Raw genomic sequence first — 131,092 nt, 5'->3', positions numbered from 1 at the left:
TTTCATTTCTGTATTGATTCCTGGATTGACAACATAGCTGGCAACGATCCATAACCTCCTCCTGCTGCAAGTAGGAGCAGGTGCACTTAATGAGGCAGGAGTCTGAGTGCCTGCTAAGGCAACCACCTTGAGGGAATGCAAAACAAGCTGTCGAAGTCACACAGAGGGGTAAACAGCATGGTAAGCAGTTACCTAGGAATAAACGTGAGTAGAATAAGAGTGCATATTTAAACGGTTAAGGCACAACGATTTAAGAGAACTAAACTACAGAAGGCATGTGCCACATTAAACACACACACACAAACACACACACACACGCACGCACACACACACACACAACTATCAGGACAGATGTAAAAGTGAGATTCACACTGGATTTCTAATACAGTAATCTGCTCTCGGTTTTGCTTTTTAGTAATTAGTGGCTTGGCAGAGTGGAGTTTTTGCAGAATCAACACATATGCACCGGCGTCATTCACATGAACATCAAGGCGCTGTGCTGCTGGCACCCCGTGGTGTGATGAGTCAGGTCAGTGTACAATACCGCTGGCCTGTATTTTTAATGGTTTGTACACATGATGCATATGGATCACTGCCACACTCAGATTATTGTGTGGAATCCACAGGAATACAGAACACAGCTTGATAATGGTAGCACAGGTCAGCACTACTGTTGTTGAAGAGGAAAAGAAAATAAGGTAGTCAAGTGTTGAAAAACTGTGCCGACGTACCTGTCAGTGTTATAAAATACATTAGGGAAATGGATTACATTTTTTTTAATCTTCACTGTCTGCAGACTAATATTGAGACTTCATGACTGAAGAATAGAGGCAGGCAGTTTTCACCTAGAGTCCTTAAATAACATTTAGCATTGAACATATTTTGGGCTAGATATAACACTTTTATTTTAATGTCTTTGCACTGCAGCAAATTCAACTAAACCAAACTGTGACTTACCAAGAACAGGTGTGAACAGTAAGGTTTGCAGTTCTGCTAGTTTTTAAGCAGACTTGAGGGAAAAAGCTGGAAATGTTTTAAGGGTTTTTGAAGTACATGTTATAATATAGACAGAACAAATGTTTTAATAGTTGTTAAAATCCAACTTGGTCGAAGTAATTCATGATTTTTCATTTGTGTGTTTTAAGCAGAACAGCTTGAACATCTTGTCAGAAGAGCATGGTTCCATGTGGAATTCAGGCACAATTGCCTAATGGAGTGGCAAAGCATGGCATCCCCTATTACTGTAGATTTAATTTTATAAGAGAATCGAATAAATCATTAAATCAAATATTTTTTTAGAAAACTGCTCTAGTTTGTTACAATATATCTGATTAGTTCACACGACTATTTTATCAGCAATCAATATTGTAGCACTGTAGTTGAGGTGGAACTTAAACTTATGATCACAGTGACTCGGGAATCAGATGATTTCTAATAATCACATTGAACCAAGAGCTCCTGTGGCTCAAAGCATCATTATTCATCAGCTATGACTGAAATGCAAATGAAAGCAGTGCCTGTAAAACTCTGTTCATGCTTCATCACACATTTCCCCACTGAGTCTAATTATCACAGTTTTGTGCAAAGCTTTGTACTGCGTAGACTAAAGGTCTACCAGCTACTGTATGGTTTCTCTTCCATATCTTAATTAGGAAAGCAGCTGAAGTAAAATAATCAACCGTATTCCAGCCTGTAGTATTTACAAGACTGTGATGCAACTTAAATAAACTTTGTATCATCTAATATTTCATTTCTTACATGTGTTCTGTATCGTTCTCTGTTATTTTTTCTGTGCATGCATCATTATTTACCATGCTTACTTACTATTCTAGCAAAAAAAAATATTTTGAAAAGATTCTGGTAGTGAGGTGGGGAAGCATATTAGTGTTGCACTGGGCACTAAAGCCCTCATGTGAAGCATTGTGCACTACATTTATGCTTCCAAACCCTGGGGAGTCTTTTCAGAAGCAATATTTGCTGGAATAGTTTAGTAAGTGTGGTATATAATGATAAAAGTAAAAACAACAGAGAACACACAAAATAGGATATTAAAAAAATATAAAACGTTAAATAGCGGTATAGTAGTAATATAAATGTTATGTTGTATAATGCTATATACATATTACACTACACTTTCTCGCACCAAGGATAAATAAATGGGACCTGAAACAGAGTACTTTCCTCGCTGAATAACTTCATCTACACAGTGATTGGGGGAGGGGTTAAAATTATACTAAGAAATGGAAGTTTGACCCCTTTATTGGAGACACAGCAAGGTTACATTGTACTGTACTGTACATCTGACTATGCCACCAGCCAGGCCTGATTTTGAGACGGACGAGCTTGACAGTTACTGCTTGTTCAAAGCAAGATCACAGAAAGCACTTTCGATTGTGTTGCTCTGTACATTCACCTGTCGCTTGTCTAGCATAGCGCATTGATCGATGATGCTTCTCCCATCATTTCCTCTCAAGGTCATTCCACTGTGGTGATGGAGTTGCCACACAGTCCACTGCTCACTTACATACGTGCTCAAATTTGTTGGTACCCCTCCACAAAAAACGAAGAATGCACAATTTTCTCTGAAATAACTTGAAACTGACAAAAGTAATTGGCATCCACCATTGTTTATTCCATATTTAATAGAAATCAGACTTTGCTTTTGATTTTTTATTCAACATAATATTGTAAATAATAAAACAAATAAAAATGGCATGGACAAAAATGATGGGACCGCTAACCTAATATTTTGTTGCACAACCTTTAGAGGCAATCACTGCAATCAAACGTTTTCTGTAGCTCTCAATGAGACTTCTGCACCTGTTAACAGGTAGTTTGGCCCACTCTTCCTGAGCAAACTGCTCCAGCTGTCTCAGGTTTGATGGGTGCCTTCTCCAGACTGCAAGTTTCAGCTCTTTCCATAGATGTTCGATAGGATTCAGATCAGGACTCATAGAAGGCCACTTCAGAATAGTCCAATGTTTTGTTCTTATCCATTCTTGGGTGCTTTTAGCTGTGTGTTTTGGGTCATTATCCTGTTGGAGGACCCATGACCTGCGACTGAAATAGAGCTTTCTGACACTGGGCAGTACGTTTCGCTCCAGAATGCCTTGATAGTCTTGAGATTTCATTGTGCCCTGCACAATTTCAAGGCACCCTGTGCCAGGCGCAGCAAAGCAGCCCCAAAACATAACCAAGCCTCCTCCATGTTTCATTGTCGGTATGGTGTTCTTTTCTTTGAAAGCTTCATTTTTTCATCTGTGAACATAGAGCTGATGTGACTTGCCAAAAAGCTCCAGTTTTGACTCATCTGTCCAAAGGACATTCTCCCAGAAGGATTGTGGCTTGTCAATATGCATTTTAGCAAATTCCAGTCTGGCTTTTTTATGTTTTTCTTCCAAAAGTGGAGTCCTCCTGGGTCTTCTTCCATGGACCCCACTTTCGCTCAAAAAGCGACGGATGGTGCGATCAGAAACTGACGTACCTTCACCTTGGAGTTCAGCTTGTATCTCTTTGGCAGTTATCCTTGGTTCTTTTTCTACCATTCGCACTATCCTTCTGTTCAATCTGGGGTCGTTTTTTCTCTTGCGTCCGCGCCCAGGGAGGTTGGCTACAGTTCCATGGACCTTAAACTTCTTAATAATATTTGCAACTGTTGTCACAGGAACATCAAGCTGCTTGGAGATGGTCTTGTAGCCTTTACCTTTACCATGCTTGTCTATTATTTTCTTTCTGATCTCCTCAGACAACTCTCTCCTTTGCTTTCTCTGGTCCATGTTCAGTGTGGTGCACACAATGATACCAAACAGCACAGTGACTACTTTTCTCCATTTAAATAGACTGAATGACTGATTACAAGATTGGAGACATGTGTGATACTAATTAAAGAAACTAATTAGTTTGAAATATCACTATAATCCAATTATTTATTATCTTTTCTAAGGGGTATCAACAAATGTGTCCAGCCCATTTTAGAATATCTTTGTAGAATAAGCAATAATTCATCTCTTTTCACAGCTTCTTTGCTTTATTCTGTGACATACCAAAGGCATGCAAGTATACATGATAACATAGCTTTTAATTTCATCACTTTTCAGGAGGAATGAAGCATTATTTCAATGAGCTGTAAGGGTACCAACAAATTTGAGCACGTCTGTATGACAGGAGTCACTGTTAAACACACTCCCTTCGTTAAAAGATATTTCACAGGATGATCCTTCTCTTGAACATTACAGACATATATATTGAGCATGCAGACAGATAATGGAACAAAATTGATTGTGATTTAGTAAGACTATTAATAAGGAACTTTTGAATTCTGCTTGTATTTTGTTACTTTTTAATAATCCATAAATGCAACAAATGTGTATTATTAGTTAGCTGTAGTACATGTTTTCTCCATGTGATGGCAGGGGTTGTAGCTGCATACATTTCTCCTAAATAGAAATATGAGACTCATAAAAGCTTAATTTCTGAAGTAAGGTTCTAGAAAAGACTACTGTAACAACTATAGTTTGTGCCCCCTTTGCAAGTGTTGCAACCTTTGAGTTAGTACATGGACAACAATTACACAAAGTCACATTTACAGAGGGGGTGGACAGTACAGCTGCATTCCCCTAGTGGTCATTTTTTAAACCACCACACTTCAGAAACTCAGCTTTTAGGAGTCTTTTCAGTAGCTGGAATAGTGTAGGAAGCCTGGTAGAACAGAAACCACAATAGTAAATGACAGAGAACACACAATAGGGCATTAAACAAGTACACATTTAAATATTATGCAAATGGAATTCTGATGCCAAATATCCTTTTAACATAATGCTGTACACATCTTTCCAAAAACCTGTTTCCATACCTCAGGGGAGAGGCTTCCTTTGTCAACAGCCAGATAAGAGACCTTTAGGAGAGAACAGATTAACTGTCCCCAGAATATATATGGACTCCTGCCACTGAGAAACAGTTTTATTTTCTGTGCAGAGCTGAGACCGGTGTTTGCTCTAAGCCTGTAACATGATTACGGCCTCAGGCACATAAAGACCTTTTCAAACTTCTACTTCACACAGTGTTATGGATGTTTTTATTTCTAACAGTCTTAATGCCTTTGTTTGGGAGTCATACTAAAACAGAAAGCACTAGAAAGTCCACTCGTTTTAAAAGCTGCAACACAATGCAACTTTTTAAATTGAAATGTTCATATTGAGCAACTCAAGGTAATGTACTGTAGGACAGTCTGCAACCCCCCCCCCCCCCAAAAAAAAAAAACATGGGTTTAAATATTTCAAACTAGGTTAAGCAGTTTGAATTTAAGTTAGTGTCAAAATTCTTAATAGTACATATAAAATGTATCTACTGTAAAATGTGCCAGGCAGAATCCCCATGGGCTTGAGCGGATGCCTGCAGCTCTGTCCTCCATCCTCCAGGGGGCTCTTGTGTAATGAGATGGTTGGCTTGCCGGTTGTACAATTAAACAATTATTCAAAGTGGGGGAGTTCCTGGAGCATTAGCAGTGGACGAATCAAACCTATACACTTTTATTTTTCCTGAAGTATGAACAGTTTCTCCTGAACTAATAAATTATGTTTTTAATTTTTTTTCTGCTTTGATAGATTCAATAAATAAACTATTCTAGTCGTGTTGATTTATTTAACAACGGCCCAGAAATGTAATACATACAGAACTTTATTAATTCTTTCAAAACAGAAAAATAAATGATGTGATAAAACTTTATGAATAGGCCCAAACTTTGTATCAGTGTTCTTCAATGTCAAGTAGTAGGAATGAAGTTCAAGATGCCCTCTGTGTGTCCCAGTTTTACTGGATTGTCCTCGATTGTGGAAGTTTGGCACTCCTGGGTCTGCTGGAAGGATGTTTGAACCCCTATTAATAGATTTAAACTACCTTGTACCACTTTGCTTTAATGTAAAAACTTGTTTGTCTTTTTTGCTGGGCGACTGTTACTGCATTTAGAATCAGACTGCATCCAAATGCCTTTGTCAGTAATGCTGTTGATTCACTTCTTGTCATTTTGATCACATCTGTTGACATTTACGACGATATGCAAACTGGAGGAGTTTTTTTTTTTTTTTCCAACGCAATAAAAATATGAGCAAAATGTCATGTGTCTGAGGGTCATTAAATATTTGCACATATGGTTCACCTTTTAGCCAATATGCAATTAACTTATAATTCTTGGTACTGAACCAACAGTAAAATGTCATCTACTGCACCAGGTTTTGTAAAGTGCAATGATGCCATGCTTTGGTTGTTGTGGTTCTAAAAGAGACCTGTATACAGGGATGGAAATAAAACTCCCATTGCATAGCAGTTTGATCTGTTCCTGGTTTTACTATGAGTTTAATAAGACACACTTGAGCTTGTTACTTATACACTGTGACTAATCAATCTCATAGTAAAACCTGGAATGGGTGACACTGCTATGCAATAGGAGTCTTATTGCTATCTCTGTGTATAGAGGTAGGGAATGATTGCAGTGGTAATATACTGTGTGTCAGTCTCATTTACTGAACTGTCCTTCAACTCAAGTGTAAATTGCTTATGCATTTAATAAAACATTGATCAAATGTGTGTGCAAAGTTTACACCACTTGTTTCAAAGCAAGGTGCAAACAGCTCATTTAAACTGAGAATTAAACATGCCTTCCTCTCACGGTAATGGTTTTGTAATCATTTTTTAACTGTAACAATTAGATTTTAAAGTGGGGAAAAAAACTTTGCACTGGAGCAAATCCTTAATAAACGAATCCCTGTTTTGAAGAAAATATATAAGCAATGTGGCTAGTTACAAACTGCTGAAACACTGTGAGCTGATACAGGGTGAAGGGAGTTTCAGTTTTAATGAGATGTGTGCAAGCACTCAGGCTTCAGCTCTCTAATATATGTGTCTGAGGAATGTAAATAACAGAAACATGTTGCCTTTATGCCTGTTCAATATTTATAGCTTCCATAATTAAACAAGGGAATCGTGGCTGTGTTTTGCAATCTCTGAGCATGCTGGGAGGAGGTTTACCTGCTGAATCCGAAAGCTGAATTTGATTTATAAAGCAGATGTATAAATAATACATATAGCTTCATCGATCGTGTCAGGTACAGTCAGATTCACAGTTAAGTTGCTTGTCAATGGATTCTTCCGTCATTTTTGTCTGTCCACAACGATATGCTGCGGACACCAAAAAACCGGAGCTGTGTTATCCAAGTTAAAAGCTATTCTGTTGAAAGTTGGCCTATACGCTTTTCAGACGGTATAGGACCCTTTCTCGGGTATCGGTGGATTTGAGAAGAAATTGTGTAGATGATTACATTTTAAAAAGCTATTTGTTCTTTTGGGCTGTCCATTAAATGCTGCATCATCTAAATCTCAGTTTGTGTATTATCCCTATTTAGAACGTATGTACCAGGCCTACATTGTTATTCTGATTATATATATATATATATATGAAATTATGCCTAATGAATTACAATGCATTCTCTAATTACATTTCACAGAAGGATACAATCCTTCTGTGAAATTCACCAATGTTCTCACATACCCACCTACGTAAAACCATCATCATTAAAAAAAAAAAACAGGACGCCTTTAATGTCAGAGTATTGTATGTCTCAACTGAATACATTCGAAAGGAGCCCCATTAAAATGGTCTCAGTTCGTTTCATGTTTATCAAGTCAGATCTGCTTTGGGAGCCTTAGGTAATTATTGGCAATGATCTGTGACGTGTTCCATGTAAAAAAAGTTTATTTATTTACTCTATCGGCCTCATTATGAAAGGGCACTAAATGTAGCTGTAATGTGCACATTAAGTAGTGAGCCTAGCATGTACCGTAAATCTAAATTCACTGTCCAATTTACTAACAGAGAACGCATTCATTTACGTGACAACAGAAGCAGCCCTCCGCAGGGGCCAGGCAATGCAAACTGAAAGAGCTCCCAGAGGTGTTAGGACTTATAGTGGAGGAGGTTGTTTTAAATTATAATACCTTGTTTGTACCAATGTAATTAACTATAAAATAAAATCTGTTATGTTTAGTGCCCTTTTGTAAATGAGACCCTATGTCTCCTGAATGCACTTCTAAGAGAAGAAATGCATTGGAAGCCATGGCTAGGCAATGGGGTGAAAAGTTGTAGTTATTTATTTCAGCAGGAGTGGATCTCTGACATGGTCCTGGTGAAATGATTGATCCCCTGAAGCCAGTGCAAAATAGGGCTGTAAATAAGGTATTATTGACAAAATAGGATTTCCACAGGCTGGGTCTCAGCGAGACATTGCATCGCCGCATGGGGAAAGCAGAGTGGAAGGGTCGTGAAACTGTGTCAGCTGTGCTTTGTCACCTGTGGCCATGTTGAAAAATGGAGCATATCTTCACAAGATGCTCACAGGCAAGTAAACTGACTCATGCAAAAGCATTGGAAGTTTAGTATGTCATGAATGTAATGTGCAGTTTGGCTATGAATTTTTCTCTGCTTCTTCACTTTGATGGTAAACAGTTGTTGTAGGTGTAGGTGAGCCAGAATCTCACTGAACTCATAGTCAAGATCCAGCCTGAACATCTGAGGGTTACTCGGTTGACATCTTTAGTTGGTGGAACAAGCACTATGATCATCAACAGTTAATTCATTGCCAACAAAATCATGTAAAGATATACTGAACAAATAGAGCTTTTTGAGGCCTATTCTCAAAGCTGTTTCCTACAATCTGTAATGTAGTCCCCTCTGTGTTTTGTCCTCTAATGCTTTATGGATTCAAATTATTTTTAAAAAGCCTGTGTCTGCAGAGACCATGATAAAGCTGGCTAATATCCATCCTGACTTGTGTGTTGGGGAGGGCTGATGGTACTGGATGCTGTTTTAGGTTTGTTTCTTTAGCTGCTCCTCACTATTCAAGCTGCACATCAGAGGTTATTAGTCCAGATCAGTGCTTGGACAACTGGCTAGGTTAGAATCCTGGATCCTGCCTAATTGTTTCTTCAGTTGGTAACTGCAGCAGATGCTGGTGGACATATGGCCCTATTTTAAGCAGTTTAAAGACCAATTCAATTGACGGGTCTATCCTAATATGCAGACGTTTGATCATCAGAAAGTCTTGGACTTGTTAGTAGTATGATATTGATTACTATTGTTATGTATTTTCACGGAATGGTCCATAATCAAAATGCATTTTGTCATCCCTGTTTCTGAGCATTAAGGCAAATTGGCAGGAACTCAGCTTTTAGCATATTTCTATTTCTGAATTTTTTTTTTTGCACATTGAGGAAATGTGTTATCAAACATTAAATATAGGAAGGGGGCATAGCTAACTTCGCAGTTTTATCCTGTTGGTACATCACAAGTAGAATATGTAATTCTGTATACAGAATTACACCTGTGACATTGCCATTCTGGAGCCAATCTGAAATATGACATTCTCTTCAAGTAGACAGATGTTTCTGCCAGTGCCTTCATAGGGCGAGTTCACCCGGGTTTCAAGAAAACAGGTGGCATCTAGTGAGATACTGTATATAAACAGGGTACATCACATGGTCCTGTTACACAATGGGTATTACTGAAACTGAAGATAGTTGTGTTTTCTTCCTGCAGTGCATCTTCAGTCTTTAGTTGAAAAAGAAAAGGCATCCCTGGAGGTGCGCTCCACACCAGCAGATAATTACTCCAGCCACTGATTTAGTGCTGCCTATTACAGGCACAGATGAATAAGGCTGTTGCTTAAAAGTCCCTGGTTAATAACCAGAGGTCTGTGAAAGCACAACACTTGTGTGGAAACAATGGTCTGTCTCGGATCGCTTGTTAGTCACTTTGTCAGTGACCTTTGCTTTCCAGGATGTCATTTATAGAAGTGACTCCTGCTTGACTGTGCTTCAGGTTCAGGGAAACTATAGAGACTTTATTAATACAGTCTTATCCAGCTCAGCGTTTGCTGGCAGAGTGAAAAATGAATACAATCTTGCAAATAACTGGAGGGGAATGTGCAGTTGTGAGAGGTATAAGGGGTTGGATTAGAAACAGTAAAATGACTGTTTGGAAAAGATTATTTACAAGTATGCTATAAATTACACTTTGCCTAATGTAGTATAAGATTTTGCAAACTGCTAACAGTAAACGGTGACATCGCTGGCAGGTTCAGCTTTTAGGTATACAGTGTAGTTCCAAATAATATACCAGAAAATAAACACATTCAACCTTAATTATGTGTGTGAGTGGTTGTTAGACAAACATCCTTCTATTTCCAGCTTTAAAATCAACTCTTTGGTGCCTTAATGCTGGGGAAGTCTCAACCCCAGCATTGATGCTGCAGTATGATGCTTTTTAAAATGATTTCTGTAAGTATTTTAGGACAGTCCATGTCCTTTTTTTTTTCTCGAGACCCATTAAGGTAAAATATTTATAAAACTAAAACAAGATGATCCCAGGGGACAGCTGGAGTTTGTAGCAGATTGTTTACACTGCCTACCCAAGTCCTCCAATCCACCCGACCTGTCAAATGCTATTATTAGGTTTGGACTGCTGGTCCCATTGAGGTCCTGTCTTATCGTATTAGCACAGCTTTGAAAGCCAGACATAAACTCCCTGTTCACTTCTGCTGGCTTCTACACTATTTGTAAAACACAGCTGGGCATGTGACAGCAAGACTCCTACTTTGTAATCTTTACAAACATTGTTCTCACAATGGGAGTATTTTTTGGTATATTGTATAAAATATATTGTATAAAGTACTGTATATTGGGTAAGTTAATTAGCCATGCACTGTATGGAATTCAAGTCAATAGAAATATGTCCATTGTTATGAATAGTGGCATAAATAAATAAAAACTCTCTAAGTATAGATGTATAATAGAGGTTACTTTTTATACAGGCCTCCTTTCTGAAAAGGTAAACACTGACCATCTCCCTGATTTTCACATACACTTAAATAAATGGAAATATTAACTTTGAATTTTCTTTTTTTTTAAAGGCAATTTATCACTTAAACTTTATTTTTTTTTTTTTTTTTTGAAGTCACTTCATTTTCAGATTGCTTCGCAACACTGTACTGTATGCCAGCATATTAGTTGTTAATCATTGGAGGGAATCTTTTCCACTGCACTTATTCCTGTGCTATGGAGGAAGCTGTGTGGTCCAGTGGTTAAAGAAAAGGGCTTGTAACTAGGAGGTCCCCGGTTCAAATCCTGGCTCACTCCCTGACTCACTGTGTGAGCTTGAGCAAGTCACTTCACCTTCTTGTGCTCTGTCTTTCGGGTGAGACGTAGTTGTAAGTGACTCTGCAGCTGATGCATAGTTCACACACCCTAGTCTCTGTAAGTTGCCTTGGATAAAGGTGTCTGCTAAATAAACAAATAACAACAGTTATTCCTTTAGAAGGTTGAACTTCGGAGGATTAGCATTCTCTTTCGAAAGCCATTCCAAATGGTACCAGAATGGGTATGAAAGGCACACATTTTGACTTTGCACTCAGTTCACAGGTTTAATTCCCATCAAAGTTTTATAGTGCCCTACAGTACAAAACACCTCCACTGTTCTGAGACTCTTCCCATTCTACATGACTGCAGATTGAACATGATCCTCAGCCTGCTATATATGTGCCATGTGTGTTTATATTTATTTTCTATTTTGAACAAAACAGTAAAATAATTTCCAGTTTTGGACATATTCTTTACCGGTTGTAAAGGGGGAAAAAAAAAAGTTTCCTGAGCTTCAGTGCCAGGTTGATGGAAGGATCAGCCTCCTAATGTGGGACATGTGGAATTAGTTATGGAATGTGGAATGACTCCCCCGGAACATGTGTCATGGTAGCTGGAGAAATACATTTGTTTTGATGGACTGTTTTTAGTCTTCATTGTTGAAATACCTAAGTGTTCCTATACAGAAATAAACCATTTGCCCACCCACTTCAGAAAGCCGCTGCACTGTATATGGAAGTGTTATGGCTTCTCCTAGTTTGACCTGGTAAGTAATAAAATTGATGAGTTTTTATTGGTGTAACGCTCCAGGGACAGCTCGGGAGGGGCAGCTGTGTTTTCACTCTGAGAAACAGGCCCAGCTTTCCCATGCTCAATTGTTTATCCCTTTGCAATGTTTAGGGACCAAGGCCCCTCGAGAAAACATTGCAGACCTTTGTAATGCCAGGCTTGTTTGAAAAAGTTCATTTCCCACAATCTGCCTCTAAACCCATGAAATCGCTATACGACTCACAGGCAGCTATATAAAGCACTGGGTTACAGGCCTTCCATACAAGGAACCGTTAAGGAAGAATACAAATGAGGAATGCCTCATACGTAACATACTGTATACAATGTACTAAAACAGGAACGTGCATCTGACTGTTAAGCTTTCAAAAATGTCCCTGAAGCTTTTAATCCCTTCTTCTAAAGTAGAGCCACCCTTTCCTGAACACAGACCATAAATCCTGTTCAACAAAACGTGGGCAAAATAAGAACGACAAGAAGGTTCATTAGGGACAGACTAAAATGCTGTTAGTTACCACTTCTGAATTTTGAAAATACACACAGTCATTTAGTAATCCGCTTCTGTATTTAGCAACCTATGTTTTTAATTGTTTTTTGCTGTTTTTGAAAACTGTGCTGCAGGCCACTTTACCTGTTATAGTACTGTGATATCTAGTAACAGAGGCTTTATTTTGGGTTATTGAAATTACCAATGCGATCATATGGGCATGTCAAGACCCTAGGGGAGCAAATAGTAGTGCATTGTAGATTTAGTGTGTCTCAGGTTATATTTTCACAGAGCAGCCACAGGCACTTGAGACAAAAACAACAGACTTATAGCACCCTTTATACTGTAGTTGGAGTCAACTGTATATGGATACGAAAAAATGATACAACATCAACCTATTACTCGGCAGTGAACGGTCATTGTATAAAGCTATACCCCTTGGTTTCCTCCCTTGAGACCAGTTCTCCTCAGGCCCAGGGCAGAAATACCCCTGACAGCTCCCAGTGGTTTGTTTAGGCAGCTGAGATGTCAGATCGTTGAAAGAAACTAGGCAAGAACAGAGCTGAGTAAAACATCCTCTAATCTTGCATTCACATTAATGCAACAGTTTATTTATTTATTTTTTATCTAAAAGCCCAAATGCATTTTACAGTCCCTAACCCCTTCACATGCTGCTTCCCTGCAAAAAAAAAATACATAAATAAATACTGCCATTTTTTAATAATCAAATCCTGCATTATATCACTAGTGACCTAAACCTGATATCTTGAAACATCTCACTGTTTTGAATGCATCCTATGTTTTATGACAAGCACCTTTTATAGGAAAGGTGCCTCAGTTCCATAACAATCAGTCGCTCATTTAATGATATTGTGTCTAGTATACAAAACACTGTCACTGTTTAAATTTAACAAGCAACCATTGGAATTGTTATAGGACTACCCCCGCAAACAAAATCCTAGTTGTAATTTCCTATTCCGTTGACTGCTGTAAAATGTTGAACTCTCCACAATCCACTTATCAAAGTCTCATTACTTAATTACTGTGTGCAGATATTATTGTAGCTGCTAATCTAAGTGGTAGAGAACCAGTTTTGGTAAGCTGCAGTGATGTTCTTTTTTGTTAGCTGTTGGACCATGATTAAACCTTTTTCAATACCCCACAGGGGGCCAATTCAATTGACTTTTTAGCTGAGGAAAATATAATTCCATGCAATGTGGAAATATGAAGCAATTTGACATTGGTGGATGTATATAGTCTGTGTAACGATGTATTTAAAAAATAAATACTGACATAGCAAATTAATAAGTACAGCGCTGAGCTAAATTGTCCAATCCAGAAGCTTTGAGGCTTGTCATCACATCACGCTACTATCCCATCCATCTTAAGGACAGACAATCACCATCTCTCTGTCTCAGCCTGCCTGCCAGCCACTAGCTGGGACAGCAGTATAATGCCACCGCGCTGAGCAGTCAGGCAGGCTTCCATTATCTGCCAGTTTCCAAAGGACACCTTAAACATGGATTTAGTAACAGGGTCCAGGAAGAAGGTGCATCTAATTTAACAGGGATTAGGAAGCTCCCTGCTTCCCAGCGAGTCAGGATTACACAGTGGTATAAGGTGCTGTGAGAGGCATGGATTTGATACTCAATTCTGAAAAGCATTGCCTAGTTTTATTCTCTCATGCTTATTAAGATTTCAATTTTTATGGTTCTGTTCATGTCTATGGAGTTCTCTTAACTAGTGTGTTGGTCTGAATCGAAATTAAAAGTGCAAAATTTGGAGGGCAGATAACATTTAACATGGCTTTTGCATTAGACGCTAATTCATTTGTATATAATGATTAGGCTGTTGGTATTATCAAGCTAAATTTAAGTTGTCTTAAAGTCTAACAAGGCCAATTAAAATATATATTTTTTATTATTAATAATAAATGTGGTACAATACCCATTTAGCATGAATATGATCATCTAAAGTAAATGATCAGCTGTTTGCTATTCATGCACTGTCTTTCTCAAACAACATCTTACCCCCCGGGTGGCTCAACACTTCTTTATTAAAGCTTAACAATCCTGGTTGTAGTAGAGGCAGCTGTAACTATTCAAATTCATGATGATAAATGGTAATTACATAATAGTGAAATCTTATCACGGTGATAGATTATACTTGTATAAACTGTATTGGAAAATTAACTAGTCCCATGATATAAATCAATCGTCCTATACTTTTCCATGATGATATGAGATGCAGAAGTCCAATAGTTATCAAATTAAAAGTGAAAAAAAAGTCAAATTACATAAAAAGATGACGCAAAATAGTCACTGAAAAGTCGCTCAGTTACATTCTAAAGTGAAATGATATTGCATCTGCGTGTTTCCAAACACAACATACTAGAATAGTGCTCACGTGGACTTGAGATTTATAAAGTGTTTGGTATTTTTGAAGAGAAAGTTGTTAGATTCCTTATGAGTTATTAAGGGTTAAGTTTCTTGCCACCAGACTGGTACCGGTAGTCAGTCCTGGCTGTGTGATCGTGCTGGGCAATACCTTGCATGCTGTTCTGAAGATAAGCCATAATCAGTTTTAATTACAGCTGAACAGGTGATACAAGCACATTTAAGTCCAAGAATGTTCAACGGTGTTCCGAATTTCTGAACAGTCTGAGCATATGGGCCCATATAATTATTATTTTAATAAGGGACAGATACAGGGTGGTTGTGACAGCATTATATCTTCACACCTCTACAGAATGGGGTGGAGACTTGAGCACTAATATTAAACTGGATGGCACTCATAGGATGCATGATGATACATGCCAAAAAGCCATTTCTCTTTCATGCTCATGAGATTTAAACATAGTTATTTAATGTCCAGTAGTTTTGATTATACCGCAGTTGTGGTTTTAGAAGTCCATTAGCTTTTGCCTCCTCACGGACATACTGAATAGATGTACACGCAAGGCCTGCAAAATGTAAATCTGCCAACCTTGTGTAAAGCCAAAATGCGATCTTTCTGTGATCAGCTTTATGAAATGATTTTGATATGATAAATACAGTGTAAATCACCCAGCAGACCTACTGTACAGCATTCTTTCCTTAAAAGGACATAACCGCAGAATGAATCATGTACTACTGCTTTGGCAAGCTACAGTGTAGGGAGTTAATAATTCATAGAATTATGCACACTAGGAGGACACTATGATGGATTTGTGTCTGTGTTTGGAAAGAAGATGTAACTTGTACAGACATTTCTTTAATTATGATAGAAGCATTGTGGTATCTCTACACTGTAAAGCAAGAAAGACATTTGTTGGGTAGAATCTGGTTAACAGCAAGAAACCAAAATTCAGTACAGAAACAGGCAAGCATTTAAAAGATAAATGACAGAAATTGTTCCACCGTTATACTGTATTAATTGTGTGACTATAGAAATATTTTTTTGCTAGTTTATTAGGACCACACTTCACTTAGGACAATTCTTCAATCATTACAATAGTATTAATTTTAATGTAAAATACAATTTAGTAATATTCTTTTTTCTTTTGTTTTTCTTTCACTTCCTGGCCATCTACTTATTACAACTGGTATCTGTAATTATTGCAGACAGTTTACCTGGCTATTATAACACGATTCTTTTTTTTAAAAAGTCTAAATAACTATTATTATTATTGCACTGGCTACAACTCATTGGTGGGTTGGTTCTCATTGGATTTAATTTAAATTACAAAGCAAAACAAATAAAAAAATATATAAGTAAGCCTCGGTAGGTGGTCTAAGCAAGCCAAAGACAAACAAACTGTTGCCAAATTAAAAATACATTCACTAGAGCACAATAAAACATGGACCAACTTGGATTTCAAATTGATGTGTGCAAAAACATTACAGTTCTATATAAAAATATGTGCATATGAAGACAGTTATTTTCTTCACCAATACATTATTTTTTTTTCTCTATTTACACAGCAAGATATATATAGAAAATGTACAGTTTTCTTTTTTGTTGCACTTTTTCATACTGTGCATCTGCACAATATAGTGTCAGTAAGTAAGGACGCATTTAAAATAAAACAACAAACCAAAAAAACAAAAAACAGAACCCAAATCAATGTGATTCAGCTGTGGGAAGCTAACACCAGTTCCATTCTGAAAACAAAAATTGCATATCCCATTTGTGTGCTCCCTTTGTGGTAACTTACTTTAAAACAAATACTGGTAAAGGGGTTGGAGGAGAACAGCAGGGTCCAGTACAAACACCTTATTTGCTCACATACAGGTCTTTGCCTCAAACCTTCTGACGGCTATACGACTGAGTCGTCTGTGTCTTCATCTCTTGTGCTGACCATGCGGACGAGCCCGCGCTTTCTCAAAGGGCTTCTTGTTACATTGAGCAATCCTTTACTGCTCGTTTCAGGGTTGTCAGTGTGCTGAACTTTAAGGTGGTCAGGTTTCTTCAGATCTGAGGCCGCCCCCGTTTCGTTTTTGGAGTCAGAGGAAATGGAGGAAGAAGGGGTGGATTGGTCACTATCAGACAGGATGTCCGAAAGGCTGCTCATAGAGCCAACGTCTGATTGGTCGAAGGAGAATTGGGGGATGGAAAGGTGATCGTTCCGGCAGGAGATCGAGATCCGCTTTTCGGATTTTGAAGGTTGGTCCACCGTGGGCTGAGCGTCTAAAAGGTCCAGGGAGTCCCTGTAAACAGCGGACTCAGACGATGGTGTTCTCCTGCGCAACAACATGCTGTTTTCAGATACTTTGGTTAGAGATGCAGCAGGGGCAGAGTTCTCATTCTCTAAAGGAGGATCTATAGAGATACAGGGCGGGCTCATCTTTTTCTTCCTCCGCGTGCCCGGTGTGTATGGAGACTCTGATTGGCCGTGCAGAGAAGAACGTCTCCTATCGTCCGAGGACTGGTCAAAGACACAGTCTCCATCATCGATGGAGGGGCAGATCTCAATGGAGTGCCTGCGTGGGTCATCGGTCCATGATGGTTTAGCCAAGAACCCCTCGGTGTCAACACTGTAGAACTTCTTCAGGTCCTTGTCCTTCATGTTGGTTCCTGCCAGGCTGGTGGCACTGCTGCAGCTCTTCAGGGGGACTGGCAACTGGGCCGAGGAGATGAACGGGGACAGGGAGCTGCTCCTAGCATCTGACTGCCTGCTCCAATCTTTGGCCAAGCTGTTGATGTGTTGCACCTCCTCGTCCGTTGGATCCACCGAATCGAACATGGAGTTGCCTGGGCTGGCGCTGTTGCTGCTGGTCTGGCTGGAGGGCCGACTGGGAATACTGTGCTGACTGTACACCAGCCTGTGGGTGTGCACACTGGAAGTGCGGCTGCGGGGGGGCAGGATGGGAGATGGCTGAGGGGTGCTGTGGGCAGAGACTGCCATGGGCCGCAGTAATGGCAGAGCCAGGCTGTTCTGGACTGGAACTTTGAACTGCAGACTGTCGCTGGATTGACCCTGAAGGTTGTCCCTCGAATTGTCGTTGTGTGTGTCAAAGGAGTCATGTTTTATTGCCTCCTGTAAACAAAACAAATAGTTATTTCCTGGAATCTGAAACTTTTTACAATTTATAACTAAAATATAGTTGGACTAACAATATACAGTACAGGTCCCTGTTGCAAATACCTGTCTTTGCAGCAGCCGGTTGATGCTGGGAGACCGGGAAGCAATCTGTGGGGGTGGGATCTTGGGCATGCTACTTTTCTCATGGAGAGGAGATGAGTGTGAGTGAATAGTCGTCACTGGGATCCGGAGCAAAGAATCCACTTCAGCTGCTTGAGACTGCACTGATATCACAGACCCTAAAAAAGGAGAAGTTTAGAACACTGAAATATGGAATGCGTTTAGTTTACTTTCTGCTGGTATTATCAAGGGGGAAAAGAGTTTTAAAAGCATCTTTATGATAGACACCTAATGGGTGAATAACAAAAGTGGATTCCTTTCACCCCAGTACGTGACTACAGACTGAGCACAGAGATAGGGTTAGGTTTAGAGTTGGAGTTAGGGGACTTTGCACATTAGGATTAGGGTTAGGGTTATGATTGTCTCTAGTACCTGACTGCAGTTCTCCATCAAAAGACTCAACTTCTGTCAGGGGGTAAGGGGCGTTCGCTGGCTTCACCGGCCGGAACATGTAGCTATCGTTGGGCAGAGAGTGCATTCTGGACACTGAAACTTTCCTCACAGATAGAAGATTCTCCTGCCCATCATCTTTCCCTTGTCTGTCGCTCCTAGCTTCATCCTGCAAATAAAGAAAGAAAATGTAATGTTTATTCTCCATTGTTAATACGTTTTATGCATGAACACCCTCACTCCAAAATAAAGTACTCTGCTCAGAGGGTTTAAAAGAACTGTAAACATTTGCATAATTTAAGATTTCCAGAGCTAACAAAGAATTCATGGCTTGGATCCCAGTAGTACATGCCACATGCAAAAGGAATGCCCAATGATTATGGAAAAGGGTTTGCAAGTCATGGGAGAGTGGAATGTGGATGGTTGTTATTATTTTTTTTCATGCCTTTTAGGACAGGTGTTTAATCCCTTAAATCTAGCACCAAGTTATTTTTCATATGCATTGCTGTACTTCAACTTTACAACACAGCCTGCCAGTAATCCTAGTCTCTTTGTGTGTCTCATATTGTGCAGGTCTGCATGAACCACCCAGAGAGTGATTGAAAACCCTTCTGGTTAATAGGATCTGTGTTTTCTGTGGGTTTTTTTCGCAATCTTTAGCTTCTAGTTTCAGTGACTCAGCCTTGACACAGGTATTCGGTGGCATAGGAATGTTTACATTCTTCATGCGAAATGACTGTATTTGTAGAATTAGAAATACACTGATAAACCCTCCACTGGTACTAAAATAGAAAACCACCTGCTACTACTTATTCTTGATTGTATTAATCTTTTGTTGACTGTCAACAACCTTGCTCCTAAATAAACTAATGCAGGCTAACAATAACCTGTTTAATTCCTAAGGAACAGAACCAGAGGCTTAAAAGAGCCCTAGAGCTGTATTCATAAAAGTGTATTTCTTTTAAGCAATTCACCTTGTTTCTATTATTATAATCTATAAGACACACAAAATGACGTTCTTTTAGTAAGTAAAGAAAATACCAAGCCGCAAAAATCTCTGTGCCAGTCATTTCTGAAACACACGCTAACTTTTATAAATGTTTCCTTACTTATTTCAATGTTTTGTTTCGGGACTGGAGCCCAGCATGTAAATATGTGACACTGCAGAACCCTGCTGGTAAATATGTATTATGATTTGAAAGGAATTGTTTATTGTTGTATGTTATGGTTTGAATGTACTGTTTGGGGTTATTTAAGAACAAGAGATGTTTGTTATTGCTTGGCAGCATGGATGGAGTCAAAGCCCCGCCCCTCTAAACGCGTGCAGAACGTGGCCATCTCCAAATTGACTAAGTGATTACTAATTGGGAGATGGCCACATATAAAAAAGTACAGCAGTCCTCTCAAAGCGGGGTGGGTTAGAAGAGAGAGTAAGAGAAAAATAAACAAATTCTACTCGTGCTGGCTTCAGGGTTTTGTATCTATTTGTTTTGGTCATCATGCCTTTCTGTTTTGAAAACGTTTTTTTTTTTTGTGTGTATGCTTATTGCATTTATTTTTGTTTAATGTATATGGGTCCAGCGCTTTAACCAGCAGTACTGAGTCTGTCAACTTCCTGGTCTGTGACATCACCCACTCAGCTATCCTGTCACAAGCGCATATTTCAGACATCTGTTTATTTTAGAAAAATCTCAATTTCTGTAATAAATTAACACCAATCAGCTGTAGCTTCATAAAGCTTATTTAAGCAGATAAAGCACCATTCTCTTTCCACCTGAGTCCCAACACGAAGCTTAATGGTGCTCTCTCTCTCTGCAGCAGGTCCAATGAGGCTGCTAAACAATCAACTGCAAAGTGGCTCTGTCAGCAAACTTTTCAGAGGCAGCCAATTATATTACAAATTTCCCACTGGGCCATTGCTACTTGGAATCCAACGCCTCAAATCCATCTGAAAACTTGAACGGGCAATCCCCACATTAAATGTGTGTTTTTTTCCATCAGCCTCCTGGAATGCTCACAGGAGAAAGGTACAAACTTCAAATTATCACAGTTGAGTGTGTGCTTCGCAGGTGCTTTAAATAATTGCTGATAGTACGTTATCAGAAAAATCACTGTGAAAGTTCACAGAAAACATTGCCCAGATTTAAAAAAAAAAAAAAAAAAATCTTCAACCAACGCGGTGAGGGTGGGATAGAACCACTGAACTGTAGCAAGCACAATAAACAGTGTAGTTAATCATCTAGCAGTTTGGCTTTCATTTTTATCTCTTGATATTCCTTTTTGAAATGAAAAGTCTGAACTACAGCAGCATTATGAATGCACATGCACTAAAGATACCACTTTCATAATTCACATTAGCACAAACCAATGCAGGCACTTGGAAACACAAATTGTTCCTCATTCAGCAAATCACTGTAATGTGGTTTCCAGTTTACCACAATGACATTGTGCCCTAAATCTGTAATTCTGAACACTGGGGTGTGAATTATCAGTTCCTGTATTGACCTAAAGTCTTCATACTGGTTGTTTGTATTGCACTCAGAATAAAGGTCTTGAAAAAATTGCTGTTTTACCATGATGCTTATTTGATTGACTGGCCTCTGGCTGCTCAATAAGCAATTATCACCCTACCTTCTTTACACACCGCAGTGTATCACTAGCTTCTCTAAATTTTATCTTGGATGTCATTGACATGGAAATTTCATTAGCTTTCCAGGCTAATTCACCCTGTGCTGAGAGCAGCGGATGATCCAGAGATCAGAAGGGTTTTAGCAGGCGAAGGCAAAGGGTTTGTCAATCACTCCCGCAGTGGCACTGATTTGATCTGTCAAGGATTTCAATCTCTGAAGATCAACTATTTTCAAATGCATCAGAAACATGTGACACTGCACATGGCCCTTTGCAAGCCACCATTACTAAAAAACTAGTCTCAGTGTTAACATTTGATTGGGTTTCAAGTTCAGCAATTAGCTTGTAGTGAGGAATCTAGTTTTATATTTAAAAAGGACAATGTTAATGCATGATAAATGGTTAGCTGTGGTGTTCCCAGTGTCTTGCTTTACCTGTCCTGGGGAGTCTGGCCTTGGCCCCACGTAGCTGGCCCTACTATCAGGCCCCAGCGGCCTCCCCCCTGTTGAGGCGCTGAGCCGTCCTGAAATCTCCATCTCGATCTCAGCGTCCATCTCTGCGTCCTCCTTGGCCTCCTTATTGCTCTCCTCCAGGTGCTTCATGAGCACAGCCACCACCACGTTGACCAGCACAAACTGTGCAATCAGCACGAAGGTCACGAAGTACACTGGTGAGAACAGAGGCAGGTAGCTCAGGCAGTGCTTGTCCTCACTGCTGCACTCACGCAGGGTGTCCTGGGACCAGAGGAAAGAGAGCAGAGGTTCTGTACCATACTAACACCACTGCATTCATTGTGTAAGAGGTGGGGGCAGGATTCTACTCCGGCAAGATCTCTGGGCACCAGTCACGCTCACTCAAGGAAGTTTTGAGTGTGTGTTAAATTCAAATTATCTGCAGGCACTGAATTGTATTGCATTGTATGTTTCATTGCTTTCTTTAAAAAATATAGATCATTTTATATAAAGAGGATCAAACGGTGACTCACTGTGTTTATTTTTCTTAAAAGCTAGCCGGTAAACAAAACACCAGCCTCCCTGAGTTATAAAAATGAAAAGACCAGAAGAATACAACAGACCAAGTGGTTCACAGCAGGCACTCGCCACTTCTTCTTTAACAATAGCAAATGCAAATTAAAAAAAAAAAAAGTGCATTTGAAGTTTTTAGTTAGTCAGTACTGCAATGGCACATTTTTAATTTCATTTTAAACAGGCACTCGCGTTTTGTCAATCCAAGTGAGATCTTGCAGGAGAGACTGATAAGCCGACACACACACCCCTCAATTTTTTTTAAATGACACAAGCAAATTTTTTAACGGTGATGCAAAAATAATCTTTCTATCTATGCAAATAATGGAAAATGCTTACAAGGTAAATTGGAGAAACAACAACAAACTAAAAAATAACCCACAATAATATTATGATTCAATATTGAAATGGGACCCATTGCTGGAAAAAACACCACATTTCCTGTTTATTGGTAATGTTTTTTCAAGCGATCACCCATTTTTCCATTCCGATTAGAGCTTCTTAAAGTAAATAGTTTGCTCAGGAAGTCTGTGCAGGAGAAGTACCTGACATGCTTTAATTGTGCATATGAAGTGACAACACAAGGGACAATGCAAACAATACCAAGTCAACAAAAAAAAAGAATTGAAGATTTCAATTCTTACCTTCATTATGCCATTCCAGTTATCACCAGTGGACACCCGGAACAGTGTAAGAAATGCCATTCCAAAGTTCTCAAACGTAGCGTGTCTGCTTAAACCTTCACAAGGGTTTTCATCATTACAAACTGAAAGAAAAGAAAGAGTAATGTGTTTTTTTTTTTACACCCTAACACAATTCGTCTGAGCAGTGGAAATGACCCTACATACCGTAGTACACTGGTTTAACCTTTGGTTCCTTGTTCGATTAGGCAGTTTCAGCAGAGTTCCTAAAATGTCTGCGAGCTCTGACAAAGACTTGAGTTTTACATTAAAATATAAATTATAAAGGTCAAGAGAGTTCTGGCATGTTTCCATTTTTAGAATTAGAGCACTATTGAGGTTTGCTTGCTTTTACTGCACCCGTTGAGTGCCCCAATAATAGTTTAAACCTATAGGCTCAACACAAAATTTCAGGTTAAAAGGACGGCTGCTGCTGCCTTTAGATTTATTTTATATACAGCAATGGCAGTGGGCCGGCTGAGCGCTGTTAATTTTGTATGTTACTCACTTAACTTCCCGAAAAGCTCCACCCCCAGAGCTGCGTAGATGAAGAACAAGAGCATGAAGAGCAAGCCGAGATTCCCCACCTGGAGACGAGACAAGCGAGGCTTAAACAAGACCAGACACATTCCTGCCTGTCTTGAACTGCCAACAGCCTATGTAAATAGGTCACTGTTAGGTGATTATGAAGAACATTTGCATTTGCTCAGTTCGGGAATGGAGAAAACTAAAAAAATCTGAAAAGTAATAAATAAGATTCCCATTGCATGGCAGTTTCATCCATCCCTGATTTTACTACGAGTTTAATAAACTACACCTAAGCTTGTTACCTATACACTGGGGCTAAACAAGCACATATTAAAAACTGTGTGAAACTGCTATACAATAGGAGTCTTATTTCCATCCCTGAATAGTAGTAAAACATTTCTCCCAGAGAAGGGTGTAACACAGAAACATGGAGCCAGGCAGATAACAGATTAAAGCAGCTTTCATCATCCTGTTTTTTTTTCTATTTAAAGATGCATTCTGTTTAAATGGAAGCCTGGTTAATAGAGTATATATATGTTGCTTCTCAGTGACCTGATATTGATATTTTCTGCATCATGGTCCACACGTTGACATTTCAGCCATCCATGTAAACAATGTGGCAGTGTGCCTGTCAACAACAATTTCTCACTGGGAGCACCCTCCATTCTCACATAATCAAAGCTAAAATGTAACCTAAATGATGAGCCTTAATAGAGTACCTTCTGGGGACCACAGAGTTGGAAACCATTTAGCATCAGCTTTTCAGAGATTTTATTTCAGATTTATATTTTACTGTTCATAATTCAAAATTCTAACAATGCATGAAACCTAAAAAAAAAAAAATCTATATTCCTACATCATGCAATAGACTGCAGAGAAAGGGACACGCATCAATGAAAACAGGTTTAGCGGGATTATGGAAACGGGCCCTCAATTTCACCTCCAAACTAATACCTTGTAGTTCTCTCTGCGCCATGTTTTATGACTAATTAACAGGATGAAAGATGGATATATAGAGACAGATAATGCTACATACAGATCAGTATTACGCATGCTTCAACGGAAGAATATTGCAAAGCCCTCATTTAGATACATTCAAGCATCTCACATTGGGTTCTCAAACATGCACACATGTACTGGAGTCACACGATCAAATCAAAGTGTAGAGGATCCTTACCTGTGGCAACGCCTGCACTACTGTATCCAACAAAGCTCGCATTCCAGTAGCCATCTTTAATAGCTTCAGAACTGAGAAAGTGGAAAATCAAGAATCTATTACTGTATGCATGTATTGTGAAAGACAGGTTTTTGCAATGGTTTATGCTCATTCTTGTTATTTTGAGACTTTGTCAGCTTTGGTGCAAAACCGCTTTCTCAATCAACTCAAGAAATAATAATTAGAACGTGTCCGCACTGACTCAATCAATATTCAGGACACTGGAATGTGATCATTTTTTTTTTAGATCAATACAATAAGTATATAACCCACCCCAAAAACTAATCATGGAGCAGTGACCTGCACATTTTAAAAGTAAAATCGCTACAGTTTAGTTTCCTTGTCTTAGACACATGGTTATTAAATGTGCAAGCAACACAAATACTGACATCTGTGAACCTTCATACAAAACCCAAAGAAGAACACCAAACAGAAAAACAGGAGATTAAAAGCTGGGGTGTACCTCTTGCGATTCTTAGCACTCTCATGATGCGGATGATGGTTGGGTTGATTGGAAGAGAGGCATTCATTTCAATTTCTTCCAAAGTAATTCCCATTATGGACAGAAGTACAATGGCCAGATCCAGCTGGTTCCATCTATCAAAAAATAGGTACATAAATAAATAAAATGAAGCAAGCTAAACCAATCAATTCTACATACACACGTTTCCTAACATATTCAAAGAATAATTCAACAGAAAATGTTACAAATAAATTAAATCTGAAGTAAATTAATCAGACTGCCACATTAAATGGATCTGATATTCTCCCTGCACTCAATCAGCATGGCACGCATTGGAAAAGGTCAGATCAGGACAGGAGACTAAATGAATTGAATTGTGAGGATCTTGGCTTGGCTCCTAGTGAAGGCCATAGCAATTACAGAATCAGCACAACTGGCACTAAAATAAAATATACCGACATGAAATTTGCACCGGTTCCCTTCACCTTGGTCTGTCATTCACGTGCTTTGTAAAGCAGCTTTTAGATGCTGACAAGCTTTAAAAGCAGTGCAGAATGGTCAATTATATTTCCAGAACCACTCAAAGACCCCTTTCTTGTTGTAGCTTCCCTTCTCCCCAATACCAATTCATCACATTAGTAATAAGTCATTCTTGACATTCTACACTGTTCTTTCTAAAATCCAATGTATGGTATTGAGGCACCAATATGAGCAATGCAGGTAGTATTATAACTTGTCCTTTCATTTTACACATGTCCTGTCGCACTGAGCTGTCCAAGATGGACTTCTTTAAACTGTTATGAACTGACGGTCACAGGTGATACAGGTAATACATACACTGGTTAGTTTACTCCCTGCTTAGCTAATTTTATTTAACAAGTCCTCATTTCCTCAACTAGGACAGCTCTGAAAAAGAGCTGCACGTCGACTTACATGTCCTGCATAAATACATTAAAATGTTCTGACAAATGATTTTTATATTTGTCTTAATATTTATCTTAATAACCCTCAGTTAATATTCCTCAGTCAGCAGTGTTGTTCAATCCTGTGATGTCATAGGCCAGTGTGTTGTATGTGCAACTGCACAGTGGTCACATGAATGGTACTGGCATTCCTCATAGTTACATTTAGCATGCATGCATGCATGCACAGTTTAGCACAGAAGTAAGAGGGTGTATGAATTCATACACACAAAGTGTTAAGAAATATACCATCATGTACTGTACCACCAAACTAAGAATACATGAATATAAACCCTCTGAGGGCACAAAGAGAGACGCCTGTAGTTAGAAGTGAGAGGCAACAAACTCAAACCTTGTGAGAATATTTTGTTTTCTTTCTGTCGTGATCCAAATAACTGTCAGTTTAGTTGAGTGTGGTTGAGTAAGCATTGGGTTTTAGGCAACATTTTCACTGAACACAAGTCAAAACACATTACCTGCTTACAAATATATCTCACCCTTTATACACTGTACATGGTCATTTTAAAGAAGCAAGATGTTCTATTATTGACCTATGGAAGATTTTCCCCAGGAGAGCGTTAACCCAATCAGAACCCTTGACATGGATGAAATGTTTAGGCCTTCTTGCATTTTACTCTTCCAAATCAAAACTACACTTGAATACAAAAGACTGACAAACTTTGCATCAGACATATGCAGTCATTTGTTTAACATATGTTTGTAAGTTTACAGTACTATTTAATATTTTATTAATGAATGTTGCAAGTTCTGGATAAACTGAACCACTCATTTTGGTTATTTTTCTTAGCAAGCAATTTGACAAGCAACAAAAGTAAAATTAAAATGCAAGGTGAAGAATGTCAAGCATATGGCATGTTTCGGTGGAATGCAATATATAATTAAGCATTAACACACAAGGAGGCCTGGGGCGTACTGGTACAGTCACCTGAGAAGTGGCTTGTACCTATACAACTTATGTCTTCAAGTGTGCTTATAAAATAGCTGATTATAACTATAAGGAAATCTGAATTAGCCTGTCTTCATTCTTCTAAAGTGCCTTCCATGTACCGGAAATGCGTGCCAACTGGCCCTGTGTAGACAACATAAACAATAAACAACAACTCAGCTCACAGAAACGGTCTGTAGTGTTAAAAGCTGGAGAGACTGTTGAGGATCTGGTTGTCAGTGTATCTCAGATGAGAACTGTAAAAGGGAAAGCCCTTGGGGACCTGAGCCGAGCTGTGCATTAGTGTGGAGTGATCTTACAAAAGCTTGCAAAGAGGTTTACTCTCAACAAGCTTGTTAAAAAAAAAAAATCAATCTTAAACTTAAAACATAAATAAGCACAGACGATACTAGAACATGACATCTTACCTGTCTTTGAAGAATCTTCGAAACCCAAATGCCACTAGTTTTAAGATCGCCTCGAACACAAACACTATGGTGAACACGTAGTTGCAGTACTTCAGGGCCTCATCCAGGGACTGTGAGGAAATATAAACACACTGACTGTACCAGTGAACTCTATAGTCAGTGATTAAGCTACATACAGAACTGTGGCACCAATGGCATCTGATATCTATTACACCCCCTCCTATAATCCAAGCACACCTGCTGGATGTTGTCCACTTTAGATTTTGTCCTACTGCCACCTCCACATTAAAATGCTTGCAGGGTATTGGTGCTGGCACTCTGAGGATGCACACCGAATAATCACTACAGCCTAACAAGCAGGGTCAGGGTCACAAGGCAGACTTACAATAAACATCTTCAGGGCTTGATTAAAATGGAAACCACACCTGTTCAGGTTCCCAGAAGACCAGAGCTGGGATTGGTATTGTATAAAATTAGTACATAAATAAATAAATAATCAAATTTAAAAAATGTGAATGGATGTATCCTTCAAGGCAACACAAAAATCTGAGAGGTGTTTTTAATGCCCCAATATTAATGAAACAGCTGCTCTCTAAATGGCTAAACCGTAACACTGAACATTAACGAATTACCTCTCCATTGCTGAGGTGCTGTGGTATAATTTCTCAGGGGAATGGACTATGGTGCAGGGTCAACATCTCTGACCTTCTAGAAGTGCCTCCGGATCTTTAACATCCATAAAGCACACTGAGAATTGGCTTGAAGTTTCATGTATCTCGTCAGGATCCTCATAGATCTTATTGGATTGTTCATTTGTTTGATTTATGTTTCCCTTTAAGTATCATCAACACCTTTTCCATTACATCCATGGGTGGTGAAACAAAATGGGTTGTGTCAACTCCTTTATTACCAATATCATTAATCTATTGCAGACTAAAGGTTCTTAAATGTATGCTACTTTTATATTTTACTATGGTATATCTGTTTGCTGTACTGTGACACCTTACCGTGTTTTGCTTTAGCATGCATTAGCTGTACCACACCATCTTCTTTTCCTAAGAAACTGCCACAAGCATTCAATGATGTTGTTTTAATGTAAATGGCTTGCCTTATGCTCCACCATGCCACACCACGTCTATACCACGGTTCACTTTTAAAAGCCAGCCCCATTCTCATGCAGTAGTCACTGCTGTTACCTTTGGCTGGTTGTAGTGCTCCATGGACATGGTGACGACGTTAATCCCGATGATTAAGGTGATGAAGAGATCCAGGTAGTGGCTGGTACACAGAGTGTGGATGTAGAGGCGGGCAGGAGAATAATTGGCATAGTATGGGCGGCGCTGGGCTTCTATACACAACAAGACACAAGCACAGGACGAGTCGTCAGAAACCAACAGTATACTGTACAACAGAGCTGGGTCAGTGAATCTTCACAATAAGTGGCTACCCACGTGAATTCAGGTTACATTACAGTTATTGGTTCCAAGTGTGGAATGTATCAGGATTTTCCCCAAATAAGATTTTGACTCAACATATTTGATGTACAAATCATCGGTAACAATGAAGTTCTGTTTCAGTGTTTAGTTTGGGTGTATTTTAGCGCCTAAATTACTTACGTACAAAAGATATTGGCAGAAGCAGCTTTAACACAATATTTTTTTATTTAAACATTTTCTGCCCACTTATTGTGAATAGCCACCTAGCATAGAGTAAGTACAATTGGGAATATATACATTTCACCACCTAAAAAAAAGGATAAATATGAAGAGGAAGCAAATCCTACAGCATTATGCATCTCTTTGCTAAACTTGTAGATATTGGTTATAGTGGTTTAAAAACCCAAACTACCATAGCTGCTGACCTGGAGGTTAGAGTTGTATTACTACTATCCTTCAGCCATAATTTTAAATTCTTAACGTCATAGAGCCATTCAGCAAAATCATTATTCACAGCACTACTGTTTGTCACATTTATAAGCAAACAGGCCAGGGGACTTATCAGCTGTTGTAATTAATTTATTTAGATTCTGTAACAGTAACAGTAAAAGTACATTAATCTCTGGTACTTTTTTGTTGTACCATTGCATGCCAATACTTTGACTTATCATATTTTTTGCTTTGCCACGTCTTTCAAAGATTGTTAAGGCCTTTAAAAAAAACACAGGCCAAGGCCTAATCCAATTCTGATAAAGAAACTTTTTTTTTTTTTAATATCTAAAAAAAGTAATTTGTTAACATGTTTCATGCATCTGTCCCATGCATCTTTGTTGCATAAAGACATGCACTTTTCAAATTAACATGCGCTGCTGCCTTGCAAGTTTAGGGTTGACGGGAATCTACAGGTAATACCGAATTTACAGATCCTAGTTATTAACTCAAATTAAATGTAGAAAAACAGACAGTATAAACCATGCCGATATATAAGTTAGAATGGCCCAAATAAAAGCCATAATACTATTTTACATATAAGAGTTCTCTACACAGCTTTTACATTAACACTGAACACACTTCACAAACCATCTTTCTGAGACTGCCACTTTTAAACAAATGTTTCGAAAAATGCAATTTCCAAAAGCAAACAATATTTTTGTGCAGTGTATTTTTCACATACCTTTAAAATCAAAATCTACATCTACAATATAGGATACTGGGTGAGGACTGACAGGTGATACAGAAGACCCGAACTACCATACAATACTATACTATAGTATAGTAACTTTACTTTTACTATACTACTGTAATAACGACTATACTCAATCAATGTTCTTTACTTGGTTTTTCTACAAGACCAGTACTTGGGTATGTATACTTATGTAACATATATATCATAGGCAATCTGTTCTTCACTATCATTTTATCCAGTGACATCACAATAAGATTGTTTGGGGTTCACTATATGCAACTGAACATTTTTTTTACAGCTGACTTACTATAATTCTGTTCTATCTTCTGTGACTCGGGTTAAGAATGAGAAAGCGAGCTTGTGTAGATTCTCTGTGGGGACACATTTCTGCCACTTCTCATCCTGATGACAGTGGCTTCAGAGAGATCTATTCTGACAAAACCAATCCCTTCTGACACGCAGGTCATTTCTTCACTGAGAGTCTAGAAACCACCTTGACAGTAGCAACTGTGTTTGTGGTACATTCGATTTCAACATTCATGTTTATCATTTGTATTTTGATTTGAAACGATTTGGAAAAAAACATGTTATAGTTTAAAGATAAGTAATTTCGTTTAAAAAAAAATAAAGCAATGGTGCTGATGTATAGCAGAGCTGGGTTTTATAATATGATAATGTATGCAGTATAATAATTGAAATAGTGCTGTTTCTTTCTAATTCAGCTATTGCAGAGAATACTGTATTCCAGTGATATAGGCTACAGTGCTGGAATAACTCCTTGAGTGAGATATAGTGCTAGAATGGAACAGAATAGAATTGTCATCTTTTAGAATTAACTAGGTATAAGGTATCAATTCAAAATAGTTCTATTTATGTTGCTTAGCTGCTCCCTGACCCATCTAGACACAAGGGGATTTCTCTTTGATATGCCAGTTTCTGTGATCCTACTGTATACTCCTGAAGGCATTCCTCGGGATGCACTGGAACCTTGTTCCTATGGGAATTATTTTTAAAGTACTCGGTTAACTGGATACCAAGATGCAACATATCTCCAAAACTTGCAACAAGTCCATCATGCACATCTCTACACCCAGATTAGCGTTAATCTTGAACTACCTCACCTAAAGTTACATTATGCTAGTGCTACTTGAGGTCTGTGAAACCAGCTGATTGTGTATTTTCTCCAGCATATTTTCTGCAGGTTTTTCTTTTTTTTTTTGCATACTGTCTATATATGATATGAGAGCTTTATACAGTCCTGAAACCTGAAGCTGTTACTAAAGTGGACTGGTAGCAGATTGACAACTATGATGGCAGACTGACAGCTTTCAGCAGCCTGCTGTGAGGCTCAGCAGGAGCAATGTTAAAAACAGCAGGGCTATGGGGATTCAGATAGATAGATTTTGGCTTTTTAGATCTTCTTGGGGAACTCACAGAGACAGGGAAGATAGAGAGAGAGCTAACACTCCAAATCAATTAATTATGTAGCTGGACAAGCAAACTGAAGGTTTTCAAAAATTCTTAGGAGAAACTTTTGCTTCACACAGGCCCGAAGGTCATCAAATTTCACCACGTGGCTGTGCTTCTACCAGGTGAGCCTCTTGGGGACCCCCTGTCTTTGGGTGTTCTTAACTATCATACTGGGAAAAAAAACACGCACTTGAAAACCCACCATTAGCATTCCATCCTAGAGGCTTGTGTGTGCATTAAAATAAATGCAGGCACTAATTTTATCTACATTACCGGTTGTCGCTTTGGTTTAAATTGTGTGGAATGAGCTGCTTCTTAAACACATTAGCCTAACGTGGAACTGCCAGTACATTTAAAGTCAACTCTGCAAATTGTATCTCACATGTAGGGTAACAGTAATATTGTAAACATTAGTATGCTTACCTTAATATGTATGGATACCTTAACATGTATGGATTATTTTTTATTTTTTTATTTTTTTATTTTGGAATCGCGAATTGTTTCTTACCCCATTTTCTCCCCAATTCGAAACGCCCAATTTTAAGCCTGACTCACCGCTGCAACCCCCGCGCCGACTCGGGAGGGACGAAGATGAACACACGCGTCCTCTGAAACGTATGTCGTCAGCCGTCCGCTTCTTTTCACTCTGCAGGCCTGTCATGAAGCTACCTCAGAGCTACAGCGTCGACGAACCACGCAGCTCTGGGCTGCTTGCAGGCAGGTCTGCAGGCACCTGGCCAGTCTACATAAGTCGCTGGTGTGCAGTGAGCCGAGGACACCCTGACCAAGCCCTCCCCACCCCAGGCGGCACTCGGCCAATTGTGCGTCGCCCCCTGGGAACTCCTGTCCACACCCGGCAGTGGAATAGCCTGGACTCGAACCGGCGACCTCCAGGCTATTGGGCGCATCCTGCACTCCATGCGGAGTGCCTTTAATGGATGCGTCACTCGGGAGCCCCCTATATGTATGAATTTATAAAAAATAAATAAATAAATAAATGTTAGGGCATATTTTTTCTAAATAAAATCACAAAAGAAACAAAATAATGAGAGCATCCCCACCCTTAGACCAGAAAGATGGTACAGTGTAGTGCACAGTGACCTGGCTCTCTGACCTGAACAGAACACTGTGTCACAGGCATGATTAAATCACCACCTGTATAATTAGAAGAATAGATTCTTTTGTGCTGTGCATACAGAGAACTGTGTCAGGATGTATGTTTGAAGCATGTATCGATCATGTCTTGTCACTTCAAGGTTTAGTGTCTTCATCAGCAAACACTGACAATGAGCTCAGCGTTTATAAACCATACAGAGAGGTTTCTCATTTCTGATTTTGTCACATCTTTGAAAAATGCAAAGCAGACTTACTTACAAACCTATCCCTACTATTCAGTATCCGACTGAACTAGCCCAAGGCCTTTTTTCAGTCTTTTACACTCAGGAGATTGAATGCTATCACTTAATTCTACTTGTTAGCAATCTAGAAGTTTATATGGAATTACTTTTGAATTGCTGACACATAGAATTACGTGATAGGTAACCCATACTGATACATTTGGAAGCTGACCTTAACAGAACATTTGCAGTAAACAAATGTTAATGATAGATAGCATATTTTATCCATATTAAAAACCCAACATTAATCCAGGCACAGAATCATCATGATTAGTAGATGCAGCCTCACCAATATGAAGAAGTGTTGAATGCATCGTTAATTATGTTTGCTTCTCATATCAATTAAATAGAAAATCAGCAACGAGTAATGAAAGGAATGGGTTTGTTCATATGAAAGTCTAAAATGTAAGATGGTACTTTTTTTTTTTCTTTCTGGAGTACGAAAGATAAATCAGGCCTACTGTTTTGAACGTTAGATTAGGTCACTGTATTTTGTAAGAATCTAGCAGGACTGCATTAACTTTTTTCCTGATCAGTAGTGAGTTTTCAAGCTACTAACTGCTTTGTCATACCCTCATGCACCATGTGTGTGGCATGCAGGGGCATGCTTTGGGTTAGCATGATGAGAATTTTCTCATTCTCTCAATAGGGTTCTCATGATTATAATTTTTTTCAGATTCTGGAAGCAGGCAGGGCTCAGAAAGATCGCAGAGATATTCTACCGACCAGACACGTATATCTCCTTACTCCTGCGCTTTTTCTCCAGCCGCCGGAGACGTTTCTCCTCTCGGAGGCGCGCCTCCTCTGCCTCCTGGTGCTGACGGCACTTGTGGAAGTTCTCCACCACCACGCCCACAAACATGTTGAGCACGAAGAAGCTGACGATCAGCAGGAAGGAGATGAAGAACAGCAGCATCCACGGGTTGTGGTTTCTAACAGGCTGTCAGAAACAAATGAGGAGAAAAACAATTTTCCAGAAGAGCCAAGAGCAATTTCAAAGAAAAAGCTAAGGTCTATTATGTTGAAGGACTTATTGCTGTCAGTAGGTGTTCTATTAAAGTGCATTGGTTTTTATACACAGAAATCAGACCTGACTGTATCAACAGACTACGGGGAGTTCTAAAAGTCTCTCCTGTCTCTATCAGACGGAGGTGAATACTGGGATTATGACTTAGCAGCAGGACTAGCATACAAAATACCAGAATGTAACATTCTGCAAGACTTGATTTCATGCATTGCTTGTCTACTTGCTAAGCTGATGGAAATAAAGAACCATAGGCACCTTCATTAGGAATGTCCTGGTTTGTATATGCATTTTTTAATTAAACCATTACTGTATAATATAAGGAATGAATGACATCCAAGTGCTAGGCAGCTAAAACTTTGAACCAGAAATGAGAAATTGAGGGATACTAATGAGGGATAACTAAGCCAGTTATGCCCATTAATTCGGTCTATGGGGCCCAGTTCTCATCAGAAAAAAAACTATAATGGCCTAAGAAGGACTGCAAATACAAGAACAGAACAATTCAAGGGAGGCCCAAGACCAGTTACATAACAACCTACTTTCTAATCCTAAAACAATTTATCCATTCATGGTCCACAGAGAAGAGCTGAAGGAGAGAAAGCTTGGTGTGGTCTAATTTGGAGCAGTGTGGGAGTAAACAAATAGATATGGTACCTATACAGCTGAATTCTCTCATTGTATTTGACTTGAACAACTTAAATTAAAATTGCAGGTAAATGCAACTTGGCAGTCTTCCACATCAGCCCTTGCATACTGTATTATTCATTATCTTGTTAGCCATTCTGGTTTGTAGTTTTAAAAGGTATTTACACAATTAAAGAAACATAGAACTACAAGAGTAACAGCACGCTAACCTATTTTTGATACTGTAGTCTGTCCAGAACCAGGCAGCAACAATAAAAGGTCAGCAGGCTGCATCTACAGTCCAACTACTTACACACAGGCAACAGTATCCAGTGTGAGGAATAGGCGATTCAACAGGTAAAGGGGTTATATTATTAAACATCATTGACTCAAACCATTGTACCTGCTGATCTATCCCCACGGCATCCAGACCATCGTACATGATGTTCACCCAGCCATCCTTGGAGGAGAGCACGAACAGAGACATCAGAGCCTGCAAAGCAAAGCTCACACATCTATTCACCGTGCTTCCTTTGAGCTTAGTTCATAATCTTATAAAATACTGCAACTGTTTATTTCACTGAAATGAACACATATCTTGACATGGGTAGGACATAGCACAGTTGACCAATGCATTCTACTGTACTTCTTGTTTAGATTAACTTAGTCACCACATCCGGCTGTGTTTTCTTCATTATACATTTCACATTGATAAATCACTCATACAGTACCTGTCCCAAGTTGTCAAAGTTGTACTTTCTCCGAATCCACCGGTAGTTTGTTTGTAGACAGTCAGATTTGTTGGTTATATTTTTGGTGTCAAATCCATCGCAGTAGTAAAATTTTCCTTTGAACAGCTGTAAAATAAACATTTAAGATACATACATGATCAAATCCAGCTCTGGCTAGCAGAGAAGGCAAACATAAAACATTGAGAACTGCCTTTAAATGAAATACAATATTGAAAAGTTTCATTAGTCCTTATAACACCGAGAAAGTTGAGACAGAGAGTCCTGGAGGGTGTTGATAATAGAACCAGAGAGGGATGAAAGGAGAGTCATTTTGTAGGAGTTTCCTTTACGAGATCAAAGCAGACCTGTTTGGAGGGGAAAGCAGCTCATGTCTCATTTCTTCAACCAGTGTTAATATACATTTTTTTAATGAAAATGATAGTTCATCTAACAGCTTGTAATACTGTGATTTTAAATCCTATTGCTGGTTAAGTAAATCCAATGGCAGCTGTTGTGGTTGTAATGCATTAAAAAAAGAAAGAAAGAAAGGAGAAAAGAAAGACACTGCTACAGTGTATTTCTGACAGCACTGTAAACTTTCACTGAACCTCATAGTTAATTAAGGCTTTTTGGTACTGTACCTGCACCCCGAGGATACCGAATATGATGAAGAATGCACAGCAGATCAGCACGATATTACCAATGGGCCGAAGAGACGTTATTAACGTCTCTACCACCAGCTTGAGGCCTGGAGCTCGGCTAATGACCCTGCAAGGATACACAACACCACAGTGTCAGCAAGCTCTCATTGTATACAGAACATAGAGAACTGCATAAGGGGCTCAATACAGTGTTCCCTCTGCCACCATGGGTTAAGGTGAAAATCAAAAGGTAGGAAAAGAGGATTGTTACATTAGGCTGGGGCAAGAAAAAATAAAAGAGAAAAGCAAAGAAAAAATTATTAGAATCATATAATCATAGAATCAAAATGGTAATACTTCCAAAAATAATTAGTAAAAAACAATTTTACATATATATATATATATATATATATATATATATATATATATATATATATATATATATATATATATATATATAAAAAATGTGATTATTTTAAAACTACTTGGCAAGTCAATTAATATGACGTTAATCAGTTAACAATCCACTACATACTTATTCATAACCCTGTTTACAAGAACAGGGTTACCATTATCGTGACTGGATAATTAATCATTGACGTTAATAAATGTTTTATTACATCGTCATTCTTGAAAACAGTTTTTTTTTCTCATGAAAATATGATGCATCTTTGCATGACTAGAGCATAATCCTTTTTTGATGTGCTTTTGACATGTTTTATTCATTAAAAGCCTAATAAATTGAGTCACCATGAGGTCTGTGAGGATCTGATCTCACCTGAGCGGCCGGAGTGTTCTCAGCAGTCGAAGAACCCGAAGTATCCCAAGAATCTTTGCTCCCCCAGCGGAGGCCAAGGAGACGATGATATCAATTATTGAGACGAAGACCAACACACCATCCAGAATGTTCCAACTGCTCTGGAGGTAGGTGTTCTCACCCGAGAAGAATCCCAGAGCAACAACCTGCAGGCAGGCCAGAGACCAATGAGATACATTGCACTGCCAGGAGGTGTACAAGGACAACATGATCTTAAGAGACACCAGAACTTCAATATTAATTAAACAATCACTATTCGACGTGGATCAATGATAGATTTAAAACAATTATGTTGCACAGGATATAATTGCCACAAAAAGATGTGTTGCAAAATAATACAATACTTGGAACAAATGTTACAGAATATATTTCCAATCAAGCTGACCCTAAAAAAAAAAAAAAAGAAAAACCCTGGGTAATCCCTTAGATCCCAGAACATCAGTGGACACCTGTCTTGTAGATTCCTAGAATTCCTAAACTTTGCTGTACCTTTACTGTAGGTCTCAAAACGTTTATGAAATGATCAATCATTTGAAAAGAAAAGAAGTCAAGATTAAACTGGATTTTTGCCTTTGCATTTCCATTAACCCTATACAAGCCTACGTATCTGTAATTCTGAGTGGCGTTATCTCTTATAGACCTGTATATAGCTGCAGTTTCACTTTTGCTCCTATACTTAGTAATCTAGTTGTATACTAAGTGGTATGTAATTCAATTTAAGTGTGCTAATTTTTCTTTGAAAGTAAACTTTGCACATGAAATACACAATGCAATTTTCACACAGAACATGTCCTGAAACACATTGTTGTTGTGGCATTGATACAAAACCATTATATTGAGGGAACACTGCCAGGAAACGCTCTGTTCAGTTAATAGAGTCTTTACTTGAGACTCTCTTGTGAGAAGATGAGAAGAACCAACAGAGGAATGCTATCTTGCTAACTGAGCTGTGACGCTATTAATAGTTTGGTATCCCCAGTGAAAGTCTAACACGCCAACAGGAGGATATCTCCCCAACAACCACCATAACGGGGGTGAACGGAGACAGCAAAACCAAGCACTGTGTCTCCCAAATCAGTAGCTAAACTCATGCACAGAAACCTGGGCATTGGGCATTCTCAAGCTGGCAGATACTGATATACATTTTAATTATTTTTAAAACAATCATCATTTCAATTTTCCCCTAGTCTAATTATTAATATTAACACAACATTCACCATGCCACAGGAGAGATCTCTAAGTAAATTAGAATGAACACAGCTGTTTGCTCAGCTGCCAAAGTAAAGTGTTAACTGTTACTGTATTAAACATGCAGAAATGTGAACGGCAAAGGTGCATCAGTGACATGGACAATATCAACACATAACAAATGTCAGTAAAAAAAAAAAATAGGTCATCATGACCTACATCAGTGGCATGTTGAATAGTGCATCATAACCATGAATTTCAAGGGCCTTCAATAGTTCAGCCAACACTGATGGAAATAAGACTACTATTGCATAGCAGTTTCACCCATTCCAGGTTTGACTACGAGCTTGATTAGCCTTTGTATAGGTAACAAGCTCAGGTGTCTTATTAAACTCATAGTAAAACCAGGAATAGATCTGCTATGCAAGTCCATCCCTTAGTCAATCACGTGTTTCAGTAACATGAAACAGGTCACCATGACCTAACTTCAAAGTGCACATTTCAATGCAAAGATGCAACAAATTTGAGCAATGCAGTTATGAATGTCCACATTTTCAAATCTGCAACAACAACAACCAATAAGTAAAACTAAGTTATAGGAAGAAAGACACCTACCTTAACTGTCATTTCCGTGACAAAAATGGCAGTGAAGATGTAATTAGAGACGCTCAGAAACACTCTCTCCTTTATAAACAAGAATGAAAAAAGGAGGAAAAAATCATTATAACATTAGCAATTGTAGTTATGTTCAATATCTAGAAAAGCTACCAATCAAAAGTTGTCACACACTGTGCTATTCCAACTGTACTACTGCTCTTAAAGCAGAAATAAATGTTCAATTCAATCATTTTAAATAGAGGACAGCTCAAAACCACAAATGGGTTTCGAAAAATGAGTCACTCATAAATGGCTGTTTAATCTTATTGTGATTAGATTCTGAGTTTCTGCTGGTAGGAAGCTAAGAGGCAATCTTATCAAAAACATTTACTCCAGTCGTTAACTAACTCTTTTGTTTTTGTCATTTTGTAACATCAATACATTTTTGTTTTTTTTTTCCATTTCACAAAATAAGAATTAATGATAGACTGGAGTACACATTATATATCTTGATGCTCCTCTGATAAAGCATTCCCCTGGAACATGAACCAAGACAACGTGAAGGCTTGCGATGTGTCATGCTGGAGTGCGAAGGTCAGAGGTAGGGAGAGAATACTGCTTACTGTGCTGTGCGGTTGAATCTCAGGCCTCTCCAGCGCAATGGTGATACAATTGAGGAAGATGAAAACGAGAACCACATGGTCGAACATCTTGTGGGCAATAACCTTCTGACACATCACACGAAACCTGGGAGACAGAGAGAAACAGGAGAGTGTCTCAAGAGATGTACCACGTCAGGGGACATGATGCCATCTCAATGATTAGTGACATCCATCACACAGCAGAACCAGACTAGCCCAGGGCCTAGGGCCTCTAAGGACAAATACAGGAGAACACAGTAGTGGAGAATAATCACCATTGGATAAGAGCAGGCAAATGGTAGCGACAGACGATAATGGAAGTTTTACTAGTACCTAAATTTAAAATTTAAACAAATTCCTGCTTTTGAGACCCTGGCTGGTAGAAGTAGGTGACTGATTAGTTCTGGTGGTTGTAATTCCTCTACACCTTTCAGTACAGATACAATGGAAATTGAATTTCGTATTGCAGTTTCTTTTAAGCAGGGAGATATCTGATTGTAGCCCCAGATGTTGAGCATCTTGTTTCAAAACAATGGTAAAGGAGATGCCAGTACAAAAGCTGTTGTTAGAGGATGTTAAAATTGCATTCTCTAATTGTAACGATTTGTCATTCCAATAAAACATCATTAGAAACATCTTGAATCTCTTGAAAAGGTAATAATAGATCTTATTTAATTAATATTTAAAAAGTCATCTAATATGCCATTGCTGTATTGCAATAAAAAGTACAGAAATAATAGCCTAGTCAGGGCTTTCAGATTGACTGGCCATGCTTTGTTTTTCTTCTTCTTTGCAGGAATGAAGTTTTTTTTCCATTTCAATGCATATGGTAATTTTTCTTAGCCTTCCCAAAGCTGAAGTAAGAAGGAACAGATCAATACCAGGGTAAAACATAGGTCAGAACAGGCGAGACAACAGAACGACTTACTGGTTCTGTGGAGAAAACAAATAAAGAGACCAGTCCTCATGATCTTTACACCACTCAGGTTTGTATGGCTCAAGCATCTTCCTGATCCTGAAGCAGTAACTCTGTAAAAGACAAGCCGGTATTGCATGAGCAAATCCTGGAGCCCTACTACACAGCATGCTATTACTGTGCAATTACAAACCCTGTTCCAAGTGAGAACTGCATTTGTTGTACATTTGTTGTGTTCCATTTCACCTGATTAGGTAAAAGACAAAATGCCACATTATAAATAATTACAGTATTATGATATAAGTAAATAAAGAAAGTGCTTATGCAAGTTCAATATTAAAGCATATTAAAGCTTTGATAATCAAAATGTTAGCAGTTTTGAGAATGCTATTCAGACCCTGTTGGTCTCATGTCTCTAATCCTTCACATTCAAATGAGGAAATACACATTATTTGAATTCAAATCATTATTTTTTTTTTGAGGTGGTTAAGAGCGATGAGCAATTGTTTTCAAGAGCCTTCAAATTAATTTGCATCTGTTGTAAATGTACTCCAACACTGCCTATTAATGGCTTGAATACTATTACTGAATTTAAGAGGTCATTTCCACCAATTATATCATAGCAGTTGCCTTTTTTTTAAAAATACCCCATTTACGTAAAAGGCTAAAAATCCATAATCATGTGAATTTCTATACCTCCTTCAATATGGGTGTTTAGGTACTATGACTAAGCACACAGTTTACACAGTGTAATAAACCATTTGGCTCTGAATTGTTTTTGTGTCCCACACCATGTGGAATATGTGCAGTGCACACAAGCTTTCCTGACTAATTGTGTGATAAAACTATAATCTCCTAAAAAAAAAGTAATAACAATACATGAATACCCAATTAATTCACTGGGTGATGTTTCTGGGTTCCAACACAGTGAATAATAAAATTAAACAATGTCTTTGCGCCCTGAAGCCAAACTGACATAATCTCACGGAAATTAAAATGTCATTTTAGTTTCTAGAAATGTCTGCATCCTTCCATATCGGTCATGATGCCTTTCTAATCAATTATTCAATGATTAAATAAAATCTCCAGAGGCCATACCTATGTATTTTCCATTTGTGAAATGTGACAGTGTGTGTATGGGTGTCTGCGTATCAAACTGAACTCACGCCGTCAATGTCCTCCTCGTAGTCACTGGGGTCGTCCTTGTGGTTGTCGACGTGCAGGAAGAACTCGTGAGGGATGTGGAGGGCCTTGCCGTTGCAGTCTTGGTGCTCAGCCATGCTATGGTGGCGCAGCATGGGGACCTGCAGGAGCTCAGGCAGGTCAAGGGAGCCACGGGTGTCCAAGGACTCTGTACGGTGCTGCAGCGATGCCCCACAGACACTGCCGGCTTTACTGGACTTTCCACCGTCCGAATCCTCGTCCTCGGAGCTGCCCCGGCCCTCCCCGGACAGCAGAGACTCGTGCTCCCCGGAATGGTTCTTCCGCTTGAGGCTGGGAGCCCGGCCCAGGCTGTTCCAGCTCGAGCGCCGGCTGCCCCAGTTACTGGCCGAGCCCCAGGGGGCACACGGGGAGCTGCGGGTGCTGGCCTATGAAGAGAAGGAAATACATGCTTTTCACTAGCCACGGTTAAACTGCTGTTCAAGCATGCACGATATCTCCATGAAGCTTCTCATACAATAGATTTATAAGCAAGGATGTGTCAAAACTGAATTTTTCGCAGTCTGCTTCATTTGACAATTCCGAAAAATGACTGCATAAGCTTTGAGATTTATGAAATAAACAATGATTCTTTTAAAATAATAACTTATTTCTATAGCAATTTTTCATGCACTTTGGCCTTTCAAATAATTTTTTTTTTATCAACCACTGAATACCACTACAAGGTTATTTCATTTGATAAATGTGGTTGTCATTATGTGCTCAACAGCCCCAAAAATAAATGGTAAAAAAGAGATTTGTTTACCTTGATATAAAAGACTTTTATTAACACTTTCCACACCAAAAACATTTCTGAATTCAAATAAGCCATTTTGAAGATCTAGCCTTAACTATATCAGACCTAGTCCTGGTTTATTGCTGGTCCTAATCTTAATTAACATCACAGATAGCATAAAAATAGGTCTACATTAGAGCAGGTTTATGGGCTTCAGTTTTAAGGATATGGTATAAAGATCCGCTGCTATTTAAATATTGTATTATAATATACTCCAAAGCTAGCTGGTGTGTAATAATACATCTGGTCCCTTTCCTTCAGTCAGTTATCAAATGGGTGGTAATGACAGTATAAAGGCCTCTGTAATTAATCTTCAGTCAGCCAGCATGTGTTGGGCCAAGCTTAGAGCTTCATCTGTGACTGAGATGCCAGTACGATCCAAGTCTAGGAAAAACATAGCTGCGCTCAGAACTCCACAGAGAACGGAGATTGAAAAGTGCAAAAAGTGTACAAAAGAACGCTTTATAATAAGTGTCAGTGCTGTAATGCAAACATAATGACACCTCTCAGTCACGACAACCTATCAATCATCATGCCACCTCTTGCTGACTTTATTCTGTGTCACTCACACCTGAGTATTAACCAGGCCAGTGGATCTGTTTTTCACTCACCAGGGACCTCTGGTCGTAAACGTTGGGGTCGATGGAGGAGCTGCTGGCCCGTCTCGACTCATTGAAGGTGTGGACCGAGTCCATGAAAGGCGAGCTCTTGGGCGTCGGTATGGGTGTGGCAGCAGTGTGCATGATGATGGGCGGGGCTATGCTAGCGAGCGAGTCCACATGTCCGTTAGGAGTCATCATCAAAGAGTACATCTTCAATTCTGGAAAAACAGGGAGCCAATTACAGCTGGCAAGTCCTCATTAAGGGACAGCAATACAAGTAAAATTTGGGTACAGAGAAAGCTAAAATTCAAAAGGGACTATTCAATTTATCTTAACGTTGATGGATCTGTACCATTGTCAGTATTTAGATCTGCTACTGTTTAATGAAATATATACCTCAAAATGTTAAGAAGTCAAGGGCTACTTTCAGAAATCAATAGTTTTTGTCCAAAGGAAAACAGGTTATATAACAGTAAAAGATGAGTTGTACTTTTAGAAAATAGACAAACTCTATTGATCAAGAGCGCAAATTAAAATAGAATGCTCCAGCTGCTTCCCAGAGCTACAATCGAACCATAGCAGAACACTGAGTGATGGAGACTAGTCAATAAGAGAAGTGAATGAAACAGGCATGAAGAAATTAGGAAAGGTCTGTATGCAGGGACAATAATTTTTTGTGGTAAGACTCCTTTTCGAAGCTAAATTCCATCCAAACTATTATTTAGGTTTTTTTTAATATACATTTAATTTCCAATTACTTTCCCCCTGATTTTCTTCCCAATTGAGGATATCCAATTATTTGTACCCCTCACCACATCAATTCCCAACACAGCCAGAACTTTCGAGTTAATTTTGAAAATCAGCTAGCTTACTGTACCTGACGAATGCAAGTCCCTGAATTTGTCTTCGTCATCAAAGTTTGTTGATATTTTATCTTCATCTGTGTCAGACCGGTTTGCATCCCCCTACAATGAAGGAGCAGTTATTTATGAAGGAGCAGTTATTTAACAACAACTGCATTCAGAAAGAAGGTATATAAAGTTGACAGCTGCTGCTAGACAAACCAAAAAAACAGATTGTACCTCTGCTTGAAACCCTTCCACCAGAATAGCGACCAGCAGGTTAAACAGCACATAATTTCCAAAAGTCATCAAAGCCACGAAGTACAGAGCAGCCCAGGGGGAAGTGGATGCCATTCCATTATAGAGGACCACATTCCAGTCTTCTTGAGTGAGGATCTGCAAAATCAATATTTGTATTAAATTAACCAGTACGATGGGAAGCATTATTTTAAATAAAGACCCCATAACATCTTCAGTATGAGGTAGTATTTGACAGGATAGAGAAGGTAACAGACTATTTATTCCCCTGAGTTCACAAGCACAATGGTGATGCATGGGAGATTCGACCAGCGTTTTAATAAATTCACTGGCTTCTGAGTTTTTTTTTTTCCTTAAATACTCAGATGTCTTTATGTCCTTGGCCAGGCCATTGCAGACTCTATATTTATATCAAGATACCTTCAAGCAGGGCTCATGTTTCGTATATTAAAAAAAGTGCAGTCATTTATGTTTAATTAAAAAGCATAGCATAGAAAAGAAAAGACCATTCCCTCTCATATCTAGTCAGGACGCTTTGATACCAAATGATTATGGAATCGCTCTGGCTAATTAAAACCGGGAAGCCACAGCTTTTATGTAAATACTATTTTTGTTACAAAAGGAAATGTCTGCTATTCAAAGAATCTTAGCCACTGGGGAGACCGTTGCAATTTGCTAATTTGGTTACACAGCAGTGTTGACTGATAGGGTACTTTAGTTTGCAAGCACATCTGGTACAAGATGAGCAGGTCTTGTTCAGATGATAAATCCCTTTACTATCAAGCAATGGAAATGAAAAGCTATTTGTGACTTGGGCTCCCAGTTAAAGCGAAGTCTTTTGAAGTCTGCTGATAGTTCCTGGTGTAGGGTCTAAGGGGACAGGACTGTTTTGTTAGAAATGTTTTCTTAGTAATTGTTTCATCATAAGTTTAATCAAAATAAATGTACATGCAGATGCCTCTACTTTACAGTACATACAGGTAATACCAGTCTTAATAAAACGGATATCTGTACATGCATACTGTACAGTTCCATCACAATTCAGAGGTTTCCAGAAGCAGAATACAGTTTTTCCTTTAGTTTTTCCCCACCTGCTTGTTGCTGGTACTGTAGAGAGTGGACTTAGAAATGTAAATATGCCTTTAGGTTATCATTCAGTTGCAGCTTCCTGGACATGAGCCAAACAGGCTAGGTTTCCAGCTGCCAGCAGCTGCCATCTGTCTGCAAACACAAGCTGGTCCCTCGACCACGGTTTCAGGACACAGGGTCCATTTTCAAAGTTGCCATAGAGACTATCACAAACCTATATGCAGCTCAACAAGTTAATAACTATGTCAGACCAGCGACTCTTTCTACCAGCTTGTCTGGAGGTGCTAACAACAGTTTCCTGTGTAGAACTTGCAGTGCAGCTGGCAAATGAACAAGTCTGTCGACATTCTGTGTTAAGTAATCATAACTGAAACTTTTCCATTCTATAAACACATGGTCTTGAAAAGGTTGATTTATTATTCGACTAAGAGAGTTGCTCGTCTTACCTGAAACACAGTGACAATCGCCCACAGTAAGGAATCAAAATTCTTTCTGTCTGGAATTGTGTCTCCATTTTCCGTGGTCACACTAAACTTGCATCCAAAAAGATGCATTCCAAGAATGCTAAAAGGAGAATGCATAACAGATTTGCAACAGAAGATTTTCAGAAAAACTCAAATGCATTGAAGAGCATGAAAAGCACGCAGAAAGTAAAACCGTACAAAATATTCCCAATGTTCATCTGCATTAAGAAATACCAGCAACCTATGGCAAGTAGGTAGACTCATATTCATAAAACATCTGGATGATACCATAAGTTGAATATGGGCTGTGATAGAAGAGTCAGTTCATTCTTTTCTGGGTTTTTTTAACACTCTTGTAAATCAAGGGTGTTGCAGCTCAGTACCTGAAGATGAAGATGAAGAGCATGAGCAGCATGCAGAAAGTAGCCACGTTGTCCATGGTCTTCATCAGAACGACCAGCTGTCGTCTCAGCGCAGGCAAGAAACGCACCAGTTTGAGGACCCGGAGCAGCCGGAACGTCCTGAGGACTGAGAGGCCTCCATCCGACTGCCCGATAATCTCCCACACACTGAAACACAGGGAGAAACATGGGTTATAAAGACGACAAATAGATGTGACAGCTGAATACTGAGTGTGGCTAATGCTACTGCAATTGTCAGGTGCTCATAGAAGCCCTTTCATTTCAACATTCTAATTTACAGTATAGCAGGTTTTATACTCCATGTGCGCTAGACTGTGTTGTATTGTTTAATCTGTTTATGAAAGCATGAACATGTCTAGTTGGCTCTGAACGGATATCCCCCCCCCACACACATAAGTACATCACGTGTTTTTTTTTTTTTTATTGACGTAGGACTGCCTCATAAATTGTTCATAGCCTAAAAACATATCATTTTAATAATATGATACAGGAAGGTATTTTCATTTTTTTGGTTGAAATGTGGGGTAAAGGATATGACAGGCTTGAGTTATTCATTACATATGTAAACAGCATCTAAAACAACTTTGAGACAAAACTTGGCAGACATGCTTTGACAAGAAAGGACCTTGTATTTTCCTCTATGTTAAAAAACACAATGGTTCGATATGCTGTTCTGGTAAGGCACAAATAAACGGTGCTCCAGTTTTTGCGATGCAATGCTAAGAATGCATGATTCCTTGTCCCTAGAGCTAGCTTTCTGAAGCAAACGAAAAACAAAAAGCAGACAGTGTAAATGAACCTGATAATAACAATGATCCCATCGAAGATGTTGTAGGGGTTCTTAATGTATCCAAAGAGGCCGAATGCCAAGAGCTTCAGCAGCATTTCCAGGGCGAACATGCTGGTGAAGACAATGTTACTGATCTCCAGGGCATCTGTCAACTCCTTTGGCTGCAATAAAACACAACAACAACAACAACAACAACTTTAAATAGGACTCCATTCATACTGAAACAAAGCCCACACACTTTACCACTATTATGAGCAGATCCAAAGAAAATGAATGATATCTAACTGGAAAGGCAACCAGTTTTGGTTGTTACCCTGTCTTGATATTACAATTGCACGATAGTATAATATTTTAAAGAAGTGTTGACATTTTGAGGTCTATGTATGAAGGAGTTTCATTTTTTTTTAATCCAGTTTAAAGCTTGTTTAAAATATAAGAAAAAAGGTGTAAAGTTGATGCTAATTTCCATGTTGAATTCCACAGCTGATGCAGCAGGGAGTGAATTTCTGGACACACATTAAAAGACAGAGCAAATAACTTGCACACTGTGTCTCCAGCTGCTACCCTCCATCTATGAAGTGCTGTATTTATTTACTGAAGCAATTTCATATGAAATCTGAAGCTGTACCTTGGAGAAGAACCTAATTGTTCCAATACAGAGACAAGGTCAATGCCCTTCCCCAATTTCCCCTAAAATATTTGACCTGTTTGTTTCTATAACAGAAGGAGGCTCCCTAATTATTTTTTTAACCCACTTTGAGCCCACCAATGCAAACTCTTTTGCTAGAATTCAAAGAATATCTGTCCTCTAATTATGCGACCCCCTGCTATGAGTTGTCTTCCACTGAAATGAATCATGCCTGGGCCTTCTTATTAGAAGCCTCAATTGCTGACTGGGAACCGTTCAGACAATACAACTGTCTCCTGGAAGTACTGCAGTTTGCCATCTGTTTACATGGCAGTTTACATTTTTTTGCACACGTTGCAGATTGGGGGTAAAGCAAGTTGCCGTGTATAAAAGAAAGATTATAAAAGAAAGATTACTGATGGCGGTACAGTATTCATTTAGTTTATTTGCAATGTGAGCCAAATTCTGTAGCTGAATATGTCTGGAAAAAAAAAGAACTTCAGCAAGAGTCTAACTGTTCATCTACAGTACAATAATTAATGTAGAAACAAATGCAAAACGTTTATTTTACACATGTTCATGCAACAGAACAAATACAAAAATGAAGAATCAAATGGAAATAAACATTCATATACTGTGGATTAATGAAAGGCCTGTCCAAATATGGGGTTAGATCATATCAGGTTATGTCTCCATGTCTTTGTCAATTCAGTGTAAAGGTATGGTCATGGTCCTTCGCCTAATCTACACCACTGAAATACAATAGGAAGCGAAGAATGCCTTAAAACCAAAAGAGAGGTCTTTGAGAGGTTGACCACCTGTACAACATTTGTAAGTGAATATCAGCTTTTGGATTTTGTCACTTTTACTAATAATTTATGCTCTTTAAAAAAAAAAAGAAAATGCATTACTTGTATTACTCAATACTGTAGTCTGCCAATTATGCTAATTCATGCTTGACAATCTCAGCTTCACTCTGGAGCGCCAAAGCTATGATATTTGTTCAGGATCTCTTGGGTTTAATTGCCTGTACTAATTAACAAATATGTATTGCATGATAGTTGCACAGGAAACAGACATATTCTGCTTAATAAAAAAACAAAACTGAATACTCACATATAATAGTGGATTATTATTATTATTATTATTATTATTATTATTATTATTATTATTATTATTATTATTATTATTATTATTATTATTATCATTTATTTATTTCTTAGCAGACACCCTTATCCAGGGCAACTTACAGTCATTCAACAGCTTCCTAATGATACTACAGATAATGCTGTACTTAAATGATTACAGTATTGCTCATAACCCCAGGCATTCTACTGGTGCTGTCTTTATTGATCGTGGAAAACAATTAAAATCAAGAAACTGAAGTTAGTTTATGGATGAAAAATATTTGCTGTATAAAAAAAAGGTATTGTAAATTACAATAATACGCTTGACCATTTAAAGCTTACAGGTTACACAATTCTTCTTATTGCTCCTAAGTGCTTGCGTTTCATTAATGTTGCTTGGTTCAGAATGTACAAATATATCTAAATTGGCTGGGACAGCTTAAAGGGTTAAACACTGACAACTAGCTTTGTACATGGATTCTTTATCCCTCTTGCTATCTAGGCTCTACATACAGCTGCATTGGCTTAGCAGGAGTTTCCAATCAGACAACAAGCCTTCCAGTGGGGGGGGAACAAACAGTGTTGATAGAACTGTTGTGACATGTTTAGGCTAGAAATTCTAAAGGGCTTCCCCCTGTCTTGAGCTGATTGACTACTGATTACAACAGGGAGATAAGAGGGGCTGAATTGAACTGGAATATTCCTGTGGGGAAGAATGACTAAAGGTACTTACCATTTTAAACTGTTCCGAGACAATACCGAAACTTAAAAAAAATATATATAATAATAAAAAGGTCAAGTGCACTGAAACGTAATCATGTTGTATAGAGGACTTAACACAACAGCCCTTTGTCTACCTCTGTTCTTCAGGGATATGTTTAAAAGGCTCAAATCCTCGCTTGGATGAATTTTGTTATTGGCCAAAGGGGCACTTCTAAAGTTCTCCATAACGTAACTGGTGTGGAGTAAGGATGCTCCACCAAAACAAGGCGGCTATGTTTGACACCTGGGCTTGTGTACAAATCCAGAACCTGAACCCCAAATCCTATCAGCTGCAATTAACTTAAACTAATTGCTTCTAACACAGTGAAGAGCAACCACACATCTCTGCAACTGGATGTATATTTTGGACCCATCAATATGTCAGGCAGATCGAATGTTATTATTATCAGCCACAGTTAACGTCAGCTAACTGCACATTTTTTAAACACAGCGAACAGCAGCAAATTAACTTCACAGCCACTTACTTTGCAAGAGCTTTTATGAGAAAACCAATAAACTGCTGAAAACGTATGGACTTTTATAAAATAAATTGAAAGTACTTTGTGTCGATAATGTATACAATTAGTTGTTGTTTACAGGGTAACAAAGGCAGTTTATAGTAGTGCTTTTTTTGTTTTTTAATTGATATGGATAGTTCTGTGAAAAGCTCAATGCATATAGTGTATTTGGTGCACAGCATACACCAGGATGGTGTACAAATCATGAAACACAGTGACAAACAAATCAATTGACATTAATGGAGTGATAAGCATTATCACTGGTTGTAATTATACTGTAACTGCACAAATACAAGTGTAAATATTTTGTAATTGTGTTTTATGAATAATACATAGAGTCATTTCTACCAGTATGTTCCAGTTATATACATGTTTATCACTGTTACATCATTTTGTTCAAAAGAGTGTTCTGGATTATTCAGCATTATAGAGTTTATGCATCTAAAATGTTGTATTTCTCTGCCAGGGACAGGCTGGGGGGGGGTAACAGGTGTCTATTATATGCATTATTAATGTTTAGCATTTTCACAGCAGAGCTTTTGAACAGCTCACCTAACTAAACAACAGAGGAAACATCTTCTCATACAACTCAAAGGATACCCATCAAATGCATTTTAATAAAAATAACTCAGTCCTTTGAAAAATGTCCCTGGTGCACAGTTCAAAAGTCTGTCACAATGGCTACATGCACTGTATTGGAATAAAGACCCAGTCTGACAAGTCATTTATTTCAGAACAAACAGTTTTTCTCTTATTGTACCCTTGGGCAAAGTATCACAACTTATTAAAATGGTGTTGTCTAGTATTTAATGCTTTATAAATTCTGTGTTAACAACCCAGCATTAAAAAATAAAGAGCTGGTTGTATATGTATCTCTTTAGTGTCACATACTGTCTGATCACAAGGATCAGACAGTATGTGACACTAAAGTATCTAAACACACACCAGCTGTCTCACAGAGTACTGTAGAAGAGCCTCCCTTACTCCCTCTGCTCTGACAACACAGCAGAGGGAGGCTCTTACACTGGCCTGTGTACAGAGTACACATAAACCAGACAAAACTGCAGCACCCCACAAAATGTAAAATGGACAACAAACATAATTCCATTAAGTCTAAAACTCAAGCCCACTTTGCCAATCAAATAAGCTTTCTCCTACTGTACTGCCACTTACTCTACAGCAGTGTAAAAGTTCTGCTATAGCTCATCCAGCCTTGCGGGGGTTAAAGAAAAAGTATGAGGAAATGCTTTAATAAGACTTTTCTAAAGCGGCACTCCATATGCACTTACAGCTGCCTCTGTGTTACTACATGATGAGTCCCTCAATCATACACACAGCAATCCTTCCTCTCCTTCTAATCCCTCTGCCAGAGAACAAGCCTAATCAGCACCACTAATCAGAGCTCCAATCACATAATCCCGCAAGTACCTTGGAAATCTGTTTTGTTTTTACATATTTAATGCTATAAGAAAGAATGCCCGATTCATAGCCCAGGACTAGAACAGTCATAGGCATAATTTACACGGGGGACATGCCCCCCTCACTTTTTCATTATTTCAGATAGAATAATTTTATGCATGCATCAGCTACAGAAACTGTCCTCCCCCCACTTTTTAAACCAAAGTTACACCACTGAGAAGAGTATTATTATTATTATTTATTTCTTAGCAGACGCCCTTATCCAGGGCGACTTACAATTGCTACAAGATATCACATTATTTTTACATACAATTACCTATTTATACAGTTGGGTTTTTACTGGAGCAATCTAGGTAAAGTACCTTGCTCAAGGGTACAGCAGCAGTGTCCCCTACCAGGGATTGAACCCACAACCCTCCGGTCAAGAGTCCAGAGCCCTAACCACTACTCCACACTGCTGCCCATAAGTAACGCTATAAGATCTGGTGATGAATTCATAAATGATCTGATATTTTCACAGGCTATATTCCCAGAGAGGCAACATGTCATCTGCAGGAATATCCTGTTGGTAATGTCAAAAGCTAAGCATGGAGCAGTGGCCCATACAACAAAAGGGATCCAGCATCCAAGAATGCAAAACAATACTACCAGTGTATGCCAGTACAGCCTAATCAACTGAGTTATTATTTAAAACCTAATCCTGCGTGCTTGTGAATCAGAATATACACACAAACACACATATATCTTTAAGAAGCACAAAGCTTTTAAAACAAGACGTTATTCACTGTAGCACAAATATCGTTTATTTTTGTCTGTCCTAAAAGCATGGCTTAAGGACCAAATGCTCTTTTTGTTAAACACTTTTTTTTTACCCCCTCAGTTATAATTTCTTTAGAAAACGAACATTTTAGAGAAGCATAGAAACTATGACTATGGAAAAGCAAAGCCTTCCTTATCTTGTGGGAAATCCTGTCAGTAGGCGAGTACGAAGCTGCATTTTCTTAATTGTTTTCAAAGCTGAGTGCTCCTCTTTCCCTGGCAGGAGTTTTCAACTTCTTTGTTTTTTTCCTCTGGGGAAAGAAATCAGAAACATTTGCCCTGCAGGAACCCTTCAAAGAAGATGAGAGGAGTGAATACATCTGGGAAGGCGATATTTAATTTTATGTCCTGATGTTGCATTGTGCCTCGGGTAGATGTTGCATTTTGAATAGTTAACCATGAGCTAGGGGGAGACATCCTTTGAACTATTAATCTGGTAATTCAGGCAACCATGGAGAGAGCAAAACTATTGAAACAAGGGGTAATTCCCCTGGAGCAAGGTGGAGAATAAAAACAAATTTAATTAAAAAAGACACAACAAACAATTTTTACAATGCTCAAACACATTTCAATACATGAGCCATACTGCTCTCTGATGAACATTACATTGGACACAGCACAAAGCAAATTGTGCACAAGTAATTGACTTCCGTGGCTTCTTGAAGTTTAACATTAAACCATGTACAAAAATCTCAATAGCTATCACAAGAGAACAAAATATATTAGGGTAACACCGCACACACATTCTTTTTTAAATCTAATTGTCAGTGGAATTTTATCTACATATTTATTTCAATTTTGAATGAATACAAGCATGAGTATTTCAAAACTCACAGAAACTTTTTATTTTATTAATGAACAGAAAATGATTAGAGTCAATCTAATCTGGAAAGCTCTAATGGGAGCAAAAAGCCTTCCTCTTAATTCATGAAATTAACTGGACAAGATCACAGTCATACTTGGCATTGCTAATCGTGATAAATTTAAATGATCTCGATACTTATTACTTTGCAATTAATGTGCTTGCCTAATATATTGGCTGTGTATTTGCACGCCTTTAGGCTTTATCTATGAAATTTAAGCTTGTAAATCAGATATTTCAGGAGAGTTTGGGAGACAGAGAAAAATGCAGTTTCTATGGTGATTTTAGAAAATCAAATGCAACCCCTGGAATCGAGGTTGTTTTTTATCAAACCAGCTCATCTAAGCATGCTGCAGCTGAATTGGAAAATAATATGATCATTTCAATCGAAGCAGGAGGTTCAGTCCATTGTGACTTGATTGTTCAGGAACTTGTGTGCTTTTTTTTTACGATGAATCACAATGAATGGCACCATATGCCGCTTGTTGTAATGTGTTGTCATCATGCGGATGTATCGCTCCTGCATCTGCTCTCGACTGCAAGGTGTTAATTAAAAAGTATTACAAGACTGAAATTATCAGAGAATCAAACTGGGTTGTCCACTGTATGACTTTTAATTAAGCAGAAAATAATCTGTTCTAATTATGGGATGACAGTTTCTGTGCCAATTTGCTTGAGAACGTGTCTGACAATTATTTTTAAAATATTCTGTTGCGTGGTATTTTCACTAACATTCTATGGATGTAAATTAATGCTCGAGAGTCTAGACCTATGTTATAACCAAAGCCTTATAGTTGGTTTGTTGTTTTGTATCAAATTTCCCAGGAATTTCCCATTCCAGATTTTACTATGAGCTTCATAAAGCGCCATGCATAAATTGGTAGCTCAGCTGTGTCTAATTAAGCACTGAATGAAGCCTGGACTGGCTCAAACTGCTAAGCAAAAGAAGTCTTATTGCCATCCTTGCACCAATTGGATTTTATGTACTGCACTGCTGCAAGCTGAAAGAAATATTCTCCATGCAGTGAAATAAACCCACAAGCCCAACACTGCTCCACTGTTCACCCGAATCAGTCTTAATAGAAGTAGTGATTCTTTTAATGCCACCACTATGCTCATTGTATTGCTAATTACCCAAAGCCCAGAGGCAGTGGACTGGGTCCTGCACAGAATTACACAGTGGTTCCTGTCAAAATACTTTCTCCAGCATTTATTGCAGACCTCAACACTAATATTCATTTTAATTGAGTCTCTGATCACTTACCAAGGATAATTACCAATTCAGAACACAGAATTAACATGCTCCTCATAATATTTTATAGTCAAACGAAGAGCCAAACATGAGATGTAAATTCAGGGAAATGTTTGATTAAGTGTGTTAATACTGTTTACATTTTGGAAGAGAAATTTGTATTAATGCTGTGTCTAGGTGTATGCATATTGGAAGCAATTAATTATTTGGCTTTTAATGCCTAAATAACCATGCCTTGAAACACATATTTTAAAAGGTGATTCAGTGTAACAATTACTTTAATGCAGATGATTTTATATCTTCTTCTTCTTAAAAAGACAAAAAAAGTACACACTGATGTTTCTTTTTCATTTTCTGGTAACACCCAGAGGCCACTACAACTCTTTCACACATCTCAATAACCAATCACTGCTTTTCTTATGACGAGAGCTTTTAGTTTTTATGTCTCCAGTAATGGGGCTCGAAAAAGGCAGCATTGAAATATATAAACACAGTCTGTTAAGAGAACAAATACATTTTTACCATAACGTGTGCCTCTTTCATGTAGGAACTTCAAAGTAATGGTACTATATGCTAGGTAAGATGTACTGGAATTATCAGATGACTTATCTTATTCCCTATGAAACAAAAAACAGTCACAGTTCATTTCATGATGAAAATCTACAAATAATTTGCCTTTCAAGAACATTTTAAAAATATTTAAGATTTAAGATTTTCATTGAGGAATTCATTTACCATCATCTTATTATATCTGCAGCTTTCACACGGACACAGCACCACATTTTGTCCATATTTCAATAGAAATAATGTTACAGGGGTATTTATGTTGTTTATTCAAGGGGTAAATGAGCTAGTGTAAGCTTGATAATGGAATAAACTAATTTGTTCGGGGTGGATAACAAATTTGTTCAGGGAAGTTCATCTACTAATTGTTTGGAAACAATGTAATTGCTGAATGATGAATGTTCAGTATTGAGAAATTGGCAGAGGAGAAGATTAATTTAGCAGTAAAGAGTGTTTCAGGGTTGCTGCATTGCCCACTTCCTGGAAGCTTAGATAAATATCCCTTGAGGATAAATAAATTGAAAGTATCAGCCATTCAGCATTAAAAATTTAAACTGGCATCTGCTTTTAATTTCTACGCTGTATTAGGAGCAAAAATGACATTGACTTCAGTTGTATTGTGAAAGACTTTTTTTAAGTTTAGCTTGATAAATGGCTTCTCAATTTTGCAGGTTTAAGAGTTTTGTTTGACAAAACCTCCTGACAAATAATGCAGGCTTGGGTCATCCTCATTTCCAGTAAATGTAAATGCCAGTGCTGGTCCCTGTAGCAAATTAATCTATCCATTTCTAATGCAACTTATTATGTGCCAACTTTGCTTGATGTAATTATAAAAAACACCAGAATACGAAAACGAGGTGGGTGGGAAGCAATTTTAAAAATAAAAAAATGACTGGAGAGTGTACAGGATGTTACTTACCACTTATGGACTGTGATGTGTAATTTAAACGGGACTGGTGTGGAAGTCTGTAATTTTGACAAGACAAATGTGCTTCATAATGTGTAACCTATATAGTTAGCATTTGTTTCACATTAGGAAGCTGTTTCAGTTAATGGCGACTTTGAAGGCGATGCTTGGTATTGCATCAAAGGAAGCTATAATATACATTAATTTATAAACACACCCGTAATAAAAGAAAACCGATAAAGGTGAAAAATGCAGACTACATACATATCTTATAATTATATATCACGTGGTTGAAGCAGTTTGTTGTGTTGCTTGGTAATAGTAGCACAATGTGTGATTGTGTAGAAATGGGTTTTTACAAGAACTGCGTAACTGAATTTTGAGTTGTTTGCGGACCACCTGGAGTTTACTTACGGACCACAAGTGGTCTGCAGACCACAGGTTGGGAACCACTGACCTAGGGTAACTTCATGTCAGCTGTTCACATACATTTAAAGGGGGGCAAGTATTAGTGAGATGTAACCGGTCGCTTAGGCCATTAGGCAAGATGTATAGAAATATGTTTAACCGAGAAGAACTAAGGAGTCCCCAAATAACCCATCCATCTTCACAAGCACATCATTAAAAATACAAGCAATTCTGCTGAATTATTCATTAGCAAGCTTTTCAAGGAAATATAACGAGTGCATTAATGTGCTCACCTTCATGAGTACAGAAGATGACACACTTTATTTAATGTGCAGGCTGGATTGCAAGTAATTTTAAATGGAAATACTTTATAAAATGGGAGATTAATAACAGTCCTGGATCCAATTTAGGCTGAGCCTTTTAAACTCTGATAAGTTTCTTTACAACTGAGGGGTATTGGCTACTACTGATTTCATTGGAGAACCGGTGTCAAGATGGAGTAATCAGTCCTTGTGTCTTGAGTTGTTCTGTTCATGATTTGGCTAATCTGAAGAGTAAACCTAATTTGACTGTTAACAAAACCAAAACATAAAATAAATATTGATGCATGCACCATGTTAGCATGTAGAAAACTTAGTGACATGTATTCTGTTCCTAAAACCAAGCCAATACAATCCAGAGCCCATTCATTATTGACCTAATTTATTTTTGTGATTCTCAAGACATGCTGCCTTCATAAATGCAACCAAATAATTAATTTCCTACTGTGCATTCCTCCAAAACTGATTAAAACTGATATGTTGCATTCAGGTGATTCACAAGATGTAGGCCTATTTCATTTGGGATGCATTCATTCTAATCAGCCACCTACAGTGTGGCTGACTCATTTAAAAACACATTACAATTAGTCTGGGATACCCAAATGCAATTACAGTTGTAAGTAAAAAAAAAAACACAACGGCTCTAGGAGTTATGCTATCAATGCTAAAAAATGGTTCAAACCTATTTCTAGCCTTTTATTTCTAGGTCTCTCCAGATTTACACTGCAAGCTTCTGTGTGCCTCTATCAAAGTTTTTTTTGTTGCTGTTTTTCTTCAGTCTTTTCGTTCTTGCTTTGTTTCACCTGACTCTGGTGTGCTCTGTAAAAGCTCCACTTTGACACTTTACAGAGTTGATACTTTTCTTTAGTAGCTACTTAGGTTTTAGAATGGTCTTTCGTTAGCGTTAGGTTAATTAGCCCACTTTCCTTGGCCTTCCCATGATAATTTTCTAAGTTTTAGTTAAATCTCTCTGTAACAGGGCGAGCAGCCCTGTACATTGATTTGTTTATTTTATTTTAGAACGGGGGTTCCTCCTCCGCCCGTGTTATTTTGTGCTTGTTTATGTATTTTAAATGACAGCGAGCGCCACAGGGTTTGTTATTATTTTGCATTTTGACGGCGTAGCCGATTTTTTTTGTAGCGTGGATGGGTAGTCCCATCCACAGTAGTAATTAATAAACACGTGCAGATAGTGGCCGAGGGGTAATAGAATAATTAATTGCAAGCTAGTTAAACCCCTCGGCCACGATATAAAAAGGCTGCAGCTCTCCAGCTCCGGGTGGGTGTTTTAGGAGCGGAGAGAGCGAGAGTGGAGAGAACTGAGAGAGAGAGAAACTTAAAAATAAGATAGGAACAGTGAAGGCAATCTGCCCAGCCTGACCTGTGTTTTATTTATTTTGTGTTCGAGATTTGTTTGTTTTAAACCTTTTATTTTCGCTCTGTGAGCAAGTGTTTTTTGTTCAAATATTTTATTTATTTTTGTTATTAATAAAAACGGCAAACGCAGCCTTTACCTGCAGTACTTCCCTGGTGTCAGTATTTTTCCTTCCTGCTTCTGCCTGACGTCACCGCCCAGTCACCCTGTCACACTCTCATTCAGATCATACCCATTCAAAAGAAGCCTTTCATTGTACTGTCTGGTAAGGCACAAGGACAATGGATTTTAAAATGCTAACAAGAGAATCAAGGACAGACACCTGTGCTAAGACTTGTTAACAGTTTCATGGTATTATGTCATGGCAATATGCCAGCAGCTTTCCCTCATACTCTGTATGCAACTGCAGTTCTCATGAGTCCAAGACTTCCAATGTATAAAATCCCAAATCATTTTCTTAAGGATCGCTGTTAAAATCAAAATGCATTTCCCATGAAAACATGTAATGCTGGCAGACTAAACACTATGGACAATATCCAAACAATCCCAACCTTAAAATATTCAATATACAAATGATTAAGTACATTGCCACAGCAGCATTTGAAAATGTGCAACAGCCGGTAATTTGCAAGGTAAATAAAACCTTGACTTCAGTCATCTACTGCCTGTGGAGCAATAATGAAACAATAGGCACCTCATTTTATTTGGTTTCCTAGATGGACATCTTATGCTTTAATTCAGAATCTAAAACCTTAGGCAGCCAATTAACCTTTAAACACAACACACGTGGCTGCACATTCACTAGAAAAACTAGGCCAATTTACTATAGAGTATATACATACAGTATATCTAAAGGAAAATGAAAAACTTTTTTGCTTCTGTTTTACTTTATTTGTTTTTTGTCGCCTAGGTATTGTTGTGGCTTAAAGACAACATAACTCTAGCAGGCAATGATTAAACTCATGTTTATTACAAGTGTTTACAATCCCTATGGGCACAGAAGTAAACAGCCTTCATTTCCATTGAAACTTTTGCTCATAGAAGGTAAGGTTCAGTGTGTTTTTTTCTATAAACACTGGCCTTGAACAAACTCCCTAGGGGTGGCTAAATATGTTAACCAGCAATATCTCTGATTTACAATGCTGCAATTAACTTCTGAAGTTAGCAGCACATAATGATAAAGTATTTTGAAGTTAGCAGCACATAATGATAAACTTTCTTTCTGACTCAGTTTTGAAAAACTGCCAAGACACACCTATATGCCATAAACCAACAATGACTCTGAAGTTCTCAGGGACAGTTCCATGTATCCGACGCAGATTACCAGATAGGAAACACAGACAATTTGGTCTCTCTACAGCAATGGGCTTTGAGAGCATTGCTGCTTCTGAACAGTTCATATAATTTCCAAGATATTCAGTAACACAAAATGTAAAATAAAAACCTTACTTGCTCATGATACTCGATCCCCATGCTCAAAGTGTTGATCAGGATTGCTATCATAATCCCACGGTTAAAATATTTACTTTCCACAATCCTGTTCAGTTTCTGGCAGAATAAATCCCAGCACTGTGCAAGCTTGTTTTTTTCCTTTGGTTTCTTTTTTCTCCCGAACTGGCGGTTCCTGCACTCTGTGCCGCGCCGCAGGTCCTGTGTGAACTCGTAAACCACGTCTGTGTCGGAGTCACCACTGTCAGAGTCGCTGAGATCGAACTCAGGGTTGTCCAGTGCGCTTGCACAGTAGGGGCATTTAGCCAGCTCACACGACAGCATGCTGGGCTGATTGCTGGCCATTGAGCAGGGCATGCCAGACAGGCGACTGGAAGCCCGATACACACCTGAAACACAGAGACATTAACTATCTATTACGCTGTTGCATTTTTTTTGCACAAATATTTGACACTGTCTATACAAATGCGGTCTACTGGGCCAAAAAAAAAAGACTTTTCCCAGTATTTGTGAACTTTTAACCTATGCACCTCCAGGAGGTCTGGAATTTTCCTGTAATGTACACGGCTAAATATTTAAACTATTGGCGGGTTGAAACTCCAAGCTGAGGAAATCAATTCCAAAATCCTTGATAGGCTTTGGGAGTTTTAATTGGTTTTAAGTGGTACAAAAGCTGTGCTTCAGTGTACTGTCTCTGCACAAGTCTTTGGGGAAGTCGTGAATTTCTGCACTACCCAATAAAATGAAACTCCTTGCTGGAATACATGATAAATGTGATTTCTGTGCAAGTCTCAGCTCATTAAGGTTGATTTTACATCTGTGTCTTCTTTGCTGATTTGTGTGGAAGCCTATGATTTCGCTTCAGGGCACTTTGAAAGCAACAAACCATTTAACAAGTTCTTGTTATTATAATCTTTAAACATTAAGCAGCAGAGGAGATGAACAAGAGCAAAGTGCTGGCTCTGTCTCCTCTTGGTTATGTACTTTGAGGCCTAGTGATTCAAATATACATCTAGACAGCCTTTCCCAAGAGGAAATGTATTAAAGCATTTAAAAATCCTTCTTTTTCATTAAATATTTAAAGCTACAGGAACAATTACATACAGCACATTATGTATCAATAAGTGTATGACAAAGACAAAACATTGGTACAAAAGTAAATGAGGATTATTTTTGACTGCTGCTACAACCTGCCACTACCACTACCATTGAGCTCTCTGCTGTATTGATCATGTAACAAATTAAAAGCAAAAATAAATATATCAATATATGGTAACCGAGTTGAGCTGTCCTCTGTGGACTGAGACTTGTTACAGAAGTGACCCCACAAGGACAACAGACATATGTGATTGGAAGCCAACTGTGACAGAGTGATGGAAGGCAGACAGAAGCTAGAAAACATACCTAATTATGAAATGTACAGTACCACAGAGACTGTAGCGTAAGGTAGAATAGTCTCGTAATGGTAATCAAAAACACAATGCAATAGTCCAGCGTCTAATCCCATCATTATAACACCTGCACAGAAGGGCTTGCAGTTACAGCTGTCCCCACAATGTCATTAGTTCTGGTGGTGAGACTAACGTGTGCTGGGCTAAAAGCTGACAGCTTGCAGCTTATTTAATATAATTTTTTTCAGTCTAAAAGTACTTTCACTAAAAGTTATGAAATACATATAGGAACACCTCCTAAGAGAACACTTCACCTAAGAGAACACCCTTGTGGTGAAACAGATTTTTTCCCCATTGTAAATGCTCCAGCTAAAGGAACAGGAACTTCGTTTAAAAGAACACCTTTTTTGGCACTGCTAGCGATTTGTTCACAACTGACACAGTACTGTTTTGTAACCTGATAATTCAAATGATTTATTCAATCTTTTCAAATGTGACACGTCATCGTGAGAGTGTTTTGAGGCATACTGATTGGTTATTTAATCTTTCCAGAAACGGCCTCAAAACCTGAATCCGACACAAGTTGCCGAGCAATTCAATGTTTTCTGTTCTGGTGAGTTGCTTCACCATTCTGTTAAATCATGTTGTGCATTTCTTCAATATTGCTCCTGTACAGGTATTCATAATTAATCTAGAGGTGCTGCTGCATTTTTTAACGTGTGTAGGGGTGCTGTGTTAATTTAGTTTGACAGTTTGTTTATTAACGTTATTTATTTAATTATATTGTGTCTGATGGTCAACTCCGTCTTAAAGAACAATTCCACTAAGGGAGACTACAGTACCAAATAATGCAGTATGGGTGTGGCCCCTTTGCAAAAATGTAGTCAGCCTGATTTATATTCTACACGGTGGCCGAGTAACTTCTAAAAGACATATCTTACCATGCTCTCCCACAAACTGGTGGATCTTCCCATAAGGATCTGGGATGCTGATATTACCCGTTGCCCTGCTTAGACTCATGGGGTGGTTAATGTTTCTTTTCCCCTTGGATTTTGGTGTGCTGGACCTACTACTGGACATGGAGGGGACGATGGTGGGATAGTTCATGCCTCCATGAATCCCGCTGATCACTTTAACATTCCCTGCTGCATTGGAAGACTTGCATCTGACCTGTGGCCCTTGGAAATGGCAGTCAGCGTGATAGATGCTGTGAACCGACTCTGTGCCGGACGAGGGGCTTTGAAGATTGGGGGAGGGTGACTGAAGCATTAACTGACTCCCAGGTCTCATGGATCTCATCTCCATGACATCACAGATCTCAGAGTTCCCTCTGAGGCCACGGGGGCTGCCGTTGCTGATGTGGTAGTGATGATGGTGGTGGTGGTGGTGATGGTGAATCAGGTGGTGGATCGATCGAATTCGCCGCTTGTTTCTACACCTCCTGCCCTGTCCGCTAATAACGCTGTTGCTACTGTTGGGGTTGACTTTCTTCCTCCTCTTGCTCTGCCAGTTACTGTACAGCCTCCCGACTCGTCGCTTCACCTTGCGATAGAGGTGGCTGATGTACTTGAGCAGCTCCTCGTAGCAGCTGCCTGGCTCCGAGTAGCTGGCCAGCGTGCTGTCGTTGGAGAGATAGCGGGCGCGCTGCTCCTGCATGAGCTGGTTTTCACGCTGCTTTGTCTCCGAGAACTGGGTTGCTATCACAACCAGGCACAGGTTAATCATAAAGAACGAGCCAACCTGGGGGAAAAAAAACACCAGAACTTTACAATTACGTTCAACTAACCATTGCTCACATCTGTAGCAACACTCTGCCTGTTCCCTTTATAAATACAAACTTAAAATGGCTTGCAATCTGTAGTGCACTAATGCAACTTTTTTGTGCATTTCAATGGCTTTGTGGCCAGAGAAACAAACATGCTGGCGTTTGTTCAGTGATACAGGAGACCGTGCTATATTGCTTTTCTAAAAACATAATTATTTTATGAAAACAACATATTCTTTTTGGTTTTACACACAGTTTATTGCTACAGGACTGCTTTGATAAATATTATAGCCCCCGTCCTTTTTCTCTAAGCACTGCTCACTTTACACCACAATGAGTAATACTGCAGTCACCAAGGCTAGGATAGCCACAGGACACTGTCTATCCTGGCTCTCTCTCTTAATCAGATTATAGGCACTGGCTTTTCTCCTTCCTTATTAAAAAACATGTTCCTTTTTCTGATATCCAGAAAGGTTCAGGCTTCTTCAAGTGATGTGCTTATTGTACTTCATCATTCCTTTGCTTATATCTAAAGTCACTTGCACATGCTTCCTACATTTGCAGTTTATGTTAAAAGTCCTGTCTGGTCAAACATACATAATTATACAATAAATCATAATGCTTTGTATAATGGGTTTAAACACATATGCAACTATTATGCTAAGCTGAGCATTACTGAAGGTGATTAAAATGCCGGGACAGTAATGATATTGAAAAACAGAAACATACTTACTATTATAAGTAATATAAAATATATAAAATTGTAAAAAGAATGTGCATCCATAACATAATACATGATATCCACCCAGCCTTCCAAAGTTATGACCTAGAAAAGCAAAAACAAAGAATTGCCATTAGCACTGACAGCACAGTGTGTTTGAAATCTAATTAGGCAAAAAGCAGTAGCAATCAGAATTACTCATCTCAAAAAGGACAAAAAGTGTTGCAGTTACTTTGACTTTTAACACAATTACTTTTGTTTTCATCAAATGGCCAGCATTGTTACAATATCTACTGTGTGTCTTAAGTTATATCTCTTAAAGATCAATGATAAAGTGGGGACAATGACACACTTTTTGTTGTTGTTAGGTTATAACAGGATGTGTATTTTAATTAATCCTGTTCCCTGTTTGGGCATGAACTGCAAACCACACAATTCAAAGATGAACGCCTTTGCCATTCAACTAAAGAGCAAGCTCTGTAGTCAAGAGGCAAGTATGTGTCTTATGCTGATGTCTGTATTATTAACTGATCAGCTGCTAGGAGGAGATTCATTACACTATAATTTCATAACTTTAAATAAAAAAGTTAAATGTTCAAAAGAAATCAGTGCCTGGTATGAAAAAAAGAAAAACATTTTGCATTTAGTTGAATATTCTTTAAAAAACCATTTGTATAGCTATTCCAATTAATTCTAGATCCATTACTGCTGAAGCGCTCTGAGGAGTCACAATTAAATATGTAACCATCAGCAGCAGTTTTAAGGCCAGACCGATTCACAAAAAAATATGAACCCTTGCATGTCCATTCATTCTTGGAGAGCGAATCAAAATGAAGAAATGAACTGTGTTTATGTAGACATGCTACACAGTAAAGCAATCATGTGACAAAAAATAAATTTAAAAAATCAAAAAATAAACAATCTGATATATAAAACATTTTTTACATGGTTTTGACCAATTTACTGGCAATGGTTTTTCACATTAGCATTTCTATAATCACTAAAGGATAGATGTGTATATAATTTGTAAATATTAAAATAGTTAGAGAAATGGCTACTGTGATTTGATTTAATTTGACATTCCTTTTCAGAAGCCTGATACAAAGTTTCGATCCAGTTTCCATCTAATAACAGTCTGAGAATAGATTAAAAAACACTCACAAAATGTACAAACCTACAGTACATACTTTCAATCACTGTTTCTTTTTTCAATCTGTCTGCTCATCCCCAAACCAAAGGACAGTATTATTATTTCACTGAATGCATTTTATTCTTTTATCCAGTGAAAATAAGATTTAGTTAGATGCACAGGAAACGGCTGGAAGATTCAATTAAAATGATGGGCAGCTCCCTCCCGTGGGCACCTCCAGCAGGCTGGCTAATCACCAGGCTTGAGAAGAAGAGACTCACTCCACTAGCACATTGGTGTCCCTCTTTCCAGCTCAACCACTGGAACTAACTGTGCTTGAGGCTTGAGATTGTTTGTTAGAAACAAACATTAAATATAAAGATGAAAAAAGATATGACTACGTATATTTGCATTGCTATGTTAATGCAATGGTTTTCTACTAAAGGGTAGCTACAATAGTATGTGCTATTGGTAGTAAAGTACACAGCGGTAATATTTTAAGATAAGGCAGTGACAGCATGCAAAGCTTGATTCCGGGGCCCGTATTCCCTATTGTTACCAGTAGGCCTATACTACGCTACAATGCCATGACTTGCAAACAGGTCAACAACTTCACTATTAAATGTGTTTTACTACAGCGATCGCAAAAACAACACACTCATAGAGACAGTTAGAAATGAACCTTTCGTGCTTTCGCAGTGGCAAAGTCTGCAATTAGAGCTGAATAATCCACTTTTCAGCAAATCTGATGCACGATTGGTATATGCCCTAGTCCAGTCAAGCGTTCCTGCGACATTGTAGAAAGTTTTTGATTAATTTCATGTTCAGGCAAGAAAAGCTTCTCTCCCCTGATGCTACTGTGACAGGCACAGTCAAAATCAGACGCAAGTCAACAATACTGAAGTTAGGATGCAGGTCCAGCAAATTTCCCTTGTAGATGTAGTTGAGCATCGCAAGAGGCAAGGACGATACATCGGCTGGAAACGCATTTATTTTAATTTGTTTCCAGGTTCATTCAAACACGCAGCCCTACGTGTGTGAGACACCTATACATGCATTCCCAGCAAGCGCAAGCAAACTTTGTTTGTATTGTGTCGAAATTAGTTCATTTTTAAATATCTTACCATTTTTAGCTTAAATCGTTTGATACATGATTACGTGGCACATACTGACATAAACTTGCGTCTTGGGGCCCCATGCAACTGCATGTGCCTAAAAACGCTACTGAGATAAGAGTATGAATTAGTGCTTGATTGCTTTACTATGGTACCATATTGTTACCAGTGTGCTACTGCATTATATCTTAAATCTACTGTGTTGCTATCGTGGTCTGCTTTTGGTTCTTCTAAGGTTTCTTCTATAAATCTTTATCATTGTGTTGATACTAAATGCCACATAATTCAAACTGAGAAGAACACGTTTGAACACGTTCAATGACTACCTTTAAAGCCGCTTGCATTAAGATGACATGCTCTTGCTCTAATGAATTCAGCTAGCTTTTATAAAATGGGGAAATCTCATTATTCATTGATTGAAGTAAATGCTTTATTTCAACATTTTGCTGGTATTAGTTTCTCTGGTATTTTGTTGAAAATGATTCACAACATTTTCCCCCTTTTGAATTATACAGTTCTCACGTTCAGAGTATTGCTCTACCTTACAGTTTGATCAAGGAAGGACAGCGACTTAGTGGTGCACTAGTATCTAACAGGGCCATTCCACAAGACAGAGTTCTCACAATTATTATAAACATACAAAAGGATACTCTGGGTTGAAAATCAATTAGAGCCATGCAGTTCAGGGCAGGAGCTACTTCATGCAATCTCAGGAGTTCAATTCCACATCTTCTGAACCTAGTCAAAAACCTCTCCAATCAGATACTTGTGTGGACAACACCAAGCAGAAATGATTAGCAAACTCACAACACAAGTTCACGATTAGCTTGTATTGTATTGCTTTTTTAATAGAAGGAACTAGGAGACAAAGACTTTATGGAATATGTTTGTGGATTTTTTTTTCTTTAAACATGGAACGTCACTTTAAAAAAGCTTGATATTGCCATAGGGAATTTGTCAATATTAGTTGCTCTGTAGGAAGTTTTATTTTCACGCTTCTGTCTTATTTTATGGCAAACCGTTGGTAGGCCTGCCAGAAAGCGAATTGACAGTGTCTCACAATAAAAACTTATTAAGACATTATTTATTTAGCTGAAATACAAATTCTTCTCATTCTTACTGCCCTGCAATCACTGGTGAATTGAACCAACTGCATTATGTAATCAAAAACTGCATTCCCTTTGCTGCTAAACCAAAGCAAATGATAAACTAAATTATAAACCTCACAGAATCAGGTTCGGAGCAGAGCAGTCATTATCCTACAGGTAGATGCCTTCTAAAAGCTACATTTCCTGTTGCTTAAGTGATCCACGCCAAAATATAACCTAAAATTACACAAAATCATTGCAGCCTTAAGCAACCATGTTTTTGTTCTTTTTTGGTTTGTTTGTTTCTTTACAGATTTTGTATGTCTGATCTCATGGTTTTGAGCCTAATATTATCTGACTAATAAATGTTACTTGCATTCTCGGCATTCTCGGCTTAACAAAAAAAAAAAAAGGTCTAGCTTCCAGCGCTCACATCCCCACCACTGTCTAAAACGTAACCGTTTTCATTATACAGTTACACCTATCCCAACACTTAACTTTAATCATATTGCTGCTGCTGTTAATGGAAGTCTTAAGTATCTGGTTCTAGTCATCCTCTTGGTAGTGGCTCAGTCATTCAAGAAGCCATACTGGAGGTCGACCTATCATCAATCCTTAAGACACAAGGAGATAATGGTGGGCTTCATCCTTTCCATTACACTGATAACTGTGACCTCCAAGAAGCAGCGTCTAGTTTAGCGAGTGAGTAATTTAGTATCCCTGCTTATTCTAGATGCCTCCCTCTATATGCAGGTGCTCAATCTGTTCGGGGGGGGGGTTCTGATGCATAAACATGCATAATGAACATGAGAGTCTTCTACAGTTTTGTTGCAACTGTGTAACTAAAGGCTTCCCCATGCATTAATTCTGCGAGAACAAAAATATTTTAGCTACACTGAAAATGAGAACTAGGTTTTGGGTAAGATCTGTTGATGGTCCAATATTACACTATAAACATTAAATTAACTTTGTGGTAAAATGAATAGAAATATAACATTTTAAACAAAATGCTTGAAGGCTTGCATGAAGTCCAATGCATACATTTCTATCTGTCACTGCTCAGTAAAGCAAAGAGTTCACCAGCAGTGTCAGGATGCAGCAGTCAAAAAGGGCCCCTGTCCTTTATTTGACTTTATATTTTTGTTCCCTATCCAATGTTAATTCAAAGGAAGGGACTCTTCTTGTGTGCAGCACCCAAGGCGCTGCTGGTAGGCTCCCTGTGAAATCAATTGCTTTATCAGTCGCTAATTAGAAAACAGGCACAGACTGGAGTCATAAGCCGTATAGTACAGCAAACACCCTGACCTTCCATGAGAAATCCTCTAGCATGCTATAAAATCAAATAAGGCCAGCATTTCAGCAGATCCTTCTTTAAAGCCACCCAAATTGAATCATCATGATTCAAATCGTACACCTACACTGGTAGCTGCAGTGGCAACATGGTCTGGTCCTGTTAGTGTAATTAAGCACATTTTAAAGAACATCCTGCAGAGAGGTTCACTTATCATTTCTGCTTCAACAGTATCTGTTTGAGAAGAGCCTGAAGGCAGAGCCATTCACAAAGACAGGTAAACAGAAAGCCAGCCATGTGATACCTGGCTTCTGGGAAGAAACACAGCATTGGAGCTCAGGCTTTCACAACCAATGAAGATTTAAATTAGTAATTATTATAGTCAATTAAAACCAATCGCTGGCTCTGTTCTTAGGACAGCTGCAGGAAATTTACCTCGTGTGCAAAATCATTGGTAAGTTTTCAAAAAAAAAAATTTTGTTGTACAAAGACAAAGCAATATTTTTAGACTAGTAGCAAGAAACAACTAAGATGCTTGTAGGAGGTTTTAAATTAAGCTCCTGAGTGCTACAAGACCAACCTTTTGTTTTCTTTATAGAAACTACAAATATCTACTGACGGCAAACTTGATGAACTTAAGAACTTGCGATCCAACTGCTTTTCAATAGGTTCCTGGCCCTTGATTGTACAGTATCTGACTTCATTAATTTTTTTAACCAAGTTTCGATTTCTTTTGAGATTAATTTATTACAGTAATGTCAAAGTTTAGTAAAGGATTTCACCCACTTCAAAAGTTACGACCTGCATTTAAATTATGTTCTGGACCTATGTTCTATCCGAATTTTCATGTTGTTTTGTGAAAACTTACTTTTAAGTTGTTGGATTAACTCCAACACCAGCTTCTCGCCGACTGCCATGTATTTTTTACTTTATCTCAAAATCAGATAAATAAGTATACTGGTATGGCACTGTAAGGAAGTGTGTTGGAACCTACCTGAAAAATAGCGATCCAGGCATATCCAATATTATCAAAGTTAATAGCTCCTTTGTGTGGGTTCAGGTCCCCAGTCTTGCATACATTGTAATATTGGTTCCAGTTTATGCAGCCATTTATGTTTCCCACGTCCATACTGTTGTGTGGGTGGCTGTCGTAGAACATGCTGAGAGAACACTCCACCCTATTTTCCTTCAAGCGTGGGATGTCTGGACACCTAACCATTCCGTTGTCCCTATTGGTGGAGCAGATGAATGGGGTTTCTTCACCCTCCTCTTGTTTGTAATACGGAGTTAAAAAAGAGAGATTGTAAGTCCTGCAATAGAAGAGCAATGTATCGTCAGTGTCTAGGGACCAACAATATTTAAATACATGTTGTATGAAGCAGGGTAACTTTGCTAGGCTTTTTGGTCAATCAACTCAGTAGGACAACACATTCTTTTTTTTTTTCTTGTGGTTCTAGGGGGTTGGGAATGTGGATTTATTAATACAGTACTAATCCTTTATTAATATCAGTGACTACCTTTAAGTGCAGAGCTTTTTTATATATGTTTTGAGGCCTTATTTATGATCTAACCTAATTTAACAAAATAAATAAGATGGTGGTAATAATGATGAATACTTTTGTTATATATTTTGTTTTATATATATTTTTTTTTTAACAAAATCAAAATGACTTATTTACTGCACATATTTGCCTGCGTTACGGTTATTTTATTTATGCCTACTTAGCAGAAATTAAATAACTAAATCTAAATTGAATAAAAATAACACTTTTGAAAAAAGGAGATGTGTTTTTAGACATCTTCATCGTCTTCCTTGTCGGTTGAAAGTCCAGCATCTCAGACGAGCTTTAAGGAGGCGTCTGTGAGGGCGTATGCGTATGCGTATGCTTTTTAAATTTTTTTTATTAAAGCTATACCACTAAATACGTGTTTTACTTTTTGCTTGCATGGATCCAAAACTTAAATAAATATGTAAATATTACATTCTAACACATATAGCGTGTGTTTGCTATGACAATTCAAATAAAATATCAATGTTCTATGATCATTTAAAAGCTAAATCCACCTCCGCAGTAGGATCACAATAATCCTGGTATTTTGGATCAAAGCAATCCTGATCTCCTCTTTAAATTCTGAAAAACCCAATTGCAACATTTAAAAGTGCGATTGGATTACCAAAACAAAATCCGGATCACAGCAATCCCGATCGCATTTCAATGTTTTCAAAAACCCAATTGCACAATATAACCCAGATCAAAAGTGGAAATCCGATTACCACAGTTTTGAAAAACCGGCCCCTGTTGATTCTATTAAGAACTTCTGGTTTATATTATGCATTTGTATATCAATCTTAAATGTTTTTGTTTTTCCATTCATTTTTTAAGTGTTGTACAGACCAGCATTTCCTTTATGGCATTAGAAATAAGGATTAGAAAAAAAAGCTATTTTGGTTGCTGTATTTTGTGCAGATTGTATATATACTGTCTAAGCTGTTTTATCGCCAAGGCTTTCTGGTTAATTTTGGAACTGCAGTCACACAACTGAAGAAATCGAAGCTTACATAAAAAATAAAAAATAAATCTGAACTTCATTGTGAACCAGATGCTCAAATAACAGAAACTGTCAAGACAGGGACTTTCTATACTTCGTAGATTTGCTGAACACACAAAGCTTGCAGATTTTTCCCATACTGAAGATATATATATTTTCAATACAGAGTTTACGTAGCAATCATTCATTGTATAGGCTTATTCATGACTGTATTTAATATTGGGTAAAACTTTTATTGGGTTTGATAAATACAATGGCTTTTGAGAAGATAATAATTTGCTTCCACCCTTAAATCTCAGAAGACTGAATCCATGATGTTCTTGTACTTAATGGCTTACATCTTTCTCACCAAACAACATATTTCCAATCTGCTGCCAATTATGCTTTTCTGTCCTCTGCACTTTTATTAACAAGGCTTTCCTCGCATACAAAGGATGTTTAATTCTGTTTCCTAGCATTATAAAGCCTTGTTGTTGAACATCTTTGATGAGTCTCCCCCTTTGTACTTAGCAGATGATAAACTGGAAACAGAACTGGCTATATTTTAAAAATAAATATGTTTAATTGTACTTTTTTTCTAATGCTCTTTATTGAAATCACTGAAACTCAATCAAATTACCATAAGAAGTTAAAATCATTACTAGCTAAATGTAGATACATGTATCTACTGCCCACCATCCTGATGATAACCAGGCAACCAAAATTAGAAAACAAACACCACCAACAGGCACATTGTGCTGATTTATTGATTGCTGTTCTAGTCAACAACCTAATTATCAAGCGCATACGTGGATAATTCTCCTGTGTGTATCTATCTTACAAATCTTTTTCACAGACTTCCTCTCGTTTTTGACAACAAAAATGTAGGATAATCTGTAGTGATCCAGCCAAAAAGGAGTGATTTGTGAAAATGATTTAAATACCTTGAAAATGTCTCACCTTTCAAAACTCCTTTTTTCTGGAGATTCTCATTCACAGATTTCTAAAGTACAGCCTTTTGGGGAAAACAGAAATGCTTAAGGGTGCACATTTTTTAGTGTTGTTCTGCTGTGGCTGAGGTGTTTATTTTACAAAATCCTCAGCTTCTGAAAAGTCACTTCTGCCAGGAGCAGTTAGCTGCTACTTTGCATCAATCTGTTTCACTCACTGATCCCCTGAGGGGGTGTTTTAGATGCAAAGCAGAAACAAGTACTTACGTTTTAAAATTGTCTTCTAAGAAACACCTGTTCCTCAGCAGGCCAGCCCACAATTGCACTCCGACAATCCCAAATATAAAGAAGACAAAAAAACAAAGGAGAAGGACGTTGCCTAGCATAGGCAGAGTGTCTAACAGCAGGGTCACCAGTATTCTCATACCTGCAAGAAAGAAACACACAAAAAAGCACGTCATGATAGAACACATCCATCTAAATTCACTTCTAAATCAAGCCCCTTCATTTACTCTGGACTTTCTACTTTGCAAGCATAGGATATTTGTGAAATTCATGAAACTAAAAAAACACATTAAAAACCAGGGAAGCTATTCTTCTTTATTTAGCAGTTGATAGCCTTCAGTAGTGTGTTGTGGAATAGCTGGTAATTCTTGACATCATGAATTCTCAGTGGCATTCTGAAAACTTTTAGGATGAAATCAGATACAATGGGGTTCCATTTTGCTAAATAATTCTGCAGATGTTGGTTCTTAGAAAGCCCAATTTGGAAGAAACATATAATTTGTTGATCTCTTTCTAGCAAATTCCTGGAATATTCCATTCCATTCAACCAACAGCTACCTTTAATTAACATGGAATATTGTGATACCTTTTTTGCTCATAGTTGCTGCTCCATATTTTGCAGGCTGGTATGACTAAAAGGAAATGCATATGCTCATAATTAAATACAGTTGTTTTAGAAAATAACTGAGAAAATCGCAACTGGACTACTACAAAGACAGATTACAGCTAACTGGTCATGATCTTTATCCACCAGTGACAGAAATTCAAACAAACAAAAACAACTTTGAATGGTTAAGCTGCACAATTGCACAATTGTAGTACAATCTGCTGTAATAATAAAAAAAAACAACTTTATATTGTATATTAAAATCTTCAATGTGGGGCAAATGCTCACTCAAACACCAAATGTGTTTCCACACAGTAAGACTACCACTTTATCAAATCATATGCTTCAATACAGTGCCTCTGTTTTCTTTGAGGATCTTGGACTCGCATCTCCTCATCTTCACCTTAGGCTCTTTAAGAACCTGCAGGGTTGCAAAGTGAATATTTGTGTCCTATTGTTTTATTGCTAACCAACACAGCCCTTTGCAGAATTGATCCTGGGCACATACAGTGCAGATTTTCATTTTAATCGACCTTTTTGCTTAGCCTTTTAGGTAATTGGTCTTCTGCTCGTTGCCACATATAATGTTTTTAAAGGTCATTTAAAGTTTATTTGCCCTTCTATCTGCCTGGCGTTATTACTTTGCAGCTTTTGTAACTATTGCTTGTGGAACTCAATTCAATTTGTGGTATTATCTCTGCTCTGTACCCTTGCTTTCACTTTCAAACTCTCAAGTTAACCATGTATTTTTAAACACAGACTCTGTAACCTCCAACCCTTTTTGACCCTCTTATGAGAACTAAGTAACAATGTCATCGATCTGCATACAGTACCATGTTTAATGGTACTGTATGCATTAGTTACAGTGCATTCAAGGGGACCGCAGTAGTGTCATAACAGATTCCAGTAGTGCAGTTGAGGGTAAATGCTGGTAAATTGAGTTTTCAACTTTTCATTTAAGGAAAAGTGTTCACTCGCTCCGACTCTCCTGTGAAAATCAAATCCTGGCTATATCAAGAGTTAAAGCCAAGGCATATTCAAATTTATTATATGAAGATGGCCAGAATCTCTTCCAATTAACCTTTAACCCACAATTCTGCACAACCACCACAACTGACATGCATGTAATCTACCAAGGGCATCTCTGGAACACCAAAGTAGTTAGTTTGCCCACTTTGTTTTTACCACTACACCAATGACAGATTCCTATAACAAGCACACAGGGGTTTCCATTAAAAGGACAATTTCAGAGGTAGGGGGATTAAGAAAGTAGAAGCAGAGACTTTAATCGTTAAATGAATCTTTCCAGAGCCTTTGTGCTATTTGCTGGATGAAAAACAAGGTTACAGATAGTGGTGCCCAATACCCCGAGAAGTGATGGGAAAGCAGTGTTGCATGTATAATAAAGACAAGAAACCCAGAGATGATTATTTCTTCTACTGGCAGCAGGGAACCATGCTGAAAATCAATTGTCTTATCAAGCGTGATACCCAAGACTCGCTCTATGCAGAGGGTGAATGTGGATTTGTCAAGCAGACAAAAAGTTTGTATCTAAAAGAATTGCAAAGTTAGTGTGTAAAGTACTGAGGGCAACACCGTTTCATTTTTAACAGTGTAGAAATGACCTTTTTGCTGGAGTTTGCTGCGTGTATGTTACGCACCTCAGCAATTTTACAAGAGAAAGTCAACACAGCAGCTAGTTTGGTTTGTCAACATTCCGCATACAGTACCATACTATACATCACTCCTTCTATATATACTGTATTTATTTATTTTTTACCTAGTTTAGTTTCAATTTAAAAAAAAAATGGTGGCGTTTATATATATGAAATTGTATTTAGCTAACACCATTCACACATGTTAAAAAAACAGTATAAAGAATTCTACGGTGCTAAACTTTTCACATCTGCTGATATCATCATGGGTTATTGTCCAGTACATGCAAAATCAGCATGCTCACATTCCTATTAATGTGACCATTAGGAGATCACTCACATGTTACCAAAGGAATCCACATCGCCAAGTGGTATGTATAAATATATAATTACATACCTACCAAGTCTCCCGATTTCGCCAGGAGACTCCCGATATACTGTGATCTCCTGTCTCCCGGTGAGAATCAAGAAACTCACGATAAATTAGTTTGCCAATTGTAAAGCATTATTACCATAAGTAAATGTTCTCTAACTAGCGCCCCAGTGGAAATGTTTGTCAATGAATTAATTTGTATTTTTAAACTGAACACTCTTTGCATACATCTGATTGTTGAGAGACAGACCACCCACTCGATATATCGCGGGTGTCAGGATCCAATATAAATCCACTATATATCGAGGGCCGCGATATAGCGAGAGACCCATAGAAAAACAAATAGGTTAACAAATACTGTACAACCACCCCCTCATTTTATCGGGGGTGTCAGGGTCCAGTATAAATCCTCTACGCAACCTGCTTTTTCTCATTTTTCATATAAAAAGCAGCACACCGTTTTAATTTGTACAGGGGAGGGTAATTGCTTAATTTCATGAGTCTTCCTCTCCATTCTTAAATGTTCTAGGTCCAAGTTAAAGTGCTCACAAGCTGTATATAAGGGGTACTTAACCCTATCAAGAGCTATACATTCAAGTATACGAACATATAAATTAATCAAAAAACTGTCATACTGTGTATATTTACAATGGAGAAAAGATACAAGACTTTTTACAAAGATGAGACAGTGGCTGCTGACAGCCACATTTGGAGGCCTCCCTGTGCCTGTGCAGCATTTCCAAATGAAAGGATTGCATGGTAGGATCACATTAACTTATATTAATAATGCTTCAATTAAGCCTTTATGAAAGCATTATAACTCCATGCATTCGCATTTAGTACATTTCTGGTCATGTAGGCCGTTTCATTACCTTAGAGTTAAAAAATAATAATGAATAAATGCCATGCCATGGGACACACGGTCTTCCAAAACATTTCTGATGAAATAAGCAACCCTTGTGATTTCACAAATATGTTTAAAGATGAACCTTTACTTAATGCCTGACGAAGGGCAACAATCCTGGCCAACAAGCTGCCACGTTTTACAGGACCTGCCCTGATCTAAAACAACAGAAATAGGCAAACACATTAACGACCAATGAGTGTGTAATTTGAAAGCTACTGACAGCCCTATCTGCTGGAAATGGTTGCTAGGATACTCTGCTGAGTTGGAAATAAGAAATTAAGCCACATCAGTTTCCTACATAAGAAAGTGAGACAGTGCCTTGGTAATAAGTTTCGGGTTGACCTGCAATTGTGTGCAGAGCATGAAAGAAACACGTCATTAATGTAAAAAAACTAAAATTATTTTGCATAAGTTGAAATTCTGCATGTGTTTTGGAATCAGATATGTGAGAACAGGCACAACTAGTGAGATATGATTCTGTTTTGTGACAGCCAGTACAAGTAAATATACAATTAATGGATTATCAGTAAGTCAGTTCTCAGCACTGTGGTGAGTAAGCAGCATGGTGAGTGTTGCCTGTATCAATGGGGATTCTCTAACCCAGAAATGCCCACTATTGCATTGGAGCTGCATGTCTATGGAGTAATGAACTCTAGGTGGCCTAGAAAAATAAAGACTCAATACGTTGTTCAATTATTCCTTTTATTTAAAAAAAAAACAAAAAACTGTCTTTAGTAGGAAACAAAAAATGACTAATTTCTCAAAATATTAGTTTGTTCCCTTTTAAAATGTAAATTAGCATTCAAGATACTTGGCTGATACCCACTATATACAATATGTACCGAGAGTAGGGTCTTCTTGTTGGCATTTTTTTTCTTTTAGAAAGGCCGCAAAGTTTGGCCATGTCCTCTTATGTCTGTAATATGAATAGCACCAAAGAATAAATACATTGCATCAGTGCTTTTTCAATAAATCCACTTATAAGAGGGTAGAAAAATAGAATATCGGACTCTACTAGTTTTGGCTTTTATGGTAGATTGTCTATTGAACCTCAGAATTTCTGTTTTGCTCCAGAGCATAACAAGCAGCAGTGCTGTCTAATTATCCAAGTAGGGAATGAAACTAAACCCACACAATGAACCCCAGACCACAGCTGGAGAGGTGTGGCAGTGCGTCTCAGAAGGGAGTATGCAGGAGCTGCAACTCGTAACAAGCTTGTGAGGCAGAGCAGGGATCTCGCTCCAAGAGAACTGGCCACAGATGTGCTGCACAATAGCACAGGGCGAGGCAGAAATAAAAAGCTTAGAAATGCAATGTATTTCCTTTCTGGCTTGTCCAGTCCTTGTGTTCTGGAAGGATTCATGATTTAAATAAATTATCTTGAAAGAGCTCAAATAATATATGGTGTTAGATGCCAACTTTAAAATCCAAGACATCGTCTAAATCATAAAAATATTTAACCGTCAATGATTTTACAGGCCTTTATTGCGATCTTGATCATGCAAAAAGATTTTATTACAGTGTTATTCACGGCTCCAGAGTTTACAAGGAACGTAATGAAATAACTCATACAATCAAAACATATACAAGTGTTGTTTATTAATCAGTATATTTTTAATGGCATATAGTGCTCAGTTATATCTATTAAACCTTGGCTTGCCATAAGTTGAACAAGCTTTTTTGTATATGATACACCGTCCAAATGACCTTAAATAAAGAATAGTATTTTAATAGACACAAATAAAAAAAAAGCCAAAACTGCTCAGAGCCTCACTATCCCCAAAGTACAGACTTTAAACTTCTGCACTCTGAGTTCTGTTCCAGTTACTGTGACTAATTCAGTGTAACAAATAAAATGTGATGCTGTCAGCCGAGCAGTCTGGATGCACTGTGCTTTTAACACTCATTAAAGCAAAGAGCTTGAACAGAGCTAAAAATGTATGTTTCTGTCTGAAAGCAAATAGCATTGTATAAGAAGTATGAGGGAAAAGGCACTTACTAGGAACTCTGTTAATGGCTCTGAGAGGCCTGAGAACCCGCACGGTACGAATGGCAGACAAGCTGACATTGTGCCCATCCAGTGAGTACTCCAGCATCCTGCAAAAGAGAAGATAAAGCCATGCTAGTATTTACCATATTGAAGTAGCATTCAATTCCGTAACAGGCAATGTGAACAACACATTCAAAACATAGCCAGTACAGTAGGTGTAGCACCGTAGGTTTAAGAAATTTAGAAAGGGCTACATGGGGGATGTTGAGACAGACTGGCCCAGACAAAAAAGATTCAAGTTGCAAAGGAGGCAGTGGGGAGGAAGTTTTTGAAGATGATAGAAAGTAGGCTCCAGAATTACAGCAAGTAAAACATTTTTTTTTATATAGTTTACTAAAGTTCAAAATTAGCATTGTATATCAGATTACTTGAAGCAATGAACCATGAGTCACCTGTCTTTTATTCTCAGAGTCAAAGCCCGGCACTAAATTGCTTCTAAATCATTCAATATCACCCCTCCCCCTCCTGCTCCTCCTCCTCCTCCTCCTCCCCCCTCTCTCTTTGTGTGGCACTTCTGCCAAAATCAATCACAGGAAATCCCTCTGCACCATGGGAGCTCCATCACTGTTTAACAGAGGGAACAGGAAAAGGGTTTTTATTCTCTCTAAATACAAGCAGTCAGTCATCAGAGGTGTCAATTTAAAAGACTCAGAAGTGTGAAATATGTAACACTGAAGTGCTGCTGGACCGTTATTCATGTCGTGCCGTTTTGAAAAAAAAGATCATAAATGAAAATGGAATGATTCAAGCTGTAACTAACTCTATCCAAATAGCTGAATTGTATAATCATCTGGTCTGAAATTAAAAGCCAGGGGAGCATAAAGATTCCTTAATATCAATATAGTTTTAGATATTTTAATAAGTTAGCATAACTACAACAATAGATAACATATTTCTAATGTTTTAATCTATTTTGATTTATGCAAAAGACACATTTCAATGCATACAATCCACAGGGGCATTTGCTGACCTGAAGTAACCACCTGCTGTATTACATTCCGGTGTTGAATTTCGGGAATGTTGATTAGGACAAGTTATTTTCCGCACACCTGTCAAAGCTGCCGTCCATAGCCGGGGACCTCTGTCATTCCGATTTTTTTTTTTTACTTTTATCTTTTGGTTTGCATTGAAACTATGCTATGAACTACTAACTACTGTATGTGGATGCCAGAAGTCTATAAATGGAAGTGTACTAAATTTGATTAAACCTGATCTTTAGGACCCAGTGGTTTTTGACCTTTTAATAATTTGTAATTGGGGAAAAGCAGGGCAATAGGGATTCATTACATGACATGCCTACCATGCTGAACTGTTTACAAAGAATGGCAACCACTGTGTTAAACAAGGGTTAATAAAATAATCAAATTCTACACTAATAAACATAGTACATTCCATTGGAGACTAAATGGAATATTCAACCTTCCCCTGTGCCCTGCACTCTAGGAGATTGTATAATCCTCACCTTTCAGTCAGTGAGAATGACAGCCAAATAGACAGAAAGGTCATTAACGGAACAAAGTTAAAGTAGCCCAGCTATAGGACGGACTTCATGTCATCAGTGGCACTGAGTGATAAGCTTCTGTAAGTCTCTTGAATATATTCAGCCAGGCAATGGTGGTGGCATAACATTTTCATTGACAGTGTTTTTGCTTAAAACTGAGCATTGACTTCTCTAGTAGAATCTGGTCCCCGTAGCATTTTTCATTTTTTACAAAAAAAAAATCCAATGCATTTGCAAGTCCGTGTTTTAAAAGCTATTCAATTACTTAAAGAGTAAGTATCGGAGTTCAGGAAAATATTGCGTTATACGTCCCCCACGTGTTGCTACAACAGTTTACATAACATACCTGTGATTTTTCTTTTCGTTGTTAACATCCTGACAACCTTTTACTCTTATAACTTGGAAGTCTGTTGCCCAACAGGTTTACACAGCAATAATGATCCAGAAGAGCCAGAGCACTTGTTTTGTTTTTCTGTGTTTTTTTTTTTAAATCGCTCTTCCTGCAGTGATTTACAGGACATCTCAAACCCCAGTGCACTAGAGCGGCCATTTTGAAAAGAGCTTTGAAACAGACTTTAAAGTTATAAGTGTAAAAAGTTGTCAGGATGTTAACAATGAAAAGAAAAATTACAGGTACAATAAAATTACAGGTACAATAATAAAACAACTGTAGCAACACGTGGCGACGTATAACACTATATGTTTCGGAACCCCATTACTTACTCTTTAAATAACCCCATTAAATACTACAAGTGAAAAAGAATAGAAGGGGCTGTAATGAATGTGGGTTTTCTAGGAGAGATGCTGACCCTGCCATCACAATGAAGAAATCCAGACGGTTCCACGTGTCTCCCAGGTAACATTTCTGTCCAAAAATCCCCAGGGCAATCATCTTGATGACCATCTCAACAGCAAAGAATGCAAAAATAAAATCATCAAATGCCTGAAAAAACAAACAAAACTCAATTTTTAAAGCAGATCAATGTTATTTAATAAAAACTAATAACAGTTCTGTGGTACTCTCAACTAAGATCCGAAGTGCTACAGTCCATTGGGAATGCTCTTTCATCCTCCACAGTGTAGAAATAAAATACTCAATGTTAATTATGCATTTGCAGTGTGACATGGAGTCAAGTGAGAAGCAAATCTGGCTTAGGGCCAAGTGAAAATACTTCCTCCACATAACAGTGGTTAAACATATTTTAGGTCTCAAATGAGTTGGCCAAATCATCCAACATCAGTGTCCATATGATGTTGTCCATATATATATATGTTTATAGTCAATGCTATTTGAGAGTGCTTTTGTATGCTACATTTTGCATTCTAAAACTGGGCTCCATTATTAAACTGCAGCTGTTCCTGGTTCCATTTGCAGTCTACAATCACAATTTGGTCCATTTCATAAAAATATGTTAAGGTTGTAACATTGGATCAATAGTCAAAAGTCATCAATATCAGACTACTTAAGATTTCTGCCTATTAGCATAGACCAATCACCACAAAAGGTTAGTCTGATATCGATTACTTTTTCGCACAACAGAGCAGCAAAATCAATTTGATCTCAATCTGCTGCCAATGGAAATGAGCAGGACTGATTCTAAAACCACGCAAACTGGGTCTGACTGGTATTTAAGGCTTTATGGGTAGCAAAAAGCAAAGCAGATTGAAACTTAAAATCTTACAGCCAGGCAGAATAAAAAATAAACGTGAACACGCTAGCTGTCTCTGTTGATAACAAGACAGTAAAGCGGGGGTTTTACCTGAAGGACAGTGCACCACTCGGACTGACACTTGACATCATCACAGGGCTGGAACATCCCCAAGGTGGTGCAGTTCAGGAGAATTACGAGCATGCTGACGTACTCAAACCAGGTGAGAAGGAGAGTCAAGGAAGGGTGAACCACTGGTGAGAATGCATTGAAAAGTTCAAAAGAAATGCAAGTCCCTCATCCCACCCTCCAACTGTAAAAAATGTATTTTTATTAATAGGCAATTCAGTTTATACCCAGTTAATAATTTTCAGATTTTGGCACAAAACAAAAAATTGATGTAATGTTTGTTTGAAGTAGTAAAAGAGAATGAACTGGGATATCATCAAAGCCCAATAGTAATGGAAATGAGCCTCTGCAAGTCTCATGGCTCAGCAGTGACATGGTATTCAGAGATGGTTATTTTAAAAAAAGATCTGAACATAGGATTGTAGATCATAGCGAGTGCAAAAAAAAGCATCCTTACTGAAACAAGAATAACTTCAAAAGAGAAGGAAAAAACATACAGGAAGAATTGTCATAAGCAAGTATTAATTCCCCTAAAAAACAAAACAGCCTAAAAATGTGGTGGGTGAAAACAAAAATCCTTCTCCGGTACTCTGTTCAGTAAGTAAATTAAATTAAACATTCATTTTATGCTCAGGCATTTACAGTATAATCTTGCATGTGAGCTTCTAATAGGATTTAGCAGTTTTCATCTGTAACCCAAAGATTACACCTTTTTGTATCAATCTAATAGAAAGGAATTGTATCTTCAAGATGAGAGTGGTTATTCTGCCTGATCTCTGGCTTACCCCCGCACACTGTTTTCTTTACTAAATGATTCAGCTTCATCAGAGTTGGATGCCACTGGTGCTAGCCTTTTGGTGTTTACTTCATTTCCACTCTGCCATCTAGACTGAATCAGTGAAGTTATATATATATATCTATATATATATATATATAATATATATATATATATATATATATATATATATATATATATATATATTATACCACACACCACAAGTCCTCTTGTGCCTAAGTCAGCATTTACTTCCAGCTCTTTTTCCTGCAATTTCTCTCCAACTATTTCTATATTAGAAATCATCTCTTTAGGGGATACCTGGAACCAAGCTCTCACAATGAAATGTGCAAAGAAGGATCACAATACACATATAAAACAGTCCATTAACTCTAGTCACGGTATATAAGTTACTCCTGCTTTTAAATAGCAGGAGAAGCAGGGAATTAAGCTTCAGTGGTAGAAGCTGATGAGGGTGATGACCCTCTGCATTAAAAGAGCAAAAGGTCTTTCCATCAAGCTGGGATTCAAACCTGACCCAGTTTATTGTCTTGTTTGCCTGTGTGACAGGGAGTGTGTGTGTATGGGTCTTTGGATAAAAGGACAAATTATAATATAGAGTAGATCTGCCCAGAGCACAGCTGGGTGCTGATCCAAAGCAAGCATTCACTAATGCAGTTGCTCAAGCCATATCCCATTTTATCACAATGTGGTACAGAGAAAAGGTAGGACCCCTTTAAAATACCAATTAGTGCAAACCAGGCTGTCAGCATTTAGGATTATAAATGACATGTCAAGGGTTAAACATAAAGTGGACAATAAAGCAAGGTCGAACGTTCCAGTAAACAAACATTGTTAGGTGTAAATTGACTTTTTCATTCAGGATGCATTTAGCAATGTTACAGCAACATCACTACAGAGTTTCTTTTCACACGTTCCTTACTGCTCCTTTACTTTCTTACCTCGCTGTCACATTTAAATAACTTGCTCTTCGCTCAACGTTAGCCGACTCCTCCTGAGAGATGGATGCAATAGCTACTGGTTCATGCAAAATAATATACCTTGTATACACTTTAATAAAGGCATTCCTATCAATTTAATTATGTATAGAAATAATTATAACGTATAGAATTGAATAGAGCAACTTAAAGAATATAACAGATTACATCACACTGTGCTTTAACCAATCATGCACCAGTTATGAGCTACATTTTTTAAATTAAACCTCATATAAGCAACACAACAAATACATGTGTGGTTCAAACTTAGTCAGCAGCCTACAAAAAATAACAACATAAATAAGACACATCTGTGTGTTAATGTGGACTAAAGGAAAAGCAATGGCAAGAGGCTCTAAGCAGTTCCCAGATACAATCTTTATAGCCAGAAAAGGAGAGATTGTCAAATTCCACCTTCGTACTATAAGTAAAAGAGTTCCACATTTTTGTGAGCTGATAGGTGAAAGATAGTTCTCCCAAACGTATGCGAACCCTTGGGACCCTTGTGTAAACTATGTTAACCCTTTCCACCAGAACATGCAGATAAGGAGGTACCAAACTTAAAAACGTAAAACAGTACCAACAAAAAAACCTACAATTTGTTAATGAGAGCCAGCCTAGATTATATACATATGACAATGGTGTGTCAAAGAGAGACAATCTAGAACAAATCTGCAGCAGGAATTATATATGGCATCCAATTTGTGTAAAGACTGCTTGGCAACAAACCGGTAGATATAGTTACCATAATCTAGGATAGGAAGAATAGTAGCAGTCAATTACTTTAGTCTGCTAGACTGAGAAAAAAAAAACCTTATTCCTAAATGGGAAACCTAATTTAGGTCCTAATTTTGAAGCCAATTTATTAATACGACAGTTAAACGTAAGATGTTCATCAATCTACATGCTTACGTATTTATAAGAAGAAACTCTTATGTATCTCTCCATGCAATGTAACAATAACCCAGGACAGATTTCTAATCTACCTCAACAGAACAGCATTGTTTGCATCTTAGATACATTTAGTAATTATTTATCTTGAAATAGTTTTTGCTGTACAATATCAAATGTAGTCTGCAGATCCCTCTGTACTGCCTGTATAGAATATCATACCGTGTACAAAATAGTGTCATCAGCATATAAATGTATATTTGTGTTAGTGTTACCCAAATAAGATCTTAATATAAAGGGTAAAGAGGATTGGTCCAAGGACTGAACCCTGAGGTACTCCTTTACATACATAGAGGTAAAAAGGTTCAAACAATTCCATCAGCTCTTATTGCTTGTGTACGATTTGTTAGATAATCCTTGAACCAATCCACAGACCCCTCACTAAATTCTAAACGGCATAATTTATTACATATGTCCAGTAATAAAGCACCAGCAAATCTGCCAGCATCTAAAGCTAGCAATATATTAAAAACAGCCGTTAGTGTGCTGTGTTTTGATTGAAATCCAGATTGATGATCTGCTGGATATTGTTCTGTTCTAAGAAATATTTAATTGCTTATTTACTAAACTCTCAAATATTTTAGCACAAACTTGTAAAACAGATGTAGGTCTATAATTATTAAGATCTGAATGATCGCCTCCCTTAAAAACAGGTACAACGTACGCCGATTTCCACATTGGCGACATTGAATTAGAGATAAGAGACATTAAATAAATCAGCTAATGGTTGAGCAATAATCCTAGCTGCTACTTTTAAAAAATATTATAATCAAGATTCATTAATAATTGAATAAGTAAGTCTGTTGTTTTTATAGCACAAAAATAAAATGTATTGAAATAAATAAATAATGGACAGAAAACTCTGTATAGGCTATAGTATTGAGTACATAAACCTCTATAGAACAGCCACAAAACAGCTGGTGTCCTTGTCTGCCTATCCTTAACTTGTCTGCCGCTCACACCAACAGTAGTAAGGAGAAGGTTCTGTGAATCACAAACCAGCAGCTGAAACAACAGGTGTGTCACAGAATGAAGCCGTCCACAATTCGATTAGAATGCAGCTTGAAGGAACACATTTCTTAAAATGAAACACTTGTACAAATAAAAATAAAATCATAAAAATAAAAGTTCAAACTACAATTTAATCTGTAACCTCAGCCACAAAACAGCCGGTGTCCTTGTCTGTCTGTCCTTGTCTGCCTCCCGCTCACACCAACAGGGAGGATTTTAACATTAACAATGGCAGTAGAATTAAACAAATACAGTACCAAAGCCACTGATATATATCAGATGTTAATGCATAGCATTTTTTGTATCCATAATAAAAAATAAAAAAGGTAAAAAATACATGACTAAATGATTAAGCTAAAACTTCACATTTGATACATTTTAACATAAATCTGCATTGCAACACAAATGAATGACCCACTCTTTGCAGAACGAGCACAGGTATAGGGTTCATTGGGAAAAGTTGATATTAAAAGTACAGACATATATATTGACATTATAAAGGAAACAATGCTATGTTAATTATTATCAAAAATGTGTCCTGTGTTTTTTTTTTTAATGCAGTGTGAGATCAGGGTGTGAGATTTGAGACTACTTCATTATTTTGTATTTCTTCTTTCTCTTACGAGTGAGACTACTAAATCAGATACCAAAAAGTTCCTAAAATGTTCCTAATGTGAAATTGGAGGTCAACAAAAGATGCAGAAAAAAAAACTGGTGAACAAATAAATACATAACTAAAAAGTAAAAAGGGAATTATAAATCCAAACTCATGCACTGTCACAACTCCAATGAGTCAGGCTAGTTTAATTGAATATTTCCTCAAAAATATTGCTTTGTTTAGATTGTCACTGTGATATCCTTCATAACGATTTGACTTGGGACTTGTGACGTCTAACTATACAGGCAGCACAGTGTCAATGCAGTTCTCTAAGCCAGTCAGAGACTGTGATTTAGAGACCGTGAAGAACTAGTTGACATACCTGGGACAACAATACTTGTGTCGCTGTGCTGAGCAAATTTAATACTGCAGTGCAAGACCAGGAACATACCACATTACTGCAGGCTCCCTTATTAAATTCAATTTTCTTTATAGAATAAATTAGATTTAATTTGCCTTTGATCTTTGTGTTCACAATATATGTATTTATTTTGCCCCAAAATAAGCAACACTATTCTAAATGAATGTGTCTCAAAAAAACAGCTAATTATCTCCACAGTGGTAATTAACAGACAAACATAAATACCCTCCAATGGCAACAGATGGGAACAGAAAGTAAAACTAAGGGAAATGACTACTAGCTTGAGGTCTGCACTGCCTATTTCTGCATTACTAAGCCTTTGAGATTTAATCATTATAAACCTGACTGATGAGAAGGTTTTCCAAATGTCATTATATCGCTGTCAAGCATTTAACAATCTACTGTAAGAATGAGAAGAAGAAAAAAACCAATACAATAATAATGTTAAAAAATGATTTGTATTTTATTAACTCAGGTAGAGACACAGGCACATTGCAGTCAACCTGAACAACAAGAAGAATACATTAGTTACGATAACTCCAGAGATGGAAATAAGACTCCCATTGCATAGCAATTTGATCCATTCTTTGTTTTACTATAAGTTTAATAAGACACAACTGAGCTTGTTACTGTACCTCTGCACTGGAGCAAATCAACCAGACAATAAACCCTGGAATGGATGAAAGTACTATGCAATAGGAGTCTTCTTCCCATCCTTGCAACTCTGATATTTCATACCTATACCATGGCATGTGCAGTTTTGAAACATAGTTCTCAGTTTGCCTTACTTCCATTTAATATGTTACTGTTTTACCTTCCTGGATGCAAAGGATATCACCCCATAGGGGATGCAGCTGTTTGGTTTATGACTGGAAATAAAAGACGTGGGTCGGTACAACTCCACTCTGCAGATGAAATGAACAAGGAAGTGTGAGACTACCTGAAAGCCTGCCTGCAAACAGAGATTTATTTAATCTAGTACAGAAAGAGATACCATTTTCTGAAAATGCATGTTTATTATTTATTTGTTATGCTCAAAACCGCTCATTACAGAGTGGTATAGCGAATGGAAGTGCGTGACAGGTGAGATTTATGGAGATATTTAGTTAGTTCATTCGCTTTAAACTAATACATTTATGGGAAGCTGCAAGTGTCGCATTTGTTTAGGATTCTGGTTAAATCTGCATCCATTCAAAATTAAAAGACAAGCAGGGAACTTAAAAGAAAAACATGTACACTGTATTATATATATATATATATATACATTTGCAATACAATCTTATAAGTGTTTATTTAGGTCTCAATGGACACATATAAAAGTGAACATTAATCTTGTTTGTATGGATAGTAGAGAGACTGCATTTACACTTATTTCTTACAAAGCACAGCCGTAGCTATTACACCAAAGGCAGCAATAAAGTATAGATTTTCCAATATAAATGTGTTCTTAGGTGGGTTGAACATGAGTTCTGTTATTATATTTGGCATTTCTCCCTTAGGCACTGTTTTATTTGTATGCTACCAAAAAGAAAAAGAAAAAGAAATTCACATTTTACAAACTAATATATTGCAGAATAAATTTCAATTGCTGCAATTGTGCTACTTAATGACAAGTAGAAATTTAACGGATTTCAGTTAGGAAAAACACCAAATGGAATGAAACAAATGGGCTCTATATTAAAGCAAGTACAATGGCAAAGGTACATTTACTGAGGACTAGCATTAAAAAGTTAATTGTAAGATAATTAATAAAGATATTGAAACCGAGTCAGGTCTTTGCTGTGTTTTGTAACATGTTGACTTTTCTCCTCACAAAAAAGAAAAATAACCAAGTAAACAATAGGCCCCATTGTTTCTAACTAATCCCAATACGATATTCACAATACTATTATTGCCGGTTTAAATAGGAGCACCTCAACCATGAGTTCTGTACAAAGAAAACTAAATGATGCATTTCTGAGGATCAACTGCCCCATTGAAGCTTACAGTGTAACTGTGAACAAGTACAGCAGTGACAGAACAGACAACAAGAACCATCTGAGAGAGAGAGAGAGAGAGAGAGAGAGAGAGAGAGAGAGAGAGAGAGAGAGAGAGAGAGAGAGAGAGAGAGAGAGAGAGAGAGAGAGAGAGAGAGAGAAGGGAATAAATGCAGCTGCTGCCACAAATAATTAAATATGGAATATGAAAAATACAGTGTTCCCAGCCCTACTGTAACCACATGGGAACAAGGGAAATGATGCTAGAATGATGTACCATATCAATATTTTATAAAATGCTGTTTATGTACAATCTTTTTTAGAAAAAAACATACAGAACATCTAATTTCCTGCAGTGTAACACAGGGTAACAGGTTGCTTTATCACATTCAAGAGGTCAGTCAATATCTGTTTTGCTAAAGTTAGAAGTATATAATATGGTTAATTCTCTACAACCAAAAGACAGGGCACAGGTCTCTTTCAAAGCTAGTTCAAAGAGGTTCTAAGGAAGCTCAGGACTCCACTACACTGTCTGGCTTGTCAAAGGACCTACAGAGCATTAAAGTTATTATTCAGCTCATGGTCGGGCCTCTCTGAGCTCACATAGGGAAACAATGTGCCAATTAATGCCCAGTGTGGTCCGGGTTCAATACGATATGTATTTGTTTGAAGAGGTGTATTCAAACCATCAGAGCCAAGTTACTGTCAACCCCTTGCAAGCATTCCTGAAATATTAACTATGCACCCTCCCAACCCCCTCCCCAACAATTATCAAGCTATTTTCCCATTCAATTCAATTCAATTAAAACAAAACAAAAAAATCTAATCTTTTCTTTAATAAAAAAAAATAATAGCTGTATCACGGATTTGAATGTATTTCTTTAGACCTGTTGAAGTCAACATGTGTATTCCTCAGAATGAAAGGAAGTCTTTGAGTTTTGCAATTGCTGGTGGAGAAAGCCAGGATTCCTCACAGGCTAGGATTCCTCATCAATCTTGCGATAAAGCGTGATATCAAGATGATGTTCCCCTCTTTCTCATCAGCTGATTACTCACATAACTGCAGTATTGATCTGAAAACTTCACCAGCAGTTACCCATCTGGAGAGTCACAGGCAACAGAGGTTACAACTGAAACAACAAAATCTAAATCAATACCCTCCAATAAAGAATGACAATCCAGACCCTGTGTTCATTTAGAGAAAGCTTGTAATTGAAAATACAAGGAAGTTAATCAAGAAATGGGAACCTTGACTACAATAAAGGACCAATAGTAGACAACACACTCAATAATAAACTAAATCTGTTTCTGTAGTCCAGCTATGACCTTATTTTGGCGTCACACAATCACGTGGTACTCAAAGGGTATACAATGCTGAACCAATAAGACTTCAAAGGAAATAAAAGCCTTCATGACCAGAATGCCGGAATTAAATAGCAGGAGCTTGGATGAATGCTGCTTTAAATCTAATGCACAATGATCTGGAGAAAAGAAGAAAAAAAAAGATTAAGTTATCAAGACTATATTCACCAAGGAACTCTTGGTTCCACGAGGACAAAATGAAACACAATGGAGCTGACTGGAGACATGAATCCCAAAATGATTTGAATGCTGACTCATAGCCCCGTTAGCCTAGCTTCACCGATTTCCCCAAACTAATTAAAATAAAAAACAAAAGAAAAGCAGAAATAATCTACTGCAGTTTAGCTGTAGCTTCCCCTGATGATTCTCTAAAAAAATAAATAAGGTATGCTGCATAAAACTGAAAATCATGGGGAATTCTCTGGGAAGACGTAGACCAGGAGACCATATTTGGGTGTGTTATAATACTGGATGAGGCTTGGTGTGTTTATTAAGTAATGACCCACAGTTGATTCTCTGTACAGCCTCACTATTAAAAAAACAACAAATGGCAGCATTACAGCACTTGGAAAGCAGTAACCCACTGTCAAAGTGATAAGGATTTTCTCACAATTTGGATACTTTAATGATAATAATAATAATAATAATAATAATAATAATAATAATAATAATAATAATAATAATAATAATAATAATATTATTAAATAGTAAAGGGTCATTGCTAAAATCCACAAGAACATTTTTTTTTCAGTTCTCCCAGACAAGTAACATTTCTAAGCAACTTGGAGAAGGAAGGCCTCTCTATTAATGCATGTGCCCCCACTCTCATTTCACACCCAGTGTTTGTAAAAAAGCTGCTTGCTACTTCAGTAAGCCGAGAGAGGTTGGGTATCTCCTGCAGCTGGGCTTGTCTCTGGATTGGCAATTACTATTATTATTATTATTATTATTATTATTATTATTATTATTATTATTATTATTATTATATTAGCATAGATACAGACCATGGAAATATGAAATGAAAGCTTGTAACTGCCCACACATCCACCTTTCTAAGACTACACCAGTGAGATGACAGCTGTAAATTAATTACAAGAGTAGTAATGAATACATTGCAGAAATATGCAGCCATTTATTTGAATTATTTCAGCCTCTGTAGAATTCAATGACAATTTGCCAACAAGAAAATAAGCAGACATTTTAACCACGGGCTATATTTATCACAACTAAGAAAAAGAAAGTCAATAGTAGACAATCAGAAGCATGCTTATTTCTAATACTATCACTAAAATGTCATAAAATGTCAATGGGTCATTACAGTAATTATTATCACTTTCTCCACCAAATATTATTTATAATATTATTATAATTATTATTATAATCCCTATCAAGAAAGATTTAATAATGAAGGTTTATTATTATTATTATTATTATTATTATTTACCAAAGATTATGACCAATAATAACGAATGTCAAATTAAAACATAATAAAAAATAATTTTACAAAATTACCAGATGGTGCAGAAAGAATTATGAATTGTAAATTGGAAGCAAAAATAAACAAACCGACAGGATAAATCGGAAGATGACTATAACCTGATTAGTGCTGCTAAACTGATTATCAAGAAAAAATGTGATTGACAACAAAAAAAAGTGGTAAAATCAATTCATTTATTTTGTTGACAAACATGTCAGGAAGCTATTGGCACATGACCGCACTGGAATAACCATTTTCCTTTCCCATCATTATGTAATTTTCCTGTTGCTTAGTAACAATCGCTGCCATCTTTGACTAAACATTTCTATTATAACCTCTTCTGCAGCCTGCAGACTAGAGCCAGCCACGATGACTAATGTGAAGAAGAAAGCTGTATGACAGTCAATTACCAGCTTACTGATTAAGTACCTGAACGCTGTCTGCCCAGGATAACACTCAACAACTGTGGTTTTTTTGTTTTGTTTTGTTTTGTTTTTAAATAAGCTGTGTACAGAAACCCGCATCCAGCGAAGCCAAAGTGTTTGGGTGCAGGGTTTTATCCATTATCTAAACTATATACATGAACGCAGCTCGTCATTCTAGTGACACTTCACTGCACCCTGGCCTGAATTACATCAAAGTTCATGATGCTGCCATAGCTATACTTTATAAAGGACATGATGCCACCAAGATTTTGGATTTAATCCTGTCTACCAATTGACTTGCGTACAGTATTAACCCAGTGAAACAGAGTGTTTGTTCCAAGTTTAGCACCCTAGTATGTTAAACATTATGTTACAGTTGTGCACTTAAGTATTGATAACCCGTGGCATGCTACACAAAGGAATTGTCTCAATATTCCTGGAAATCACTGTACATGACCATAATGGCCAAGCAGCTGTTTAGATCTTTACAATATTATAACCTTAATGTAATCTCTTACCGTGTGTGTTTGAATTTCATAAGGAAATATATCTCTAAATGCACTTGCAACATCATAGTTTGTTTGAAAGGCAAATGATTAACTGGTGACCCCCTGTCCCCCTTTCACACCTAGGCACAGCTGTTTATTTAAAGTTTTACCTCAAAATATTTACTGGGGCGACATAATTATTAAACTACACTGATAAAATGATTTTTTTTTGTTTGTTTTTTTTTTGGGGGGGGGGGGGGCAAGTATTAATCAGAAATAGATATTAATATTTTAATATAGCATGTTCTAATTTCAGTAACCAACCATTAATGAAAAACTGTACCATATTTGTATTCCCCCCAATGGTGAAGAGAAATAACACTGTACCTAGATGCTAGGAAAGCCTTTAATTAGCTCTTGAACATGCACTTAGATCGGGTGTAATTACCTTTGCAGCAACCTCAACGTCCCTTTGACATTCAAAACGAAAGTACCAGGATGGTGTCGAGTGCTTTGCAACAATAGCGAGCTATGATTCTTTTTACAAACTATGGGTTGTTTAAAGGAACCATTTATGTCCAGCAACGTACCACACACATATCTGCAGTGGTGTTTTCCTTACAGCATTTTATAAGTGGTACGTAGCCTTTACAATTCTCAGTAAGCAGAATTAAGCTAAGAAAGTCAACATCTTAAAGGTTCAGCTGGGTTTATCTGCAGGCTAGAATTTGGATTATTGGTTTGTGATCTCCAGCAGTGCAGATATTGTTCAGCATCCTGGATCTCTTATTGTTTTATTTAGTGCTTTTTGAAACAGCATACAATACTGTACAATGTTACATTAACACAGATACAACACTATAAAAAAACAATAAAGCCATTCCCTGAGCTGTAATTATAGAAACCATGCATTATTGAAGCAAAGAGCTTTGAAATGTTTTGCTGCAGTACGACACTATCGTACTTTTGTGAACACCTGAATCTTGTAAAATGCTACAGAGATTGTACAGTGTACTCTGGTATTATACAATGTTCTCAGAGCACAGACAGCTATTCGTTTACTACACAGCAATAGCACACATCTGACCCAAACGCTACAGTCCCGGATGAAACACGTCAGGTTGTCGGTTCAACTTAAATGAATTCTGTGGTCATTGATGAATCACTTTAGTGTCAGAGATCCTGGTAATGCAGTGTCAGCGAGATTTGAAGTCTACACTGTAATAAAAGCAACTGTGGAGAATTAACAAGCCTCTTGCTCTACACACCAGGGTAATTAAAGCAGGTCAAGACAGGGACAATCGGAGGAATGGAGGGTCATTCCCGCCTTCACCAATGCTGCTCAATCCATCATCACTCCACAACATCAAGCGTGGCTGCAATTGTTCAATCTCTCTGAACTACTATATTACAATATCCAATGCATTCTGATTCAGTTTATATATATATCTATGAATCAGTGATTGGAAATCCTGGTCTGAATGAACTTCAAAAACATTTTCTGTTATTTTTTCTCTTATTTGCTTATGTTATTTATGTATTTACTCATGCTGTATCAGCTATATTTAAACAAAATATATAAGTCAATATTTATTTACGTATGCTGTATCAGCTATATCTAAACAAAAAATATCTAAACAACCTTGCCTCCCTTATTTTCTTGATTGATTTCATATATTAAATATGTACTGCAAACTCAGCCATAGTGGGAAATGAAATGCCCCCCAGGAAGACTATTGTTACCTCCAGGGTGCAATACTCTTCCCTTGGGTCAGTAAATTTCTACTATAGCCCTCCTCTCCAGTCCATATTTACTATATATAGCCACCTGACGAATACACAAGTGTGTCTAAACACGTTGTGGTGTACAGCTATCTGTTTGTGTGCTGCTTTTGTTTTTAACAATAAAATGAAATACATTTTAATAAGTAATCTGTAGTGGTCATGTTCTTATAAATAGAAGTTATATGATGAGTGTGCAACCAAGGCATCTCTACAAGGTCTACTGTCAAGCTACAAGCCTTTGCCAACAGCGATAAAAGCATTTGGATATTTATTGAGACTTTTTTTCAATATATATATTAATACAAGTCCAATTAACTTGCTATCCTTACTGATGGAGGCCAGCAGAGCCCCAGGCAGGACTGTGTGCACGTCTCATTTATTATCATCAACATTAAACAACATAAAAACGGTTTCCATTAAAAAATATATTTGGGAAACACATGCCAGGGTTTTAATTTAAGTAACTCACATTTCTGACAGCACTGCTCTTATTAGTTTTGTTTTATAGAGATAAATGATACCTTGAAGTAAAGGCATTGTGCTCACACACAAAGCAAAGGCAGTGCTTTGTAACCCTGGAAGTCATGACATTAAGCCTTTGGAGAGAAATCCATCTCTTTCTTGTATTAGTTCTCATATTGCTCAGGGATTGCCCTCTTCCTGACATCCCACAGAGTGAAACAAAAACAACAAAAAAAAGACTGACGTCCCTCTTTTTATTCAAATAAAATGAACATTCTGTGAACATCAATGCCCTGCTTGAAAAGAGGATTAAAATGACATGGCTGGCATTTTAGATTTGAGAGATGCACCCCGTCTTGAAACCATGGTAAACGGACATCCACTGAGAACTCACCCTTTCGGAATTTACAAAGAAATAATTCAATAAGAATATGTGAGCAAGCAGGGGATTTTAAATGGGGAGGAGTACTGAGTGGATCTATATGTTGAAATCTCTTTTGAAAATGATGGAAGGGTATAGAATAAAAGGCCATGCTATGGATTAACATCAGGGCTGATATGTCCTTGTGTTTAGAATAAGTTATAGTTATTAGTTAGGTATGACGGCTCTTAATACCTGTGTGGATAATTGTTTTTTTTGTTCAGTGTATTTTTGCCAGGTTTGTATATATTTAAATGTGCCAAGTCCTGTCAACAGCATTACAGCCTAGGGAAGCAGAGCCTTGTGATCAATTCACAGCCTAATTACATCAAACTAAAAATATTATATGATACGTTTCATTTTCTTGTAAACCTGTCACTGTTTCACCCGTTAGAAGTCCGTCCGTCCCCCCCCCTCCTCCCAAAATGTCATCGAGTTTCCTCTTGATGTATCATTTCACACCTACACGTACCCACCAGCTCGTCACATTTAATTCTTTAACGCCTGGTATCATGTGGAACACTAGAGCTCAATTTAATTAATCAAAATGCTGCTTGATACTCTGGAAGCAGCATTTTAATACAAAGTGTTAACAAATTGTTCTTGTCATCTACAATAAGGACCCTGAAAAGAATATATTAAAAGGTATCTGAAATTCATTTTGGCACGTCAAATATTTTAAAAGGATAGCAATATATATATATATATATATATATATATATATATATATAGAATAAGAAAGTGTACATATTACACAGGAACCAAACATATTGAATCTATTCAACAAATCCCGGCTCACTCACTAACTCACTGTGTGACCTTGAGCAAGTCACTTAACCTCCTTGTGCTCCATCTTTCGGGTGAGACGTAGTTGGAAGTGACTCTGCAGCTGATGCATAGTTCACACACCCCTAGTCTCTGTAAGCTGCCTTGGACAAAGGCATCTGCTAAATAAACTAATAATAATAATAATAATAATAATAATAATAATAATAATAATAATAATAATAATAATAATAATAATAATAATATCTCTGTCTGTTGGGATCTCTTTACATAACGATATTACTTTTTCTACACCTCACTTTCTTGTGCTTTATTTTAAAATATAATGGAAACCTGACAAAACACCACTATATAATAAATAGATGAGATGCTATGTTGCTTCACCGAGGTTTAGAGAGACAACATGCTGACAGCAATAATAATTCAATGAATACAATCCACTGTTTTAAATCAAATGTATCTTTTTAGAATTTGTATTATACAGATGGTATATCCTGTTCTCAAAGGTTATGGTATTTTATTTTTTATTATTTTGCATCTTTACTATATACACATTTGGCTCAACGTAGACAATTGGGTAATCTGCTATTGGTTAGCTGTGGAACAGCCCACATTAGAAAAAATACATATATTATTCGATTTGTGACTCAGTGTGGAGTAGTGGTTAGGGCTCTGGACTCTTGACTGGAGGGTTGTGGGTTCAATCCCCAGTGTTGGACACTGCTGTTGTACCCTTGAGCAAGGTACTTTACCTAGATTGCTCCAGTAAAAACCCAACTGTATAAATGGGTAATTGTATGTAAAAATAATGTGATATGTGAAATAATGTGATATCTTGTAACAATTGTAAGTCGCCCTGGATAAGGGCATCTGCCAAGAAATAAATAATAATAATAAAAAATAATAACTGTTCTGTAGAAAAGTCTTTCAGGGGTTAAACTTTGTTTTAGTTTTTTATCCCCAAAAATACCAACTATAATAACGCATTAAAAATAAAAAACGTTCACCAGCTGGCATCAGACAAAACAAGGATTACCATTATGTATTTGTTTAATCTGAATTAATATTGCATGAACTTAGAGCAACAATAACAACATGATATAGTTTCCACGGTATGTGGTAGGAAAACGTTGGGTAATGTTGGCTTTGAGGATTAGCAACACCAATTGTCTACAGCTGGGGAAAATAAAATGAATGCAGATTTGATATGCAAAAAAGCACAGGAGCGAACAGTACTTAAAATCTCCTCCTATCCGAACTCTTAAGACAGGTCTAATAGCCTAATGATGTTTAAATGTCAAATGTCATTTAACTAGCCAAGCCAGCAGTGTCTGCTTTTATAAATAGGCCAATATAAAGTATTTGTGGTTTTAATGGACAAATGGTATTAGGAATGTAAGGCATCATTTGCGGAGCTAACTGGATCAGAACACCATGTTCTCTATACATAAAGTAGAATAAAATGCACTTAATATTGGTGAGCACTTTGTGTGACTTCATTAAAATGCAAGGATTTTCCAACGTGCTTTATAACAAAGCACACCATTAACGTTACGGTTCAACTAATCCTGTTATGACTCATTAACCAGGCTTTAACATCTCTAATTCTGTTTGAATATGTTCCCAATATTGTGTCAGCATTAACAGTTAAGAGCTGGGCATTAACTGTTTTTTTGAACAGAGAGGTATCAACGGAATACTTTATACTCTCTGCATTTCCATAATATTTCAATTTGTTTTCATCCGTTTATTATACTATGGCATGTGTTTCCAATCATAAATTCATAATTGAAAACTGTTTCTTCTCTCACGGACATTTGGCATTTTTGATAAAGAAAGTACTGGGGTGCGCACCAGTACTTTCTTCCCCACCGAAACAGTCAGTTTGCTCAACATCCAAGACCAGGGGACAGGACATAAAACCCTGAAATCCTGTTGCAACGGTGGTAGAAGAACAAAGTTGGTATTCTTGCTAGTTTTAATTTTTTTTTTTATTATTATTTACCTTTACCCAGTACATTACATGTTATTTATTAATAAAATAAGAAAATAACTTTGGTGCACACAACAGAGGTGTTTTATTAAACACTTGCCATTTTGGAAACACTGAATACATGCTTAGCATACTTTAACTACATTCTATTCAAAGGCTTTAAAGCACTGAAAAGTAATAAAGATACATAACATATCTCATTAGCGGAACACCAATAGCATTATGAAAAGGTTCTCAGATTATTGTCCCTATTCAAGGGAGTGTTTATGAGAAATCCTACTTATATATATATATATATATATATATATATATATATATATATATATATATTGTAGAATAGATAACGTGCAGCATGCATGATGTTATTTTTCATTTTCTGGGTTATAGTGTAGTTATGCTATGAAGATGTATGTTTTGCTGTCAGATGTGTGGTTACAGCTTTTAAACTGTTTTGTTTTAATGGGTAATGTGTTCAGGATTTACCAGGAAAATCTGTTTAATTATTCATTTTTCATACATGCACCACGCACCATCAGGAAACTAAAGCCAGAGCAAAAATCGACTGCAATCCAAAATTTAACTGCATCATCTTTTAACCAGCCTACGGCAGAATCACATGAGTGATGCTGCTGTAGATGGAGATGGATTTTAAAGTGCGCTGTAGAGTTGCTGTTAAGGACCACATTTGCAACACAGATACAGTAAGTACGAATAACTTCACAAGGACATTGTCCCCAACAATTCAGAACAGTGCCTTATGCTAATATCATGGGAGCAAAATGTGTTCTTGCTCTTCAATGAGATTTAACAGGGTGGTATACAAACAGGTCTCGCTGGTGATTGTAATATTCTAAAAATAGTATTTGCTGGGCCTACTCCACAGTACAGCAGACAGATTTACAGTACATCACTTCCCAATCCAAAAGATACCTGCACTGAACACCTAAGCCATCTGATCCAGCCAGAACAGTCAAGAGCAGGGGAAAGCAGCTTCAGTCCTGGAGTGCTACCCCATTTCAGATTTTACAGATAAGTGCTTTCGAACCTGGTCTGAGGTTTAACTGCTTCAAGTAAATAATTATGAATATGTTTTGAACCTGGATTTGTTGTGATTGACTACACCGCACGCACTAGTGTATTTAAAAAAAAACAACAAAAAAAAACATTTCCAATATAAAACACCTTTTGTAGATTAGGTTTATAACTTTATTATTCGTGTGACTTTTATGACCGTGTTTGCTCATGAACAGATCTCCATGGTAACACAGTACAGGGAGAGAGTGAGGGGGACAACAGAAAAGTTACAGCAGGAGATGGTCTGAACATTAAGGTTAGCAACATAAAAGTCGTATTCAATCACCAAGTATTTCTCATTGAAGCACAAAGAAGAACATGCCCCCAATGTAATTTTCTATATGAATGACAGGAAGGAATCACCTGTCTTAAGCAAACACTCACCGCTCTGTTCAATTTCACTGCCATGGATGAGGAATAGCTCCCCTGTCTTTGTCTCATACTGTATGGTTTGTTATGAATGCCTTTTAAGGCATCCATTTTTGTATTAATCATCCACCTTTTTTAATATAAAGTTTATTTTTGTTATGTCAGTAAAGCGCAGGTTAAATTAAAAATATCAATCTTTGGTTTTCTCAGCAGAAAATATATTGCATGCGGCCCAGTCCCGGAGGCCTGAAGCAAATCTCACACATAACAGGAACAGCTGCTTCCCTGATATATAGATTTTTATTTCAATTACCACCTCGTCAGCATTGCTGATTGATTTTCATTTCTCTTACATTCACAACGTTTACCCTGCATGTTCAGTAATAAGCTGCTGTACTGGCACACATATTTCATTTTAATGACTCTGGGAGTACTGAGAAGATTTTTTTCTATCCATTATTCAGGCAAAAAGCTATAAAAAATAAAGTGTTTTATGCTTCATGATGATATGTTGCACAATTTGCCTTAAATCTAGCATAAAATAATATCCTAAACTCTAGGTACTGTAAATCACAGAACATACTTCATTACAGGCTGGGAACAAGGCTTGTCTAAATGTTAGCTTCAATTTGATACAAGGTATTACAATATTATATTTTACATTCTGAATTTCCAGAATCATCTACCATATATTATCTACCTCTATGTCTCTAATTACAATTGGTCAAGGGCAACCAGCAGAGGTGTAAGCTTTCCTATACAAATGTAAAATCTAATACCAACAGAAAATGTATTAAACATTGGCACAAAATGGATTCACCTGACATAGCAGTTTATTGGAAAGTAATGACATCATAATCTTGGACCCAACGAAGCAGGTGATGGAATGTAATGTGCCAGAATTTAATGCTGCTGTAGTTTCCCAATTTTACAAAACTCTACATACTTTCCTCCATTCGTATCATGTCAGTTGTATCACAATGTCATTATACAGCTGTAATCACAGCACAACAGATGTTTGCTAATGAGCTTTCCTTGGTATTCATCATAAATCATTTCTTGAAGATAAGGTATACATGCATTTTGATTTCTTTCATTAGGAATGTTTAAAACATGTTCATTTTCTTCCATACTGTATTTGCTAACTTGGCTTCAGCTAAAGCATCCTATGAGCTTAACTAATAATCCGAATACAAGACAATAGATTTGTTTCATTCGTGTTCTGCAAAAATACCACGGAATACATTTCAGACCAGTTCATATTACATACATCATGCATTTTATTGATTCAAAAACACACAAATAGAACATAAATATTAATTTTACAGCAGTCAAAAAACATTAACTACCACAATTTGTTTATGTGATTAATGGTTTCTTCATTCGTGTTTAACCACCTGGTCTTTGAAATTATCTTCAACGACTTTAAAGATTACATTTTAATTGTATTTGCCTGTTCTATACACTAACCAAATCCAATCCCAACAATGAACAATCAGTTATAGATTCTAATTATATTATAAAAATCGAATCATCGAGTTAAGATGGATGGTATTCCTATATTCCTGTGTTGTATGTCCAGAAATAACATGTACAGAACATATATTTTTCTCAGTGCTCAGCTAGATTTAGGAACACTTATATCATGTATGATAATGATATTTTTTCCATGTTTACATCTGAAGTGAACCAAGCCACATTAATTATAGAAAGTTCAAATGCTGTGCAAAAGTCTTAGACATGTTGCAGTTTTCTACTCTGATGCATTGTGAGCATCAACAATTACTCAAAGCCTCCACTAGTGTTTTCTACTATTATGCCAGTTCTCTTGTCAATTCAACGCTTGTCTTCTTTCTATTCCTTAAGGATATTATCTTCAAGTATTGCTCATCCTTGTTAGAGCGCCTTTTGGGTCTTCCAATCTTGGGTTTGTCAATTACAGATGATATTTCTCTGTACTTGTTGATTTTGCTTTGAAAACCACACCTTGAAAATAAAGTTTTTCCTTCTTTATGCAAGTCAAGGTTGTTATAATAGTAGAAAACACAAGTGGAGGCTTTGAGTAAATTGTTGATGCTCATAATGCATCAGAGTAGAAAAATGCAACATGTTTAATACTTTTGCACAGCAGTATATATATATATATATATATATATATATATATATATATATATATATATATAGGGCAGCTAGCTCTTTGAGCTAATATATATATATATATATATATATATATATATATATATATATATATATATATATATATATATAGGGTTTTTTTTACTGGTCATGATTGTCAAATTTTAGCTTTACTTAGTCAACCCGTATAAAAAATACTATTAGCACCCCTCTCCCCCCCCCAAAAAAAACTTAAAGTTTTGTTTGCATGAAATGTTTACATAATTGCTAATAAAACCTCCAACCGTCTAGGACACTTTAATGAATACCAGACTTTACTTAATGTCTGGGAATGTCTGAGCCAACATTCACATAAAAATGACAAGTAAACAGATAGATGACAGGGAATAGGAAGCAGTAGTAGGGGGCTGGTTGTATGATGCAAGTTGGCGGCTTTTAAAACTACATTAAACTCATTTTTGCCTCAGCAAAATTACTTATTCAAATCAAAAAGATACTGTACTTTATAAATACTTCATGTTTCTTAAATAACTTACAAGATCTTAAAGCAGAGCTGGAAACTCTTCATAAATAGAAATCATGCTGTGAGTTGCACAGCAGTGTTTACCCAATGGCAGAAGACAAAGGGTCCATACTGTTAAATGCCTAACATAATTTTTTTCACAAAGATATTTTTTGTCTAATAGTCTAATATTTGTGTAACTAGAATACTACACACAAATAAGGCCCTAAATCTCTATCCTCACCCCACCCCCTTCCCCCACACAGGACAGCAATACTAGACTACACAGCAATCCTGTTCATTTAAAGTAATTGTTTCTATTTTATTTAAAGTGAATACTCCCCTTCGCCACTTAACATTTTCTCATGAAAAGTCTATGGCTCCACAGAAGACCTGTGATTGATGCTTCTACATTAAGGTTTCCTGTTCCTCAATTAGGTGCAGTCACACTGTGACAGGTTGGACATTACATCAAATTAAACTCGTTCTTAACAAACATATCAGCGTGTGTCTCTTATATTACCAGTTCCCTTTCAGACGCTCCACTCAGCGGTAATTACTGACCTAAATTGGGAAATAGTCTGGTCAGGCGGCAGTAGCCCTATATTAAGTGTTCCGGGGCTGTGTTTCATCTGTGTGGAAACAGATCTTTTGTGTCGGAAAATAACATTTATCACATTTCAATGGCTTACTTGAGCCCCGGCTTTTACTGCTCTGTGCGTTAACTCTAAATAATCTTCTGTAATTATTTAACTGTTATCCGTGGCTAACATTTTTAAATAATGCCTGAAAATGTTTACAACTTAAAAAAAATAAAAAAAGAATAACTATTCCATCTGAATGAAAATTAATTAGTGGCCATCATTTTAAAATAGCAGTCTTTGGGCCCAATTCAATGAACTTTTAGCTAGGAAAGGGTATTTTAGGAAAATGTAAATTAATGCAACAAGAAGAACACATTTGGATCGTTTGTTATTTTGATTTGTTTAAACCAATTATCAATGATGAATGAAAACATGTGTGCTAGTATGTTTATTCCATTAATTTCTATTTTGTTTAATTCAATTGAGTCCTTTGTTCTGTATATGTTATTTTTGATACATATTGAAATAAATCTACTGTATGTCATCTAATTTGCTATAATATCCCGGACTACTAAGGTTTTCAAGAAAACCTCCCTGTCTCTCAAACAAAATTACATAGGATAAATTTAGTACAGATACAAAAACGGGTGTCACACCATTAACCCTCAGCTAAATCATACTACAAAAGTGTGCATAACAACAGGGGCTGGTGTACATGTGTGTGTTTAACAATCAACATACAAACTGCTGTCTGTGGCATCACAAATCACTTACTAATAAACAGCAGATGACATAGTAGATATGGTATATGTAAAGTGCATCCTAATGATGGGAGCCCCACAGACACAGGATTCTTGAGTTCTTGAGTTCTTGAGATTTATTTTAAACTGCTGTACCCGTTGTTTTTATTGATTGACTGTTTACATCAGATACCATGGCGATAACCATATATATATATATATATATATATATTATCCCCTTTACGTTGATTTTAATCTTTGAAAAACTGTACAGTACACAACCACGAACGTATTACACATTTTTGCTTATCTTATTGGATATGCTGAACAAACAGCTTTGACTTTGGCAAACAGAAATTAAGTCAATGTTTAAACAATCTAGGTTCTGTTTCTTTCAATGCTGATGTCAGTTTCGGAGAGTATAATCTGCAGCTCTTCCAAAACAGCAGGTAGGGTTGTCTGTACGTGTTACAGAGCAAAGACAATGACTGACACGACATTTATCTAAAATCAGAATGGGAACTCATTAATCTAGCACTGCTTTGACAGGAGTGGGATAGAGTACACTTATCAAGCCCCAGATTTATATTACCCTGTCCAGGACTATCTTCAGAGGCAAACTGTGCTGCTTGAGACTGAAAATACTGAACTCAAATGATTCTTAAGATTGAATTAAGGTATTGTCATTAATTTACAAAGAAATTGGTGTCTAGTCAATTGATTTAAACACAGGATAATATAAATACTGAAGTCATGTATGTATCATTCAAATAAATGTTTGAGAAAACCCACATTTACTTAACTAGAAGCTTAATTGGTCCAATAAAGTGATTTAGGGTAGTTGGAAAAAAACCCAGGAGGGACACCGGCCCTCCAGGACCAGGATTGGGGACCCCTTGGTTAGAACAACGGGCAGCAGTGTGGAGTAGTGGTTAGGGCTCTGGACTCTTGACCGGAGAGTCGTGGGTTCAATCTCTGGTGGGGGACACTGCTGCTGTACCCTTGAGCAAGGTACTTTACCTAGATTGCTCCAGTAAAAACCCAACTGTATAACTGGGTAATTGTATGTAAAAAAAATCATGTAATTGTATGTAAAAATAATGTGATATCTTGTAACAATTGTAAGTTGCCTTAGATAAGGGTGTCTGCTAAGAAATAAATAATAATAATAATAATGAACACCATCATCCTTACCAGTATGTACAATTTAATTTATTTATTTATTATTATTTATTTTTGTTATTATTTTCTCCCCAATTTGAAATGCCCAATTATTTTTTTAGGCTCAGCTCACCGCTACAACCCCTGCGCTGACTCGGGAGGGGCGAAGATGAACACACGCTGTCCTCCGAAGCGTGTGCCGTCAGCCGCCCGCTTCTTTACACACTGCGAACTCACCGTGCAGCCGCCTCAGAGCTACAACATCGGAGGACAACACAGCTCTGGGCAGCTTACAGGCAAGCCCGCAGGCGCCTGGCCAGACTACAGGGGTCGCTGGTACGCGGTGAGCCGAGGACATCCTAGCCGACCTAACCCTCCCTCCCCCCGGGCGACGCTCGGCCAATTGAGCGCCGCCCCCTGGAAGCTCCCGTCCACGGTCGGCTGTGGAATAGCCTGGACTCGAACTCGCGACGTCCAGGCTATAGAGCGCATCCTGCACTCTAGTGAGTGCTTTTACTGGATGCGCCACTCGGGAGCCCCACAATTTAATTTATGTTAGTAGAGGCTGCTATCTTAACCTGACTGGCCTGTTCTTCCAAGGATTGCTGTTTTCTATATCTGCTTTTTTATTTTTCAGGAAGCCTGTGGGTTGATCTGGTTACCAAGGAAATGCATGTCAAGAAAACGCATCTCGAATCGGTCACAGTAGATCATGTTTTTTTTTTTTTTTTTACATTAAAAGCCTAATAACTTTTATTTGTCTCTAAAACCTGGTATCATCATACCAGAGTTAAATAATGAATAATATTTTCTCTTCAAAACAGCACGCTCAGCTCTGATCATTCTGCTGAAAAGTGTGGGGTATGCACACATTGGTTTCTTAGCAACCAAGCAGTGTTTTTTTGCCTATGAGAAATCCTCACATACTGTTGTTTGCAAAAAGAACTAACACAGTATCTGTCAGACCAAATAGTTCAATAGAAATTACAGTTACTATTTCAAATGAGGGAATCAGCATTTCGAGCCAATAATAAAGGTTCCAAATATAAAATTCAATAAATAAAAGTCAATACTGTAAATGGGAGCAGCACTTTCTATTGTACTTGAGATATATAAACTAGTAGCCAAGCTATCCAGTACTCTGAAGAAGGCACAAGCCAAACAATTGTCTGCTTGACTTAGTTTTTACTTGGATAAGCTGAATGCACAAATGCACAGTATAATGGTTGATAATGCATGTTAAAGTAATGTAGTTTATGGGTGGGAAGAATACCTGTTTTGCTACCTTATCTAATTAATGTTTCGTTAAACAAAATAACCAAAGACTAACTTAATAAAGGTAGGCCATCTGGACTGCCACATGCATCACATCCTGTGTACTGTGATATAAACCGTGACTAAACCTGTGAGCTGGCCTGGATTGTCGAAGGCTTTTCATGAGACAGCTGTTTTAAGAGCTATAAGATACAGGAAATCCTTGGCAGGAGAGATAGGTTGGCACAGGGCAGGCTGGAGTGGAGGAAGATTCTAAAAGCCAATGTGCTGAAAAAACAAGTATTAAGTAAGATGACACACTGAGTTATGACTTTCTCTTTTCCGATGGATAAGGTGCAAACAGCTCACAAGACACGTCTTCAGCAGCCGTGCATGAGTCTTGTCAACCAGTTAAATCTGTGTGCTGTTCTCGCGTCAGAAAAAAAAGAGCAGTAACAGAACTCAGCAAATTAGCTGTAAGGGCTGGTGCCACTGAAAGTCTGGCAGGAACACTGTCAGTTCCACATGAACAAACTAGTTGTGACACAAGCGAGACAACAGGAGACAAACCCTGATTATGCACAGCCAAGAACTGCTTTTCTTATTTCCAGCAACATCCTAAAGCCTAATTTATTCAGTGAAAATAATGCTGCAGTCATGTGTGTTTGCTATTTGTTTAAACTACAAAGACTGTATCAACTGCTAGATGTACTGTACATTGTAGACTGCAGTTTATGTCTTCTATCAACATGCACAGTGTAAACCTTAATAATTTGTAATGTTAAGTGTGCAACGTTTCCATCATCTGAAAGGTACCATGTCAATAGGCTGATGATGGTTTACCAGTTGTGAGAGCAGATATAAGCCATAGGCAACAGCTCTATCAGAGGCAATTTAATTAAAGTAATAGATTTTATTAGAACAAAGTAGCCTAGAATTTCTCCTTCTGGCCCTGTCACAGCTGACCTCCTTGGAGATGAGGCAGCTTTCTACCAAGTCCCCAAGACTTCTTAGAAAAACAAGCTCCATATTTAAATTCACATTCCTATTCACAGTCACTTACTATTCTATATCACTACAATAGACTACCACCCTGCTAATTAAAAGTATTAAAAAAGTGAAAACTAAAATGATATCTGACGTGACTCAGATCGAAGCAGCTGTGCATAGTACACTTTTTTTGCGTATTAGGCTTTGGAAATCGACACCTGAAAACCTCTTTCTGCTGCCTGCAGGGCCAGGCTCTCACTGAAGTCTGGCCTTCTTTGATTTGACAGCCACACTGGTCCCTTGAGACCAGACTCTGTGGTTAGTCATTACTGCCTGCCCATTTTCCAACTTCATTTCAAAACTCCAAGATATGGCAGCTTACCCTCGAGCACACTCTACCAGCGCACTGCTGTTTCCCTTCTCCTGCTGGATGGATAACTTGTTTAGCTTTCTGACTTATGTAGGTGCTGTTGACTGTACCTGTCTTAATAATAGAGTATATCATTGAGTATATTGGAGGCCTAATATTGCTTTTATATGCAGGGGTTAATTTGTACCAGAATCCACAGGATCCCAGATCCGGTACCTTTTTATCTGACAGGAAAGAATTTTACAGTTTGCAAAACAAACCAAAAACATAAAATAACTCTATATACATAACAGGTACAATAAAATAAATGCTGTCCTGTTCCATGAATTGAATGACAAAAGTGTTCTATTGTATAACAATATATTTTAAGATGCAAAATCTATGAGTAAGAAAATTACTTTTTAAATTTTCTTTTTATTACAACAGCTGGTATTGTTCAGACCTGAAAATTATGTTAAAACATGGCTAGGAAAAGGTTGGCATGCAGTTCCCGACACCAACAATAAGGCATGAAACCTCGATCCACAAGCAGAGGAGAACTTGATGCATATATGGGAGCTACTGTAAATCAAGGTCAGTACATCTAGAAACAGAAAATATCACCAATCTTAATTATACTTTTTTGTTTAGAATTTAACCCCTGCTTATATAATGTATGTGCTGCTGGATATACAGCATGATTTCAGGTCTGTTTTATGGAAACTCAGTAGTCTAGAAACCTAATTAGCTTAAAAGTTATAATGATAATCAGAGAAGTCATTCTGTATATGGTGGTGAATTGCGCTCGGATTATAACAAAATCATAGATCTGCCAACACTGCATAACCTTTACAGAGACCATCTTCATTTACCCTGGCCCGGACATTACATTTCGGTTTTCAGAAAGCTACACATTTATTGATATAGGCTTTAACAATGTCCTGCATAAGTACCTGAGCAGCAAAGGTATTTAGTTGCACAGCTTTGAAAACAGAAAGATAAATTGCATTGCTTAACAGTTCACCTGAGGGCCTACAGATTAACCTAGTGATCAGTTATATTCAAGATAGATTATCACAATATAAAAAGGCTACTCCAGCTCACATCTCCCCGAAAGATGAAAAATGGCCTTGTGAGAACCCGCTTCACCTCAACGTATAAAAATAAATACATAAAAAAAAAACCCAATAAGATTGATTTCGCTATAGGAGAATCTATATGCCTGAAAGACATCCATCCAATACTAAGTCAATATAAAACTAATCTCCTTTTATATTATCACATGTATGTGTTTTTAACATCTCAGCATTGATTATTGATAATATCCAGCAGCGTCACACTAGACTCGGAGTCTAAATACAAACTCCACGTTATAAATGTGTTGCCATAGTGCCGTGCTGCCCAGGTGCGTGCTCCAATCTGTTCTTGATTATCATCCTTCTTATTGACTCAACAGTCTAAAGTACCAGTAACTGTTTCTAACTCCAAGGTGCCACACACTTGCTTTACTAGTTTTGAAAAGCTAACTGCAGTAGGTCATGCTAACAGCATAGCAGAGTGTCGTTAAGTGTAGTAAAGGCATTATGGAAATAAATCACAGAGATGTATGGTAAAAGCATGGTAAAAACACTGACCCCTACTTGTGACGTCTTTTACTCTGAGAAATTCTATATTTATTTTATATACATGTAACCCCTTTGCCAAGCCAGGTTTGGGGATTTACCTGTACTTTTTGCAGAGACTAGAAGTTTAGTTAACTTCTACTGCCATAGAAACTGAGAGTTTTTTTCCTGAGCCCAACGGACAGCTATAGAAAAATTATTTACTAAATGGGCTCTGCTGGATTGGTCCTGGAACAACCGGTGCAGAACTGTGCTGTTGGGGGGAACACTAGAAAGTGTGGGACGCAAACAGCCATGGGGAGCGCATGGTGACAGAGAGAGAGGGAGATTAGAGGGAGAGAGGAGCAGACTGCTGGTTGAGTGGTATGCAGGACCGAGAGAAGAAAAATAAATAATAATAATAAGACGCTAAAAGAATATTCTCTACACAAGAAAAAATAAATAAAAAATCTACAACGAAAAAACAATACCATTACAGTGGCGCCCTATGGGAAGAATCCTGACCCCTGTCGTGGAATCAAGTAATTGCATATTCATGTTCTTTGCCTATGAGCTATAGCATATATGCTGGCTTGGAAGACACGTGATGCTGTCTGTGTGTTTCTGCACAAGGACGAGCTTGGGTTAAGCAAAGGACGTAAGATCACCCTCCTAGTGGCTGATGGGTTTATAACACTACCATCAGCATAAGACATGTACTTTCCTCTCAACAAGAGAGCTTGCTCTTTAGTTGACTGGTAAGGTGTTTGTCTTTTGACCGCATGGTCGTAGGTTTGCGTCCCAGTCTTGCAGTTCAATGGAGTAAAAAAACATAGCGTTACATATATAATCAGAGGATGATTCAGAGTCAGAGGCAGATCAACAATAAATGTCTTGTTTAAATTTAAAGCAAATTGTAAAATTGTTCAGATACTTGTGTTGGAATATTGTTTTATGCAACAAAAATAATATTGTAAAAGGGTTAATGCGTGGCCAAAGGTTTCTCGCTGATAATTTACCCTTTCTCAGTCAAAACGGCAAGTTTCTCAGTATCTAAAAAGGGAACGCTGCTAGTGAGAGAAAGGTAAAAAAAAAAAAAAAAAAAGCATTCAGGCCATGAACAGGAAAATAATAACTGTTGTTTCTTTTTTTATTATTTAGAGTGCCCAATTATTTTACCCACAATTTAGAATGTCTAATTATGTTCCCTCGCCACAGCAATTCCCCACACAACTCAGGAGAACTGAAAGTGCAGTGGGTGTCCTCAGATTCATCGACCAAGCCAATTTCCTCTTTCAACCCAAGAACTCCAGAGAGGACGTCAGCAAGCTGCCAGCCTCTGGAGGACAAAGGCCAGCCCTGCAGGTGTCTGCCTGAGCTCACCAGGCGCCTGGCCAGTAAGGTCTGCTGTAGTGCTATGAGGAGAAACAGCCAATGTGATGCTCCATCTGGAATCCCCAGTTAAGAATGGTGACTTATGCACAGCGAAGATGTGAACCTAAGCTCCCATGACTGTATGGCTCACCCTGCACACCACGGGGCTGTGCTTTTACCTGTTGTTTCTATGCAATTATACATTACAGAACTGTCAAGAAGCTTCTTGGGGCCCCGCATGAAAATAAAACAAACAAGACAGTAATTCAGTAAACTAACTAGCTAACTAATTAACAAACTAATTAAATAAATAAATAAATAAATTGCTCTGTTATAGATGTGTGCAGCGCTTTGGCATGTAATTTCATTTCCGTACACCTTCAAGAACCCCATCAGGCTGTGACTGCAGCCCACCAGAGGATAGCCTGTTTCTTTAGTCTCACTGCCTCTCCAAGACATTGCTTCCCTGTTGAGCTTGTAAATGCCATCCTTTCTACTGACACCCCAGGGAAAACTTCACAGGGTAAAAAAAAAATGTGATCTATAAAAATCAACAAGCACACATAGGGAGAAATCTATTGGGGCCAAAGCTACATTAAAGAAGCACTGGCTGTTAAATTTTCCAGTTGCACTCGTTCATTTTCCTGTCATTTGGTGACTATAAGACTATAAAAATAAATTAGCCACCAAGGTACTGCTTAGCTACACATGCATATAACGCATCAGTTGTGCACATTGTCTTTGTGTAATGTGTGAATTTAATTTGTTGGTTTTAGAGGTCAGGGCTGTGCTTCTCTTTTCTGCTCAGAACTTGTTTAAGACTAAAATTCATTAGGATGAATATTCATTAATTTACCTGCCAAGATCATTTCACGGGGCAGGAACCAGGGCTGTGAGAGGAAGGGAGTATTTTGCAACTTGGGATTTGAGGCTTAGCCTCTAGAGCAGGGGAGAGAGAGAGAGAAAAGGACGGGACGGACTCCAATCGAGAGAGCCTTCCCTATGGAGTTGAGGCTAGCTCTAATGGCCTCCGGGCCTCTGAAAAGACAGAGTCCTCTGACTTCTCGGAGAGTCATTATAGGCTCGGCCTCGCAACTGGGTCCCAGTTAGCGATCGGAGTTGACCCTCAGAGGATGGAACGGCTCATTCCATCCTCTGAGGGTCGACTCCGCACCTGTGAAGAAATAATAATAATAATAATAATAATAATAATAATAATAATAATAATAGAAGAAAAGAATCTGAAAGAACATAAATAATTGTTAGTTATGGGACTTGAGCACTAAGAGTAGGAGGGTAAAGGAGGAAGTAAGACGGAGCCTTCTTTCTTGAGGCAAGATATATAGCACATAAGCTGCGAAAGAATAGTGTGGCCAGTGGTCTCCTCTGACCACAAAAAGAACCTGCAGAGTTACTGGAACTCCAGATAGGGGAAGTGAGAGTCACTATCCCCCCAAAAGATGGACCACCAGCTCGCCACTGAACCCGCACCTGTGAAGACAAACAAAGACTGCGTGCAAATGTATAACATAAAAGCAAGAGACAAACAATGACAAACAAAATAACTAAAAATAGATGGTTAGTGGAACAAGCTATGTGAGGGCCAACCGCTCGATGGAGAGGAAAAAAACACTTCTATTAGGGTAAAACCTCTGGTAGTCCTGGCGGAGAGGGCACCCCATACTAGCTATAGACTGGTGACCTGCAGTAATATTGGATGGCAGTGAATGGATGTAGGAATTGAATGCTGAAGAGGACCAACACCCCATGTTCTTGATCAGGTGATGGCTGATGCAGGCTTTCAGTTTCATGTTAACTCATAATATGGCATCAGAAACTTTACATTTTTGTTATTACCTCCAGAAAACAACAAAAGCTTTCCTAGCTGCAACTGTTGTTTCACAAACAATAAAACACAGCAAAGGGTTGACAGGCCAAACAATGGTCTTATGTCAAAAACAAAACAAATCTGTCGATTGGCCAAGACACCAATTTACAATACAGTATATATATTCACTTGCTTTTTGTTTACCCAGATGTCAGTCCAATATAACAGTCTAATGGTTACTAACAAAAAAGAAAAAGCAAGTGAGATGTTCACCTGCAAAGAGAAAAATAAATAAAATATTTAAAAAAGGGAAAGAGAATGTTCTAGAAACCGAATGAGTTTAGGCTTGAGATTTGTTTTAGCACACACGCATGCACGCACGTACGCACACACATATTTAGATCTGATTCTGCATGTCTTACATTAATAGGATTCTAATGATGTATCAATACGGCCCTCAGTCTATACTACACGTTGGACAGCCACTGAATTCAGGTGTGTTATCTCAAGACATCTTTGATCTTTGATAATAAATCAATATGACAATCACGGAGATTCATTTATTAATCTATTTGTTTGGCTTCATGCTGGTGTGAATGTGTGTGTAAATAAGACTGAGCTTATCCCAAAAAGGCTAATTATATATAATGTGAAAATATAGGCTTCCAACAACAAATTATATGATATTAAAATGGAATGAAGTAATTGAGATCCAGCACCAGATACATAAGTTATCTGCTGAAATGCTCTGTAGGCAAAAAAATAAAACAATAATAATAATACAAAATATCTGCCACAACTGTATGATATAACCGGGCAGAAAATGAAATTGAATTACATGTACATGACTGTATTAGTCATTTTTATACAGTGTGGATGGAAGTATTATTGTTGCATTGTGCAGTTGCATCAAACACAGTTGGTCTGCACAGATAAGCCTACAGCTGTTCGCGAGTACTGGTATCTGGCTAACACTCATTAAAGAATGCGAAGCTGAGTGTTGTTTCAGGCACTCTCTGTATGAAGTCTAAATTGTGCTGTTGAATTCCTCTCAACTTCCACAACTGTCACCTACAATGTCATTTACTTAACTGTGTAAAGCTCTAATCGTGTTAAAATGGTCAAAAAGTTTTTAACATTTTCTTTTTAATGGAGTTACATACTACACAGGGAAATCTAGGGAGTTCTAAACTATAATAATAATAATAATAATAATAATAATAATAATAATAATAATAATAATAATAATAATAATAATAATAATAATAATAATTCCTGTTTTATTTTCAGGATTTTTACAAAGGTCTGTAGTGATAGACCAGAAACTGCTGATAATATATATAGGAATAATCCACTGTAGATATTAGGTCTTAACCAGGCCATTAGTAGAGTACAATACTGTAAATAAACCAGTGTATCTAATGAGGTTCTCTGTCAGTGGTTACGTGGGTGAGCCTGCCTGGGTATTAGGGACTCTTGTTGCCATGGTAACTATTCATGGTACCCAGAGACGCTGCCTCTAACTGCAGTGACAAGGTAAAGGCAACCCTAGAGATTCATTAGAGACAAGTAACCCAGGCAACAGCACAAAACTCATTAATAAATATTTCTTCATTCTTTGTGTGGGTGTCCGAATTCTTCAGGACAGGCTAACGAAGAAGGGAATTTCTTTAAAATGTCTTTAAACCCTAAACCTACTGTTGAGAATTACACACTTTACTAATTCCTCAGTATGAATAATGGCTTTGCTGAACGGCCTTAACTGTGCACTAAATGCACCAGAAGAAAAGCAAACGCATGTTATAAAGCAGATGATGACAGACTGTTTCATGAAATCGACCGGCTCTGTAGGAATTCTACTCTCTAGCAAACCTTCAAGTTTAAAAACAAAAACTGTAAACTTTGAACACAGTTGGGCTGAAATAAACAAAAGAGAATACTGGAAATACTGTGTACCATGAGTTATTTTTTCTCACCATCACTTTCTCATACAGTATGTTTAGGCCAGCCTGTCTTATTATTGGTTTATTCTGAAAATCACCCGCCAAAGTCGAATGTACTCACTCACTACACCACAAAGAGAGCACTCTCCAATACCGACATGTTAAGGGTTGATATTAATAATAACCAGCACTCAAAATGCACACACGTAAGTAATACACTAATGACAGAACCTTGCGGAGTCTTGACTGAGGGGGTTAATCTTATTCAAGGAAATGAGAGAGAAAAACATCTGCCACTTTAATTGAAAGTGAACATTAACATACTGGCTGCAGGGGCTATTAATTCTGAAAAAGGTCAACAGTGAGTTTTGCATGAGTCTGTTGTACTGTACAGTTCCCATCACATGATCTTCACAGCACTGGGAAACTAGATTGTTTACTGATATAGACCTTTCCGAATATCCTTAATAAATTCAGGAAATCAAACCTGATACGAATGACATAATTGAGGCATTTTCTACTAAATGCATCAATGTGTTCATGATCAAGCCTGGCTCTGATGGCGATTGAGAAACACAGTACTAAAAACAATCTTCATCGTGGATCATCTCCAAAGAGACGTGCGTGAGCCCATTGAGAAATAAGCCTCACAGATACCTCACAGCTAATCTTTACAGTGTATAACAACATTGCACTTTAGTGCCTAGGCCAGTGAAAAAGCCTGGCTCAGCTGTTAGACCAATCTGCCATAATCAGCAACAGTGTGGTATTAGACAGCTGGCAGAGATCTGTATTGAAACAAGAATGCCACCACACAAGATGCCCGAGCCAATGAGAAACCCAGTCTGCATTATCAACTTACAGCTCAAAGTAGAAAGGGAACAAATCAGACAAATACACAGGTTTATGGATTTATTTAATCAGGGTACCACAGTTGCTTCCTGGCATAACAATGAAGGTTCATTTACATTGTGGCAGGGTTGTGAGAGGAATGCAACAATTAAATGGGAGGTCTACTGGATCACAAACTTTGAACTTTCAGCAGCAGTGCTTTGTTTAAAAATAATATGATATAAACTACACCACCAATGACTTGTTGCACAGTCATTTGGAACAGTGTTACTTTAGTTACAACAGTTTTTTTTTTTTTTTATCCAACTGTTACCCACTAACTGGGAGGAGGGCTTTAAATACATGAGGACTTCACTTTCCAAACATATTTACGGAGTCTTTATCTATTGCACTGACCTTTGATCAAATATTAACTGATGAAATCTCAGCCAACTGAGTAAAAATGTGACCATTTTCTGAAGCAATTTGGACATCATCATTCATTTCAGCATAAATACAGTACTACAGACACTGCTACACATCAACGCCCAAACAGCACACACAGATTCCAATCTGAGAATGCTGCAACATTTTGCTTTTGGAAGAAATTTTCCTTGTATTGTGTAAGTACTTGTGTAAGTACTTGATTGTGACGATTGCTGTCCTTTGGTATAAGAATCTGCACCAGTTTCCTAGCCTTATCCCTCTATATAGAACCCTATCAAACAACATCCATCAGCCTGCATTGAATGTGTGATAGCATCCTGTTATCAATGCAAACAGTTCCAGCAAGGTCCTACATGTTTAAAATGAACTGCAATCACAATTGGGGGCTTGGGTATCTCAGTGTAATGAATCTACATCTAGGAACTACAGGGATGGCAGTTAGACCTATTGCATAGCACTTTGATCCATTCCTGGTTTTACTATGAGTTTAATAAGACACAACTAAAGTGCTATGCAATAGAAGCATTATTTCCATCCCTTGTAGAGGGTCCAGGTCATGTGTAAAATTAATTTTATTTATTACTGCACTACAGACCATTTTCAAATTACCGGCAGTATATATAAAAAGCCTGGAAATCATTTTTAAACTGGAAGTCACATAATATTTTACGCAACACCAGAAGAGCCAAGGAAGGTTGTGAATTCAGCTTTTGGGAGAAAGGTGGACTTCAATGATAAAGCATCATGCTTCTTAATACAGTGAGATATATGAAAATATACAAGTATACAACCGATTTGTAAGGAACATAAATGTATTTTTATGAATTGCATGCACAGTTAAATTGTTATTGCACAGTTAAATTGTTACTGCAAATTTAACAATAATCTATTCTAATGGGTTCACAATGAAGCTGAAACATGGTAGCTTGAAATGCAGTATAATGCAATAGAACAGCACCAATGCTTAGTTGTTGCCTGAAAAGACTGGTTCAAAAGTTAACCATTCTAGTTTATTGTGTCCCTAGAAAACTGGATGGCCCTACTTCTTACGTGAAGGATTCCCGGTTAGAAAGTGATAAATGGCACATAAAGGAAATATTGTATTTGGCTTTAACAGGTACAGTGCCCTTGAGATATAGATTTCCTTTACTGGATCTCAGGGTAAGGGGCGACAAGCATCAAGTATGCAATTGAGTACAAAATGTGTGGTTCTCAAAGAAGGCAGCTAGTAGGCACTATTTTAGTGGTATTGCATGGGAATGCAATGTGCATATATATATATATATATATATATATATATATATATATATATATATATATATATATATATATATATATATATATATATATAACAGAATGTATATCATGTTCACATATAAAGAAACAAACCATTATTAAGCATTATTAAGCACTGTTAGCCATTATTAAGCATTATTAAGTATTATGTATTCTGTTCTTACTCTAAACTGAACAGCAAACTTCTTTATTGTATTGCCAAACTAAAGCAGCTGGGGCAAACAATCACCTGCTTCTGACAACAACAGCACTGTACACCAATGGCAGAACAACGCAAGACAAACAGACTCCACTCTTCATATATACTATTAAACAATTGCCTCTTGTGGCAGAATTATTACCTTTACTTAAAGCAACATACATTAATGTAGACACAGCCAGAAGAATAAACCCATGGTGAATGAACAAAAAGAATAAAACATGTAATAATATTTAAAACAATAAACAAATGAACAGAATCAATAATAATAATAATAATAATAATAATAATAATAATAATAATAATAATAATAATAATAATAATAATAAATCATGTACTGTTAAAACTCAGAGCATAGGTGGAACTCCTATTATAATTAAGTGCAGAATGCAACATCTCGTTTTGCAGGAGTATTTAATCATAATAGAGCCCCGGAGGTTGACTATTCAGACCAGATAATAATAATAATAATAATAATAATAATAATAATAATAATAATAATAATAACAACAACGCTTGGCACATAGGCTAAAGAATAACCTCTATACACTTCAGAATTCATAGAATATTCCAGCTAATTATTTATAATAAAAAATAAAAAATAAAGAAAAATGTACTGCGTTTTACATCCAGCCTAAAGACAACAGAGAAAACGAAAATAATATTAATAATAATGAAATTATATATATATATATATATATATATATATACATATATATACATATATATATATATATATATATATATATATATATATATATATATATATATATATATATATATATATATATATATATATATATATATATAATGCGTGTGTTCAAGTTTGGTATTCATGTAAGCTTCAGAATATTCTATTAAAACCACCAAAGATGTTTAAAATAAATAAATAAGAGGCAGTTAAAAGCTGTCCTGCTATAACGTGATCTTCAAGCAATAAAATCAATTCCCTCGGGAAAACTTTCTTTCCAAACACACGCATCATTTTTATTGTTTCCACTGCACGAGCAGATCCACTTACAATAACTCACTAAACAAAGTTGTGCTTGAATTGCCATCAAGTCACACACGATGGATCCTACTCAATTTCTTTAAAAAAAAAATAGTGTTGACAATATTATCTTTTGGATTAATTCAATAACTCAAACAGTAATGCTTCCACCAAATGCATTTGATGGTTTTCTGTAGAGCAAGATTATAAATATCTATACACATAAATACCCAAGAACTCGGGGTACCAAAGTCACCCTTTCTTCTAAAAAAAAAACAATACACTAGCAGAGATTCAGAACGCATGCACAGAAAATGTATTCCTGTACACATGATAGCCACTTTCTGATAGAGATATTTTTACTGGAAAGGATATGGATTACAAACCAATCTGAGGCACCAACTGCGGGGACGCGTCGTCTGCTTGAGCCAAAAAAAGACCACTGGAGCCAAAACTGGATACGGGATCTGTTCCTCATCCTCGGATACCAGGTCCGGAGCCCTGTCCCGACCACTGGACCCCCCTAATCCCAGACTCTCCAGAACGGGGTTCCCAGCGCTGCCTCCATCCTCATCCCCGGGGTCCTCGCCCTGAGCCGGGCATTGCTCTGAGCTTGAGATCGGGACCCGGACTTCCTCGCTACCCAGCGGGTGGAGCTGCTCTCTCCCCTCGCCATCAGTCATGATAGCGCGACTGGTAACGGGAACCTACTTGGGCACAGACCGAGCGCTCGTGTGGGTTACCTTCAGATGTTCACAGTGAGGTTCAGTCCTATTGCACTGCGTCCAGCACACAGGACATTTAAATAATTCAAAACGGTATTTTTGTTGTCGTTGTTTTGGACTTGCAGTACATACAGCACAGCTGGATTAACACAGAATTTTTAAATTAGTTATTTTAAAATAGAAAGCATTCAATCAAGGTAAGCGAGTGCAAACTATGATGATGGAGACGGGGGCAAAAGACTGCACTGAAGTAAAATGTTTTAAATAAATAAATATATATATATATATATATATATATATATATATATATATATATATATATATATATATATATATATAAATAAATAATTTAGGCAAAAAATATTTTACAAAGACACATGTAAATATAGTAACGCTGTAATCCATAATACAAATATAACAAGGAAAATGCTATGACTTCAAAACTATTTATACTGTTAAACTAAAAACAAAAAAAGTATAAATTTACTATTTCACACGAATAACGATGAAAACCTGTGAGTGGTGTTTTAAAATACTAAAATACAGTCACTTTACACGCATGCAACAATATACTATACTATACACAACTTATGTTTCTAAATACGTATGTTAAATGATGAAAAAAAATCATTTTCAATGATCTCCAATTCATTTTCTTTTACCTTATTGTTAAGGACTGCTGAGTTCCCATAAGCATAGCCTTTACTTCCAGCATATATTATTTCGTAAATGTCCTCGAGAAACAAACTAGGTATTTGCAATCCATCTGACTGATGCCCCCCTTTGATCCAGCTGAATTCACTGTAAACGTATATTAGTCAAATGATGAATGAATAACCATAAAACACTGATGATGACGGGTTCTCTCCAGTGGGATTTAGTATTGTTTTAAATACAAAAGCCGGGGAGCAGTGGTTGCTGCGTCTGGACACGGCGAGGCTCAATGTTTTTTTTTTTTTTTTTCTGAAACGGCAAACTTTTGATTTAGCAGGAGCTCCTTGGCACGTGATTCCAAGTCTGCGAGACAGAAGGAAAGCCACATCTGAGCCCCAGCATCAGCATCAGTTGCTATCCCAGCAGCGAGTCGAAACGCTAGCAAAGCTGCATACTTGGAGAATGCAGACTAGGGTATGTGAATCAATACTGGTTTTCTTTTCCCACAAGTACATGCATGATTATAAAATATCCTCGATTGAAAATATGCCTTCGACTTGCAGTATACTCATTTTGACATCATGCCTACCTGAAAACCAAAAACGTTTTTGTTTTACCAAAGAATTGCGGACGTCTCCTGACTTTTCTGCTACAGAAAATAACCCAATTTTTCACTTTCACAGTAAGGTGTTCACGATTGTTAAGAAATGGTTCCATCCTATCTGGTAAAAACATAACCTAGAACTACTGTTTCACCCAACATTTTAAATAGTGGATGGGAGCACAAATACCAAATGGGCAGCTGTTTCTGTAGAGCATTGTGCACTAGAAATACTGATTGTTGCTGATTTTATGCTTAAACCAATCTATTTGGTCCCTGTTATAGATATTGCTGGGAGACATCTTAATATTTTAATAACCCACCACTACCAATGATACCAAAGCCTAGCAAGAAAATAGAAAACAGCGCCCCCCTGCGATTATGGCATGTACTCCACACCCATACAATATGACTAGAGGTGGACATCTCATTTGCAAGCAGACTAAGAAACTAAATGCACTTAATTCTTTCAGCTGAAAAAAACACATTCTGGAGATGATAAGTGTTTGCCTTAAAAGAGTCAAGTGTGGAGTAATATTGATTATATTCAACACATCATAAATGTAGTGTTTGATTTGTTCTATTTATTGCATACATGTAACATTTCCAGTCTTTTGGGGCTACAAAGTTATATTCATCCCTGAATTAAATAATAACCTCTAACCCAGTTTGGTGGTGTTTTGACTTGAACTTTGCCCTTTGCCCAGATTTGATTAGCACTGAGGTTCTGAGCCCCCTTTCATTTGTCTGTGCAATACATAAAAAAAAAACCACAGGCAGTTTCAAAGACACCTCCAAATGGAACAGCAGTGACAAACGCAGCAAGGGCATGACAAGGACTGGCTCCGGGCATTTCAAACCGTTTAGAAATATTAAAGGAATTAAAAATATTCATTTGACATCTTTGTGTCTTAGGCCTTACTAATTTCATGCTTTTAGCAGGCTAGTGCCACCTGATATGTAATAAGGTTAGATGCAGAATTATTTAAGAGCTGCTTTACATAATATATGCAGGCATTTTCTTTGGTGTTTTCATTGTATTCATCTGGGGGTTTACAATTATTAAGGCTCAAAGAAGGCACTGCAATTTAAAAAAAATAATAGAAAACTTAACATAACATAACAATAACAAAGACTAGCCGAATGAATGTAAACATGGCAGAGGTGCAGCTGGGAAGAAAAACAGTTAAGATTCTTTAAACAGAGGGCTTTTTTTCAGATGTATTGCAGACAATAATAATACAATGTGAATATGAAAAGTAAAATCAGTTAGTAAAACACAAGAGGGTTGTCAGTAGGTGGAGAGCTTTGATTTTTTTCCCTTTATCAAACATTAGTTAATCATCCAGCAAGGAAACAGAAAGATGATACATATACAGTGTGCTGGGGGGTATAATATGCAGAAATACTGTAAATATAGCCTGTAATATTTATTTTATTTTTATTCTAAATTTAGCACCCCCCTCGATTTTCTCTGAATTTGGAATGCCCAATCGCTTCTCTCCTCACCTCAGCAATTCCCCACATGGCTCAGGAGACCTGAAGATTCAGTGGGTGTCCTCCGATCCCACGACCAAGCCAGCTTCCTTTTTCACCCAGGAACTCGTGAGTGGATGTCAGCGAGCTACTGACCTCTGGGGGATAAATGCTAGCCTGCAGATGTCCTCTCGCCGTACATTTCAGATGCACAAAGTTTAAGTAATGAAATCTAGTTATTTTACTGGTTTCCTTAAACATTGCATGACAGAAACTTTTTTCTTTCCTGAGCTGTCCTTCCTAATGACCAGTCTGCTCTCAGTCCTTCATGTTGATTGCCAGAGCCCAATTAAGACCTAAGTTATTTTTCAAGCATTGTGATGCCCAGTTATTTCACATATTTATTTTTATTGCAACAGCAGCTTTGATTTTGCACTACAGGTCATCTTTCAGTTCTCCACCTTTGCTTTCAACTTCAACATCTGAGCCTGAGCTGAATCAGCCACTGCAACACATCCAGAACTGAATTGCGCTCATTGTAGTTCACAAAACTTAAATAGCTAGTCTCCAACATGCAGATTACATGCACTGCTGGTAACTCTGAACCCCATATTCTTGATCATTTTCAAAACCTCAGTTACCTCAAATTCTGGACTGAAGATGCTCCCAATCATTCCTAAAGTGGGAAAATACATATGAAATGACAAAAACAAGCAATCTACACATATTTTAACATAAAGGCACCTGCTTTTCCTGTTTTCGAACCTATTGGAAAACTCCACAGATGGGGTGCCAATGTCCTGTGTTATTAATTCAAGAAGACATATTAAGCTCCTACATTCAAAGCACATGTACGTTGTTATGTATGGAAAGATATGGATGGACCAATAGCATGACACAAAACAAAGGTGTCAAGAGAAAAAAAATGTGCAAAGTAACTGATTGTGAAAAGAGATGTTCTTATTGTGATTCACAGACTGTTTAGATTATTTTAACCTTGCCCTGATGTTTGCCATGATTCGTTCAACTAGCTTATTATCTTAGCCTCGAACAGCAGTATTCTGCAAGAATGTGTTTGCACAATGTTATGGTTGTAAACAGTATCATGTGTATTGTTTTATAGTGTAAGCTGTATTCCTATTATTTTATTTATAAACCATGAAAAAAAACAGGCTATAGTTTTAAACAAGATGCTCTGCCAAGAGCTAGTTTCTATAGCAACCAATTAAACTTCATAATCTGTGAGAAAGCATTATATTAGGTCGAAACACACACACACACACACACACACACACACACACACACACACACACACACACACACACAAATGCATTAAATCCCAGAATATATGATAAATAATTTGGCATTACCATATCAGAACGGGAAAGAAAAAGCTCTGAAATCATCACCCAACCTCATTTGAAGGTAACGCTCTTTGATTGATAGTCTTTGTGTAGTTTCCAAAATACCTTCAGAGCTTTGAAATCATTGTTTCATCAAATTAGGATCGCAAATGCCCACAATTGCTATGATGGTGACCTGGTAAATGAATGGTAATAAGACAGGAAATATGATACCAGATGATCCAGGTATGACAAGATATTGCCTACAGGGCAGTGTAATAACAGCTGTTAGATAGCCCGCTGTATAGAGCCCTGATCAAAGGGATTTTGTTTCTTTACTGGGCTACCTGGGCAACTATTAAGGTAATGCCTGATTTTCAGGGTTTTATTTTTGTGACTGGAAACTGTGATTTATGGGATGTACATTTATAAATTAATCCTTGGGTTGGTGTCATTTAGAACAGTTGAAATGTTATTATAATTTGTTTTTTTTTAATAAAGAAAACAATAATTCTAGGCTGAGCTATTATTTAAAACTCTAAATGCAAAACTGTGAAAGATATTATTATGTAGGATGATTTAAGCATAGTATTTCAGAAATAATTATACGGTAATAAATTCAATGAATTGTTTTGGAGGACTTTGTTGTTGAAAAGCCTATGTCACACTATAGTACATTTTGTGAAATTTTAATGAAGAATAAATTATACAGAACACAGACCGTAGGTCACATAAAGATCAGTCAGACTGAAGACCAATCAGATTAAAGCTCTTCACTCTATTTACCCGTTTCATTATCCATCCCCACTGCGTTCAAGGCTTTCACCCAATGGTTTTGATTAGGGCGAAATAACTACCAGCAAATGTAAGATAATTAGCAAAGAAATAATCAGCATATTTTAAATTTGGTAAGTGGGTACCTCAAAACATTTGAGATGTATTTATGCATTAAGATGGAAGCTCAATCTAATTACAAAGCACAACTTAACATCCAAACGAGCAAGATGGGCTGAATGGTCTCCTCTTGTTTGTAAACTTTCTTATGTTCTTATGTTCTTATACATTGACATGCAGCCATCTGCTGATTACATGCCTTCTCTCTTGAGACTGTACTGGTCTTCTGAAGGATCTTGCAGTTTTTCTTAGAGAAAATTGAGAATTTACAGCCTACTCAAATTTAGGAGGTTGAATGTCTGCACTATAAAGCTAAAATTAAAGCTAAATATTTATTCCAAGCACATATGGTGTGCCAACTACAAGACAGATCCCTGAATTGAACTGTCATCCTTACCTGAGAACTATCACTTCTTCTGCATTTACCATCACTGCAGTTTCGTGCCTTCAGCTAATAGATAATAATAACCTCTACCATTTCTCAAACGGAACAACCACCTTGTATAGCTAATCAACGGGGTAGTGTTATTTGGCCCTGAAGATGATGAAGCTACATAGAATGTAAAAAAAAAAAAATTCTCCATTGAGCAATCATTGCAAGGCAATACTTGACTGCCTCTCTAAATGACAAGTATGCTCATTCATCTGTTTTAATCAATTTTGGAATGTTGTTTTTGCAGAACAAGGAGCAAAGCTAACCAAGCAAAATATTTCTCCTCCCCCAGCTCACACTCACACACACACACGCACATGCTATTTTACTAACATTTGGTTTTAACGTTTGCAGAGTGAAAGTATTACAAAAGTTATGGCACCCATGAATGCATCCAACGAACGTACAGTACATTCAAGCAATAACATAAACGTTATTTTTACATTTATGTCAAATATTCAGGACAAGGTGCAGGTGCAGTTAAAAGTGCAAAGTACAAATATAAAAGCAGATGATTGAGTCACAATATTCAGTGTTCAGAGCGTAAGTGCATTCTGTTATTACAGCCAGATATGGTGCAAGCTCCTCAAAACCTCACAGGAGCAAATCGACAGCTTAGAACCTTACAAATGCTATTGGACAGCAAGTAATGGAAATATATATTTGAAATACAGTACTGCCTAGTATGTAATTAAACACCACATTTATTTACTGCTTTGCTGCGTATCAGAATCTTAATTTATTATGTTGGTGGATTATCTTTCAAATTACATTTTAGGGTAAATATACAGTATTATATTCAATCCAAGCACACAGACGCTACACACATTCATGAAAAGTACAACATGCATGGATTAAAGCCATCCTTGTTAAGGGTGAGGGTTAGGGTTAGGGTTAGGGTGAAGATTCATGCTATCACTTTTACAAATGGCTGTGGATGACTGATGACTCTTTTATTTAAACCAGTTTGTGTTGTGTCCCGGTGATGAAAAACTACACGACAGCACAGCCTTTAAACCGTATATGAGTTAATTTTCTGCTCACTAGGTCTTCATATCTTGACAGAGAAGCATGCTGATTTCATTTGCAGTCCCGGAACAGAGTCTATCACACAATGCAAGTTCTTTAAGATTCACACAACTAATATGGCGAAAATCAAAAGAGCCACCCAGTCAAGTGAGAGAAGCTACATCAGTTTGTTAAAATCAGATTATCTCGATGTAACCAGCCCTATCGTAGTTAGTTATCACACATCGACAGCAGCTAATTGTTAAATGTGCATACAAAATACACCTGAAAAGCAAACACATACAGTGCATGCATAAAAGTCGAAGATGTCAGTTAGACATGACACATGCTATTGAACTAAATCTTCCATCAAGCTAACAATTTCAGGTACAATAAAGATCAATATTTGAGGCCAGCCTTCATCATCCTTTTAGATACACTGATATGTAGCTAATATTAAGGACAGTGATATCTTACAGGGGGGATATAAGAAGAAATATAGCTAATCTTAACGTGAGGCCATTTCCATCTGATTCAAACTATATGGTGTGATCCATCTGATGCAAAGACATTTTAGATGGTTCTATCACATCAATATCAGTGCCTACTGTATATTATACATGCTCATTGCAGTTGGCCTATATCACAGCACAGTGAAAGCATGGAAAAGTTCACAGTAAAGCATGGTAAAATGCATTGTATGATGTCATAATACACAGGATGTTAGACTTTAGTTGAATTTCAGTATAGCTGTAAACTTTTAAAAGGGGTGTCCGTGGGAAAACTTTTACAATATACAGTTTGGAAAGACAGGGAGTAGGGAGCATGTAGTGAATCAGCTTTGTCAGAGCTCAGAAAGAGGCAAATAAAAAGCTTTCTTCATGTATATGCATAATGTATATTAGCCAAGCGTGGTTTACTTTATTCATTAATTCCATTTTTTTTGCTGAACCCTTGGAGACTCTTTTAGAAAAGTATCTGCACAGTGATCACTGTCGCTGAGGAGAAAGGACAAGCAATTTAGTACCAACTAGTGCACACTCAAAGGTCATTCTCAGATTATCACCCCAGTCTAATAGGAGCTGGCAATCCCCTGGTGAAGTTTCCATCGCTGCATTATGTTTATTTTGTTCAATAATAAAAGAAGGTCAAGTTAAAAACCTAATTGCAATGGAAGTTTATGTCTTGGGCCTTTTTATAATCTCCAAGGAGACATGATAAAGTGTTCACCTGTTCTTCATACTTACGGTTACTAAATACTGAGTAATTGAGTTGAGCACAATGGAGAATGCTCTCAACTGCATTACCGTTATAATAAATGGACACATTCTCTTAAATTACAGAGCAGAAACCACTGGTGGGGGAAGGAGAAATGCTTGATTATGTGAATAGGTTTAAATGGAAGGCAAACAGGTCGCATTGCTGTAATGCTATATTACCTTGCACCCAATTGCTATCCAACAAGGATTTAACAGATATACAGTGTGGTCATAATTTCACAGTTTAGTATTTTAACAGGGAAGCAGGACCTAGTTTACTGTATTATGCAGTTGATAGATGAAATGGTAGCCGTAAGTCCAGAGATGAAAGTAGGACAGACAGATTGATGTTTGCATTCAAAGGTGGCATCAAAACCTATGCCACCTTTGAATGCAGCCACCTGATGGATATGGCAAGCCAAATTATCATTTAGAGATACCTCAGATTGCATTTAGATATCTTGAAATAATTAGAGATATCTGTAAATCATTTGCAGATATCTTTAAATGAATATGAGATGTCTGTAAATAAACCGTTTTGAAGACATCTTAATTTCATTTTGAGATATCTAAAAATGAAATAAAGATATCTCAAATTGATTTACAGATATCTTTAAATAATGCTTTGCTAGCATGGTACGCCAAACTGTCATTTAGAGATATGTCGAAATAACTTCCCATTCATTTAGATATATCTCTAAATCATTTTAAGATATCTTGAAACAACTTCCTGTTCATTTAGAGGAAGTCATTTCAAGATATCTCTAAATGACTTCCTGTGAGAATGCTCTATGTTTTGAATGGACTTCCTGTCCATTTAGAGATATCTCTAAATGAACAGGAAGCTATTTAGATCTCTAAATTATTTAGATATATCTGAAAATGATTTAAAGATATCTCAAAAACAAAAAGATATCTGAATTTAAAGCTCCATTTAAAGATATCTGGAAATCATTTTGAGATATCTCTAAATGTATTTTAGATATCTCTAAATGATTTAGAGATATCTTTAAATATTTGAAGATATCTTCAAATATTCTTAGATATTGGAAATGATTTAGAGATATCTCAAAATATTTAGTCCAGTTCAGTGTATAATAGGGGCAGTAGAGCAAGAGATCTACAAGTGCAGTCCAAAGCATTAGCATGAGGCAATGATGGATTTTAACCTGCATCTATCAGAGATCTCCTGCACTAATGACATACATCATTCATGAAGAGCTGCAATTCAACCCAGTTTTACAAATAAATGCAAGCAAATAGCAGGGGCTCCTGAAATCTCCCACACTTGTATGGATACAGGTTGTATTTGCTGTCACGTAGCACATCTCTTATCTCTGAGAAGAATTTCATGCTGTGCCAACTGACTGTCTTCATGCTTAAACTGTTCCTTGTTACAAACGGCTCTAGAGATCAAAAGGAAATGTACCATTATGGGGCAGTGAATTGGAAAATGACAGCATCAGTAAGCTGCTGTACATATATAAGTCCTAAAGTAGAGATTTGATTGTATGTTTGCCATGTAGACAGGACATAAATGTCTTTTGTTTCCCCACATCAGAGGAATCCATTTTTCAAGAGCATTATAAAGGCTTGTGTAAAGAATACTAATCATTCCCAGTACACTGAAAAATAAATATTTCATGCAAACATTCTTGCATCTTTATTATGATATGCCAAAAGAAGCTTCTCATATGTAAGTGGTATATTATTATGCAATGTACTCTATAAACCATCAAACGTGTAGTATGGTAGTGTATTTGACTAATCTTTTTGAAGGGCTATGTAGATGTGAAATTATCTCAGTCATTTGTTACAACCAATGCACTTCTGTCACGAAAGAAACAATAGATTTTTTTTTTGTATTCTTTATATTTGCAGAAATATTACATGTATTCAGAAGAATGTTAAATCTTTCATTTGTATTCAGAAATGATAGCATCTGATCTTTATATGTCCTAACCTTGAGCCCGCAGCCCTGGTGAAGTAAAGGTTCTTGCTGACCTGCAGACTGATTAATAGAAAAATGCTTTTGACTGTCTTTATTGAAGAGACCTCTGTGCTGTCATTCACATCCTTTGAGATTACTGCACGTAAAGGCTTTGTATATCAACATAGGATTATTATATTAGTTGTGTCATTCTAGACCTCATCTCAAAATAACTGACAAGATAACTGAAAAGGCACATTTTAGAATACGGAGCTTGGAAATTATTAATGCTCAAAGATTACAATGATTAAAATTCATTCATAATTTTAAACCATCAATCATACAGCAAGATTAAAATTGAAATAAAAACTCAGTAATATCTTCTTCAGTCCTTGTACAACATCACATGATTGACCGAGTTTCCTCCTTTGGTGTGTAAAGTTGTAAAACGATTCAATTGCTTGAGAATATAAAACCATGAGATTTACATTTAGCAACTACAGGTTTAAACTAACATGTGCTTCTTTATATCAGGGATTTACAACTGGAGTGAACCAAATCTCTGATAAAGCTGTCCCTCCCTATCCCCAATGATGTGGTCCTTAATGAGACTGTGACATGACAGCAATTTAAATGATCCAGCTGACCATTCTGCAACACACCTGAACCTTGACAGGCTGCTCACTGGACCAGAGCAATGTCTGCAAAAGCCATATTTGATTGTGCTTGAGTGGGAGGAATGCTGGGGGTCAAAAAGTGCAACGAGAAAGACAGGCTACCTGACTACCGGTTTAAATTGCAAGCTGATTGAAAACTGGAAGGGGGAGGAGCTACAGCATTGTTGCAATTATTAGTACACCTTCTTACATACCTGGCTGATTTTGATGGCATGCACTGCAGTAAGTGCAAGATCACCAATTGCAAAGGAATTGGGATGTAACTGACAGGTTGATTACTATGTCTTGCAAGCACCAAAATCACAGAACATAGGGCAGACAATAAGTGCAGTACTTATTTTAATAATAATGACTACTTATGAGAGGGTTCATGTTTAAATTACATGTGTATGCAAGCAACATATTAAAACCAACATAGTAATACCACATAACAAGGAGGCTGTGTGGTCCAGTGGTTAAAGAAATGGGCTTGTAACCAGGAGGTCCCCGGTTCAAATCCCACCTCAGCCACTGACTCATCGTGTGACCCTGAGCAAGTCACTTAACCTCCCTGTGCTCCGTCTTTTGGGTGAGACGTAGTTGTAAGTGACTCTGCAGCTAATGCATAGTTCACACACCCTAGTCTCTGTAAGTCACCTTGGATGAAGGCGTCTGCTAAAATAAACTAATAATAATAACATTAAAAATACAATCTGGTATTGTCAAGTACATTTATAAACAAATACTGTAAATGCAGCTAATAACTACTCTGAATTAATTTTATTTGTGTGTGTTTTTTTTTTTTTTTTTTTTTTTTTTCTTATACTACACCTACGATAACAGATAAGTTATGCACTGCAACTTTTGTTTTGTAAATTGCCAGTAATAATTATCGGCAGTGTTTTGTATTTGAACCATTTGTAAGTACAGTGCATGATGTACAGTAAAACAATGGCTGTATACAAGGCTCAGTGGTTTGCATTCAAGCTATGGTTGGAGTTTCAAACTTGTAGAACATTTTCAGCTCTGGTAACATAATACCCAGTAAAGCAAGTGATAAAGATGTGAGCACATTCCTTTCTTCTGAACCTTCCTTCACACAGACTGCATAGACCATTTATTTTTCTGTCTATACAATTATGAAATGTTTACAGCGACTTTAGGACGGATGATTTTCAACTGTTAGGGTGGTATGGGACTGTAGCTGTTGCAGGCAAATGCTGCTTTTCAAACCCTGGGGCAGTTTATTTTAAATAACATTGACCAAGCATTGCAGTTTCACCTTTTTTTTATTTATATATCTTTAGTAAAGAAAAACATTGTTTGAATATCATAGTTCACAACTGAAATATATATATATATATATATATATATATATATATATATATATATATATATATATATAAATCTGCTGATTTGCATTAAGATCTTCAGGCCCAGGTCAAATGATATACATATCCCTCAAGTGAATGAAGAAACATTGTCCTGAACATATACAGTACCCACAGCCAGAATAATGAACTCAATGAACTAAGATATAGCCTTTATTAACCCAACCAATCACAAGCTGGATAACCAGTTCTTTAGATATACAGGGAACTGGGCGCAAGCCTAGGGTAAACTAATTGAAACCACCAGTGCAAGTTATCACAGTCTTGCAAGTAACTGGCATAAACGGTAGTGATTTTACCAATACCAGCAGTATTTATAGTACCTGGCAGAGGAAAAACCTGGGAAAGGGGGTGAAAAAGAAAGTGATCCTAATCCTTGTGTTACACAAAGGTGAGCCTGGGGTCTGTTATAGGTGTGACCATGCCAATGGCATTGGAACACAAGTGCTGAAAACATGTCTACAAATTCAGATTCCAGAGGCTTTAGATGCGGTGGATAGTGTGAATATCGGGGGGTTCTGTTTATTCACAAAGGGACAGTACCTCAAGGCTGCCCTGCCATCATTAACAGTGGTCAGCAGACAGCTGCCCATCCAACAGCTTTCTGTGACGGACGGATGGGCTCATTGAAGGTGGTCCTTTCAGCTGTGACCAGATCAATTGTGTCCATCGTGCTGTCATGGAGCGCCTCAGGGTTTTCACCTGTTGAAAGTGTTCCTGATTACTGCACACTCCAGCTCCCTTCCATGGTCCTGCTCTGACATACACATACGTGCCCCTGAGAAGCTCTGTAAATGAATCAGACATAACATTCACCCACTGCAGAATGAGATTCATTTCAAGGGTACTCTCCAGGCTTAATAAATGTAAAGTGTTAGTCATCACCCTTCAGTTATGTACAGATATAGCCTTTTAAAATCATGATTGTGCACGATACTCCTTGCATTATGTTTTTTTTTTTTTTTTTGTATTACACCGAGAGCAATAGTACTGTAATGGAGCTCTATATTTGTATCTGATTTTTCACATTTAATTATTAGTCTTGCCACCAATTATTGGATCGTTTTATTGATTGTCAATTTCGTATGCACCTTATTGCTAATTTGATTACTTGTTTGTTTGTATTGTTCTTTTGTTAAAACTCAGAGGTTTGACTGGTGCATTGTTCTTTAAATTGGCGGGGTTGGTAATTGCAGGGACAGTGTGTATAGGGGGTTTGGTAATTGCAGGGACTGTGTGTATAGGGGGTTTGGTAATTTCAGGGACAGTGTGCATAGGGGGTTTGGTAATTGCAGGGACAGTGTGTATAGGGGGTTTGGTAATTGCAGGGACAGTGTGTATAGGGGTGTCACAAAGACGGCCAGAGTGGGTGGCGTCAGACCAGACAGGAATTCAAAACAAAGACAGTGGTTGATGATGAGCTGAGTGCAATGGCTGCACTCAGCGTTTATTTAACAAATAAAACGGTTGTAAACAGCACAAAACAGGACACGGCACTTGCGCCAAAATAAACAGACATACAAAAACGGACTAACACTAAACAAACGGTGCACGGAGACAAACAAACACGGTGAGAACAAACACTTATATTTACGCTCTTTCTTCACTTTACTTTTACTCCTCTCTCTCTCTCACCCGTTCTCCTCTTCCGAACACCCAACCCCGACTGAGTGAAACTGTGCATCTATATATACTGTTGTGCTGGGATTCAATTACTAATTAATTACTCACTTGAATCCCAGCACGTGAATTCATTACGTGCAACCCCGTGCCACACATTATACACATTTTATCTGCACGTGAAGTGATGTGCCATCCTCGTGCCTAAATATAATTATACACTTTAAACACACGTGAAACACAGACCCGTTTATATCCCGTGTACCAATCTATACACCAACATTAACATACGCACGCATATACACAACACAGATCACACAAATGCACACAGGGGGGGGGCACTTTGCCACATATACCCCCCCTTGTGCGCAGCACACATGGCCTCAACGGCCACCTCCCCCCTTAAAAACCCAGCAGTCCAGAACAAAGTCTCGGGCTGAGAAGGGAGGCTTCAGTGGGCCCTTGGCTGGCAATGCTGTCAGCACCCCTGCCGGTAGTGGCACGGCTGACAGCCTGTTGGTCCCATCCTGCAGCGAAAAAGCTGCGGGGGCAGGTGGTCCCCCGACCTCCCCCTTCTTCGTAGCCGGCAGCTCCCTCCTGTGGGGCTCCGGCCACAAGAACTCCTGCAGCGAAACTGCTGCTGGGGAAAGTGGTCTCCAGACCTCCTCCCCCTTCTTCGTGGCCGGCAGCTCCCCTTTCTGGGGCTCCGGCCACCGTACTCCCTGCGGAGGTACGGGCAGCAGAGGCAGCTCCTGCTCCTCTGCTCCGGGCGGTGGCGGAGGCAGAGGCAGCTCCAGCTCCTCTGCTCCTGGCGGTGGTGGAGGCAGAGGCAGCTCCTGCTCCTCTGCTCCGGGCGGTGGCGGAGGCAGAGGCAGCTCCAGCTCCTCTGCTCCTTGCGGTGGTGGTGGCGGAGGCAGAGGCAGCTCCTGCTCCTCTGCTCCTTGCGGTGGTGGTGGCGGAGGCAGAGGCAGCTCCTGCTCCTCTGCTCCTTGCGGTGGTGGTGGCGGAGGCAGAGGCAGCTCCTGCTCCTCTGCTCCTTGCGGTGGTGGTGGTGGTGGCGGAGGCAGAGGCAGCTCCTGCTCCTCTGCTCCTTGCGGTGGTGGTGGCGGAGGCAGAGGCAGCTCCTGCTCCTCTGCTCCTTGCGGTGGTGGTGGCGGAGGCAGAGGCAGCTCCTGCTCCTCTGCTCCTGGAGGTGGTGGAGGCAGAGGCAGCTCCAGCTCCTCTGCTCCTGGCGGTGGTGGAGGCAGAGGCAGCTCCAGCTCCTCTGCTCCTGGCGGTGGTGGAGGCAGAGGCAGCTCCAGCTCCTCTGCTCCTGGCGGTGGTGGAACCAGCAGGTATTCACCCTCTGCTGGTGGAGGTGGGAGGGGCCAGCAGTCCTCCCACTGCGGTGAAGGTGGAACCAGCAGGTATTCACCCTCT

General features: G+C 37.7%; 1 protein-coding gene across 2 annotated transcripts; it reads right to left on the bottom strand.

Annotated features, from left to right (window-relative positions):
- Positions 1-15,658: 15,658 nt before the first annotated feature.
- Positions 15,659-80,178, bottom strand: LOC117418601 (voltage-dependent T-type calcium channel subunit alpha-1H-like). Of its 2 annotated transcripts, none has more exons than XM_034926106.2 (33): positions 80,068-80,178; positions 79,117-79,250; positions 76,756-76,853; positions 71,197-71,356; positions 68,445-68,760; positions 62,840-62,932; positions 61,283-62,081; positions 58,951-59,339; positions 46,550-46,701; positions 45,712-45,897; positions 45,311-45,428; positions 43,758-43,913; positions 43,553-43,640; positions 42,685-42,893; positions 41,244-41,666; positions 40,090-40,190; positions 39,144-39,267; positions 38,539-38,607; positions 36,697-36,881; positions 35,919-36,045; positions 35,278-35,403; positions 34,950-35,039; positions 33,622-33,835; positions 28,603-28,754; positions 27,407-27,516; positions 25,071-25,204; positions 24,569-24,639; positions 23,372-23,450; positions 22,828-22,949; positions 21,593-21,892; positions 18,513-18,699; positions 18,084-18,259; positions 15,659-17,975 (listed from the first exon to the last, which is right to left on the bottom strand). In XM_034926106.2, exons 1-33 carry the CDS (start codon positions 80,158-80,160, stop codon positions 16,755-16,757), a joined length of 7,002 nt encoding a protein of 2,333 aa, XP_034781997.2. In that variant the 5' UTR covers positions 80,161-80,178; the 3' UTR covers positions 15,659-16,754. The 2 variants fall into 2 exon arrangements, with proteins under 2 accessions (XP_034781997.2, XP_058891444.1); XM_059035461.1 differs by having other exon boundaries at positions 33,643-33,835.
- Between the last annotated feature and the right edge of the window lie 50,914 nt (positions 80,179-131,092).

Source organism: Acipenser ruthenus, chromosome 13 (assembly GCF_902713425.1).
Source record: "Acipenser ruthenus chromosome 13, fAciRut3.2 maternal haplotype, whole genome shotgun sequence".
NCBI lineage: Eukaryota > Metazoa > Chordata > Actinopteri > Acipenseriformes > Acipenseridae > Acipenser > Acipenser ruthenus.
Note: the sequence above shows the minus strand (reverse complement) of the source record. Positions and strands in the feature narration are given on the sequence as shown.

Bases quoted from the DNA above. Each gene is read 5' to 3' on its own strand.
- LOC117418601 (XM_034926106.2), bottom strand. From the start codon at position 80,160: ATGCTCGTAATTCTCCTGAACTGCACCACCTTGGGGATGTTCCAGCCC. The intron at 35,404-35,918 runs GTACAGTACCAA...TTTATTTTACAG, and splicing joins TCGGTATCCTCGGGGTGCAG to CTGTTCAAAGGAAAATTTTA. The intron at 24,640-25,070 runs GTACACCCCAGC...CCACTTTCTCAG, and splicing joins AGTGCTAAGAATCGCAAGAG to TTCTGAAGCTATTAAAGATG.